The following is a 141,989-nucleotide window of genomic DNA, read 5'->3' as shown; positions in this document are numbered from 1 at the left end:
CATTTTTTCGTAAAGGCAGGGCCATCCACGCCCTCTGAATCTGGCCTGGGGAAGTCAGTGGACTGTGAGGAGACAGTTCTCGTGGCTTCCTCCCTTTGATTTTTTTTTTAAATGTTCGTGTTCTGAGCAGCTCTTGAAGCCTTTAAAATTCTTCCTCTTCTGCCTGCTTAAGGAGCAAGTGACAGGGAAGATGGTCTCCCGGTCCTGGGCTGCATTTGTCCATGAGGGAGTCAGCAGGGTAGGTTAGTGTCCTGGGAAACTGGATTCCCAGGGCTGTGCCGCCCAAAAACCAGGCCTACAAATTATGCTCATAAAACCCTCACCCAGATTCCCCCACTCATAGGCCACCAGGAGGAAAGACCCGTCTAATCTAGGAACATTACATCAGCAAGGATTTATTACTTGCTTGCTTTGTTCTTGGTCAAGACTTTCTACCTTTTTTGGCTGTCAGCCATTCATTGCAAAACCTCCACAACAAAGAAGTGCAATCAGAAAAGTCGAACTACAATTAGGGGGCAGGGAAAGGGAAAGTTAGCCAAAGACTTTCTAAGCCTGGAGAATCAGCACGACCTTCTGACCTGGTGAGGATATTCTGGTTAGTTTCCCGTAAGGAAATCTCAAGTCCACACCCTTGGGGCAGAAGTGAGAGTGGTTAGCTGGCACCAGCATCTTCACATAAGACTTTGGAAATCAATTTTGCTTAGTTTTGTCAAAACAAATTTTTAAAATTATACTGGGCCCTGGGAGGAGACTGCCTGAGTGGTAAGTGTGCAGAGGTCAAAAAGAGCCTGTTATGTGTCTTTGTCAGTTGGCTGTGCTTGGCAGACTCCTCATTTAAAATTGTTCAGGTGGAAGAAAAGAAGTTCATTGGCTTAGGTAAATGATAAGGCCAAAGGCAGATTGCCTTCAAGTATAGCTGTATCCAGGTGCTCCACTGTATCGGGGCACTATTTCATTTCCTCTCTTTCTCTCAGATGGGCTTTCTTCTATGGCAGCTTTATTCTCAGGGATGCTCTCTCCAGTTACATCTCCAGGCATACACCTGCTAATTTAGCAGTCTGAGCTATAAGGGCACTATTTCTCTAATAATTCTTACAAATCTTGGCTTCAATTACTATTTGTCCTCCTGGAGTCTCATGCCCATCCATGAACATCTGTACCCTCTTATTGATCAGACCTCAGCCAATGGTCTTGTATGTGGGGTTAGCCCCATCCTGGTCATAAGGACAGATCCCAAAAGACTGGAAAAATACATTCTCAGCAGGCAGGATTTGTGTCCTAGGGAAAAAAGTGGAGGCAAGCACTGCCAGTAATGTAGCATTTACTCTGCTCTAATATGGTATTAAAGCCTTTTTTATGTGTATTTAGCTGCCCTCCTTTTTCACAGATAAGAAAATGTGACTCAGAGACTTTAAGTGACTTGCCTAAGGTCCCAAAGCTGACAGGTGGAGAAACCAAACTGAGGTCCATCGTCCTATAAACCACCCCCCTTCTTTTCGATGGCTCTCTGATACCTGGGGGAACTTAGTGATCAGCAGAGTGAGCTCAAAAAAATAAAATATGAAAGCTCTTTGTTAAGGTTGGGAATAGATTTTTTGTTTGTTTGTTTTGTTTTGTTTTTTAGGGCTGCACCCATGGTGTGTGGAAGTTCCCAGGCTAGGGGTTGAATTGGAACTACAGCTGCGGCTTTCACCACAGCCACATCAACACAGGATCTGAGCCATGTCTGAGATCTATACAGCACATGGCAACACTGGATCTCCAACCCACTGAGCGAGGCCAAGGATTGAACCTGCATCCTCATGGATATTAGTCAGGTTCATTTCTACTGAGCCACAACGGGAACTCCCAGAAAAAAAATTTTTAAACAGTGAGACCCCTGAGCCCGTGAGCTTCCTACATTCAAGGAGGCACAAACAACAGAGAATGGTCAGGGGTAGACATTAGAGGGTATTTAATCCATTCTTGGCATTCAAGGAGGATTTCCTGGAAAAGGTGATGTTTGAACTGTGGCAATAAAAACCAGGCCAAGATAAGGTTGAGTGGGGGGTATGTGGGTACCATTTACTGGAGCTCTTGATGAACAGAGGCGGAAACGTACCTCCCATGAAATTAAGCAAAAAAGTGAGTTTATTGGCTCATGTATAAAGTAGTGATGGCTTCAGGCAGGGCTGGATCCAGGAGCCCAACTCATATCAGAGACTCGTGTCCCCATCTCTCAGCTTCAGTCTCAGGAAGGCTCTGAAGTGGTGACTAGAGATGGCCCTGTATTGCTACTTGTTTAGCCTCCCCAGAGGATCTTGCAAAAGTCTCTAGCCAACTTCCGTTGACCTAGATTAAATCACTCTGGTCTGGGAGCAGGATGCTGTCGCTGTCCAGGGCTGTGTGGCGCCCTTGGGAGTGAAAGTAGTTCTGTTTGGCCAGAGTGCAGGGGCAGGTACGAAGCCCTCATAAGCCACATGAAGAATTACCTCCTGAAGGCAGTGGGGAGCCTTGGCAGTGCCATACAAGCAGAAAGTGACATGTCCACTGTTCAAAGAGAGGTGGGGACGGAGCAGTGGATTGGGTGAGAGGTGATGGTGGTTTGGGATGATGGACAGGCTGGGTGGTGAGCTGAATCAGGCTTGTGGTGGTGAAGGGGCTGACAGGGATCTGGGTTCTCTGTGCTTGTTTGACAGAGAAGCCTGGAAGAGAACCAAGCTCAAGAGGTAACACAGTGAGTTCAGGTTGCCTGGGTTACTTCATGATTGCTGCGTGGAGAGGGGCCTAGAGTGAAAATTCTGTAAATACTTGATTGCCAGTGGGAGGTACTGGGGAGAAAAGACAAATGGTGCAGGGTCGGGGGTCTGGGATGCTGTGTTGCCAGGGCAGGTTACATTGTGAAATGGGAGATGGGGAAGGGTGTGAGCAAGGACAGGGAGGCCAAGGAGATGTGCGGGGAAAGGGCATCAAGCAGTGGGGACAGCTGGGGCAGAGGGCCTGGGGTCGGAGCGTGCCGTGTGTGTGTGTGTGTGTGTGTGTGTGTGTGTGTACACGCGCACGCAGCAAGGGGGCTGTGTGGCTGGAGGAGAGCCATGTATGTCAGGTAGAAGATGAGGTTAGAACGGCAGCGGGCAGGTTTGATTGAACCTGTAGGGCCTGCGGGCTTATGGGGGTGGGCTTTTCCTGAGTAAAATGGGAGCCGTGGAAGGATTCAGAGCAGAGGAGGACTGAGACCTGATTTCCATCTTCATGTAGTCGCTCTGGGTGCTCACTAAAGATGAGGAGACAAGGGCAGAATCAGCGAGGCCTGTTAGGAGTTAGGCAGCCAGAGACCTGGGTGCCTTGGAGGGGGGCGGTGAGACATGGACACACAAAATGCAGATGCTCAGCAACGAGTGATGTGAAGTGAGTGGGTCCCGGCTCTCAGTTGGTGATTTGTCTTAAAGTTGTGTTAAAATGCACATAAAATATACTGTCCTGAAGATAATATAAGAAAGGGGATGTATGTAGATGTATGACTGGGTCACTTTGCTGTACAGCAGAAATTGGCACAACACTGTAAATCAACTAGACTTTAATAAGAAAATAAATAAATAAAATTTACCATCTTAACCACCTGGAAGTGTACAGCTCAGTGGTATTAAATATATCCTCATAGCTGTGCAACCATCACCTCCATCCATCATCCCAGTAACACTTCATCTTGTGAAACTGAAGCTCTATACCCATTAAACACTAACCCCCTACCCTCTGTCCCTGAGCTCCTAGCAACCACAATCACAATTTGTCTTTACAAGTTCCCATCGTGGCTCAGCAGAAAGAAATCTGACTAATATACACCCGAAGACCTGGGTTCAATCCCTGGCCTCACTCGGTGGGTTAAGGACCCGGTGTTGCCGAGAGCTGTGGTGTAGGTCACAGACATGGCTCGGATCTGGCATTGCTGTGGCTGTGGAGTAGGTTGGCAGCTGTAGTTCTGATTCAACCTCTAGCCTGGTAACCTCCATATGCCGCAGGTGCGGCCCTAAAAAGACCAAAAAAAAAAAAAAAATTGTCTTTATAATTTTGACCGCTCTGAGTACCTCATATAAGTACAAGTCGGCATTGGTCTTTTTGTGTCTGAGCATCATGTCCCTGTTGTAGCGTATATCCGGATTTCTTTCCTTTTTAACACTGAATAACATTCCATTGTGTGGATGTACCACATTTTGTTCATCTATCCATCACTGGACACTGGGTCGCTTCCGCATTTTAGGCATTGTGAGTGATGCTGCTGTGAACATGGGTGTAGAAATACCTCTTTGAGACCCTGCTTTTCCACTCTTTGGGATAGATACTCAGAAGTAGAATTGCTGGATCATATGGTATCTCTATTTTTAATTTTTTTGCAGAACCTCCGTACTGGTTTTCACAGTGGCTCTGCCATTTTACGTTCCCATTAACAGCGCACAAGTGTTCCACTTTTTCTATATCCTGGTCAACACTTGTTATTTTCTAGTTTTTGTTTGTTTGTTTGCTTTTTATGGCCATACCCGTGGCCTATGGAAGTTCCGGGCCATAGATTGAGTTTGGGCCACAGCTGTGGCAATGCTGAATTCTTAACCCACTGCACCAGGCGGGAATAGAACCCACACCTCTGCAGTGACTTGAGCTGCTGCAGTCAGATTCTTAACCCATTGCACCACAGCAGGAACTCCTGTTTGTTTTTTTAATGGCATCTGATGGGTGTGAGATGGCATATCCTTGTAGTTTCGATTTGCATTTCCCTGATGATTAGGGATGTTGAGCTTGTTGGCCATCTGTATGTCTTCTTTGGAGAAATATCCTTTCAAGTCCTTTGCCCATTTTTTTTTTTTTTTTAGTCTTTTGTTGTTTTTAGGGCCGCACCCACAACATATGGAGGTTCCCAGGCTAGGGGTCTAATCAGAGCTGTAGCTGCTGGCCTACACCACAGCTCATAGCAACGCCAGATCCTTAACGCACTGAGCGAGGCCAGGGATCGAACCCATAACCTCATGGTTCCTAGTCGGATTCATTTCCGCTGTGCCATGACCAGAACTCCCCTTTGCCCATTGTTGAAGCAGGTTGTTTGGTTTTTGGTTGTGGAGTCTGAGGTGTTCTGTATAGATTCTGGATGTGAATCCCTTATCAGACCCATGATTTGCAAATACATCTTCCTGTTCTGTCAGTTGCCTTTTCACTCTGTGGATAGTGTCTTTGGAAGCACAGAAGGTTTTAATTTTCATGAAGCTCAGTTTGACTTTTTTTTTTTTTTTTTTTTAATTACCTGTGCCTTGGTGTCAAATCCCAGAAACCATTGCCTGGCTCTGTTGTGAAGGCGCGGTTGACAGGATTTGCTGCCTGCTTGGACTGGGGTGGGAGAGACAAGGAGTCAGGGGTTTTGGCTGCCTCGGAGGCTTTCAGCCTAAACATAATAAGCTGCCACCAACTGGAGCGCAGTGAATTAGGGAGAGAAACCAGGAGATTAACTTTGGAGGTGTTAAGTTTGAGGTCTAAGCTCAACGACAAGTGGAAGTGATGGAAAGACAGTTGATGCCGAGTCTGGTGTTGAGGAGAGAGATTTGGGTTGGAGGTGACAACCCAGGAGTCACCAGCCTACAGGGAGCAGAGGAAAGCCTGCTGGGAGGGAGGGGAGATGGTGGCAGACAAGTGGCAGAGTATGAAACTCCTGCTGCCTGTGCCAGAGTGGCTGGGTTTGGCCCAGTGTGAGGAAAAAGCCTGAAAACATGCTTGCACCGAGTGGGGGAGAAAGGAAAACAAGCAGACATCACCTCCTTGGCCTCTGATCAGAAGCACCTCCAGCCCGGTGGCTTGTTTATTGCGTGTGGGTTTGGGGGTAGGACTACCAGGCCCTGGGATGTGGGTGGCACAATTGGGGGCCAAGGCTCAATACACCTTTATGTTTCCGGCACCTGGCACCACGCCTGGCCCTGGGAGAGTGCCTGGTGGCCACTGTTCATCAAATGAATGAATGGAGTTCTGTGTGTTCCTCTGTGACAGACAGAAAAGGTGTGTGTCTGGGGGGGAAGGATGCCCAGCTATCTTTGGCCAAGTGTGATTCTTTTTATTTCTTTATTTTTAATGCACATTTTTTAAAAATTAAAGCCTAGTTGATTTACAATGTTTGTGCCAATTTTTGGTGTACAGCAAAGTGAGCCAGTCATTCACACACACACACACACACACACACACACACACACGCACATATATTCTGTGATTCTTATTGAAGTTGATCATATGTACAGAAAGGCGCACACATCATAAGTGGACTGCTCGATGAATTTTCAAAAGATAAACATGTCTATGTGACACTACCCAGACCAGGGAAAGCCATGTGCCCAGCACCCCCACTGCCATCCAAGACACCTGTGCCCACTCCAGGCACCCCCCCCGCCACAAAGGGTGACCACAGACAGTGACCGACATCCTAGAGTCTTCTACTAGAGATTCCTTTTGCCTGTCTTTGTACTTTATTTATATATAAATTAGAAAGTACTCTGCGCATGTTAAAGCATATGTTCTCTTTGTATTGGCCTAGGAGCCAGTATCTGAGCATATCTGTAGGATTCATCCATATTATGTGAAGTTCCAGCTTGTTCTCTCCCCTGGTTGTTCAGTATGATATATTTATTTGTATTTACTTATTTATTCATCCTCTCGTTAATGGGCAGTTGATGAGTTTCCAGTTAGGAGTGGTTGCAAATAGTGCTGCCAGGAACATGTTGACATATCCCCTTGGTGGATGATACATTTCTGATTTACAGTGGAACTGCCAGGTTACAGAGAAGGTGCGAGATCAGCTGTTGTCTCTTATGCCAGAGTTTTCCCAAAGTGATTGTGCCAGGTTACTCTCCCACCTGTGGAACATGAAAGTTCTGGTTGTATCACATTCCTTGTCAGCACTTGTAATATCCTTTTTTTTTTTTCCTCTTGAGCCATTCAGATATACAGTACTCCACACTGTGCTTTTATTTTGTATTATTTCTCCTGCTGGATAATGAGAGTGAGCACCCTTTTGTATGGTTAATGACTATTTAGATAACCTCTTGGATTAAGTGTCTCTTCATATTTGCCCTCTTTCCTGATGCATTGCCTGTCTTGTTCTTATTGATTTCCCAGGGCTCTTTATATATTCTGGATACAGATGTCTTATTTGCCGTATGTAGTGCAAACCTCCTCTTCCATGTGTAACTTCTTTGGATCAGTAAGAGTTTTGAGCCTCCAAATCATTGATTTGAACACAGGTCAAGCCCTCACCTGTCTGAGCCTCACTTTCCCTCTCTCAGTCCTGCAGAGTGTTTAGCCTAGTGCTTGGTGTGTAAATGGAGCTGTGCCTGTTAGTAGCACTTTTGCAGGGATGAAAGAGCCCTGAACTAAAACAGGCAAAACTGGTCCTGTGGGGCTTTTCAACCTAAGTCATTACTATTTCTCAGGTGAATTCTATAAATTTAGCACCTATATTTATATACTATATGTTTATATACTTACTATAGTGTGTATTTATATATTACTATTTATATACTTACTATAGTGTATAATACATACTACATTATATATTTACATACTATAATAAAATCTATAAATCAAGCACCTACTGTAATACCAATCTTCAGGTTAGGCATTGAAAATATAGCAGTGAACAAGACCCAGTTCCTACCCTTGGAGGAGGTTGCCCAGGAGATGAGAGCAGAGGGCTGTTAAGAGCCCAGGAGAACACTCACCAAGCTAGGGCATCACGGAAGCCTTCCTGGAGGAGGCAAGCTGTATGGTATACTTGAGTAAGCCTCAGGTGCACACTTGGGTGCCTTCTGTGTACCAGGCTCTGGTTCCCAGCAGGAAGTGGGGACTGTTGAGGAAGGGCATGGATCAATCGTGGAGACAGAGGCTGAGGGCGAGCTTAGAAACTTCACCTGTGTCTAGGACAGGACTGGAAAGGAGGCATGAGAGGGCTCCGGGGACCAGACAATTAAGGAGTTAACCTGTGTGTCTACTCGGGGAGCCATCAGCCCTTGAATGTGGCTAGCATAGAGGAAGAACTGAATTGTTTATATTAATTTAAATTTAGATGTCCGAACAAAATACTCCATTTTGTTCTTGGAAAACTTTTAAAGGCAGATAGAACTATTTGGGGATGTGACTGTAATTTTTCAGCTGTACATTTTATGAACTCTAACTACAGACCACGTATTTCCACCAAAAATTTTATCATCCAAATTGTGGTGCACTGATGGTAGCCCGATTTCACGGAATTAGTACTCAGGGAAAAAAAGAAAGTAAAATGTCTCACTAATCATTTTTATGGGAATTCCCGTGTGGCACAGTGGTAACAAATCCTCTAGTATCCATGAGGATGCAGGTTCAATCCCTGGCCTCAGTGGGTTACGGATCTGGCATAGTTGTGATGCACGTTGTAGACATGCCACAGATCCTGCATTGCTGTGGCTGTGGTTTAGGCCAGTAGCTGCAGCTCTGATTCGGCCACTAGCCTGGGAACTTCCACATGCTGTTCCTGGAGCGCTTAAAAAAAACAAATCAATCAATCAATATCATTTTTATGTTAGTTAATAATATTTAGGATGTATTGGGTGAAATAAAATCTATTATTAAGTTTAATGTCTGAGTTCCTATTGTAGCTCAGCTGGTTAATATCTGACATGGTGTCCTTGAGGATATGGATTCGATCCCTGGCCTTGCTTAGTGGGTTAAGGATCCGGCATTTCCATGGTTGCAGATGCAGTTCCGAGCCTGCGTTGCTGTGGCTGTGGTGTAGGCTGGCAGCTGTAGCTCCAGTTTGACCCCTAGTCTGGGAACTTCCATATGCCCTGGGTGGGGCCATAAAAAAGTTTAATGTCACCTTTTTCTTATTAACTTTTTAACGTGGCTCCTGAAAAGTTGAATTCCATGTGTGCCTCACCTTGAACTCCTCCTGGATGTTGTCCTCATAAGCCGTGGGGAGGAGCTGGAGTATCACTCTGAGGTCAAGGGCTCACAGAAGGGCTTAGACGGCGCGTGACGTGGTCAGGTTTCTGTGGTCGCTGCACCCTCTGGCCACAGGGATGAGAGAAGTTTCCAAAGGATGGGACAAGACTAGCCATAGAGAGAGGCAGAGCCTGGAAGGCCTGAGCTCTGGCCGCAGAGAGAAGCTCTGATGTCCCAGAGAGGTGGTGTCCACTGCCAATGCGCAGGCAGGTGGCAGGCTGGGCCCAGAGGGAGGAGGAGCCTGTGGGGGGAGGCAGGCACATCCTGGGACTGAGGGATCCTTCAAAGAGGCCCTGCCGCTGAGGGCCAGTAGGAGTGACCTGGGCATCACAGATCTGCCTGCTCCTGGTGGCCGCCGCTCTGGCACCTGCCAGCCCCACCCTGGCCCTCAAAGCCACTCTGACTGCTGCCTGTGCCCTGCTCAGGTTAGACACCCCACTTCTTGCTGCCTGGCCCTGCTCTCCACTGCTTGCCAGCCATGTGACCTTAAGTAAGTGGTTTTTCCTCCCTGGGGGCCACACCAGGTTTGCCTGACTTCTCACCCGTGTCAGACCTAGAGTACAGGAAAGCTCAGGGTTGCCCACAGGTGACAGGTCTTCCTAGGCTGGGTCTTTGCGGGCATGACAGCATGGAGCTTGGAGGAGGGAATGTTCAGTATGTTCTCTCGTTTGCAGGGCAGCTTCCTATCTCTGGTCTCTGCCTGTGGTCGCATTTCACTGCTTTGAAAGCTGAGGGTCAGAGAGGCAAAGCAGCTTGCCCAGGGGCACACAGCATTCCAGAGGCAGGATTCTGATGAGGAATCTGACCCTGCAAGGTAGGTCCAAGGCCATAGCTCAGTGTATGTTGAAGGGAGGGCACATACCTTTCTGAACCTCAGTTTCCTCCTCTGTCAAGTGGGGAGAATGAGCGCAGTTGATTGTCATGAGGCGGCAATAAGTTGAGCACTGCAGAGCAGCACCAGCCTAAGGCAGGGCTCCGGGTGGTGCTCCAGATGGTGGCTGCCATTGGTTGACCCATCTGCAAGGAGTCTTCACAGCAGCTCTCTGCAGTGGGTGGCCTAAGCCCATTTTTCAGGAGAGGAAACTGAGGCTAAGATGTACAGCTAGGGTTGCAGATAGGGCTTGTATCTGGAGTGGCTGTGGCTGTGGCATAGACCAGCAGCTGTAGCTCTGATTCTACCCCTAGCCTGGGAACTTCCATATGCTGCAGGTGTGGCCCTAAAAAGCAAAAAAACAAAACAAAACAAAAACACAAAAAAGATGTGCAGCTAGTGAGAGCAAAGTTTAGTCCTTACCAACTCCTGGGCTCCAGAGCCCTCTCCCCCCTTGTCCTTATCCTGGAGCCCTGGCGTTCCCTTCCGTGCATTAAAGGGCACCTTGGCCCTGTGCTCCAGCTGGTCCTTTGTCCTGGATGACTGGACATGAATGGGCACAGAGCAGTCTCTCTGGTGCTGTTCGCAGAAGCTCCCACCCCCCTTTCTTCAGAGCCTCTTTTCTCTTGCGGGACACCTCCCTTTGCTGGGTGAGCTGTAGCCCTTCTGCCCCCCCACCCCCCACCCCTCAACTCTGAACTGCTTTCTGAGAGCCAGGGGGCCTAGGCAGGAAGCCAGCATGGAACGTGCCCAGGATGTGGCCAAACCCTGAAAGCCAGACCCAGGAGAGGCTTTAGAAATCGTCAGCCCTGGGATCTGGTTGTCAAGCCTCAGGTTCCACATCTGGAAAATGGAAAGAATCATCAATTCAGCAAAAACTGTAACATACAGGGAATTGCAGACAGGTGCCAGGAAGGTCTGTTGGAGGGCACTTTTTTCGGTTTCTGCTGAAATATAGAGGATATGCAGCCCTTGAGCCAGCTGACTGCTTTGGGGTAGCTACTTAGAGTGGAGCTGTGCTTCTCAAGTTTGAATGGGAATGCATGGGGTCTGGTGAAAATACTGGCTCTGATTGTATACTTGTATGCCTCTGGGATGAGACTAGCAAGCTTCCAGGGGAGCCTGCTGAAGCATTAGCAAGGCCCTGGGGTGCCTCTCACTCGTGGACACAAGAAGGCATGTTCCTTGGTGATGGGGTGTGTTGCATCAAAGATGAAAACAGGGGAGTTCCCTTATGGAGCAGTAGGTTAAGGATGCAGTATTGTCACTGCTGTGGCTCGGGTTGCTGCTGTGGCGTGGGTTCAATCCCTGGCCCCAGAACTTTTGTATTCTGCAGGCGCAGCCGAAACAGACAAACAAAAACAAAGTTGAAAAGAGGCCAAATGTCTATCAGGAAGGTTTTGGCCAATGAATGGTCAGCCATCCCTGCCAGAGATGCTCTACAGCAATTACAAAGCAGGAGGGGGCAGTTCCCACCATGGCGCAGGGGGTTAAGAATCCAACTGTGGTGGCTCATGTTGCTGCGGAGGCACAGCAGGTTAAAGATCTGGCATTACTGTAGCTACAGTGTGGGTTGCAGTTACTGCCCAGATTCAGCCCCTGGTCCGGGAACTTCCATATGCTGCAGGTGCAGCCATTAAAAAAAAAAAAAAAAAAAAAAAGCAGGAGGGAGATCTACCCAGGTCCTGCACACCCATGTGTCTTGTCTCCCAAGAGGATGGCAACACTCTGAGTGCCTGGGCTTTGCTTGTGTCGATGTGGCCCCATGCTAGAACAAGGCCTGGCATACACTAGGTGCTCAGTCAGTGTTTACTGAGTGCTGGAACTGGTATATCGACATAGGAAACTCTCCCCAACCTGGTGTGGAGTGAAGCGAGCCGGTTTCAGGGTATGTGTGATCCAGAGCTGCTCAGCCTTGGCATTACTAGCATGTGGGGCTGGATGATTCTTTGTGGTGGGGGCTGGCCTGGGCATTGTAGCATCCTTGGCCTCTACCCACCAGATGACCCCTAGTTGTGACAGCGCAAACTGTCTCTAGACATTGCTAGTTGTCCCCACAGGGGCAAGGTCAGCCCCAGTTGAAATCCACTGGTATAATAGGATAATTTGTAGTTGAAAGGAGGGAAGGGTGAGTGGAAAGATGAAAGGATGCGTGTCTGGGAGGGCAGGAGAGAGGCCCTGTGAGATTTCCATTCAGGTGTAAGTTTGGCTGTAACCTCAGAGAAAACAGGTGTGGGGGCCCCTCCTGATTGATAGCAGTTACCTCTTAGAAAAGAGGAAGAGGACAGGATTGGAGATTTTGCTCTAAGGAGACTTAAGCCTTCTCTATTCCTTTTAAATATGGAGGTTGAGTTCCCATTGTGGCTCAGCAGGCTAAGAATCTGACTAGTATCCATGAGGATGGGGGTTCAATCCCTGCCCTTGCTCAATGGGTTAAAGATCTGGTGTGGTATAGGTTGCAGACACGGCTCGGATCCCATGTTGCCGTGGCTGTGGCATAGGCCAGCAGCTGTAGCCCGGGAACTTATGCCATATGCTGCAGGTGTAGCCATAAAAAAAAAAAAAAAAAAAAATTATTTATTTGTCTTCTTAGGGCCGCAGATGCAGCATATGAAAGTTCCCAGGCTAGGGGTCAAATCGGAGCTGTAGCTGCTGGCCTACACCACAGTCAAAGCAACTCAGTATCTGAGCCGTGTCTGCGTACACCACAGCTCACAGTAACACTGGATCCTTAACCCACTGAGCAAGGCCTGGATCACACCTGCATCTTCATTTATGGTAGTTGGGCTTGTTACCACTGAGCCACAATGGGAACTCCAAGAAAAAATAAAGAAGTAAAAAATAAATAGGAGTTCCCATAGTGGCGCAGCAGGAACGAATCCAACTAGGAGCCATGAGATTGTGGGTTTGATCCCTGGCCTCTCTCAGAGGGTTAAGGATCCGGCGCTGCCGTGAGCTGTGATAGAGATTGCAGACACAACTCGGATCCCATGTCACTGTGGCTCTGGCGTAGGCCAGCAGCTATAGCTCTGATTCAACTCCTAGCCTGGGAACCTCCATATGCACGGGTGTGGCCCTAAAAAGGAAAACATACATCGGAACAGCACAGGGACCCACTTCTAGAGTGTGGGATTTAGTGAATGAACATACCAGAAACACTCAGCCATGTCTCCTGACACACTGTGGGAGTGTGGTCAGAGGAAACCATTGTTGTTTTATGGTGTTGCAGCTCTCTGGCAGCCCCTCAGCATAGGAAGCAATTAAGATCTTCTTTGCATAGGGGCAGACTTGAGCTCAGAGATGAGAAGGGACTTTCCCAAGGTCACACAGCAAAGTAGGAGCTAGGCTTGACTGGAAACCAGTGTTCATGGAGCAGTAGGGGCCACTGCTCCTCTAGTACCCTGTGGCCCCTGCCAGGCATCTGGGTCGCCTAGCCATCACGTGTGAGGCTGTGTGGGCTGCTTCAAGTCCCCCTGCTTGTTGATCACTTGATGTTCACCAGCCCAGCTGGCACCCAGGAGATGGGCAAGGCCAGAGGTGGCAGGGCTATAGCCTGTGGGAGTTGCACTGTGGTTTTTGCCCAGCAGCACAGGGAGAACTGCCAAGGATGTGGGACCTGTAATGGGGGACCTTGGCAGAGACAGTCCCTGGCTGCCAGCCCTGTGCAGTTGCAGAGTCATGCTGCTCCTCTCCTGCTCAAACACCTGCCATGGCTCCCTAGTACCCAAGTCTAAGTTTCCTCCCTGTGCCTGTTGAGTGAGCATTCCATGCCCTACAAAACTCTTTATGATATTTCTAGATTCCAAATGCTGATCCTGGTAATAATAATAATGATGATAATAATAATAATAGGGCCTAAAGTACCTACTCTTTGGTAGGCGTAGTACAAAAGTGCTTTACATGCATTATCTTATTTGACCCTGACAAAACCCCTGTGTCATGCTGCAAGTCTGATTCTCATCGTGCAGAGGAGGAAACTGATGCCCACAGAAGTTAAGCACCGTGCTCAAGGTCATGTAGCTCATGGCCCTGCTGGGACCTGCAGCCTGATTCCAGAGCCAGACTCTTAACCAGGAGGCCGGCCTACCTCATCAGATTAGGAGAATGAACCAGCATGATGCCAGTAGAGAGGACCCCAGGTCTAGGTGTCTGGAGAGCCAGGCTCAGGCCTGGTTGCCCCAGGACCTTGCTCTGTGACCTTGGCCAGACTCTGCTCTTTCCCAGGCTTTCTCCAAGGCTGGCTCTATATCCCAAGGCTCCAGGTCTCAATGTTATGCAAAATACTTGGAAATTGCCTCAATTTCGTTTTTCCATTCTTTTATTTTGCATCACACCATTGATAAATATCCACTATGGAGTAGTTAGAAAATTCAGGGAGGGGAAAGGAGAAATAAATGAAGCAGTTTGGGGTATATCTTCCTGGAGTATTTTCCCTACGTAAATATTTACCAGAGTGGGATCAGATAACCTTTTTATCACTTATCATTCATCCCAGCTGTCCTATAGGGTAATGGATTTTTCTTTCTTACAGTTGTATCCAGGTCTGCTATGTAATATAATGGAATATTTAATTAAGATATCTAATTAGGGATGATGATAAATTAAGAACTGGTGTTTACTGAAATCCACCTGCTGCCAGGTCCTGCCCTAAGCTCTTGCCTCAGTGGCCATTACAGCAACCCACAGAGGCAAGGCAGTTCAGCCACAGTTTACGGATAAGGAAACCAAGGCCATTGAAGTCAACCAGGCCCGGGTCTCTAGGCCCATCCTTGGCAGAGCCAGACATGGCCCCAGCCCCTCCCAAACCCTCCACCCAGGACCTTCCACTGGGCCACCCTGCCGTGCACCTGGCCTCCTGTGTTCTCAGGGTGGCCTGGTAACTTTGAGGCGGGCAAGTGAGCTGGGTGCTGGCCAGGAGAGGGAGGAAGCCCGAATAGGAAGAGTCACAGTGGTCGTTGGTGGCTGGGCGTGCAGCTTTGGCCAAAGGAAGGGTGGGCGTCTGTGCTGGGAGCAGCCTCCTCCTGGGCAGGATAGGTACCTGGCCAAGGAGTTTGCCAGAGCAGAGCCCCTGGGGTGAAGGTCAGATTGACGCCCCTGGATGGTTCCACCTGAGAAGGCATGTGGGCAGCTGAGACCTCCCTCTCCCCCTGTGGGTTCTGGGCGATGGCTCTTGTTCCGTAAGGCTTTTCGGGGTACCAAGGGCCAGGCTGCCTGCTGTGGCTGCCCTGAGCCGTCAAGGCCTCTCAACAGCCTATGAAGTGGGTTCCTTCCTCAGGTGGGGACACCAAGGTGCAAGGTCACCTTCGCAGCTCACGGCACAGAGTATGGGGAGTGTTGGGGCACCTGAGCCACAGATTTGGAGGCTGAGCGTGAGTCAGGGGCTCCTCCGCACACTTGGGGTATATGATCTTATTCCTGTATAGCAGCCCCAGGCGGTTCTCATTTTCCCTATGAGGAAACTCATGCCCTCTAGACATTTGACAATATTAACCACGACCTCCCCTTTTCAAGGGAGCTCTTACAGAGTGCCAGTCAGGTGTTGGATCAAAGAAGGTACTAGCTGTTGAAGCTGGGTGTGGGGCCGGGGTGGGAGGCAGTGGTGGGGAGACTGTGACCTGGAGATGGTTGCATGGGCCTTTGGCAGCACAGCTGGGATCAGAACTGGCTTCCCCATGTCCTGAGCTGGCCAGCACTCCCCTCTGCCTTTCCAGGCCATCCGGCCTCATCCCTTCCCGTAAAGGCCTCAGACTTGGTCACTAAACTTTATGTGGAGGGGACGCCAGGGCTGGGCGTGCCCACTGCTTCTCAGGACGCCTAGCAGACTTAACTTCGTTGAGTCTCTGATTCCTCATCTGTAAAATGGGACATCCTGGAGTTCCCGTTGTGGCTCAGCAGTAACAAATCTGACTAGTATCCATGAGGATTCAGGTTTGATCCTGGGCTTCACTCAAGTGGGTTAAAGATCTGGTGTTGCCATGAGCTGTGGTGTAGGTTGCAGATGGGGCTCAGATCCCATGTTGCCGTGGCTGTGGTGTAGGCTGGCAGCTGCAGCTCTGATTTGACCCCTAGTCTAGGAACTTCCATATGTCCCTGGTGAGGCCCTTAAAAAAAAAAAAAAAAAAAGGGACATTCCTTGCCTGCCTTCTGGGACAGCTAGAGCATCAGATGACAGACACCATGCTCAGAACATCCTTGGTCTGGTGCCTGCTGAGAATATGTAATTTACTATGGCAAGTTCACCAAGGATGCTTATTGTCTCCTCCCGACAGCCCTGTGAGGAGGGCACCCTGTGTGTCCCATTTAACAGACGAGGAAACCAAGGCTTAGAGAGGATGAGTGTCTTGCCCAGAGCTGCACAGCCAGGGAGCAGCGGAAATGAACCTGTCTCCGTGGCCCTCTGACTCCTGCCACCACGCTTGCTTGCTGCCTGGGTAGGTGAGCCATGACTATCTGAGGAAAGAGAATGAAGGGGCTGCCAATTGAGCCCAGTGTGTGGGGAGGTGACACGTGGTGTATACAGCTAGAGCTCAATAAATGCTCACTCCAAAGCAGGAGTTGCAGTAGAATTTCTCAGCACAAGTGGAGGCAGAGGCACCACAGGGGGAGTGGGGCTTTGTTGGGACCCATTTCCACCACTCTGTGTGGATCTCCTCAGCTCCTGGGTATAGTGTGAACAGATCCGAGCTCTCAATTTGGGGTTTGGTCTGCAGGGATCCAGCCCAGGGCTGAGATGAGGTATGGGAGGCACTTGCCCAGGTACGGAAGTTAAGGGAGTGCCCCAGAGCTCAGCAATCAAGATGAATATTTACATTCAAATATTAAAAAATCAAAACCAGAGTTCCCGTCATGCCTCAGTGGTTAACAAATCTGACTAGGCACCATGAGGTTGCAGGTTCGATCTCTGGCCTTGCTCAGTGGCTGTGGTATAGATTGCAGACGTGGCTCGGATCCCAAGTTGCTGTGGCTGTGGCATAGGCCGGCCGGTGGCTACAGCTCCGATTAGACCCCTAGCCTGGGGAACCACAGGTGTGGCCCTAGAAATGGCAAAAGGACAAAATAAATAAATAAATAAAATAAAATAAAATCAAAACCAATGGATGAACCTTGAAAACATGCTGAATGCAGAAAGCTAAGGACCATGTTTTATGTTATTCCCTTTATATGAAATGTTCAGAAAAGGCAAATCCATAGAGACAGAAAGTAGATTAGTGGTTGCCAGGGGCTGGGGCGGGGAGGGGCTGGAGTGTAGTTAGGGGGCAGGGCTTCTCCTGGGGTCGCTGAAGACATCCTAAAATAGATTGTGGTGACCATGCACAGCCCTGTGAATATACTAAAAACTGCCGAATGGTACGCTTTAAATAGGTGAATTGCACCATACGTGAATTAGATCTCAGTAAAGCTAAGACCAAAAAAAAAAGAAAGAAATGGGAAAAAAAAAAAAATCCATGAGGAACAATATGTCAACATTTTCAATAAAGACCAGATCTGTATTACTGGTCTTTTTTCCTTTCTGCCTCAGGCTCTAATACAGCTTAGCACACAGTGCCATTATTTATCCTATTTAAAAATGTTCCACGTTTGTTTTTAAATGTTGCATTAAAACATCATTGTTCCTGATTACTGAGTTTGGGGGCACCCCCTTAAATTTTGCGGTCAAGGGCAGCTCGCTTGCGTTATCACCCCGGCCCTGCCAGGCAGGGTTCTTGCTCTCTGTAGGTGGCTGGGCCTTCCGCGGCCACTTTCTCTCTTCCTCTTTCCGTTTGACAGATGAGGCCAGCGAGGTCACCTCAAGAAAGGCTGTGAGTGGCTGCCTGGGCCCGAGGCTAGAGTGGGGTCTCTCTGTGTGTCGTCTCCTCTGGCCCAGAGTATCTGGCCTCTTTGCCACCTTCTCACCTCTGTCCTCCGTCTCCTGCCCTTTGAAGTGGCTCCCTGGGTTCTCCAGCAGCTCTCCCCTGGCCTCCCACCCTCATCTCCTAAGTCATCCAACACCAGAAAAAGCCCCCTCCCAGACCCTAACCCCACCAGCATTCACCACTTGCCACTGCCACCAGGATCACCAAGTGCTCATTACCTGGCATTCAACACCTGCCTCAGCCTGGGCCCTGCTGACCCCTTTTCCCACTCTCTTGCCGCACCCCCACCTGGAGCCTCACCTCCAGTCCTCTGCCCCTTCTCACGCTTAAATCTCAGTCTCACTGAAACCCTCACTGCAGCCTTGCTGTTAAGAGTTACTAGACCCACTTTGCAGATGAGGAAACTGGGGCCCAGGGAGAAGAGCGGACATGGCTAGGGGTCCGGAGCAGAGGCAGGTGCCTACCTGGGACTCTGTTCTCTGCTGGCGATGTAGAGGCAGATGCCTTGTTCTGCTTCACCTCATGTGGGCCATGTCAGAAGCCAAAGTCGCCCCCTCTGCTCTCTGATGTCCTCCAGCCACTTCTGACTCAAGTTAATCTCTAAGGTCACATGCTGGCATGTGCAAGGCCGGCGTGCGTGGATGTCACATGTCTTTCATAATAGTTCTCTTGTCCCTGACGTTGATTTTTTTAAACAAAAATCCAAACACCTAAACCATGCCCCAGAATATGCCTTCAAGCTTTCCTGGTAAGAACCCTTTCCAATGCTCATGTCGGATGGTGGAGGGAGGAAATGGGCAGAAAGCAGAGGGGATGAGAGCCCAGGGCCCCCCTGAGGCAGGGGTGTAGCTCCCAGGCCCCCCAAGCACAGTCTTTGGATGGTCCCCTCAGGGGCCCAGGAATTTGGATGGGAAAAAAATGACATCTTTGTTTACCCTAATTAACATCACCTCTAGGCATCAGTGTAGGTGCAGTCAAAGGAGGAGTGGCAGCTGGGCCTGGGTCACCAATAGAAACCCTCTAGGTTGTCATATAGTATTTCTGTTGCCGCAGACACCTCTGCCCATCACGACATGCAGAGCAGTCATTATGAGACTCCCCTCCACCTGGCTACTCATGGCTTTCATCTAGGAATGCAGAGGTGACTATATTACAGACTTTTTTTTTTTTTTTTCCCTTTTCTTTTCTTTTTTGACCACCCTGCGGCACATGGAATTCCCAGGGCAGGAATCAGATCCCAGCCACACCGTCGAGGCCCAGGCCCCAGCAGCGCAACGCTGGATCCTTGGCCCACTGTGCCGGGCTGGGGATCAAACCCGCATCCCAGCGTTCCCCAGACGCTGCTGATCCCATTGCACTACGGCGGGAGGTCTTGTATCATAGCTTCTTAATTGTTGTATTCTTAGCCAGGCTTGGCAGTAATTGACTTCCTTTGACTCCTCCTGGTTTGATCCCATTTGAAAACACTCTTCTGGGAAGGGGTCCAGATAGCGGATGGTGTCCATGCACCTGAAAGGTCAGAGACCTGACTGGGCCTGGGTTTGAGCCCTGCCTTTGTGAGCATGGCAGCTGCTTCTCTGGCCTGTACTTCTTCCTGGTGGCCTGATCAAAGACGTGCTTTCTCCCCTCAGCTTGTGGTGCGGGGTCAGTGACAGAGCTGGGCGCTGCTCAGTGCTGGGGTCCATCTAGCTGTCCATTGAGCGTGGCCCTGGCTGCTCCAGCACGAGCCTGCAGGTGCTTCATGGCCACGTACACATTCCCCCATCTTATCTTGGCGTCCGTCCCCCTCTGGGTGGCTTGTCTGTCTGTACTGCGTCTGTGGCTCCGACACTCCTTACCAGCAGGCCTGTGTCTCTCCTAAGAAACAACAGTGCCTCATTGCAGTTAATGTCACTAGGCTCACGCCCAGTGCCAGCCTCTTGACAGCTGGCCAGAAGACTGCTGTTTACACCCTTATTCTGGAGAGGAGGCGAGGAAGGCCCAGAGGGGAGACATTTCTCTCTCAGGGTCACACAGCTGGTGCGTGGCTGAGCCTAGATTGTATCAAGTTCTGTCCAATGCTTCGTCCCTGCACTGTGACCTTGCATTCCCCTTGCCTGGCCAGAAAATGGACCCCAAATGCTGAATTTAGTGTTCCCAGCAGTGTTTCATAGAGCATGGGGGAGGGGCAGCACTTGGTAAATGCAGATTCCTGGGCTCCATCTTGTAACTTCCGAATCAGAATATTTGGGGGGCAGGACCCAGGAATCTTGTCTTTTAACAACTTCAGCTGATTCTGATGCAGGCAGAAGTTTCAAACCACCTTCAAGGAAAGAAATAACAATGATACAGTAACAAGGCTCTGGGTGTTGTCTATCATTCATTGATTTAATCCTGGCCATTTCCCAGATGAGAAAACTGAGGCACAGAGGAGTTAGGTGACAACACCAGCTCTTTACTTCCCCTGCTCCGACCAGGGCTCCCCTGCTAGTCACCAGAGCCAGGCCCCAAAACTGGTGTGTAGACCCCCTACTCCAGTGCTCACCTGTCCCCCTGCCCCCCAACTTCTGGCAGCTTCTGGGCAGAGGAATGGAGACAGGGTCGTGTGTGTGTGTGTGTGTGTGTGTGTGTGTGTGTGTGTTGTGGCGGGTGCAGGAAGCCCCCGGCACTGCGAGGTCACCCTGGCCCTTTCCTGTTTATGCTCTTTATCAGGCAGGGGCTGGAGTGTTCCCGAACAGGAAGTGCAGAGTGGGTGCTGTGCCAGGCGTGCGGAGCAAGGCTGGGATACGGGAGCCAGGAGGCTGAGCTGGTTACTGCCCCAAGCAGCTGTGTGACTTTGGACATGCGTCGTCCCCACCTGTGTGTGGGGCAGAGTTGGGCTGATGGTTAGAACCCTGGCTTCTGGCCACAGACAGACCTGGGTTCTAGTTCAAGCTCAGCCTGTTTTTGGCTGTGTGACCTTGGGCTGAGTGCTTCACCTCTCTGAGCCTCAGCTTCTCCCTCTGTCAAGTGGGGCTAAAAATAGTGCCTCCCCCAACTCCCTGGGTTGTTGGTAGAGGCAAAATGGACACCAAGGTGTCAGGCGCATGCACGCACGCACACACACTCACTCTCTCTCTCTCCTGAAACCATCGCTTGGCCACAGAACAGACACTGGGTGACTGTGCATGCTTACATTTCTTTTCTTTTTCTTTCTTGCTTTCTTTAAAAAAAAAAAAGCAAAATGCATTTTTCTCTCACTCACCAAAAGCCTTAGTTCCCCCCACTGGCTGTGTCAAGATGGGACCCGGAACCAAAATACACACGTGCTTCCGCATGAACCCACTGGGTTTGTGTTCTGTGGGTTTGTCTCGGTTCCACTGGCAGCTCCTACAAGAGCAGGGGCGTGGCGCTCTGTGGCCCTCAGGACCGTCGCCTCCTGATGTTGTAAAATATCTTGACTGGAGCCCAGCTAGTGCATCCACTGATGTGTGCTGGCTAGGCTGCTGTCACACCACAGGGGGCTGAAATCATTGCCTTTCTCCGCGAAGGTTTGCTGACCCCACCTCGCTGGCCACTGGCTTCTTCGTTTCTGTGCTCCGTCCCTCTTTATCCACATGCTGTGCTGACAATGATTATCGTATTCAATGCTGAAATTTTTGCATGTCCACCCCAAGCACGGTGGAAGTTAGGAAATTCCTCATGACTCTCTTTGTTCCAAGTGTCAGTCCCATTTCTCAGATGACAACACCAAGGTTCAGCGAGCAGGACTGACCCGGGACACCCAGCCTCTGAGTAGGAGAGCCGGGATTCGACCCCTACCCTGAGCTTGTGCCAGCAGAGTGCTGACCTGGGCTTGGAAGTGGAAGCAGGACAGCCTGTGGGGGCCCTGCTTGGATCATTTTAGGTAAAAATTACCTAGCCAGGAAAGAGAAAGCCTGGATTTAGGAGCATGGGCTACGGGGGGGGGGGGGGGTTGGGTTTTCCTTCTAGGTCCTCTGCTTCCCAGCTGTGTGGCATTGGGCAAGTGAAGCCACCTCTCTGAGCCCCAGTAAAGAGATGGTTAATAAGGGAGTGTCAGATGAAGTAATGCAGAGAGGTGGTGAGGACAAAAATCCAGTGATATATTTCAACCCTTAACTCAGTACCTGGCATATAATAAGTGCTCAGTATAGTATGAGCTAATAGTTCTATTTTTTGTTGTTTTAATTTTTTAATTATAGCTGATTTACAATGTTCTGCCAATTTCTGCCGTGCGGCAAGGTGACCCCATTATACATATATAGGTACATTCTTTTTCTCACATTATCCTCCATCCTGTTCCATCACAAGTGACTAGATATAGTTCCCTGGGCTATACAGCAGGATCTCATTGCTTATCCACTCCCAATGCAATAGTTTGCATCTATTAACCCCAGACGCCCAGTCCATCCCACTCCCTCCCCCTCCCCCTTAGCAACCACAAGTCTGTTCTCCAAGTCCATGAGTTTATTTCTGTAGATAGGTTCATTTGTGCCGTATATTAGATTCCACATGTAAGTGATATCATATAGTATTTGTTTTTCTCTTTCTGACTTAACTTCACTTAGTATGAGAGTCTCTAGTTCCATCCTGTTGCTGCAATGAGCTAATATTTCTAAGGCAGCATATGCCAGCCTGCCATTTCTGCTCCCTTGAACCACCCCACATGCTTTTTAAGCTCAAGCCCCATCCAAAGCCTCAGAATTATTTTTCCTCTTCTTCTCGCCCCACTGGATTCTGGCAGGCTCTTCTTGGCTGGCTTCCTCCGGAGTCTGTTGGTGGTCTCTGATCTCCAGGAGCCCTGAAGGGGGAACTCCTGTCTCCCCAGCTCTGCACAGGAGGCTGGGAGCTTGGGGCAGCGGGGTAGGTGGTAGCCATGGCAATGGAATGTTTGGACTGGTCCCCCCGGACAGGGCTTGCAAGGCTGATGGCTGAGCTCGGGCACGGGAGCAACAGGTACCCCTCTAAGGTGATTCTACAAGGGCCGTGACTGGCCTTCTGAGCCAGCGGCCCGTGTTCCAGCCCTACCTCCCTGTCTTGGGAGCCTCTCGATCTGTGGAGCTCGGAGAAATCCAAGTTGAAATCCAGGCTGAGTTAGAAAGTTCAAATAAGTCCATCTTCCAGCCTCACCTTGGGTATTGCCTTCCAAGCATGTGTCACAGCTGTAATTGTCTCCCATGCTGGCTTCCTGGCTCCACACAAGAGTGTCGCCTCTATGAGGGCAGGGCCCTTGATGTGTTTTAGCATCTGTTTTTTTTTTTCTTTTTTTATGGCCGCACCTGCAGCATCTAGAAGTTCCCAGGCTAGGGGTCAAATAGGAGCTGCAGCTGCCGGCCTACACCACAGCCACAGCAACACCAGATCCAAGCTACATCTGCGACCTGTGCCGCAGCTTGTGACAAGACCAGATCCTTAACCCACTGAGTGAGGCCAGGGATTGAATCCGTATCCTCACAGACACTCTGTCAGGTTCTTAACTCACTGAGCCACAGCGGGAACTCCCTGTTCCAGCATCTTGATGGGTGCCTGGCACACAGTAGGTGCTCAATAAACATGTGTGGAATGAATTAATTGGGGCCTAAGGGCATCTGGAAGCTTGTCCAGCCCCTCTTCCTCCCCTTCCTTGTGCTAGTCATTCAGGGCAGTCCAGGAGTCAGTGGACAGAGGATGTGAAGTCCCCTCCCAACTTCCCCTGCCACCCTATTTTGTGAGCCACGTGACATGAGACCAGAGACGTTATTGTGAGGATGGAGCCAGATTTGGAAATTCTACCCTCTTGGTAGTTGGGGGGCTTCTGTGAATCACTTCAACTTTCAGACTTTCAGTCTCTTCACCTGTCAAATGGGGGCAAATATCCCTACCCTAGAAGTTTTGGCTGAGGATAAAATTAGAAAATGAAAGCCAGCAAGCACATGGCACTGACAGTGTCCCAGGTGCTGTTCCAACACATTCTGACTTCTTCCCGCTTCCCAGCGCTCCCAGGAGGCTCCTTCTCATTTCCACTGGCTGCACTGCAAGGGCCACATGTGAGCCTCCAAGGGGGGTACTCCCCATTTTATAGATGAGGGAACTGAGGCTCAGAGAGGTTAAGTGATTTGCTGAGGTCACACAGCCAATAGAGCTAGTAGAGCCAGGATTTAAGCCCAAGCAGCCTGGCCGCCCCTACTATGCCTGGCATATAATTCAAAAGCTACTGGTCATTTTATTATTTTATTAAATAGAAAAAAATATAGCAACACCATGAAAGTATGTTTTTAGGAGAAAAATATTGCCACCTCCCCCCTCCCTGTGCCACCCCTTGTGGCCTTTGAGTCTCTTCCCTTCTCATTTTTTTTCTCTTACCTGTGCTTTGTGTTTGCTGGCTGTTTCGGCTGATTTGGTGGTTTTTCTTTTCTGCACAGCCGTGCTTACCCTGCACCCCCAGAAACTGGACAATCAAGGTGCCGCCCCCTCCCCACCCCGCCCTGCCCTTGAGCTGTTGTCAGGAGAAAAAATGAGGTAGGATGAGGAAAGCCCTTGGTCTGTTGTTAAAGATACAGTGGTGCTTAATAAATGCTGGTGTTCCTCCTACAAGAGAAAGGGCTCATGACTCCTCCCCTGCCTCTCACACATCTTCTGAGTCCAATAGGACTTTGTGTGAATGCTATTCACATTCTGTTCTAGGATATTCTAGGGCAAGGGTCCATACATATCTTTCCTGTAAATGTCCGGATAGTAAATAGTTCAGGTTTTGTGGAACAAAAGAGGTTTTTTTTTTTTTTTGCTGCTGCTGCTGCCTCTCCCCACCCTCCTCACTCCAACTCATCTTCTTCCTCCTCTTTCCCTTAAATATTTATCACTCATCCTTAGTTCACAGGTGCTACAAAACAGGCTGGTGGGATTTGGCCCAAGGGCCATAGTGTGGTGACCCCATCCTGAAGCTACACTGCCCACTATGGGAGCCACCAGGGGCCAATGGGCTCTTGAAATGTGGCCAATGCAAATTTTAAATTTTAGGTAATTTTACTGAACTTCAATTTAAATACCGACCTGTGGCTAGTGCACCATGTTGGCTGCACAGCTCTGAGAGCCTGAAGGCTGACAGCCCCTGAAAGGGGCCGTGGGAGCTGCCCAGCTGGCAGGCCTCTCGAACTCTCTGGCATTTCAAGGGCCGCCTGAGGGCAGCTGGGCCTGAGCCATCTGGTCTCCAGAAGAGCTTCAAGTGCCCTAGTCCCTAATTGAGTTTTTTTGTGGTTGTTGTTCTGAGAGCCAGGCCTCTCTCCATTGGCCACCCTTGCCCTGGAGAGGCTGGGCCCATGTGGTCTGTAGCTTGGTGGGAGGTGGGGAGCTGGGAGCCCTTCTCCTTCTGGGTTTAGATACTATCAGGTTGATATTTCAGGACTAGAAAAACTGAATAGAGGCAGGGAGTGAGCAAATAAGAGAGGACCAATCAAAGGGACTAGCAGCCGACACCAATTTATTTCCATCATGGCACAAATAAAGTCATCGCTGAGATTTTTGAGTATTTGGTGTTACCTTGTTTGAACTTCCCAGCAGCCCATTTTACAGAATAGGAAAACTGAGGCTCAGAAGAGCCACTATCTAGGCCGTCAGGGAGCCATCCAACTCTAGAGCTGTGTCCTTAACCACTCCTACCTCTGAAATGGGTGTGAGAGGAGGGAAATGGAGCCTCAGATTCTGTGAGTCCGTGAAGTGCTTTCTGCTCCTGGGCCTCAATTTTCCCATCTGTAAAATGGGAGAAAGTGATAATTGGACTAAAAAGTTCTCCCCTCAAAGGGTAAGGACACAGCAGTGAGATATACACCAGGATACCCTAGGTTCCCTATCAGCCGGGCTTCATGCTAGACCCCATCAAGTTCATGGCCCCGTTCCTTTAATGCTGTGGTTAAGAGCCAGGCTTCAGGATCTCACAGACCTGGATAGTGATCCTGGTTCCCCGGCTCAGTTGCCCTTGTCATTTTCTTACCTGTGAAATTGAGATCATCAGGAAGTTCCCATTGTGGCTCATCAAGTTAAGAATCTGACTAGCATCCATGAGGATGCAGTTTTGATCCCTGGCCTGGCTCAGTGGGTTAAGGATCAGTGTTGCTGTGGGCTGTGATGTAGGTTGCAAACTTGGCTCAGATCTGGCGTTGCTGTGGCTGTGGTGTAGGCCGGCAGCTGCAGCTCCAATTCAACCCCTAGCCCCGGAACCTCCATATGCTATGGGTGTGGCCCCCCCCAAAAAAAATTGAGACCATCATACTTTCCTTGTGGGGGGATTAAAGGGCACAAGGCCCTCCCATAGGCGTTTGGTCAGTGTTTGCTGGTGGTGGGAAGGCACTGTCCAACCCCAGGGGCTGCTGTATTTATCATACAGGCTCAGTTCACAGTGCCCTTTGGAGTTGGGCCGTGCATAGCCTGTTCAACTGTACCTGGCATTCCCAGCTGGTGAATAGTGATCTAGTGGAGATAACTGTTGCTTCTTATTATATTTACTTTCCCTGAAGTCCAAGGTCTCTGGGCCAAGAAGAAGGGAGAGCCCAAGGGCAGAGACCCACTGCTCTAAGGCAACAGGGACTTGGATGCTCAGCTCACACCTCTCTGTCTGAGGAGGGGGCCAGTTCATTCTCTGGCTGAATCAGTGAATTTAGACCCCAGCTGTGACCTCTAGGGCTGAAGTCGCCTGTCCTGCACTGCAGCTCGTCCCCCCCCACCAGAGCTCTTTCACCCAGAATCACTGGCGGGTGCTCCCCGGGAAGCCTGGCCTCCCCCTGCCCCCCCTGAGGGGGCCCAGACCCTCTTCATGGCACCCACCACCCCTAATGCAGTATCTCGTCTGCCTTTGCAGGGCTCAGCCGGCGGACCATCTTGGCAAGCAGCCACGAGGGCTAGAGCCCCGGCATGAGAGTGCCCAGGGGAGGTAAGTGTTTCCCAGAGGTTCCCCAGAGCCCTGGCTCCTCCAGGGAAAGCCCTTGGCACCTCCATGCCCCCAACGTCCTGATCGGGCAGCCACGAAGACTCCCCTGGCACCTCTTTCCTCTGTTAGAAATCCAGTGCTAGGGAGTTCCCTGGTGATCTAGTGGTTAGGATTCTGTGCTTTCAGTCCCTGGTCTGGAAACTGAGATCCCACGTCAAGCTGCTGCACGCTGTGGCCAAAAAAAGAAAAAAGAAAAATCCCTGGCCTCACTCAGTGCATTAAGGATCCTGCATTCCTGTGGCTGTGGTGTAGGCCAGCAGCTGTAGCTCCGATTAGACCCCTGGCCTGGGAACCTCCATATGCTGCAGGTGTGGCCCTTAAAAAAAAAAATAATTAAAAATTAAAAAAAAAAGAAGGAGTTCCCATCGTGGCACAGTGGAAACGAATCCGACTAGGAAGTGTGAGGTTGTGGGTTCAATCCCTGGCCCTGCTCAGTGTGTTAAGGGTCTGGTGTTGCCATGAGCTGTGGTGTAGGTCGCAGATGCAGCTCAAATCCTGCGTTGCTGTGGCTGTGGCATAGGCCAGCAGCTGTAGCTCCGATTAGACCCCTAGCCTGGGAACTTCCATGTACCACGAGTGTGGCCCTAAAAAAGAAAGAAAGAAAGAAAGAAGGAATTCCAGTGTTAGATGAAGCTGGATCCCAGCAGCGTGGAAAGGGCAGGCCTGTGCTCTGCTCTTCCTCCTCCCTTAGGACAAGGATCTTTCCAGTGGTGGGAGAAGGCCGAGTTTCAGAGCAGGCGGGGCTTACCCAGTGTCACTGGGCAGATTTAAAGCACAGCTAGAATCCAAACCCTCTGCGTCCCATCTTCCCTCACCAGCGTTCCTGGTGTGCTTGCTCAGCTCCTCGCACAAAGGTTCCCTGAACCTCCTCATTCCCTCCCTGCAAAAGGTTATTATCTTCAGAGAGGTGAAGTCCCTTGTCCACCTCTCCAGCTGGCAAGTGGCAGGGGCTGAGTTTGAACCTGGGGTGTAGGACTCCAAGTCTGAGGTTCTTAGCCACCATCCTCCCTGCCAGGATGGCAGGATGCCTCCTTTATTGGGGTCCTACAGAGTGGTGAGGTGGAGGACAGGCCTGAGCTGGGCCCTCTGGTCCCTCCTGTAGTGGGTGACATCTCTAGTTCTGGGTGGCTGGGAAGCCACCTTCTGCTTTGCGGGTTCCTAGCTGCTTTCTCTCTGCCAGGTCACCTGCCTTGGCTCCTCACACCTGTCTTCGACTTGTCTGCTTTGAGCTGTTTTCTCCTGGTGACAGAGATGGGCCCCTAGCTGTGTCCTGTCCAGGGACAGTGAACACATTGGCCTCAGCCTAGTCTGACCCTGACCCTGGCCATGTGACCCACTTTGGGCAAGTTGCTTCTCTTCTCTGAGCTGCTTGCTGGGCGGGAGGTGTCCCTATACCCCAGAGGCGATGGAGGGTCCCACTCCATGCTGTGTGGAATCAGCTTGAGCAGAGCATGTGCCCAGCATATGTAAAAACACACCACTCAGCTGCTTCGTTTTTGGTTTTTTGTTTTTGGCCATGCCCTTGGCACACAGAAGTTCTCAGCCAGGGATGGAGCCCATGCCACGGAAGTGGCGATGCCAAGCCCTTAATTGCCAGGCCACCAGAGAACTCTCAGGAGCTTCTTTCAAAGTGCTATAGCCAAATGAAGGATAGGTATTAAGCAAAACTTAGGAGTTGATAACATTTTTTAAAATCCTGTCTATCCCTCTTCTAGACATTTTGCCCCCGTATTTAGTATCCAGATCACTTCCAACCCCAAACATAAGCTCAAGCACACACACACACATGCGCGTGCACACACACTTATGCACGCACACAGTGACAGGCACAGTGTATCTGCCCTTTCTGGAAACAGCTTTCCCACATTCCCCCCTCTTCCCCCTTTCTCTGCATCCCTCCTCGCCATCTGTTCCCCAAAGCTCCAGTCTCTCACTCCCCACCAAATGTCAGGAAGAAGAGGTGATCTCGCCAATTCAAGTGAAAGAGTGATTGACAGTTCCCCGGGGGTCACTGACACTGAAATAATAATCGCCTGCAGAATTCTAGTCTCAGAGCTAAGGGGAGGATTTCTGCGAGGACTTCAAGAAGCTTGAGGGCCCCTTGAGGGATTTCTGAGTGACTTTATGTCCTGTTCAGCCCGCCTCTCCCCCTCCACCCAAGAGTAGCCATGGAATTAGACTTCTGTATCCCAGCTCTGAATCCCATGTACCCCCAAACCACCAGCAGTTTGAGCAGTGTATGAGGGACTCATGTTTCTGGGGAAGGGATCTCCAGCTCATTTCTGATGCTCAGAGAAGCCGGTGACCCCTGGATGAGACTCATCTTTGCCAGTTGCTTCGAGAACCTTCCCAGCAGCGTTTGAGGTCAGTGGGCCCACCCCTCTTTGCAGCTGAGGAAACTGTGGCTTAGATGGAGGAAGTGACTCTCCCAAAGCCACATGGCCAGGAAATGCCAGGGCCTCTTAGCAGTTTCACCCTCAGGCCTGACACTGTGTGTTTTTTCAGCTTTGATGTTTATTTTCCATTTGCTGTGGCCTGAGGGTCCCCAGGCAGCCCAGGCACTGGTGGATGGACTGGTTGGTCCAGATGCAAACCGGGTCCTTTAGTGGTTTCAGCCGAACCTCCGGGTCCAAAGAAGAAAGCTGCCCCCCACTCCCTTCCCTCCAGACCCTGCACCCTTTGCCAAGCAGCTTGCAGCTCCCCAGTCACACTGGCTTCTTTCCTGCCTGTGACTTTGCACGGGCTGTTCCATGTGCAGGAAATATCTTCCTCTCCCTTCTCCACCTGGCTGTTCGAAACTCCACCTATCTACCGCTCAGAAGGCTGCCTCCTACAGGAAGCCTCCTTCACCTGCACAAGTAGAACCATCACCCTTCCCCAGTGAGGGTTGACAGTGCGAGTGGACTTAGGGGGCTGAGGCCGTGTCTCTTAATCCATGGCCCAACTCCTATGCACAGTAGGAACTCAGTAGATCTTGGACCAAATGGATAACCAGTGATCATGTCTAATATTCTTTTAAATATTCCCTATGTGCCGGGCACATCCTTGGGTGGATCATTTAAGGTTCATAATAGCCCTGTGAGGTTGATACCCTTAGACCCATTTTATAGATGAGGCTCAGAGAGGCGAAGTCTGTTGCCCAAGCTCACACAGCCCCACGGGAAGTGGTAGAGCTAGGATTTAAACTCAGGCCTGTCTTGGCTCCTGGAATGCCCAGTCACCTCAAGCCCTCACTCTGATTCTAGAAAGAGGTGAGAGAGGAGAAGAAGCCTCTGAAACACCCCGGGGGAGGCAGAGAAGGGAGGTGGGCCGTGTCGGCACAGCACCTGAGTCTGCACCTTCTGTGTGGGGCTCAGGTTGTATAATCAAGGGGCCTTGAGGGGAAATTGAGAAGGAGGGCTGGTCTGCACTTGAGTGACTGGAGAAGGGGTACCTGGGCTGGGTGGACCCCTGCTTTTTAAAACTAGCCTCTCCCTAAGGGGACTGGCATTGAAGTATGATCATCTTTATTAATGATATTTGGGAGGGTGAGAAGCCTGGGCTCAGGGTCATAATTCATGTCCTAAGTCACCCCCTCCCTCTGTTTACACTTCACCCCACAATCTGGGCATCCCTTGTTCTCCCCAGGATGGGGGCAGGAGCCTCCAGCCTGACCTCCCCGCCTCCACCCCACCCTGCAGACCTTCTCCCCTGGGGCTGCCCTCAGGGTAGTCCAGCTCATTCTTCATCCCCTGAGCATGTACCTGGCAATAGCGCCCGCCTCCCCTCCCTCCTCTCTGGCCCCAGCAGCCTCCTCTCAGGTTCTTGAACACCCCAGCCCTCTCCCGTCTTGGGCTTTTGCACTCTCCGTTCCCTCTGCCTGGAATACCCTTCCCACCCATCTTCACATAGCCACTTCCTCTCATCCAGGTCGGCTCTGATGTCTCCTCCTCTGAGAAGTCCTCCTTGACTTCCCTCCTCCCCCTGATTGATCCCTCTCATAGTGTCCAGCTCATTTCTTTGCAAGCCATTATGACGATCTAGCCCTGTAACTTGTGTACCATCCGCATCCTCTGCTAAGATGTAGATCCTTGAGGGCAGAGGCCTGGGAGCCTCAAGCAGGTGCCTGGTACCTTTTAGTGCTTCATTAGCATTGACTGAGTGGAAACTGAATGAATGGACAGTGATTCTGGAAGAAATCCAGACCAGGGTGTTTTGGCACCTTCTAAAAAACATCTCCTGCAGAGGCCGACTGCAGTCTTTCAGCAGCCGTCTGGCCTGGGTCAGAATCACAGACCCCGGCTTGGCCGCCTCCCAGCTGGGCGACTGTGAACAACCTCTCCATACCTTGGTCTCCTCCTCTCTCTACCATAATCATTTCACAGCACTGACTCTGTGCCCAGCATATACCATTGTTATTTATGGAGCACCTACTAGGTGCCAGGCACTATGCTAGGAGCTGGGGAAACAACTGTGTATGAAATAGGCCAAAACTCTGTCCTTACCAAACGGACGTGCTGCTGAAATCTGGCAGTCTAGTGCTTTGTTATTTTCACATTGTAGAGAATCTCAAATAAAGATAGTTCCGTAAAGTCCATTAGAAAATAATTGTTACACTTTCCATTTGTCAGATGAAGAAACTGAGGCATTGTGTGGTTAAGGAACTGGGTGAGGTCCCACAGCTAGAAGTGGCCAGGAGAGAACTGACCCCAGGTCCTCTGACTGCAGTGCCCCTTGGGGAAATAATAATAGCTGCTCCCTCTAGGATTGTGGGAGAATCTTTTTTGTTCCATCTGCGTTAATTTATTTTAAAATTTTATGTATTACTTATCTATTTATCTATCTTTCTATTTATTTATTTATGGGTTGGGTAGAGTCTTACAAGTTAAGATGGATAAAGTGCCCAGCGGGGTACCAGGCATGGGGTGCGCGCTCATGAAACCGCTCTTCTCTGAAGGTCAGCATCCGCACGTTTGTTCGCTGCGATTGGGGTCTGTATGGTAAGGCCCCTGCAGCCCGCAGGCCTCCCTGACCGCGCTGGTGTCCCCCTCTCTCCCCAGATGTGAGCCCTGCGGGCCACCCGCCCACCTGTCGCTGAAGCCCGCCCCCCGCCCCAGGCCCAGCATGCGCCTGTCGGTGCGGAGGGCACTGCTGGCAGCCGGCCTCGCCCTGGCCCTGGTGCTGGCCGTCCAGTAGGGCAGCAGGTGCTGGAGTGCCGGGCAGTGCTGGGGGGCCCCCGGAGCCCCCGACGGGCTATGCGGCCGGAGCAGGAGGACCTGGTGATGATGGGCACGGACCACGTGGAGTACCGTTACGGCAAGGCCATGCCGCTCATCTTCGTGGGGGGCGTGCCCCGGAGCGGCACCACGCTGATGCGTGCGATGCTGGACGCCCACCCGGAAGTGCGCTGCGGCGAGGAGACCCGCATCATCCCCCGGGTGCTGGCCATGCGTCAGGCCTGGTCCAAGTCCGGCCGGGAGAAGCTGCGGCTGGACGAAGCGGGTGTCACGGACGAAGTGTTGGATGCCGCCATGCAGGCCTTCATCCTGGAGGTGATCGCCAAGCACGGCGAGCCGGCCCGCGTCCTCTGCAACAAAGACCCGTTCACCCTCAAGTCCTCCGTCTACCTGTCACGCCTGTTCCCCAACTCTAAGTTCCTGCTGATGGTGCGAGACGGCCGGGCCTCAGTGCACTCCATGATCACCCGCAAGGTCACCATCGCTGGCTTTGACCTCAGCAGCTACCGCGACTGCCTCACCAAGTGGAACAAGGCCATCGAGGTGATGTACGCGCAGTGCATGGAGGTGGGCAAGGACAAGTGCCTGCCCGTGTACTACGAGCAGCTCGTGCTGCACCCCCGGCGCTCCCTCAAGCTCATCCTCGACTTCCTTGGCATCGCCTGGAGCGACGCTGTCCTGCACCACGAGGACCTCATTGGCAAGCCGGGTGGTGTCTCCCTGTCCAAGTGAGTGGCGCCTCCACCTTCCCCTCAGACCCCTGGTCCTGGAGACAGAGGTGCTCGGTAGAATGATCAGCTCTGCCTTTCTGAACTGTGTGGCCTTGGGCAAGTCGCTGTACCTCTCTGAGCCTCAGCTTCCTTTTCAAAAAAGGGGGGGAGGGGGGAAGCAGTCATTCCTCCCCAAACTTTGAATGTGCTTTGCAGTAGGCTATAGTAGGTAAAGGTGGAGAGTACAGATTCTAGAACCAGGCTGTCTGACTTTGAATGCCAACTCTGCCACCTTTTAGTTGTGTGATCTTGATCAAATGCTTCGGCCTCTCTGGGCTTAAATTCCCTCATCTGTAGCATGGGGATATAATCTGGCCACCTTTTGTTCACAGGTGTGACCAGCAAATAGGTTAATACATGTTAGGTAATGTTGTTCTCATCATTCTCGTTTTAGTGTTGATCTTGCTTTTATAGGAATGCTCATCAGCCTTACCATCACTGCCATTTATTGAGTACCTGCTGTGTGGCCAGCCCTGAGTTAAGCCCCCAACAATCATTCCTTTATTCCCCCCCCTTTTTTTTGCTTTTTGGGGCCGCACTGGTGGCATATGGAGGTTCCCAGGATAGGGGTCCAGTCGAAGCTACAGCTGCCAGCCTAACACAGCCACAACAACGTGGGATCTGAAGCTGCATCTGTGACTTACGTACGCCACAGCTCATGGCAGTGCCGGATCCTTAACCCACTGAGCGAGGCCAGGGATCGAACCCGAAACCTCATAGTTCCTAGTTGGATTTGTTTCCGCTGCACCACAACGGCAACTCCCATTCTTTTAATCCTTACAGCAACCTCAGACGTAAGAACTGCTCTTATCCCCATTTTACAGATGAAGAAACCAAATTTCAAGAAAGTTATTAGCCTAGGGCCACACAGCTAGGAAAGCGTGGTGTCCGGATTTGAACCCAGGTCTTTTGGACTCCTGTGCATGTGTTCTCCGTGGCTGGGACCCACCCTCCCTCTTTCTTCTATCCCTAGCTCTCTGCCTTCCTTCTTTAGGGAGGCTGTTTGTCTCCTGAGACCCACAGCTCTAGAACAGTGCAGGAACAGAGTGGGACATTCTGGCATCTCCATCCTGGTCAGGTGCCAGCACCCCTGAGAGCTCAGTGGAAAGGCCGTCCTTCCGGGCAACACATCCCATTCTTTCAGGGCTGGCCCCTCCCAGGCTCCGCCCCCAAGAGATCTTGAACCCTGAGCGTGGCTGGGGGTTTGCAGCAGCTCTCCTCCTGGCAGTGAAGTGCTCACAGGCTGGTACCACAGCCAGATGGTGCTGGAGCTGGGATTTTGTAGATGACCAAAGAATACATACTGATTGTAGGAAATTGAGGAAACATAAACAACAAGAAAGAAAACAACCCATAGTCCCACTTCCCAGGTTTTGATATATGGCCTGCTGGTCCTTGGTCAGGGCATATTTTTTTTAATTGAAGTGTAACTGATTTATAATATTGTGTTAATTTCTGCTGTACAGCAAAGTGATTCAGTTATACATAATATACACTCTTTTAAAAAATACTCTTTTCCATTATGGTTTGTCATAGGACATTGAATACAGCATTGTACATTGCTGTACAGTAGGACCTTGCTATTTATCTTCTCTGTGTATAATAGCTCACATCTGCTAACCCCAACCTCCCACTCCATCCTTCCCCAAACCCCCTCCCTCTTGGCAACCACAAGTCTGTTTTCCATCTGTGTGGGTTTGTTTCTGTTTCATAGATAGGTTCATTTGTGTCATATTTTAGTTTCCACATATAAGTGACACTGTATTGTACTTGTTTTTCTCTTTCTGACTTAGTTTCAGTGTGATAATCTCTAGATCCACCCATGTTGCTGCAAATGGCATTTTGTTCTTTTGATGACTGAGTAGTAGTCCATTGTATGTATGTACCACATCTTCTTGATCTATTCCTCTGTTGATGGACATTTAGGTTGTTTCCATGTCTTGCCTATTGTAAGCAGTGCTGCTGTGACCATTGGGTGCCTCTTTGTTTTGAGTTATTTTTTCCCAGGTATATGCCAGGCATGGGATTGCTAAATCATACGGCAACTCTCTTTTTAGTTTTCTGAGGAACCACCACACTGTTCTCCGTAGTGGCTGCACCAATTTACGTTCCCACCAACAGTGTAGGGGGGTTCCCTTTTGTCCACACCCCCTCCATCATTGGTAATTTGTACACTTTTTAATGATGGCCATTGATTAGGATATACTGACAAGACTGGAGTCTTGCTGGGCATGTTCCTCTGTAACCTTCCCTCACCTTGTGTTGGGGTCCACGTGCCCATGGCCTCAGCACTCTGCTGTGACATCATTTTGAGTGGCTGCATAATATTCACCACACAATTCCTGTGTTCTATTTGATGTGTCCTATTTTTGGGCATGTTGGATATTGACTCAAATCAAGTGTGGCTCCCATTTCAGGGATGCATCTATGTGATTTCCTTCCCGTAAAGTCCTGGAGACACAAGGATTGTGACAAAGGCCATGCAACGTGTTTGATCATGTCCAATATGTTTGCCATAAACAACTTTTGCAGCAAGCATTTTGCAGGTGAAATAACTCGTGGATTGATACTTGCAGTTTCATGACACCAGGAAATGATAATGTATCGGTTTCTGCAAACCCTTTGGTGAGCATCCCTCCCAGCTGTCAAACCAAAACTGTATCAGCTGTGGCAAATGAAGGGGACAGCTGCTGATAACAACAGCCTTTGAGAGCATTGATGATGCTTCTTTAGCTGATTTAGATGCAACGCCTTGCTCTCTCTTGCCGTCTTACAGATTTATCACATAGTATTAGACATCAGGAGCAATGGTCACTGCAGCACTATTCACAGTAGCCCAGACGTGGAAACAACCTAAGTGTCCATCAACAGAGGAATGGATAAAGAAGATGTGGTACCTATATACAATGGACTATTATTTAGCCATAAAAAGGAATGAATTAATGCCATTTGCAGGAACATGGATGGACCTAGAGATTATCCTACTGAGTGAAGTAAGTCAGACAGAGAAAGGCAAATATCATATGAGATCACATATGTGGGATCTAAACTGTGACACAAAGAAACTATGAAACAGAAATAGACTCACATACATGGAAAGCAGATTACCAAAGGGGAAAGGGGGTGGGGTGGTAAATTAGGAGTTTGGGATTAGCAGATACAAATTGCTATACATAAAATAGATAACCAGAGTTCCCATCATGGCTCAGTGGAAACAAATCTGCCTAGCGTCCATGAGGACGAAAGTTCCATCCCTGGCCTTTCTCAGTGGGTTAAGGATCTGGCGTTGCTGTGGGCTGTGGTATAGGTAGGAGGGAGGGAGGGAGAAAGGAAAAAAGAAAGAAAGGAAGAAAGAAAGATTTTCTCAACTCTGATGCACATTAGAGTCTGAGAGCTTAAAAAAATAAATAAAATGGATAACCGACCAAGTCCTACTATGGAGCACAGGGAGCTATAATCAATGTCCTGTGATAAACCATAATGGAAAAGAATATGAAAAAGAATATGTGTAATTGACTCACTTTGCTGTGCAGGAGAAACAAACACAACAGTGTAAATCAGCTATGCTTCGATTTTTAAAAAAGTTGGAGACAAAAGAAGAATCAAGCTCCTCCCATCCCCCCACAAAGGAACAGTTACCAGATTCCTGATGAGTATAAGTGTCTTGAAAATGGTGAAAATGCTTACAGAATCTGGCTTAGATTAGCTCAACAAAGGATTTGCAGAAACTGATAGGGTATCATTTTCTAGTGTAATTAACTGTCAACCAGTTATTTTCTCTTTTGTGGCAAAATGACCTTATGGCCAGTTGTGGGGCAAATTGCTTGCAGCAAAGAAGTTTATGGTGAAAATACCTAGAATGGTATTTGAGATGTTTGACACACTAGCTAGAGTTGAGATTTATTTACTTGTTTGTTTGTTAGGGCCGCACCCACAGCATGTGGAAGTTCCCAGGCTAGGGGTTGAATCAGAGCTGCAGCTGCTGACCTACATCACAGCCACAGCAATGCCAGAGCCTTTAACCCACTGAGTGGGGACAGGGATTGAACCCTCATCCTCATGGATACTAGTCACATTCATTTCTGCTGCACCATATGGAAACTCCCTGGAGTTGAGATTTAAATCCAGATCTACAGACTACAGATCCGTGCTCTCCCCACAATCCACAACTTTCATTCTCCCCAGCCCCCCTCACTCCCTGTTCCATCTTCCTTTTGTTCCATCTCTTCCTGTTCTTCTTTCCTGAGTTATCACTTAGGTGGGCTGGGAGTATCTAGAAATAGGTCCTTGATCCTAGGAGTTCCCCATCTTCCATCCTATAAAGCCTCTGAACTATAATTGATGGTTGTGAGTTGGCTGGCTTGGGAATCCTGTTACAGGGGAGAGTAAGGGAGCACATACAGCAAAATGTTGAAAATAACCTTAGCGTCCATCTTTAGGGGAATGGAAAAAGAATGAGGTACTGGGTGCAAAAAAAAAAAAAAAAAAAAAAAAAAAAGTCTACAAACCAGCATAGAATTAACTAGCATAGAATTTCTGTTTTTAAATTTGCAAGCAAACCCATAGACTTTCTGTGTGTGTATGTGTGGGAGAGAGAGAGAGAAATAACACTTACTGAGACCTTACAGTATATACCAGCTATTCTTTTATTATTAACTCATTTATTCCACAGAATAGCTCAGTGAGGTAGGTACTGTTATGATTTCCATTGTAGAGGTCAGGAAACTGAGGCTCAGACAGGTTCAGTCACTTTCCTAAGGTCACACAGCTGGTGTTATTACAGCTGGCATTTTCACCCGGGAAATCTGGCCCCTGAGGGGCGTAGCCTCTCTGTTTATTTATTCGTTTATTCTTTTTTTTTTTTTTCTTTTTATGGCATATGGAAGCTCTCAGGCTGGGGTCATATCGGAGCTGCAGCTGGCAGCCTACACCACAGCCACAGCAACGCCAGATCCAAGCCACATCTGCGACCTATACCATGGTTTGCAGCAATGCCAGATCCTTAACCCACTGAGCGAGGTCAGGGATCGAACCTGCATCCACATGGATACTAGTCAGGTACTTTATCCACTGATCTACAGTGGGAACTCCCAAAATATCCCATCTTAATCGTAGAAATAAAAGGTTATTTTTCAGAAGTCAGAGAGGTCAAGGATGCAGAATTTCAGCACCACCAGTGCTTGCAGCACTTTCTGCCAACCTTGCACCCCATGCCCTTATCCCCACAGTACAGAGCAGATATGATGAGGCCAGGTGACTACCCTGCATTCTTTTTCTTTTTTTTTTTTTTTGCTATCTTGGGCCGTTTCCACGGCATATGGAGGTTTCCAGGCTAGGGGTCTAATCAGAGCTGTAGCCGCCAGCCTACACCAGAGCCACAGCAACGCAGGATCCGAGCTGCGTCTGCAACCTACACCACAGCTCACGGCAACGCCGGATCGTTAACCCACTTAGCAAGGGCAGGGACCGAACCCGCAACCTCATGGTTCCTAGTCGGATTCGTTAACCACTGCGCCACGACAGGAACTCCCTACCCTGCATTCTTAGAGTTGGTGAGGGCTGAGCAGGGCAGGTGGGGGCGGGTCCCCCCAGTGGTTCCTGCTGCTCCAGAGTCACTGAACAGGGAGCCTGCCAGGCGCCCTCTGGGTCTGCCTGTGCCCCAGCCAGCCTCTCCTCTCTCCCCAGGATCGAGCGATCCACAGACCAGGTCATCAAGCCTGTGAACCTGGAAGCTCTCACCAAGTGGACTGGCCACATCCCTGGGGACGTGATGCGAGACATGGCCCAGATCGCCCCCATGCTGGCTCGGCTCGGCTATGACCCCTATGCAAACCCACCCAACTACGGCAACCCTGACCCCATCGTTGTCAACAACACACACAGGGTGAGTGGAGACACGCTCAAGGGCTGGGCCAGGGGGGCAGTTTGGAGGCTTCAGCCACTTGAGAGAACATTTAGTTTCTTTAGTCTCTTGATTCTTAAGCAGTTGGTTTGTTTCTGTCTCATGGACATGGTGAATCATATGACTGCTTGTATTTTACATTATCGCTTGGGCTGCAAGGAAGCTCAACACCAACTGGTAACCTGTCTCTCGCACTCCATAGTGTCTTAAGGCAGGCTCATCTGTGCACCAATTTCATCCTACTTTTCTCCTCTCATTTACCCTTTGTCCCCCGTTTCCCTGGCTGTTTGTTCAAGTTTGTTCAACTGTTTGTAAAGCATTTCAAGTCTTTGTTGAGACTAGGCAGAAATACATCAACTATTGGTCCCTTTATTGCCTCCATAAAGGTCAGTGTTTACTTCTCAGATAAATGTGAGCTTAAGGGAGTTTAAATTAATTTGTTAGTTCTCCTTAGTGTAGGTGGTCAAGGGGAAAGGGCTTCGAGAGGATGTTTTTTGAAGCAAAAAAGTAGCCTAATCCTGGGTGGAAGAACCATGAACAAGTTCACAGTCTTATTTACAGTGTTACTGTCTCAGCTTCTCCTTTACTTTTGGTGCTGTGTTCTGACTTCCTCAGAGATACGAAGTTAATGAAAATATCTATAAAGGGGAGCCAGGCCTGAGGAGGGACCCCGGCCCTTATATCATGAAGACCCGGAGTTTTCATTTAAGCTGAGCCTGGCATTTCTGAACACATGTTGATTTTAGAAAGTACACCATTCCGGAAGTTCCCATTGTGGCTCAGCAGTAAGGAACCTGACTGGTATCCATATGGATGTGGGTTCGATCCCTGGCCTCGCCCAGTGGCTTAAGGATCCGGTGTTGCCATGAGCTGTGACCCCTAGCCTGGGAACTTCGTATGCTGCAGGTGTGACCCTAAAAAGACAAGAAAGAAAGTAAACAATTTTTTTTTTCTTTTCCCTCTTTACAATTGTGGTATAATTGACTTAATACTTTAGTTTCAGGTATACCACAGAATGATTTGGTATTTGTATACACAGCAGGATGATCACCACAGGTTGTGTCTAATGACCTGCTGCCACCATACGGAGCTCCAGACTGTGCAGTGCAGCAGTACTGAGTGACTGGCATCTCCGTGCTGTACTTTACCTCCCTTTGGTGTCTTTATTTTATGCCTGGCCAGGTGCACCTCTTGACCCCTTCCTCCATTTCCTCTCCCCTCCCCCAGCCCCACAGTTCTTGGTTGAATCACAGAAGGAGAAAGCCATTCCTCGCTTATTCTCCTTTATTGTTATTGTTATTATTTTATTTTATTTTTTATTTTTTTGCTTTTTAGGGCTGCTCCTGTGGCATATGGAGGTTCCCAGGCTAGGGGTCCAATCGGAGCTGTTGCTGCCGGTCTACACCACAGCCATAGCAACGCCAGATCCGAGCCACATCTGCGACCTACACCACAGCTCACAGCACTGCCAGATCCTTAACCCACTGAGCAAGGCCAGAGGTCAAATCTCCATTCTCATAGATACTAGTTGGATTTGTTTCCACTGCACCACAGTGGGAACTCCTCTTTTTCTCCTTTAATCTTCAGTTGACTCCAGGAGAAAGGCTGCATTTGGTACCAATAAGCTTTTTACACTCCTGCGTGTAAGCTCTCTAACAGAGAGAATTTACTAACACTGAGCTCTGGGGACTCAGCCTTTGTCACTGAAGGGTAAGCCCACCTCTCACTACTTCTCCCGACATCAGCTGATTTTGCAAACACCTACTTGTGGGAAAACTCAGAGTCAATTTAGATTCCCAGGCTGCATGGAGGGATTTGTGTTTTTAACATTTATCATCAATTAATTTTATTTGTTTACTTTTTTTTGTCTTTTTTGGAGGGGGGCTGGAACTGCAGCATGTGGAGGTTCCCAGTCTAGGAGTCAAATCAGAGCTGCACCTGCCAGCCTACACCACAGCCTCAGCAACTCCGGATCTGAGCCTCGTCTGCCACCCACACCACAGCTCATGGCAACACAGGATCCTCAACCCACTGAGCAGGGCCAGGGATTGAACCCGCATCCTCATGGATCCCAGTCGGGCTCACCACTGCTGAGCCACAAGGGGAACTCCAAAGAGGTCTCTAGTTTTCTTCCAAAGAGGTTTACTCCTTGAGGTTCCACGCATCTTAACACATGCCAGACTCCTTTTTTAGTCTTTACGGTGTTTTTGCTACAACTACAAAGCTAAGTCCTGAGTTGAAATTCGTGTGTGTGTGTGTTTCTGTGTTTACTGAAGGTGCTAAATGTTCCCATATTAGATCCTGGTGCTTCTGGGGTATGATACACTCAGTTCTGAAAAGACCCTGGTGATAATGAAATTATTGATAGCTGTGCTATCCATTAAGCCACTAGCCTTGTGTGGACACTGAAATGTGACCAGTGAAATGTGATGAGTCCACGTTGAAAGGTGCTTTATGAGTGTGAAAAACACACTGAGTTTTGACGTCCTCATACCCCCAAAAAGCATGTCACGTTTCTCATTAATCATATTTATATTGATTATGTAGAGGAGGAAAACTTTGCCCTTTCTCCCCTCTAGATTCTTTGGCTGGTCTGGTAATTAAATCAAAATAAGACAGATCAATAGGAGGGAAAGCAAACTTAATATCAGCCATACAGGGGCTCATAAAAATATGAGATTCAAAAGGAAGGGCCAAAGGGGGCCTCTTTCAGATGAAGAGACAGTGTGTTTGTGAAGAACTAACAAGATGAAGACACTTGGGCTTGGGGTGGTAAATTAGCGAAGAAGTAACAAGGTTTGTTTACACAGCCTTCTCAGCCCCAAATGCTCGATCTCTGATGACAAGGGTGTCTCTCTACCTCCTGATGCCCATGGGAGATATATTTCCTGCTGTCAGGACTGCAAAGAAGGGTCAGATTGTACTTCTTTTTTTTTTTTTTTTTTTTTTTTTTTGCTTTTTAGGGCCGCTCCCGTGGCATATAGAGGTTCCCAGGCTAGGGGTCCAATCAGAGCTGTGGCTGCCGGCCTACACACCACAGCCACAGCAACGCTGGATCCGAGCCGCATCTTCGACCTACACCACAGCTCACGGCAACGTCGGATCCCTAATCCACTGAGTGAGGCCAGGGATCGAACCTGCAACCTCATGGTTCCTTGTCGGATTCGTTTCTGCTATGCCAAAGACGGGAACTCCCAGATGGTACTTCTTGCACTGTCTGTTTCTTAAATAACTTTAATTTAAAAAAAAATGAGTATGCCAAAGTGGTAGGTTTGGGGGCGACCTGCCCTGAACCCCCTCAATTCCATGTTGAAGTAGTAATATTTTAGCTATATCAGGTTAAATAAAAATATCGCTAGAATTAATTTCACCCATTTCATTTTTTTTTTCTAGTGTGACTACTTGAAAATTTTAACTTATACATTGTATTCGGCTCACAAGCCTGTTGCAAGGCGCTGGTCTATCCAGTGCCTTGTATTTTGGGAGTAAGTGGAAAGGCCTGGAATTTTCTGGCTCCCACCTCGGGGCTTTTGCCCTAGTCACATCCTCTGTCCGGAATGCTTCTTCTTCATGACTTAGCAGGATTTCCTTTTCACTCAGATCTCAGCTCAAAGGCCACCCATTCCAAGAGGCCCTTTTTTGACCACCCACTCAAAAGAAGCTCCCTGGTCTCTCCTAATCACATCTTTTTGTCTTTCCTCATAATACTTGCTATGGTTTGATACGTTCGTGTTTATTGTTATTTGCAGATTGTCTGCCTTCCCCGCCACTCTAGAATGGAAGCTCTAGGAGAATGGGAATTTTAATTGTCTGGTTAATGTTTTACTCCCACCTCCCAAGCTCAGAATAATGCCTGGTATAAGAGGAGCTCAATAAATATTTGTTGGATGGATGAGTAGATAAATGGGTGGATGGATGGATGGATGGATGGGTGGGTGTGAAAGTAATGGGTTAATTTTATTTTTGATCATTTCTACAACGGTGACTTTTTTTTTCTCCTTCCCAGGTCTTGAAAGGGGACTATAAGACACCAGCCAATCTGAAAGGATATTTTCAGGTTAGAAACCCCAAGGGGATTTCTGCTGCTCCACAAGCTAGCTGTGTATGCCCTTGAACACTTCATGTCTCCAATATGGCTGATGGTTTCCCCATCAGAAAACTGGGTGGGGGTGGGGGTCAGGCCAGAGGCTCTCAAGTGTCTGATTCACCTGGGGCCACATCTCAGCAGCCCTTCAGCCTGAGCCCCTTCCCTTACTCATCCCCTAGCTTGAAATAAGTTGGAGGGACTTGGTGGAGACTGTTCAAATGTTCTGCCTCTAGCCTTAAATTCAGCTTCATTTAAAGTGGCAGTTTCCAGGAGTTCCTGTCATGACTCAGCAGAAACGAATCTGACTAGTATCCATGAGGACGCAGGTTCCATCCCTGGACTCGTTCAGTGGGTTACGGATCCGGCGTTGTCATGAGCTGTGGTGTAGGTTGCAGACGTGGCTCAGATCCTGCGTTGCTGTGGCTGTGGTGTAGGCCAGCAGCTGCTGCAGCTCCAGTTTGGTCCCTAGCCTGGGAACTTCCATATGCTTCGGGTGGGGCCCTAAAAAGACCAAAAAAAAAAGTGGCAGTTTCCAAACACAGCCCAGTGCAAAACTTCCATCAGTCTACCAAAAAATGAGAAACGTGGGGTTCCTGCTGTGGTGCAGCGGAATCGAAAGCGTCTTGGGAATACCTGGGATGCAGGTTCAGTCCCCTGCCCTGCACAGTGGGTTAAGGATCTGGCATTGCTGCAGCCTCGGCTTAGGTCTCGACTGAGGCTCAGATCTGATCTATGGCCCAGGAACTCCATATGCTGTGGGGTGGCCAAAAATGAAAAATAAAATAAGGTCATGCCATGGTAAGGTTGAAGTGGCTTTAAAAAAAAACCCTGAGAAACGTGAGGGTCACATGGTACATGTATGCAAATATAGGCATGATACTCTCCAGTGTCCCCACTTGCATTCCCCCCACCAGCCAGGCTTCCCACATATCCTGGGTGTGTCCGTGGGTGGCCATCCATGGATCTTGTCAAGAAGAACCACTCCCAAGACTGACATTATAGCCATTCTCCTTTTGGTGCCCAAGTGCCTGTTTTTAAATGAAGTGTCTTGGTATAGTTGCAGTTTGTGTGTGTGTGATTTAACTTGGCAAATAAAGGGAGGGCTGGACCATCAGAAGCTGAATTATCAAACTCAAGGAGTCTCATTGCCCAGGTCTGGCACCTCTCAGTTCTTTGGGGATCAGTCCACGTTCCCTTTGTTGGAATCCGAAACCCACCTCTTGCCACAGTGAAAAAATATGCTGCCAGAATTACTCATCATTAATGTGAAAAGATGATGTAACATCTTTCATTTAAGTGAAAAGATGATGTAACAAGAACAACAAACAGAAGTGGGGAAGGGGAATGCGCCAAGATCTGAATGAAACCCTTTGCATTTTTACATAGAGTATGTTTTTGGCCCGCCTGGATATACATTTTTGCATCCATTGCAGCTGCGTTGTATGAGCTGCTTTGTTTTTCTTTTTTTCTTTTTTTCTTTCTTTTTTCTTTTATTTTTTTTAAGCGTCGTATGTAAGTTCCCAGGTAAGGGGTCGAATCAGAGCTGCAGCTACCAGCCTACACCATAGCCACAGCAACACCAGATCTGAGCTGCATCTGCAATCTACACTACAGCTCATGGCAACACCGGACCCTTAAACCATTGAGCAAGGCCAGGGATTGAACCCATGTCCTCACAGAGACTATATCAGGGTTCTTAATCCACTGAGCCACACAGGACTCCTGTTTTGCTTTCTTACTGTTTTTCCATCTTTGGGGTTTCACTGTGGCCATTTCAAATGACCGCCTAGTATTCTTTGGAATGCATTATGTGCCACCAATTGTTTAACTGTTGCCCTAAGATCGTTTGCAATTTTTGGCAATATTTTGAATGATGGCATGTACATATCGTCCTGGTTTTGCCTCTGTTCTGTGGGGCGAGGGGTGCGGAGGGCCTCTGTGGAATCATTCCCTTAGAATACATTTGTAAGGAGTGGCATCAGTGGGTGGGAGAATCCAGATCTTTTTGAACTACAAAGCCAAATTTGTTTTACAAAAGGATTGGACTGTGGAGTTCAGCAGAAAGGAATCTGACTAGCATCCAGGAGGACACAGGTTTGATCCCTGGCCTTGCTCAGTGGGTTAAGGATCCAGCACTGCCATAAGCTGTGGTGTAGGTCGCAGAAGCAGCTTGGATCTGGCATTGCTGTGGTTGTGGTATAGCCCAGCGGCTACAGCTCCAATTTGACCTTTAGCCTGGGAACTGCCATATGTGGCGTGTGCTGCCCTAAAAAGACCAAAAAAAAAAAGAATTGGTCCTCCTGCACTGTATGGGGTATTCATGAATCTAGCTGGCCTGGGACTGTTTTTTGCTGTCTTAGGAGTAAAGGAATGGCATATGCTTGATCATCATGAGCTCTCCGACCCTCAGGAGAGCTGCCCCGCAAATCACATGCATTATCTTAAACTCCTGCCCTCTGTCTTCGTCATCTCCACTGTGCACATGACAAGATATTGCAAAACTTGGAAACCATCATAGGGCAGCAGTTGAGTAATGGTGGTGTGTCCGCTCTACAGAGTACTCTGTAGCCATCCAAAATGGTAATTGTGAAACCCCAAAGATGGGAAGATAGAAAGCCAGCAAAACAAAGCAGCTCACGTGTTAGAATTGCAACTTATGCAAAAATGTACACTCAGGCCATAAACTCAACCCCCTATCCCTTCCAGGGCTTTGCTGTTCCCTCTGCTGGGCATGCTTTCCCACCCAGATCTGGGCTCATCCTTAGATCTTTGCTTATGGGGTGTTTTTCAACACCAACCACTGATTCTCCGGACGTCACCTGGGTGTTGCATGATTCAGTTCTTTGGGGATTTTTTGCTTTTTAGGGCTGCAGGTGTGGCATATATGAAGTACCCAGGGTAGGGGTTGAATCAGAGCTGCAGCTGCCAGCCTACACCACAGCCACAGCAATGCAGGATCCAAGCCGAGTCTGCCACCTACACTATAGCCAACAACGCTGGATCCTCAGTCCACTGCCTAAGGCCAAGGATTGAACCCACATCCTCATGGATCCTAGTCGAGTTCATTACTGCTGAGCCACGACAGGAACTCCCACATGATTCAGTTCTGACCCATTTCCAGGGATAGTGTCTGACCCCGCAGGTTAAGGGTCTAGCCCCATAAGACTGCCCCCCACTTCAGATACCCAGGCTATCCACATTTCTACCTGGCCAACCACACATTTTGGGGGTGCTCCCATGACCTGCCCCCCTCAAGTTTGATAATTTGCTAGAACAATTCACAGGACTCTGGAAAACACCACTTCCTGGATCACCAGTTTATCATAAAGGCTATATCTCAGGAGGCCCAGTGGAAGAGATGCACAGGGCAGGGTGAGGGTGGGGCCGGGGCTTCCCTGCCCTTGGGGTGCATCACCCTCCCAGCACCTCCACATGTTCACCATCCCAGAAGTTCTCTGAACCCCATTATTGAGGGGTTTCCCTGGAGGTTTCATTAAGGAGGCACGGCTGTTTAATCATCAACCCTTGGTTATTCATCTCCAGCCCCTCTCCCTTCCCCAGAGGTTGAGGTGGGAGTGGAAGGCGCTGAAATTTTCCAACCCTTTACTCGTGCCTTGGCCTCTTTGGTGAGCAGCCCGCATCCTGAAGGTAGGGCCCTCCAGCCACCCATCATCTCTTTTGCTTTTGATCACTGGGGTGATTCCAAGGTTTTTAGGGACCTTGTGCCCGGAACCCAGGGCAGACACCAAATGTTTAGTTTTCATTACACCACACCTTCGCTGTCATCCTCTGGTAGTGACCTCTCTGAACCACATTATCTGCAGCACCCCCAACACGAGTCCCTCACATCAGCCCACTGTATTGCCTGGATTTGAGAGTATCTCATGTATGTGTTTGGCGAGCAGCCCTCCCTGCTAGAATGTGAGCTGAGTGGAAGTAGGAAGGGATCTGATCCCAGAACCTGGCATGTCGTAGGTATATGGTAAACACTCCACTGAGGGAGTAATGTGAGTGCTGACGCTTGGGGCTGCAAGACCCTGGCTCCCCGACTGGCCGTGACTGTCCCTCTCTGTGTTGTCTTCCTCCAGGTGAACCAGAACAGTACCTCCTCCCACCTAGGAAGCGCATGATTTCCAGGTAGGCCTGCGGACTTTGTGGGGGTGGGTGGGGGTGTCCCAGGACTTCAGAGCCCAGGAGCCACTTTTTGGAAAACCTGTTCCTTCCTGAGCCTCCCTGGGGAGGCTGGGGCGCCAAGGTGGGCTGACCCAACCCCATGGGCAGTTTCCGTGGCAACAGCCTAGGGCAGCTATTTATAGCATCAAGGCTTAGTCTCCTGGCTCTGAATTACTGTGGGCCTAACCAGAAAAAGGTTAGTCTGGCACTGGGGAGGGGGTACGAGAACCAGTGTGATGGGTGGGTTTCCAGAACCATTTTGCACAGAATGCGGGCTGCCAGTCTGGTTTCTATAAACAGCCTCAGGTTGGCCCAACCAATTAATATTCTAATAATAGTCACACAAAGTTCTGGTCTAAGAATAACCCTCACTGCCCTGGGCCAAGGGCTCCTTCTGTGTCACTCCTTTAACCCTCAGCATCCCTGGGCGCATCTGGTGACATGACTGTCCCATTTTACAGAGGAGAAAACCAAAGCCCACAGAAGGGCTGTGACTTTTGCCCAAGGCCACACAGACACCAAATGGCAGTTCTCCCCTCAAAAGTCATCTCCTCCAGAGTTTGCTTTTTTTTTTTTTCCTCCTTTTTCTTTTTACAGTGGTACCTGCAGCATATGGAAGTTCCCGGGCTAGGGGTCCAATCGGAGCTGCAGCTGCTGGCCTGTGCCACAGCCACAGCAACACTGGCTCTGAGCTGCATCTGTGACCTATGCTGCAGCTCACAGCAATGCTGGATCCTTAACCCACTGATCGAGGCCAGGGATCAAACCCATATCTTCACAGACTCTATGTTGGGTTCTTAACCCACTGAGCCACAGTGGGAACTTCCAGAGTTTACTTTTAACAAATGATTTTTTTTTTTTTTTTTTTTTTTTGCTTTTTAGGGCTGTGCTCCCACAGCATATGGAAGTTCCCAGGCTAGGGGTGGAATCAGAGCTGTAGCCGCTGGCCTACGCCACAGCCACAGCAACGCGGGATGCGAGCCACATCTGTGACCTACACCACAGCTCACAGTGATGCCAGATCCTTAAGTCAGTGAGCAAGGCCAGGGATCCAACCCACAATCTCATGGTTCCTAGTTGGGTTCGTTTCCACTGTGCCACAACGGGAACTCCTCCTAACAAATGATTTTAAATGCAGGCTTTTCCATTTGTATTTTGCTGAGGGGCTGGGAAACAGGTTCTGGACTTGGGAGGTTCAAATTTTAAGAACTCTAGGTTCTACTTCTCTCAGCATTTGTTTTCCCCATCTGGCAAATGGGGCTTCCTCACTATCCACCTCCCAGGGTAGCTGTGAGATGAAGTGAGCCTGGGTGGGAGCGTTGGGCCCTGGTTGTGGATGTGGGCACTGGGGTTAAGGCTCCAGTGAGTGAGCCCGCTTCATTTTATCCCCAGCCTCTCTGGTCAAGCTCAAGGAAACTTGGAGGACTCAGTCTTCTTATTGCAGTTTTTTAATAATCAGCACTTTTTTTTTTTTTTTTTTTTTTTTTGAAATCCACTGGTCCCAACCCATGGGCTGTTGACACTGTCAGGATATCCATCTTGAGTTGTGCTAAGATCCAGGACTCCTGTTGAATTTCTAAAAAGACTCCCATTGAAAGTAGTCTTTTTTGGAGTTCCTGCTGTGGCACAGTGGGTCAAAGGATCCAATGTTGCTGCAGCTTCAGTGTAGGTCACAGCTGCGGCTCAGATTCAGTCCTGGCCTGGGAACTTCCATATGCCATGGGTGTAGCCATTAAAAAAAAAGAAGAAAAGAAAGAAAGTAGTCTTTTTCCATGTTTCTCGATTCCCCTCACTCTCTTTCTGCAGGTTTCATTCATGGAATCCTGAACCTTCTCGTTGACAAAAGCCAGATATGTTTCTCCTTTTGCTGTTATGTGGGGTACCTTACACAGGGTGCTTTAGTTAGTCCCCGGAAGAGAACTTCTCTGGAACAAATGCTAATCCTTCCTTGGCCTCTAAAAATTCACTGGCACTTTTTTGGGGGCTGTTCCCATGACATACAGAAGTTCACGGATCAGGGATCAAACCTGCACCACAGCAGCACCTCCAAGTCACGGCTGTGGCAATGCCAGATCCTTAACCCAGTGTGCTACCAGGGAACACCCAGAAAGGTGCATCTTTGAGATCAAGTGGCAGCAGGTTGAGATGTGGGGAGGAACCCAAGAAATATTTTTTCTTTTTTTTTTTTTTTGCTTTTTAGGGCCAAACCCACAGCATATGGAGATTCCCAGACTAGAGGTCGAATCAGACCTTCAGCTGCCAGTCTGTACCACAGCCACAGCAACATGGAATCCGAGCCACATCTGCAACCTACACTACAGTTCATGGCAACGCCAGGTCCTTAAACCCACTGAGTGAGGCCAGGAATCTAACCTGCAACCTCATGGTTACTAGTCAGATTTGTTTTCGCTTCACCATGATGGGAACTCCCCCAAGAAACATTTTTTAATGTAAATTCTCCCCTGGGAGTTCCCATTATGGCACAGCAGAAATGAATCCGACTAGGAACCATGAGGTTGCAGGTTCAATCCCTGGCCTTGCTCAGTGGGTTAAGGATCCGGCATTGCCGTGAGCTGTGGTGTAGGTCGCAGACTCGGCTTGGATCTGGGGTTGCTGTGGCTGTGGCGTAGGCCAGCAGCTACAGCTCTTATTAGACCCCTAGCCTAGGAACCTCCATATGCCACAGGCACGGCCCTAAAAAGACAAAAAGACAAAAAAATTAATTAATTAATTAATTAATTATCTCCAGCTGTCTGGGATGCTATAGAAAATCTTGCATGCTTATGCTAATGCATGCAGACCATCCATCCTGCAATCACACATATAAATATAAAAGATCTATTTCAGAATCACGACTCTGGGCCTAACACCCCGTTTTCTCCCCTTTCAGATCTCTGCAAATGGCTTTGTTGCCAAGAGAGAAGAAACTTTGCATTGGAGTGGAAATCGGACCTCTAATCCAAGCATATTGCTTGCTATTAATGGCCAAAACAGGACTGCCCACGAGGATCATATTTGCATATGTTTGCAAAAGCTGAATCGTCAAAAACTTACCTTGAAACACTCTATCTTAGGACAGTCTGGGGTAGAGAACCAAGAGTGTGGAAGTAGTCTGGCTTTTGAAACTTGGGTATTTTATATTTTCCCCCCTGAGAACTTTCTTTTGAGGGATGGATTTGCCATCTTCCTTAATTTGCAGGATTGCCTCAGTGGCTTTGTTTGCTGGGACAGGGCCCACCACCTGTGCCTCTCCTGTTGACCCTTACTTTTGAATTCAAAGAATCTATTTAAGAATTTAATATATGAGGTTTTCTTTGATTCCTTCTCAGCTCTACTCAGTTTCACAGAGAGAAAAAAAAAAAAAATTCGAATAAACCAAACAGGGATTCATTTGTCTGTGCCTTACTTTATGGAGTGAATAGATATGCGTCTTTCATGTCAAGTGTTATCTGGTGGATTGAGGATGAACAAAGGCTGGAGAATATGGTCCACACAGGGCATGGCTGAACTCTGGTGTCAGATCCCCAGGGCTACCTTCAGATTCGGTAATTTGCTAGAAGGACTCACGGAACTCAGAAAACCTGTTGGACTCACGGTTATGGTTTATTACAGCAAAAGGAGACAGATTAAACTTTGCAAGGGACAAAGGCACAGAGTTCAGGAGAGCCCAGGCACAAACTCCCCAGGATAGGCTTATGGACGTGCTTAATTTTCCCACCAATGGTGGGCTCTGACACAGAGGAAGGCTCACCTCAGCATCCAGGACTCCTTATCAGTCACGAAGTTGTGGGGCCACCCAGTGACTGACCTTACTCAGTCTTCAGCCCCTTCAGGGTCAAATGATACAGCATGACCTAAGGCCCCCATGAATTGCATTGTTAATGTAGAACATCTGCCCTGGTGTGGTCCAGAGTCTTAGGTATTCAAAGATGTTCCTTTAGTGAGGACATCCCCAGGGCTCAGAGGTGAGCTCCCAGGAGCTGGTCAAGCGCCAGTCCTTTCTTTGGCATGTGCAGGGTTTGACCTCTCCAAGCCTGCCAGGTTTGTCCTTGACTGCACAGCCCCCAAGGGCTTGGGGAGCAGCTGGGCTCAGATCAGTTTCCTATCGTCAAGGGTTAAATGCTTTACCCACACTCCTCTACCTTAGCCTCAGGCAGTAATGAGGCTTTGGGAGGCAGTGGCTCATGGCGTGAGGAGTGGATTTGGCTCATCAGGCCAACATAGCAGCTGTGTCTTGAACCTCTGTTTCTTCATCTATAAAATGGGCAAGTTAGAACTTCTGGGTTTAGAGGCTAGTGGGTGACATCGGCAGTGGTGCCTCATGCAATGAGACCACAGTGTGAGGCAGCTCTTGTCTTTTCTGGTCTTGAGACAGCAGTGGGCTGGGCAGTTGATGGAGTCATGGACACAGGAAGCTCACCCCTCAAGGGAAAGCAGAAGACACATCCAGCCTCATTCACGGTTCCACCTATCTGCTGTGGCATCATCTACCAGCTGCCAACTTGGTGACTTAACCATTTATCATCACATCTCTCAGTTGTGGGAATTTAACTAGAGCAGTCCAGGTGGTTCTCACCATCAGAAGGTGGCTGGGATTCTCTCCACTGAAGACTTCTTCAGGAGTTCCCATCATGGTGCAGTGGCTAACGAAGCTGACTAGGAAACATGAGGTTGTGGGTTTGATCCCTGGCCTTGCTCAGTGGGTTAAGGATCCGGTGTTGCCATGAGCTGTGGCATAGGTTGCAAATGAGGCTTGGATCCCCACATTACTGTGGCTCTGGTGTAGGCCAGCGGCTACAGCTCTAATTAGACCCCTATCCTGGGAACCTCCATATTCCATGGGAAGCAGCCCTAGAAAAAGGCAAAAAAAAAAAAAAAAAAAAAAAAAAAAGAAGAAGACTGCTTCTTTCATGTGTCTGATGCCTGAGCTAGGATGGTTGGAGCATCTTTTATTTTTATTTTTATTTATTTATTTATTTTTTGTCTTTTTGCTATTTCTTGGGCCGCTCCCGCGGCATATGGAGGTTCCCAGGCTAGGGGTCCAATCGGAGCTGTGCCACTGGCCTACACCAGAGCCACAGCAACACAGGATCCAAGCCGCGTCTGTAACCTACACCACAGCTCACAGCAACGCCGGATCGTTAACCCATTGAGCAAGGGCAGGGACCGAACCCGCAACCTCATGGTTCCTAGTCAGATTCGTTATCCACTGCACCATGACGGGAACTCCTGGTTGGAGCATCTTGAGGTGTTTCCTGGCGTTGCTATCACGTGGCCTGTCCACCTGGTGAGCCTGAGCTTCCCCATGGCATGGCAGTCCCAGGATGGACAGACCTCTTATATGGTAGCTGGCTTCCCCAGAGCAAATGCCACACAGGGGATATGTCTGGAACTGGTGCAGTGTCACTTCCACTCAGTTTGTCACAGTAGCCATAGGGCCCTCCACAGTCAGGGAAGTCCAGAAACAGACTCCTCTTGATGGTGGAGTGGCAAGACACCATACAGAAGGACATGTGGTTGAGAGAGATTGTCGCAACCATTTTTGGGAAGTGACAATCTGTCTTAACAACCAATATACCAGCCTTGCCTGCAAATCATTAGGCAATGTATGAATTCATCAAATAAATTAAGAAATTTCTCTCTGGGAGATGCTGATGTCATTAGAAAATTCCCTTTCTTTGATTTCCTTTATTCTTTAAGTTACAGTGATTTCAATTCCCCCCAAAGGCAAGGTCATTAAAAACACAGGCTTCTTTGAGGGTTTCCCAGCTTCATCTTGGGATCAGAAATGGTCCTTCCCACTGATGGAGCTCCTCCAGGTCTCCCCAAGCCCCAGTCCTGGCCTAGAACCAGGAGGACCTCTCTTAACCCCTGTCTTCCTTCTCGGTTCTAAACAAGCACTTCTCAGGATAATTAAGTGAAATGCAATTTCTTCAGGCCTAATCCCCACTGCGCTCACCAGGGCTTGGTCTTGACAAGTGGCCCTTCTCCAGCTTTGGTGTTCACAAGTCTGAGTTATTCTATTTTTTGTTTGTTTTTTCCTTTTAGGAGCACACCTCTGGCATATGAAAATTCCCAGTCTAGAAGTCGAATTGAAGTTACAGCTGCTGACCTATGCCACAGCCACAGCAACGCTAGATCTGAGCTGCATCTGTGACTTACACTGCAGCTCACAGCAATGCCAGACCCTTAGCCCACTGAACTGGGCCACGATTGAACCTGCATCCTCACAAACACTATGTCGAGTTCTTAACCCGCTGAGCCACAATAAGAACTTCTCTTGACCTTTTCTACAGTGCATAGGGAAGCGTTCTAGAAGAATTCAGGATGGATGGTAAAATTTCCATTGGGTAAAAATAATGAATGCCTTTTTGTTAGTATCTTAGAGTATTTCATGGGACATACTTGCACTAAAAATCTATTCGTTTTTTATCTGAAACTCTAACTGGACTTCTTGTATTTTTATTTGCTAAATCTGGTCATCCTAAATAGGGCTGACCATACAACCAGGAACATGTCAGGGAGATGACAGTGTGTTACATCCAAGACTAGATCATAAAAGATCTGGTGGCTTTTGCCTTCTCTCCTGGTTCACTCATTCTGGAAGGGGCTGGTCCTTATGTCATGTGGACACTTGGCAACCCTACGCTCACCAGACAAGGAACCGAAGCCTGCTGCCAACAGCCAGTACCAGCCTGCCAGCCACGTAAGTCAGTCACCTTGGAAGTTGACCGTCCAGCCCCTGCCAGCCTGCAGGTTACTGCAGTCCCAGCTGACACTTTGACTGCAACCCCAGGAGAGACCCCTCTGAGTCAGAAACACCGTTCTAAGTCACTCTTGAATTCCTACTCATAGAAATTGTGTGAGATAAAGTTCACAGTTGTTTCTAGCCACTCAGTTTGAAGGTATTTATTACACTGCAATAGGTGTTACATAGGAACTCATTAAATATTTGTGAATGAATGAATGAAAGATGAAGCTGCAGTTCCTCTCTTCACCTGTGTGCTTTTGAGGGTGCTGGCTTTACAGATAATGCCTCAGGCCTGCAGAACCTCATGTCCCAGCTTTCTCTATAAGGAGAGTGTTCACAAAATCTTGAAAGATAAGTGGGGTAGAAACCATCTGTAAGAAACATTTAAAAGGAAACCAAATTTTGCTAATCTCAGCCGATCTGGGGTTTTCAGTTCTGCCAAGTTCAGGACATGATATATATTTTTGTGACAAGTCTCAAAATAAGACTAAGCCATGTGCAACTGTATAATGTCAGTGTCCCAGAAAAGGTACTTGTGCTAGACATTAAATATATCATCTTTGAAATGCCACTTGCAGATTGTTTCTATGGAACCAACCTATTTTAAGTTGTCAGCAAGCAAGGATTTTTACCCCCACATCTTCTGGAGGCAATTTGGAACCAGTGGTATGGGGCATGAGGTGCCTAAGGGGTGGTGAGGAGTGTGGATCCAGGTGGTAATAGAAACTACCTTGGAAGGTTGCGGAATCCAACAGATGATATGTGTGGAGGTTTTGGGACCCTGAACAGACCAGAGTCACTCTGTAAGTATTAGATCAAATAAGTGGACAGAAATTGTGGGTGTGTTGGGGGGGTGGTGGGGGGAGGCATGTACTATATAGCAGAGAAAGCAGTGGCCTGATTCTGCCTTTAAACTTTGTGTGACCCTGGCACCTCCCTGGTGACGCGGCCTCCTCTGATGCCTCTCCTGTGAAAAGGGAGGGATGGGGCGTTCCCATGGTGGCTCAGCAGGTTAAGAACCCAACTAGTATCCATGAGGATACAGGTTCAATCCCTGGCCTCCCTCAGTGGGTTAAGGATGGGGCATTGCCCCTAAGCTGCAGCATAGGTCACAGATGCAGCTCGGATCTGGTGTTGCTGTGGCTATGGCGTAAGCCTGCGGCTGCAGCTCCAATTCAACTCTTAGCCTGGGAACCTCCAAATGCCACAGGTGCGGCCCTAAAAAAGCAAAAAGAAAAAAGGATGTGGGGGACCAACGAGTGCCCAGGGGCCTCCAGGATGCTGCTGAGGAGTCTTGTTGCCTGGCAACCCCTCCTGGGGAGGCTACATGTCTCAGCACCTCATTGGGAACCTAGACACATTCCTAGATGTCCCTGAGTTCCAAATCAAGGGTTTATCTGGGCAGTGACAGGAGGCCAGGCTGCATATGAAATCCTGAAATTAAACCTCTGGCTGCTTCTCTTGTTTTTCCCGACGCACTGAATTTGAATCTAAAAATCTGGAAAGGAGTTCCTGTAGTGGCACAACGGAAATGAATCCGACTAGGAACCATGAGGTTTTGGGTTCAATCCCTGGCCTCACTTAGGGTGTTAAGGATCCGGCGTTGCCATGAGCTGTGGTGTAGGTCACAGATGCAGCTCCGATTAGACCCCTGGCCTGGGAACCTCCATATGCCACAGGTGTGGCCCTAAAAAGACAAAAAAAAAAAAAAAAAATTCTGGACAAGCCACTGATCTGACTGCCCATGCAGATATGAGATTGGATTTTTTAAATGAAAGTGACCACAACTGTTGAAGATCTTAACTATCCCAGGAATTAATTTAGCCTCCCCCCCCCCGCATTTTTTTTGTCCTGGAAATGCTTTTCGAGTAGTACTGTCTTTACCCCCATTTTAGAGATAGGAAATCTGAGGTTTAGAGTAGTGAAACAACGTGCCCCAGGTTCCACATCTAGAAACTGGATATTTGGGGTTTTTTTGGTTGGTTTGTTTTGGTCATGCTCATGGCTTGTGCAAGTTCTGGGCCCAGAAAACAGTGACAACACTGGATCCTTAACCCACTGAGCCACGAGGGAACTCTGAGATTTGGTTTCTTGAAATTTTACTCCAGAACTTTCATTTAAAAAAAAAATTCTAGGAGTTCCTGTCATGGCTCAGTGGTTAACAAATCCAACTAGGAACCATGAGGTTGCGGGTTCAATCTCTGGCCTTGCTCAGTGGGTTAAGGATCCGGCATTGCCGTGAGCTGTGGTATAGGTTGCAGACGTGGCTCGGATCCCCGAATTGCTGTGGCTCTGGCGTAGGCCAGTGGCTGTGGCTCCGATTTGACCCTTAGCCTGGGAACCTCCATATGCCATGGGAGCATCCCAAGAAATGGCAAAAAGACAAAAATAAAAAATAAAAATAAAAAAACTTCTAAGTACATAGAGAAAACGTTTTTTTCTCTTAATCATTTTAGATTAAGTTGTCTACGTGATCCCCTATCACCTGCCTCCCCCCAAATAGTTTAGTATTTCCAACAAAGACATTTCCCAATGTAACCACAGGTTGACCATCAAAATCAGGAAATTAATATGGGCACATCACTACCATGAAAACCTCAGACCCCATTTAAGTTTTAACAGCTGCCCCAATAATTTCTTTCTTTTCTTTTTCTTTTTTTTTTCTTTTTTTGGTTGCACCCACAGCATGTGAAAATTTCCAGGCCACAGTGTGACCTACACCCCAGCTGCAGCAACACCAGATCTTTAACTTACTGTGCTGGTTGGGGATTGAAACTGCACTGCCTCAGAGACAATGCTGGATCATTAACCCCCTGCCCCACAGGGGGAATTCTTATTTTTTAGGGGGGTTTTGGCTGCACCCGTGGCATGTGGAAGTCCCAGGGCCAAGGATCGAACTTGTACCACAGCAGTGAGCAGAACTATAGCAGACCCACTGACTCACATTGGAACTCCCAATAACTTCCTTTAGAGTAAAAACACCCAGTTTTGAATCATGTGTTCTATTGAGGTGTTGTGTCTCTTTAGCCTCCTTCAGTTTGGAACAACTCTAGGGTCTTTTTTTAAACTTTCATGACCTTGGCACCTTTCAAGGTTACAGACAAGTTCTTCTGTAGAAATCCCTTTATTATTTGCTTTGTCTTCCATATCCCCATGATTCCATTCAGGTTATGCAGCTTGTTAGGAAATCACAGGAGTAATACTTCAATCTCTGGGATTAGATCTCAGGTATTTCCATTTGTCCCATTGTTGGGGGTACACAAATGACATTCTGGTTACTTGATCAGAGCCTGTGTTCTTAATGACCCCACAAGCATCCACAAATATTCCTTCTCCAGGAATGGAGTGGAGAATCCATTTGGTGAAGTAAATACACTAGCATCAGTCCTTCAAGATCAAAGTAACTGCAGATCCATAAAATCTGCTTTCAAGCTAGGGACATTGCTTAAGAGAAGTTGGTCTTTTATTTTTTGCTTTGACCTATAAACAGATGCATAAACATTTTCAGGCCTAAGCTTTATCTAAATGAGTTTATCTTGTCTGCATCTTTCCCTCACTCTGCTCTCTCACTCTGTAAGACTTCCTCTCCCTGGCATTCTCTACAAAAACTTCACTTTCTAGGTTCTTTCCTGAGTACAAAATGTGTAGTATATGTCTATGTATCAGGCACATGGACGGGGCATGTCACTGGGGATACAGGGACCATTAAGTTACAGTCCTCATTCCCAAGAAGCTGGCATGTAATTGCCTTTATATAAGATCCCATTTAAAAACCATGGGAACTTAGACCCAAGTTTTTTTTTCATTTGTTTGTTTTCTTTTTGGTCTTTTTAGGGCTGCTCCCCCGGCATATGGAGGTTCCTAAGCTAGGGGTCCAGTTGGAGTTGTAGTGGCCGGCCTATGCCACAGCCACAGCAACGCTGGATCTGAGCCTCGTCTGTGACCTACACCACAGTTCACTGTAATGCCAGATCCTTAACCCACTGAGTGAGGCCATGGATTGAACCCGTGTCTTCATGGATGCTAGTCAGGTTGGTTAACTGCTGAGCCACAATGGGAATTCCTTAGATTTGACTCCAAGTCCAGTGCTCTGTGTATACTCTAACAGTGCCTCCTGATCTTTTTATCATACAGAGAAAGAGAAAACAAGCAAAAGTTAACAGCTAACGCTCCCTAAAAAATTAACAGCTAACGCTCCCTAAGTACCTATGTACCTATGTACCAGGTACAGTTTTAATTGCAAGCATATTTTATTTCATTGAATGCTAAACCATTTTGCAGAGGACAAAACTGAGGCTTAGAGAGATGTAATTAATGCCTTGTCCCACGGCCACGGTTCCTCAGTGATAGCGTTGAGATTGGAATTCCAGAGCCTGTGCGCCGACACAGAGTCCAGGGCTGGCGAGGGATTCTCTGGGGGTGCCTGGTTCTCCTTTGTTCCTTGGACCGCAGAAGCCTAGCAGTGTAGGCACTCAGTACACTTTTTATTAGATCCGTGAATAGATTTATTTACCAACCTGTTGGAAAGGAAGAAAATGGAAAGATATCCTGGAGGGAATACTTGGGAACTCTAGAGTTTGCCCATTCACCCCTTCACTCCCTCAAACATTTGTATAAAACAACTACTTATAAAAGTGCCTAAGACGGTGCTTGTACTTAACACCTAAATATCCAAGAGGCAGTCTAGACATTCATTATTCCTATTTAAATGCCGTGTCCTGCCCCCCCACTGTCTCTCACACAACTGTTCCTTGAGCTTGTCCTATATCCCCATTTGGCAGATTTAGAACGTCAGGCTGGCAAAGGAGTCTCTCTAGGCCAGGGTGACTCGACGACGTCCACACCAGTCGTCACAGGCTGGAAGTCGCCACGAAGCGGGGGGGTGGGGGTGGGGGTGGGGCAGACGAATTAGTCCTCAGCCATTCCGGGCCCCGAAAATCCTATCTAACAGCTCAGCCGCTTTAGAGCCAAAGGCGCCCGTAGCGTTCCCTTGCTGCCATGGCAACCCACACAACATTTCCGCCTTCGAGTAACGACATTTCCGGTGCGCCGGTCGCGGCACATCCGGGTTCCGCCCCGAAGCGGCGCGCTTCTTTTGCGGAGCTGGAGGCTGTATTCGTAACGCCGGGCACTGGAGAGGTGAGCGGGGCTTGGAAGCGGGCAGGGGAGCACCGGAGGGAGTTCGCGCTGGTGGGAGTGGTGGCTCCGGGAAGTGGGCCTTGGCCTTGCCCGTTGCGCTTCACTTTCGCAGACAGCTCTGCGGAGGCGGGGAGAAGAGGGGCCGCTCCGGGTTACCGGGCAGTTGGGGGCTTGGGCAAAGTTAGGTACGGAGCCTCCACCGTGAGGCCTGGGTTGCACGGCAGCTGGACCCTGGAGCCCTGGCTTCAGGCCCACCTGATTTCAGGCCCACCTGGTTTCGAGCCTTGCCAGCCGAGAACCTAGAGCAAGTTGTTTAAATTCTCTGCTTCGTTTTACTTAAGCTTGGAGGCGCTAGTAGTTATCTCTCTCTCCAGATGTCTTGATGTTTACATTAGATTATTGACCTGAAGCGTCCAGCAAGTACCTAGCACCTATCGAGGTCTCTCTTACTGATGACAACTCTGGTTATTACCATGCTCTGGGCCCAGGGAAGCAGTGTTGTGTGAGGGACTCCCGCCTCCTCTGAGAATATTTACCTTTTTTGAGCGCCTGGGTGAGGTTAGGACCGGCAGCACCCAACCAGTGCACCTTTGAGTAGAATGAGCAGGGGAAACTTTGTAACAGAGCTGACCAGTTTGACACTGCCTGTGGAAGTAGCGAGCTCCTTTCCTTGAAGGCTGCTTTCCGTGGCTGCTAGACAGGAATCACTGCTGTCCTATTGAATGTATGACTGTGTGGGGACTCGTGCTTGGCACTTCATCTAATACTCATACACTGAGTACCTGGTAGAGAGGGGGTTTGAACTCAGGCTGTGATTTTAGCACCTGGTTTCACAATCACTTTGTGAGGTTCATTCCCTAATTCAGTAACAGGAAGGGCAATGAACCTAATCATGGGATTACAGTAACAGCTGTTTCTGGAGCCCTTAATGTGAGCTGTTTTTTTAGGCCCCATCTCATTGAATCTGCATCATAAGCATTCTCTAAGGTTGGTACTGTAGTTTAACTGTTCAAGAGACAGCTGAATCTCATCACCCAGCTACCACGTGTTTTCTAATTCACAGCTAGTCCGACTGTTAAGGTAGTGTTTGTAATTACTGCCTTCTAGCTCCTCAGGAGAAGTTCCTGTTTGGGGAGGAAAATTAAGTCTAAGAGTCTCATCAAGTAATGTATTCAGAAACCATTTCATAAAAAGATCACTTTGCTGTGACTGTCAAAGGTTTAGATAAAACTCTTTACCCAACATAGGAAAAATAATAAAAATCTGGGATCCGGTAAAATGTCTATCCAATTTCTGAGGCAACAGTACGTAGGATAGCATACTTAGTTCTTTTATGTGGTTTGTGTGTATGTGAGTGTATACAATTGATGTTTTACAACATTGACTAGGACAAGGAAATAACATGCTTAAGAATCACATGGACTGGGAGTTCCTGTCTTGGCTCAGTGGTTATCTAATCTGACTAGGAAACATGAGGTTGTGGGTTCGATCCCTGGCCTTGCTCAGTGGGTTAAGGATCCGGCGTTGCTGTGAGCTGTTGTGTATATGGTGCAGACGCAGCTCGGATCCTAAGTTACTGTGACTGTGGAGTAGGCCAGTGGCTACAGCTCCAATTTGACCTCTAGCCTGGGAACTTCCATACGCTGCGGAAGTGGCCCAAGAAATGGCAAAAAAATGTAAAAAAATTAAAAAAATAAAATGAAATACTTAAAAAAAACCACATGACTGTTGGGACTATTTTGTTCCACCTGTCTTAGTACATATTGTTTTTTGAAAGGATTTAGTGTCTGCTTTATTGAATTGTAACAACAATTTTGGTGAACTTGGAGTTTGGAGGAAGTTCTGAAGGCAGCAGGGAGTAGGGACTCACAGGGAAGCCTTCTGCTGATGCTTGCAGGACTTGTCACAGACTATACTTTTTCATCCCTTCCTTTAGTGACAGGTCATGTCTCTATCCCACTTGTACCGGGACGGAGAAGGCCACATGGATGATGACGAGGATGAGCGGGAGAACTTTGAGATCACCGACTGGGATCTCCAGAATGAATTCAACCCTAACCGGCAGCGCCACTGGCAGACCAAGGAAGAGGCCACCTACGGAGTGTGGGCAGAGCGTGACTCAGATGAAGAGAGGCCCAGCTTTGGAGGCAAACGGTATGGCTGGCATGGGCTGCTTCCCCAGGAGTTGGGGAACTACCCCACTAAGCATCTGTCTCTCCTAGCCCCACTAAGTCCCTTAGCTGCATCATCAGCCAGGGAGCCAGTTCCTCTTTAGGCTTGGGTGCTGGCCTCTCACTGACTGGGTCATCAGTTGGTGTTAATTGAGCAATTATGTGTATTAGGCCTTGTGCTTTAGGCCCAGTCCTTGCTTTCCAGGAGCTGCAACTCTGGCTGTTGGAGACGGGCATTGATCAACAGCAGAAGTGGAAGTCTGTAACTGATTGAGGACCTGAGGGGGGACCTATTTTAGGGTGTTTGACCTATTCGGGAGGTTAGGGAAGATGGAGAATCAGGGCAGCACCGGTAAACAAAGGCCTTTGCTGGGAGGCAGCAGGGAATCCAAGAGGACATGAGACGTTGTGAGCTGGAGAGGGAAGGGGTGTCATCTGAGAAAGAGGCCTTGGGTCTGTGTGGAGAGGGTGTGACATGCGGGGAGGGGGCGTGTTTGAAGATCCTTTTGCTCAGGTGCAGGCTCGGGGTTGAGCCACAGTGGAAGAGGGGCCTCTGTGAGGAGGCCCGGGCCAGGCAGTAGTAGAGACCAGGGCTGGGCTGGTGGCAGGGGATGAGGACTGGGACTGAAAGCCCCCTCCTCAGCGTGGAGTTGCCTGTGTTGGCTGCAGCTTGCCTGACCAGAGTGTGTAGCAGGTTTGGCTTTGTCTTTCTGTCCCCACCTGAGGCCTGGAGGCTCCAACCCATTGCAATTGTACATTTTTGACAAAGGAGGCTGGGAGTTCCCACTGTGGTTCAGCGGGTTAAGAACACAACCTAGTGTCCCTGAGGATGTGGGTTTGATCCCTGTCCTTGCTCATGGGGTTAGGGATCCAGTGTGGCAGTGGCTGTGGTGTAGGCTGGCAGCTCAACTCCAATCTGACCTAGCCTGGGAACTTCCATATGCCACAGGTGTGGCTATAGAAAGAAAAAAACAAACCAACAGAAAAAAGGAGGTTGGGAGAAAGAGCAGAAATCAGTGCGACCTCTTCTCATCTGTAAGAAATCTAAAGTGAATGATGACTAGATCAGGGATCAAGAATTTTATGTCTATAAGATAGTAATGGCCTTCACTGCTTCCTTGTTCAGGCGTGGTCTCTATTACCCTGCTTACAAGAGAAAGGTGCCATTATTATCATCCCATTTTACAGATTAAGAAACTGTGGCCAGGAGTTGCCTGGTGGCCTAACAGTTAATTATATGGCATTGTCACTGCTGTGGCATGGTTTCAATCTCTGGCCTGGGAACGTCTATATGTTTCTGCCATGGCCAAAAAAAGGAAAGAAAAAAACTCCAGCCAAAAGTCGTACAGCTAAACTGTTAGAATCTGGACCTTACTCTACATTTGGGCTCTTATATTGCACCTCTAGGAGAATATTCTCTTAGTTTTATTGCTGCCATGGAGAGGTTTCTTTACGAGGTTAGTCATTTTATAAAGCATCACCTTATTTTGCAATACTCTTGGGGACTTTCCTTGTTTGATTTTTGTGCTTGAAATAGTGTCTGAAACAAATGCTTTGTTTTTCTTTTTCCTTTTTTGGCCACCTCACGTCAGAAGGAGTTACCAGGCCAGGGATCAGATTGGAGCTACACTTGTAACCTATGTTGTTGCTGCAGCCATGCTGGGCCCTTAACCCCCTATGCTGGGCTAGGGATCAAACCTGCATTGCAGTGCTCCAGAGACAACAGTGATCCCATTGTGCTTACAGTGGGAACTCCTTGTGTTTATTTTTAAAAGAAAAAAAAAATTTTGAGTTCCCTTGAGGCACAGCAGGCTGAGGATCTGGCATTGTCACTGTAGTGCCTTGGGTTGCTGCTCTGGCATGGGTTTGATCACAGGCCTGGGAACATTCACATGCTACAGGCATGGCCAGAAGAAAATTTTGTTTTTTTAATTGAAGTATATTTGATTTACAGTGTTGTGTTAATTGGTTTATCATAGGACACTGAATATGGTTCTCTGTGCTGTACAGGACCTTGTTTATCCTCTCCACGTATAATAGCTGCATTTGCTAACCCCAGCCTCTCACTCCACCCCCTTGGCAACCACAAGTCTTTTCCATGAATTTGTTTCTTTTCTGTAGATAGGTTCATTTGTGCCACATGTTAGATTCCAGATATAAGTGAAATCATATGGTATTTGTCTCTTTCTGACCTGCTTCATTTGATACAATTAGTATGAGAGTCTCTAGTTCTATCCACGTTGCTGCAAATGGCGTTATTTTGTTCTTTTTTATCACTGAGTGGTATTCCATTGTGCATATGTACCACATCTTCTTAATCCATTCCCCTGTTGCAGGACATTTAGGTTGTTTCTATGTCTTGACTATTGTGACTAGTACTGCAATGAACATAGGAGTGCGTGTATAATTTTCCTTGAAATCTTTGTCTGGATATATGCCCAGGAGTGGGATTGCTAGATCATCTGGTAGTTCTATATTTAGTTTTCTGCTGTACCTCCATACTGTTTTCCATTGTGGTGGGACCAGTTTACATTCCCACCAACAGTGTAGGAGGGTTCCCTTTTCTCCACACCCTCTCCAGCATTTGTGATGCCATTCTGACAAGTGTGCAGTTGTACCACATTGTAGTTTTGATTTGCATTTATTGAATAATTATTGATGAGCTTTTTTTTTTTTTTTTTTTTTTTTGCTGTTGAGTTGTATGAGTTGTGTGTATTTTGGAAATTAAGCGTTGCATCATTTGAAACCATTTCCTACCATTCTGTAGTTTGTCTTTTTGCTTTTTTTATGGTTTCCTTTGGTGTGCAAAAGCTTGTCAGCTTGATTAGGTCCCATTGGTTTATTTTTGTTTTTATTTCTGTTATCTTTGGAGACTGACTTAGGAAAACATTTGTACCATTGATGTCAGAGAATGTTTTGCCATGTTCTCTTCTAGGAGTTTGATGGTGTCTTATGTTTAAGTCTTTAAGCTATTTTGAGTTTATTTTTGTGTATGGTATGAGGATGTGTTCTAGTTTCATTGATTTACTGTCCATTTTTCCCAGCACCACTTCCTGAAGAGACTGTCTTTTTCCCATTTTATAGTCTTGCCTCCTTTGTCAAAGGTTAATTGACCACATGTCCAGGTTTATTTCTGGGTTCTGTATTCTGTTCCATTGATCTGTATGTCTGTTTTTGTACCAGTACCATACTGTGTTGATTACTGTAGCTTTGTAGTATTGTCTGAAGTCTGGGAAAGTTATGCCTCCTGCTTGGTTTTTGTTCTTCAGGATTTCTTTGGCAATTCTGGGTCTTTTATGGTTCCATATACATTTTTGGATTGTTTGTTCTAGTTCTGTGAAAAATGTCATGGATAATTTGATAGGGATTGCATTGAACCTGTAGATTGCTTTGGGTAATGTGGCCATTTTAATGATATTAATTCTTCCAATCCAGGAGCATGAAATATCTTTCCATTTCTTTGAATTTCTGTAGTTAATTTCTTTTTTTTTTTTTTATGCTTTTTAGGGCCACACTTGTGGCCTATGGAAGTTTCCAGGCTAGGGGTCAAATCACAGCAACATCAGATCCGCATCTGTTGACCCACACCACAGCTCATGGCAAGACCAGATCCTTAACCCACTTAGTGAGGCCAGGGATCAAACCTGCAACCTCATTGTTCCTAGTTGGATTTGTTTCCCCTGTGCCAAAATGGAAACTCCTCCATGATTAATGTTTTATAGTTCTTAGCATATAAGTCTTCCACCTCCTTAGTCAGGTTTATTCCTAGGTATTTAATTTTTTTTGAGTGCCATTTAAAAATGTTGTATTTTTATATTCCTTTTCTAATACTTAATCCTTAGTATACAGAAGTGCAACTGATTTTTGAACGTTAATCTTGTATCCTTGAATTTTTGCTGAATTTGTTGATCAGTTTGAGTAATTTTTGTGTGGCATCCTTAAGGTTTTCTATATATACTATCATGTCATCTGCATAGAGTGACAATTTTACCTCTTTTTTTTTTGGATACTTTTTATTTCTTTTGTCTGTCTGATTGCTGTGGCTAGGCCTTCCAATACTATGTTAAATAAAATTGGTGAGCGTGGACATCCTTGTCTTGTTCCAGATTTTAGTGGAAAGGCTTTCAGCTTTTCGCCATTGAGTATCATTCTGGCTGTGGGTTTGTCATGGATGGCTTTTACTGTGTTGAGATGTGTTCCCTCTATACTTGATTTGGTAAGAGTTGAATGGATGATCCAACTTGAATGGATGTTGAATTTTGTCAAATGCTTTTTCTGCACCTATTGAGATGATCATGTGGTTATTGTCTTTTTTGTTGTCGATGTGGTGTATCACATTGATTTGTGCACGGCGAACCATCCTTGTAAACTTGGGGTGAATCCCATTTGGTTATAATGTGTGATTTTTTTTTTGATGTCTTGTTGGATTTGGCTTGCTGATATTTTCTTGAGAATTTCCGTATCTATATTCATGAAAGATATTGACCTGTAATTTTCTCTTTTTTCTGGTTTTGGTGTAAATGCTTTTTAAAGTAAGTTAATTTTAAAAACGTAAAAGGAAGAGCTCCTGTTGTGATTCACTGGTAGTGAACATGACTAGTATCCATAAGGACGAGGGTTCGATCCCTGGCCCACTTAGTGGGTTAAGGATCTGGCACTGCCATGAGCTGTGGTGTAGGTCGAAGATGTGGCTCAGATCCGGCGTTGCTGTGGTTGTTGAGTAGGCCTACAGATACAGCTCCAGTTGAACCCTCTCGCCTGGGAACTTCCATATCCCACAGGTACAGCCCTCAAAAACAAAAAATAAAAAATAAAATGGATCCCACAAGGTCAACTCTAAGGAACTCTCTGGCCAGCAAGGTTTCTACATGGGATGGTTTCAGGAGAGTTCTTAATGACCCTATGGGCTGTGGGGCCTTGTGTTTTTACCTGCAGGGCTCGTGACTACTCGGCACCAGTCAACTTCATCAGTGCTGGGCTCAAGAAAGGGGCAGCAGAGGAGGCGGAGCTGGAAGATTCTGATGATGAAGAGAAACCTGTTAAGCAGGATGAATTTCCTAAGGATTTTGGACCAAAGAAGTTAAAAACGGTAGCCTCCTTATTGACGTGTTGTGACTTTAGTAATATCCCTGGAGCATCTTTGTGGTGCAAGCATCTGCTCACAATTGGCGGGGGCGGGGGGCGGCGGCATTGTGTGGGTCTCCCTGTGGTAGTGCATCTCCCTGAGGGGTGATGTGTGCAGTGCAGTCTCTTCTATTCCCTAAGATGCATCAGAGGTAGGTTTGATTGGTGAGATATTTTTCATAATGCTCTGTGACTGCCAGGTCATGCTCCCATCAGCTAAGCTTGCTTTATTACGTTTTCCTTCTTTTTCTATTAACTAAACTTTGATTTTTCTCCTTTTCAGGGTGGTAACTTTAAACCCAGTCAGAAAGGTTTTGCAGGAGGAACCAAGTCGTTCATGGATTTTGGCAGCTGGGAAAGACACACAAAAGGAATTGGACAGAAGCTGCTTCAGAAGATGGGCTATGTCCCTGGAAGGGGCCTTGGGAAGAATGCACAAGGTGTGGCAGTCCCACCCCACAGTCTTGCACTTGCTGTCAGGCAGAGGTGGGAAGAGCAGGGAGGGCAGTGGCCTCCTCTTTTCTGCTTTTTCACTGTTCGGAGGGCTGGGACCCTGCAGCCTGTTCTGCCAGCACAGATGCTGTGCTCTATGCTTCATGCTTTATCAGAACTCAAGTTACATAAAATACTTGTTTCGGCAGGAGGGAGAGGTTAGGGTTTAAATCAGGCTGACAGGCTGAGAACAGGCTTCTTTCTAGCCTGCCCGGTGTTTCTAAAAAATCAAACTGGTTGCCAATATTTAAAAAGCAGACAGTTTCACTTCCATTCTAGAGTTGCCTGGCAGTGACTGGTTTAGCTGAGTCCTTGCTGTCCCAGTCAGCACCCAAGGCCTTCTCCTGGAAGCTGCCTCCACACTCCCCTTTTACTCCAGCCCACTTTCCCTGTTCATATTAATGTTCCTGGACCCTAAAGGCATATGAGTTTGGACTCTTGCTCATGCGGGGGCAGGACAGGTAACTATTTTTTAGTTTTGCAAAAAGCCAGTTACCTGTCCTTCAGGAATATCAGTAAAACATCAGGTGTTGCCTTTTGTTTTACAACACTCACCAGTGGGATGTCATCAGTAGTATTCTCTGTAATTCAGATTCAGCCCCTAGGTATTATAAAGTTAGATATGGATTGTGGGTTGAAAACATCAGCCGTATGAAGAATCCATGGACTTGAGTGGCAATGGCATGGGAGTGAGGGAAGTGTGCTAATTGGGATTTCAACAGTACTAGCTGGAAGGGGCCTGGTAGGAAGTCTGGGGTGTGGCAGTTCTTCACTGAAATGCAGTCCTGTTTGTAAACTTTTACAAGAAAAATACTTATTTTCCAGGCTTAAACTTGTTATAGCTCATAGGAGATATGAACTCCTAAGTAAAATAGGTGGAGTTTCATATTAAATGGCAGCTTCACCTTACTTCAGTCAGAATCAATATAATATCTGAATTAATGGGCTTCCAAATGAGCAGAGTATAGAATCTAATTTGCCTGAGATCCCAGTTATAAAATATTCCTGTCCACTAAAAAAAAACCAACAAGTCCAAGTAGAAATGGAAGTCTGTATTTAGGATACAAACAATATCAGCACACTGTTTTGTGGCAGCACACACGCTCAGAAGCTTCTGGCCACACAGGAGCCAAACGGTGTCGTGAGGGCAGAAGCATGTTTCCTTCCTGGGTAGCATGTTACTGTGTGTGAGGACCAGGAGTGTGGTCTCCCTGAGTGGCTCACTCACAAGAACTGCTGTGATCTGAAGTCTGTCTTTTGCTGCAACTTGCCAGGTATCATTAACCCAATTGAAGCCAAGCAGAGAAAGGGGAAAGGCGCGGTGGGGGCGTATGGCTCAGAGCGCACCACCCAGTCCCTGCAGGACTTCCCCGTGGTTGACTCTGAGGAAGAAGCTGAGGAGGTGAGTCAGGAGATGGGCTGGATTCTGTCTCTGCCTCTTGGGACTGTTGTTTGCTCATTTGTTCACTCGGCCAGTGTTTAGAGGTCGCTTGCACAGCAGGTGCCAGACACTGCTGAAGGCTGGTGTCCTGCCGTGACCAGGCGTGGAGCCTGGTGGACAGGGAGCAGTAAAAAAGTAACCACGGTGTGGTTAGAAAGAGCAGTTGTGCCAGGAAGTACTCAGAAGAAAGTAGGTTGGCTATGTGGGGAAGGGGTCTGAGCCTCAGTATTTGTAAGGCAGGGAGTGGGCATCAAGCAGTGTCTTTGGATGGTCTTAGTGTTATGGAGGGACGGTGCTTAGCATGGTGTTCTGAAAGCCTCAGTGTCCCCACTTGCGGGAAAAAGTGGCCCTTTCTTGTTGTGATGGACTATGTTATATTCTTGATTCAGGAATTTCAGAAGGAGCTGAGCCAGTGGAGGAAAGACCCCAGCGGAAGCAAGAAGAAGCCCAAATACTCTTACAAGACAGTGGAAGAGTTAAAAGCCAAGGGCAGAATTAGCAAGAAGCTCTCTGCTCCCCAGAAAGAGATTTCTCAGGTCAAGGTATGGGGGGCCCATGGACACCTGGTCCAGGATGGAGGCTTGCAAGACACACACACAGTTAACCACAGCAGCATCAGTCACCCAACACTTGCTCATAAGGTTCCTGTGGGTCTTCTGGGCAGGCTTTCTTGTGTGTCCTGCTTTCTTGCGTGGCAGTAGCCTCTGCCCATTTCCTGCACTCCCATTTAGGCTCATTGTTGTTCCTACCCTGTGCCAGGTGCTCTTCACTACACTACAGTGCTAAATCCAGCACTCCAGCTCTGCAGCTTGCTGTCCGTGAATTCAGTGATGTTCGTGGTATTCTGTTGCTTCATCTTTAACTTTTGTGGTTTTGTTGAGAGCAGGTTAGCCTTATCTTTGTGGGGTTTTTTGTTTTGGTCTTTTGTCTTTTTAGGACCGCACCCACGGCATACGGAAGTTCCCAGGCTAGGGATCTAATTGGAGCTGTAACAGCTGGCCTACGCCAGAGCCACAGCAACACCAGATCGAGCCGCGTCTGCAACCTACACCACAGCTCACAGCAACGCTGGACCCTTAACCCATTGAGCGAGGCCAGGGATTGAACCTGCAACCTCATAGTTCCTAGTCACATTCATTTCTGCTGCGCCAAGATGGGAACTCCTGTTTTAGACTTTTTAAAATGATAGATTCCTAGAAGTACAGTCACCAGGTTAGAGAATAGGAAGGTTGCTCTCACTCACTGTGACCAGGAGTGGGCCCTCAGCCTTGAACTTAACATTAGACTTTTAGCCTCTGTTCTGTCCATGCAGTCTCTGCGTTCTCCCTCACTGTCCCAAGTAGCCAGAGAACTGTGGTGACAGGTATCTCTTGTAGTTTGTCGTAGGAGATTGTGTGTGTCATGGAACCCAAAGTCTGGAGTGGGGTTCTCAAAGGTCAAGGTGTTGTGTATCAGGTTATTTGGGGACCTGGTAGGAAATGCAGATATTTAAGATACAGCTGGAGGTTTTGCCTCAGAGATCTGGCTGGGCCCGAGGGCTCATGCTTGTTATCTTTCCCCAGGTGATGCTAACTTATATACTCTAAAGTGGTGGCGGTACTTCTGTTACTGTATAGACATGATCACATCTCCTCAGTCTTCTTCAGACATTGAAATTAGCTCATCTCCTTGGGTGCCTTTGTGGGTTTTGTATGTTTCATGTTATTTTAAAATTAAAAAAAAAAAAAGCTATTACAGAGCAACATGCAATACATTTTAGAAAATTAGGAAATACAGAGGCGAAACTATTAAAAATATTTTCCTTCCCGTAAATGACCAATGATATACATCCTTCCAGATCTTTTTGTCTAAATATGCATGTTTTTTACCCAAATGACATTTTAATGGTATATGGTGTCTTATTGCCTGTTTTGGTCCGTATAGCTTGTGCTTTCCATGGCAACATATTTTCATCAACTTAATTGTCCATACTCAAATTTTAGCAGTTGTCCTACAAAGTCTCTTCCATCTGGTTTGTCCTGAGGGACCTAGTCCAGAACCGCCCGTTGCATCTGATTGTTCCATCCTTCTGACGTCATGCAGCCCAGGCCTCACTTTGATGAACACTGCCCTTCTCCAGGTCTGCTGAATGGCCTAGTTTCTATGCTTTCCCACCAGCACCTCGCCTTCCTTGGGCTTAGGTGTGTGTCTAGTAGGGCAGCAGTGCTAAGTGTTAATAACCTGCATCCCCTCTGCCGCCTTCTCCAAGGTCATAGACATGACGGGCCGGGAGCAGAAGGTCTACTATAGCTACAGCCAGATCAGCCACAAGCACAATGTCCCAGATGACGGGCTCCCACTGCAGTCACAGCTGCCCCAGCCCGGCAAGGAGGCCAAGGCCCCCGGCTTTGCGCTGCCAGAGCTGGAGCACAACCTGCAACTGCTCATTGAGCTCACGGAGCAGGAGATCATCCAGAACGACCGGCAGCTGCAGTACGAGCGTGATATGGTGGTCAACCTGTCCCACGAGCTAGAGAAGATGGCAGAGGTGCTGGAGCACGAAGAGCGGGTCATCTCCAACCTAAGCAAGGTCCTGGAGATGGTGGAGGAGTGCGAGCGGCGCCTGCAGCCCGGCTGCAGCAACCCCCTCACCCTGGACGAGTGTGCCCGCATCTTTGAGACCCTGCAGGACAAGTACTACGAGGAGTACAGGATGTCCGACCGTGTGGATCTGGCTGTGGCCATCGTCTACCCGCTGATGAAGGACTACTTCAAGGAGTGGGACCCCCTCAAGGTGACTGGGCGGGAGGCTCATGTGCTGCCTCTTGTCTGGGGCAGTTCTGGGCTTTGAGAGGAGGTCTGGAGGGTGAGGGCCCAGCCCCAGCCTGCTACCTCAGCTGCCGTTTTCTCCTCAGGACTGTACTTACGGCACGGAGATCATCTCCAAGTGGAAAAGCCTCCTGGAGAATGACCAGCTCTTGTCCCACGGTGGGCAGGACCTCTCGGCAGACGCCTTTCACAGGTACTCCTGGTGGGGCTGGCACCGCTCTGGGAATTGACATTCATTCGCTAGTTCACCTGAGGCTTGTTGCGTGGCTATTGGGGATGTGCCTCTCACGTCTCCAGGAGGTGGGGAAGGCAGGTGCTAAGTAAACAAGTGGACAGATAAGTGGGCTGCAGGCTGGGAAGAATGACAAGGATGCCCACCTGGGATGGGTGGGGGGTGTTGGGGGCAGAGGTCTCTCAGGAGGTGACGTTCAAGCTATAATCCAAAGGGTGGGTGGCATCGGCTGTGCAGGGAGAGCTCTAGGTGGGGAAGCACATGATGACACTTGGAGGGGACCCTGCGACCCAGCAGCAATCCTGCCAGGGAGGCAGGCACCAAGGAGACAGGCCCCAAGGCCAAGTGGGTGCTCAGCACGGAAGATGCAAGCTCACGTCTGGCTGATATGTGGGCTGGCCTCTCGGTTTCCTGTGCTGGGTTGCCGTGCTCTTGCCATTTTCAATTCTCATTTTCAGGGTTGGTGGCAATGTTCATTGCATACGTGGCAACCAATCTGTGCATTTAACCATCCTTTCTTGCACAGGCTGATATGGGAAGTCTGGATGCCTTTCGTTCGAAATATCGTCACTCAGTGGCAACCAAGGAACTGTGACCCAATGGTGGACTTTCTGGATAGCTGGGTGCACATTATTCCCGTGTGGATCTTGGATAACATACTGGACCAGCTCGTCTTCCCCAAGCTGCAGAAGGAGGTAGGGCCAGTCGTGGGAAAGAGCTGTCGTCAGGAAGCATGGGGTCTTGTTTAGGATTTCTCTTCATTCTCTCACTGCTGTTAAGATGCCTGGAATTAACAGAACTTGTCAACATAGTTATTGCTCTGTAATGCTAACTCTAGTTCTTTGCCCCAAAGCCCCCCTTAATAGGTTTCCTTAATAAACTTAGAATTGTGCCATTTCTGAGATAATACATGTATGGGCATATGTGTGAGTCACTGTCCCTGTTTAGGGGAAATGTCATGGAGTCTGGGGCCCCCTTGCATGCACAAAGGACTGTGGACCTCAGCCAGCAGAGCACGGGGCTTCGTGTGACTGCCCACAGGCCACCATAACTGCTGCTTGCTCCCCACTCCTCCTGCAGGTGGAAAACTGGAACCCACTGACGGACACGGTTCCCATCCACTCCTGGATCCACCCGTGGCTGCCCCTCATGCAGGCGCGCCTGGAGCCGCTGTATTCCCCCATCCGCAGCAAGCTGGCCAGTGCCCTGCAGAAGTGGCACCCCAGCGACTCCTCTGCCAAGCTCATCCTCCAGCCCTGGAAAGACGTCTTCACCCCGGGCTCCTGGGAAGCATTCATGGTCAAGAACATAGTGCCCAAGCTGGGTAAGGAAAAGGGGGAAACACACCCAAGTACAGCAGCTTTGCTGTCCTGGTTTCTGAGGCCAGCAGTAATGATTATGGTTCTTAAAACATGGCCTTTGAATTCTGTGCAAAGGCTTATTATTATTAGCACATGATATTTCTCACCATGAAAGAGGTGCCATTTTGGGCACTAGGGCTGAATATTACTAACCAGGGTCCCTCTTGCAGTGACAAAGTCAGTGATTAGTCCAGAATGGGCTTTCGTGACAGTATAGCCACAGGTGATCTGAAACTTTTGTTGTATTGGATTCCAAATACGGAGCTATTTCTGGGAGTTCCCTTGTGGCTCAGCAGGTTACAGGTCCAGTGTTGTCACTACTGTGGCTCTGGTCACAGCTGTGTTGCAGGTTCGATCCCTGGCCTGGGAACTTTCATGTGCTGTGGGTGCAGCCAAAAAAAAAAAGTAAACATAGAGCTATTTCTGGATTAGAGAAGAAAGCAAGTTTTAAGAAGTGTTGTGTCAAGAGCTTAAAATTGACCTTTGAAAGCAGATCAAAGGCTGACACTGGTGACCTTGTGCTTCTGAGGCTTTGCCTTAGAGACTGGGTTTCTCTTCCAGGGATGTGCCTTGGGGAGCTGGTCATCAACCCCCACCAGCAGCACATGGATGCCTTTTATTGGGTCATCGACTGGGAAGGGATGATCTCTGTCTCCAGCCTGGTGGGGCTTCTTGAAAAGCACTTCTTCCCCAAGTGGCTTCAGGTACGCTGTTGAGCTTTGTGGAGGGGGCAGGGAAGAGCTGCTCTGCCCAGTCTGATTTGAGGCACCCAATCCAATAACTTTCAAATGGCAGTATTACAGTCACACAACGAAACTAAAGCACATGGTTAGGGTGCGATGAGTCAGGCAATAACAACAGCAACCACCCTGTGTTGAACGTTGCCATGTGCCCAGTGCTGTCCTAAACCCTCTGCACTATCCCCACTCCTCGCAGCAGCCCCTGGGCCAGGGACTGGCAGCTCTCGTGGGTATGGGAGTGACCAAGGCTCAGAGTTCACACATGAGGGCACTGAGTTACCCAGCTGACCCTGCTTGGCCCCTAAACCTCCCATAAGTGTCCCCAGGACCAGGACACAAAACAAGGCCTTGTGGAAGGTTTGCTCCTGTTGTTGCCCCTGTGGATGTGGGTTTCTCATTTGTTGCCTTATGGCAGGTGCTGTGCTCCTGGCTCAGTAACAGCCCAAATTACGAGGAGATCACCAAGTGGTACCTGGGTTGGAAATCCATGTTCTCAGACCAAGTGCTGGCGCACCCATCTGTTAAGGACAAGTTTAACGAGGCACTGGATATCATGAACAGGGCAGTGTCCTCCAATGTCGGTGAGTGGGGGTTCCATTTTGGAGGGCCTGGCCACGTAAACCACTTATAGGCAGGGTCCCCAGGTGCCTGGGGGGCTGCTAAAGGTGAAGCTCACTGTTGGCCTAGGACACACCGCCCGTGCACCATGCCCACCACGTGGTTAGCTATCTTCCCACCCCTGCTTTCCTGTGGCCGGGCTGCTGGACTCACATGTATGGTCTACCTCCAGGGCCCACCTTCGTCACCACTGTCTGTGCTAATGGCTTTTGTACACCTGCCCAGCCAGCATTGGGTACGCCACTGCAGTGTCACAACTCAGGGCGTGAGGTTGGGCAGACAGTCTGACACGTAGTAGTTGCTTAGCCACTCTCAGCCCATCTTTACCTGTAAAACAGTAATAGTGCCCACTTCTAGGTTTTACTAAGAACCTGGGGGATGCAGTTACTGTGGGTGGATAGCACTCAGTAGGTGGACTCTTTGGTGTGTCAGAAGTAGGCAGTTAACTATTCATTCACTCTCTGTGAGTGACTGCCTGGCTCAGGAGTCTGGGAGCCTAGTCAGCCAATCCAGTGTGAGTGTGCTTACATCTCAAAGCACAGGCCCCTGGAGCACCTAGTCTGACAGTGTTTCACAGACAAGCTCATTCAAGGTCACACAGCTAGAGTGGCAGCTGGGACTGTTGATGAGGCAGGTATATGTCCATGCTCTCTACTTACCCACAGCCTTCCAGGGGCATCAGTGGGCCACATTTATTTTCATATTCTACACTTTCTCCCTCAGTCACTTGACCCACAAGCCCCCAGAACTGTTCCCCATCTGTACCCCGCAGTTAACACTGGCCATTTGTGGTGCTGTAGTATCAGCTCCCCAGATACATTTAAATTTCTTCTTGGGTTAGAGCCTGTATAAGTAAGTTAGCTAGTACAAGCTGTATGTTTTCAGGGTTCTAAAAGCTGCCTCTTGAGAAGTGTGGGGTAAAAATTCTAGCAAGAAGGGAACAGAGTAGTGGCCAATGACTGTCAAGGTTTCTAGCCCTTAAGAATAAATCTGTTGCTGATATTTTATGTTGAATATTTAATAATTTCTGGTTATTATATTAACCAGAAATTTTCAGGTTAGCAGCTCCCTGTCCAAACTTGCCCCAGAGGTGCTTGGTCATCTTTGTGTCACTGAGGCACAGCTGCCCCTCAATGAGTCACAAGGAGGTCTTAGGCCTCTATGGCAGACCCAGGCCAAACCGATTTCTGCCGTGTTGGGACACCCCTCACCTGTCCTCTCTGGGTCTCCCAGGTGCCTACATGCAGCCTGGTGCGCGGGAGAACATCGCCTACCTCACCCACACGGAGCGGAGGAAGGACTTCCAGTACGAGGCCATGCAGGAGCGACGAGAGGCCGAGAACATGGCCCAGCGGGGCATTGGTGTGGCCGCCAGCTCCGTGCCCATGAACTTTAAAGACCTGATTGAGACCAAGGCTGAGGAGCACAACATCGTCTTCATGCCTGTCATTGGGAAGCGACACGAAGGCAAGCAGCTCTACACCTTCGGCCGCATCGTCATCTACATCGACCGGGGAGTGGTGTTCGTCCAGGGGGAGAAGACCTGGGTGCCCACCTCCCTGCAGAGCCTGATTGACATGGCCAAGTAGGCCACCCACCCAACACGGACATACTTGTGAATAAAATGCTATTTTAAATCTTAGCTGCCATAGTTCCTGTAACCTCCAGGATGGCTGCTTCTGCCTCAGCCACCAACAGACACGTTACAGGGTGTTCAAGTCAGTGGCTGAAGGCTCTTCTGTCTTATTCCTGATGATTTCAAGATCCTCACAGTCCTCGTAATCTGGTTCTTCCCGAAACGCCCAAGTGTCCATGGACAGTTGCGTTAGCTTTTGTACAGGAAACCAGTGGATGGAGGTGTCATTGAATACATCCACATACTGTGAAGTCTGAGGAAACGCCAGCTCCTCTAGTCCTTCCAAAATCTGAGCAGAAACATTCAAAAAGAAACATAATAGTCATGTAAACCCCAGCCTCCTGGGTTAGATTTCCATTTTACTGGTCACATCCCACGTCATCCTTTTTTTTTTTTTTTTTTTGGTCTTTTTGTCTTTTCTAGGCCCAGACCCGTGGCATATGGAGGTTCCCAGGCTAGGGGTCTGATTGGAGCTGTAGCCACCAGCCTACACCACGGCAACATGGGATCTGACCCGCGTCTGCAACCTACATCACAGCTCAACAGCAACACCAGATTCTTAACCCACTGAGTGAGGCCAGGGATTGAACCCACAATCTCATCGCTCCTAGTTGGATTCGTTAACCACTGAACCACAACAGGGACTCCTTTTTTTAAAAGTAAGGAATCAGATATTTTAAGTACTTTGCACAATGAGTTGACAGCCCCAAGGGCAGTGTGTACACTGAACAGGATACTGAGATTAAAAGAGATTAAGAAAAGAGATGTGCTAAAATGTCATAGCTTTCTGGAACACAGACCCACAGGGAGAGCTTGCTGACGGTGCAGTAACACCCTCTGTGCCTGCCGCCAGCCCCTGGGGAGCTCCTGCCCTCCATATAAAGGCAGACCGCTCCAGGGTGATGCAGCAGTGGTGTGATTTCAAGGCTTACCCACTCCAGCCCCTTCATTCAGGTACAGACCTTTGCAACATACAGATAATTTTTCTGCAAAATCCTTGTCAACAACCTAGAAATAAAAATTTTAAAGAGTATGATGAGAAGGTAGGAGAGAACAAAATGCAGAAAGGCAAAATCTTAAATATAGCGAGAAATTTTGTAAAATGTGGAATGTATATAGAAGGCTAAACAGTAGAGAGTGTGAGCGCCCAATCACTGCCCATCGCATCCAGGGAAAAACAGCAGCAGATATCACGGCACCATGAAGCAGCAGGAGGAGGTTATATAGCTTTAAGCGGTGTTTTTTCCCATTTTCACAAACCCGTTTCTGTCTGTCCTCAGGGAAAGGAGGAGTTAGAGGCAGAAAGATGCCTTAACTTGCTTCCCAGTGAGACTCCAGGCTGAAGCCTCCCAGCTCTAACCCCTGTCCGGGTCCCCTGAGAGGCACTGCCAAGTGTGAAATGTTTTCTGCTGTGGTCAGGTGGGGGAAGGGTTCACCTCAGCGTTTTTGGGCTCACCTCTCCTCAAGTCCTCTGAAACTATTTCCGATGATGACCAACTTGGAAAGGGCCTCTACTGACCAGTTACTCCACAGGAGGTTGTTGTACAGCGCCGTCCCACAGTGGAGCATGTAGAAGACAGTGGGTTCGCCGCAAACACTCCGCTTTCCTTCCTGGGGTAGAACGTGCACAGGTGTAAACACTTCTTACAAGGAGGGGAGAGAGACGGAAGGACAGTAATAGCAAGCTGCGAATTGCCACCCACCAAAAAAATGCGTGTAATTATGTGTGGTGATGACGGATGTGTGAACTTCATTGCAGTTCTTTCACAATATACGCACACGTACCAAATCAACTAGTACACCTTAAACTCACACCTGTTATATGTCACTTCCTCTCAATGTAGCTGGACAAATAATGAGCTGAGAAGGCAAACTGAAGTATCAAATCAAAAACTGATACTACGTCCCCTTGTGGAAGTTATATTAGTGTGTGTGGAATCTACAGACTTACGTGAGGCTGAGTCAGGCAATCATGAACTCCAGAAAGGGCTCATATTTACTCAACGACTGTGTGTCCCATGAACACAGAAGGCTCTGGACTAACAAAGGGGGTTCCTGTGTCCTGACTGCAAGGGCAGGAGGGACAGCAGAAGTCACTGTCCTCCAGGTCCTGTTTCCTTGTCACTTTCTGTAGATCCCTATAGTAATTGAGTCCTTTTCAAATGTTCCCTGGGGGTCCAGTCACCCCTTTTGAGAACCACGGCTCCCCCATCATCTCCCAGGCAGGGAGCAAGCCCCCTTCCTTTACCGTCTGTCCCCAGCCACTCTGGGCCTCTCCACTCCCAGCAATTTCCCTTGCTGATACGTGGCCAAATCTCCCAAGCAGCTCTGCACAGGCTGCCTGCAGTTCTGGCCCTCAGCAAACCCCCAGGAGACGTTCCAATCCCAGCTCAGACCTAAGGAGCCTTCCTGGACACCCCCCAACTAAAAAGCACAGATTTCCCTCCCGGCTCAGTTCCTAGACATGGGTCTGCCTCACTGTCCTGCATGTCATACACCTGTTTCCAGGGACATGTCCCAAAGTGACCGTGGGCTCCCTGACCACAGACTGGCTTCCATGACCTCCGTTTCTCCAGAGCTCCCTGCCTCACACAGAGCAGGAGCTCAGGAAAGGTGGTCTGAACCGAATGGCAGTGTTTGAGGACCCTGCCGACACCACTGAGTGACTGACTCCTCTCAGCTGGGCCAGATATTCATGTTTCATAATAAGCAATGAGATGGCAGTTTCAGAACAAAGAGGAATAAAATGACTTTCCTATAATCCCCAAGACAATGCAAAACTTAAGTCAGAGGTATCTGCCTATACTCAATTCAGCCCTCTGCTCGTGCAATGGTTTTTTTATCTGAGGCCTCAGAAATCTGGAGTCCCAACTATTTTAGGGGACATGGGGATAGGCTGAGGACATATCCACAGCTTACAGCCAGGTGCTATGGGTGTGGCTGGGCTACAGCTTCAAAGAGGGGAAACGTTCCCTCCCAGTTTGCTACCTCCTCTGGGACAGGGTAAATTCCAGCCAGAAGGACTGCAGTTGAGGCACAGAGACTGCCCTCCTTACTCTCTTACAGCAACAGTAGATATCAACTGAGCATAAAATCGGGACACAGAATTCTCACGAGAATTTTGCAAACCCGGAGTGCCTGTCAATGGAAGTGAATCTGACTGGAGTTCAGGAGGATGCAAGTTTGATCCCTGGCCTCGCTCAGTGGGTTACGGATTCGGTGTTGCCGTGAGCTGTGTGTGGTGTAGGCTGCAGATGCGGCTTGGATCTGGCAGTGCAATGGCGTAGGCCAGTGGCTACAGCTCCAATTTGACTGCTAGCCTGGGAATCTCCATATGCAGCGGGTGCAGCTGTTAAAAAAAAAAAAAAAAAAAAAAAGATTTTGCAAATCTTAGTCTGTGCCATTTGTGTAAGTTTTTTCTTCTGACAGACACAACATAGGTCAAAATGTGGGTAACTGACCAGTCACATGCTAGAGGCACTGGGAATGCAAGCAGTGCAAAGGAGGAATGGCTGCTGCACAGAAACCTGGTGCCCAGGGACACAGCCCGGGCCCAGTTTGGTCAGCAGCTACCCAGTCCTCCTCACTCCCCTTCCCTAAGCTACATACCTCGTTCTCACTGAGAACAACCACACCAAGGGTGTTAAGAACTGTGATTTCGATTTGGCTAAACAAAGGGTCATATATCCAGCAGTGACTTCTGGGGATCTGCAGAGAAAAACAAGTTACTTATTCAACATCTGTGTGCATATGACTATGGGAGGGGACAATAAAGAAGAATACAGATATTTACCTGGCACTTTTCCAAGAACAGAAGCAAAAATGCTAGTTGGTTTCTGGCAATGACGCAGGTGGCAAAGTTCCCAATGCCATAACATACACACTTCAAATGGCAGGCTCCTGGACCAGGGTCTCCTCTGAGATGGAGCCAGGGGCCACATCTGACTCATCTGGTGATGGGTCAAGATGCAGGCTTGCAAAGGCTTCTGAAAGAGTCCCCACAGGGGCCTTCAGTTGTTCCAGATGCTTCCTAAGACACCTTTTGATGGTTTCTGCAAGAGCAGACCCCAAACAGTCAGAGGGCATGCTCTGACCCCATGAACTATGTCATCCCACAAGAAGCCCACAGGCTCAGGTAGATAAGGAGCGGGGCTGAAAAGGCTTCAACTCCACAGAGAAAGGGCTGCCGGCCTCACTCCCAGACATGCAGGGGACATGCAGCCACATCCACCCCAAACTGACCACTGTCCCGGTCCCTGGACTCCCATGGCCTACAACCTAAGGGAATATTTCAAGCAAAAAGTAGGTTTCATTCATGGGCACATTTTCCATCTAACATTCATGTGAACTCAGTCTAATTTAATAAGAGGCAACCTGGTAAATGCAAGTTTTGTTCTGAAATACCTACTTTTTAAAGTAACAGAATAGAGGAGCAGAGCTCTCAAAAATAACACTATAAATAACTGGGAATAAGAGTATTTAATGTGCATGGGGGAGGGGGATGAATAGACTGAGTTTGGGGTTAGGTGCAAACTATTACAAATCTCGGAGTTCCCATCGTGGCTCAGTGGTTAATGAATCCAACAAGGAACCATGAGGTTGTGGGTTCAATCCCTGGCCTCGTTCAGTGGGTTAAGGATCCAGTGTTGCCATGAGCTGTGGTGTAGGTCGCAGATGCAACTCGGATCCCGCATTGCTGTGGCTGTGGTGTAGGCCGGCAGCTGCAGCTCCGATTAGACCTGTAGCCTGGGAACCTCCATATTCCATGGGTGTGGCCCTAGAAAAGACAAAAAAAAATCTCAACAATGCAGATAATGACAAATAACATTTACTGCCTCCTGTGCAGCAGGCAGGCACTGCTCTAAGCACTTTACTATATGCCTCCTTTAATACTCAAAATTACACTATAGGATATGTACATTATCATGCCCATTCCACAGATAAAAAAACTGAAGGCTGGGTTAAGTGACAAAAGACACCCAGCATGCACACCACTCACTGAGGCAAAATGGCACCAAATGTAGGCTGGGTTCCTTTCTTTGCCCACATTCAGGCCTCCTCCCACCCCACTACCTCTAGCCACAGCCAGATGATACCCACCTAGCGCTAAACTCCAGAAATCAGAGATAAGCAGGTCCTCCCTGTTGAGAAAAAACAGCATGGTCATCTCTTGTCCCTTTCAGGGCTGCCCTGACAGAGACCTTCCCCCTGACCAGGATCTGGGTGTGGGGATGGGAGAACACCCTCAGATGCAGAGTCCACCTGTGAGACTGGAGGAGCATACCTGGGGAGTGTAGCCAGAGCAGTGCTACTAGGGTTGGGGGGGATGTGGGAAGAGGGCTTCCTGGAGGAGGTCCCTGATTCCCAGGGCCAAGTCTGCGTCTGTGCTGAATCCCTGGTCCACAACAGAGCTTGGCACACAGGTGCAGCTCCATAAATACTGGTTAAATGCCCAGATTTAGCCTCTCTGTGCTTTAGTTTCCTCATCTCTAAAATGGGGATAAAACCATACCCATCACAGAGGGTTACAGGAAGGATTAAATGGGGTTAATGTTCAGTGCAGGGTGCAGAGCAGGTATTCAACAAATGGCCTTTGTTACTGTAAATAATCCCAAGGTGAGTAAAAGAAGGGACAAAACCAAGTGTCTGGGCTTTTTTTTTTTTAATCAACTGGTTTGCACAAAATGGAGCAAGACACGGTCAGTAGTGAATTCAAATGAGCTGAATGAATTCATCAATCAAAAGATACACAGTGGCTAAATGGATTAAAAAAACAAGACCCATCTATACACTGCCAACAAGAGAATCAATCACTTCAGACGTAAGGACACACAGACTGAAATGAGGGATAATCTGTGCAAATGTAAACCAAAAGAAAGCAGTACTTCTATTAGACAAAATGTACTTTAAAACATACCAAAATTTATAGGATGTAGCAAAAGCAATTCTAAGAGGGATTTCATAATGATAAATGCCTCCTTCAAGAACAAGAAAAGTCTCAAACAATCTAATTTTATACCTGAGGAACTAGAAAAGGAAGAACAAAGTCAGTAGCAGGAAAGACAGAAAGATTAGAGCAGAAATGAAGGGAAAGAAGGACTAAAAACACAGTGGAGAAGATCGATAAAACAAAAAGCTAGTTCTCTGAAAAGATAAAATTGATAAACCTTTAGCTAGACTCACCAAGGGGGGAAAAAAAGCTGAAAAAAGTAAAATCTGAAATGTATGAAGAGACATTACAAATGATACTACAGAAATGCAAAGGATCATAAGAGACTACTACGAACAATTACATGCCAACAAATCGGAAAACTTAGATGAAATGGATAAATTTCTAGAAACATACAACCATCCAAGGCTGAATCATAAAGAGAAAATCTCAACAGGCTGGTTACTAGTAGGAAGGCTGAATCCTAAAGAGAAAATCTCAACAGGCTGGTTACTAGTAGGGAGGCTGAATTGGTAATCAATAACCTCCTAACAAACACAAGCCCAGGACCAGATTGCTTCACTGATGAACTCTACCAAATATTCAAAGAGGAATTCGTACTGATCCTTTTAAAACTATTCTAACAACAGAAGAGGGACATTTCCAAACTTATTCACAAGGCCAGCATTACCCTGTTACCAAAACGAGACAAGGATGCCCCAAGGGAACAAAATCGCAGGCCAATAACCCGACGAACACAGATGCAAACATGTACAACAAAATATTAGCAAACCAATTTCAACAATAAAATGATCATATACCATGATTAAGTGGTATTATTCTAGGAATGCATGGGTGGTTCAACATCTGCAAAATAGTCAATGTGATACACCACATTAACGAAGGATTAAAATCATATGATTAGGAGGTCCCATCCTGGCTCAGCTGTTAACGAACCCAACTAGCACCCATGACGACTTGGGTTAGATTCCTTGGCCTTGCTCAGTGGGTAAAGGATACGGCATTGCCTTGAGCTGTGGTGTAGGTCACAGATGCGGCTTGGATCTGGCATTGCTGCGGCTGTGGTATAGGCCAGCAGCTACATATCTGATTTGATCCCTAGCCTGAGAACCTCCATATGCTGCAGGTGTGGCCCTAAAAAGAGACAGACAGACACACAGACACACAGACACACAGACACAGACACACACACACATCATATGATTATTTCAATAGATGCAGAAAAAGCATTTGACAAAATTCAACTTTCACTTATGATTAAAAAAAAACCCAAAACACTCAAGAGAGCAGGTATAGAGGGAACCTAACTCAGCATAATAAAGGCCATATGCATATGGCTTATTCACTAGAAAGTAAACTTTTGTTATGAAGAATGCTCTTTTATGTATTTTAAATGGTTAGTTTTGCCTCTCTCTCCCAAAGGCACCAGGTGATTTTTCTTGGCTCTTCACCATAAGACCCTAGTGGGGTACCTGGAGGTAAAGCCCAGGAAAGTTTGGGGGTTCCTGGGGGACTTCAGCCCCCAGATGTCTCTCAGACTTGCACAGTAGCCTCCTCACTTGGCCTCCAGCAATTCATCAAAATGATCATTTACGTGTTCTCATCAGATTAAGGCTCTAGTGGTGTCTGCTCCAGAGGTATGGAACAGTGGGACAGACTTCCCAATCTACAGGAGAACACCAAGAGCTGTTCAGATTCTGTGAACTTTGATGCTCGTTCATGACAGCTTTGCTTCCTCTGAATCCTAAAAATGGCCTTGCCCTTCAGCAGAAACTGAAGTCTCAAAGCTGCATTGATTGCCCTTTATCTCCTTGTGTTTGTAGTCCTCATACTTATCATCAGAATGGTGGCAGGAGATGAGTAAGTTAAAGGAGCATATAATGTGTACAGTGAATCAGCAGAAATTATGTCTCTGACAAAGTGCATTTGGAACAGGAAATAAAAGAAGCAAAACTATTTAACATTACTAACGATTTCAGGCTGAAAAATCGGGAACATTTGCAGACACTGAAAAATATCACTTTAATTCAAGGTCCTCCTGGACCCCTAGATGAAAAAGGAGAGAGAGGTCCTACTGGAGAAGGTGGGCCATGAGGCATTCCAGGTCCAACAGGCCCTCCAGGTCCTAAAGGTGACCAGAGATCAATTGGCCTTCCAGACCAATGGGGAAGACTGGGAGGCCAGGGCCCTTTTAAGATCAGGTGGGTTGGGCAGGACATCCTGTGCTATTCTCTCATTAAAAGACCTTTTACCTCTAGACAAGTCACCAGCACAACTGACTCCAAGATCCCTTTGTAGTTCCTCCAAAGAGCCCATGGTTCCCTTGTGGTCCCAGCTTCCACACAGCTGCTTCTTCTGGTCCTTGGTGCTCTTGGGCTTCAGCTACCATGCTCATACCTCTCCCTACTCCAAAACCCCACCATCACCACCATCCCATCCCCTAGCATCCCTGGGCTGGAGCATCACCCATGTATTCACTGATGGGTTGCAACTGCCTATCCTCAGAGGCAGCCCAAGAGCCCTCTGCCAGTCAATGAACTAGTGTCTTGCTGAACCTGATGTAACCCATTGGGTTCTAGGAGAAATCTCATGGATACTGACTGTGTGTGGAATCTTACATTGAAAACACTAGTCTCAACCAGAGACAGGATGTCATAAAAGAAAATCCATTTGTTCATGCACTCATTCATTCAGCATATGTTCATTATGTACCTTCCAAAGCTGGACTTAACAGCTAATGAGACAACTATTGTCTCTGGCCTTACAGAGCTAATTATCTCTGAAAGATACAGATATGTAAACAGGCAATTATACAATACAGCAGAGCTATATGGGGGAAGAACAGGGCTCTCTTTGGATGTTCAGGGGAGATCAAGATTTTAAAATTCCTTAGAATTTTAACATGTAAAATTGACTTTGATTTCCTTCTTGTTTCATTTTCCAAATTACAGCATATCTTTTTCAAGTTTTATAGTAAGGTAAAGTGGAGGTAGGAGAGTTCATTCAACACAATGAACCAAAAAACTCACAAAAAAATAAAAACTTGTTTCTTTAAACTACCTAGCATTTCAAGCTTTTTTTTTTTTTTTTTTCTTTCTTCTTTTAAGGGCTGCATTTGTGGCATATGGAAATTCTCGGGCTAGGGGTCAAATCGGTGCTGCAGCTGCCGGTCTATGCCACAGCCACAGCAATGCCAGATCAGAGCCATATCTGTGACCTACACCGCAGTTCTGTGGCAATGCTGGATCTTTAATCTGCTAAGTGAGGCCAGGAATTTAATCTGCATCCTCATGGATACTAGTCAGGTTCTTAACCCACTGAACCACAATGGGAACTCACAAGCAATAATATTTGATGATAAAAAAAGAATGCTGAATTTTTTTCTAAAAAGCTCTTTGTGGAGTTCCCTTGTGGCCTAGCAGTTAATGGACCCAGCATTTTCTCTGCTGTGGTGTGGTTTTGATCCCTGCACCAGGAACTTCTACATACCATGGACATGGACAAAAGAGAGAGAAAAAAAAAAGCTTTTTGGGAATTCCTGTTGTAGCTTAGTGGTAACAAACCTGACTAGTATCCATGAGGACATGGGTTCAATTCCTGGTCTTGCTCAGTGGGTTAAGGATCCAGCGTTGCCGTGAGCTATAGTGTAGGTGACAGATGTGGCTTGGATGTGGCATGGCTGTGGCTGTGGTATAGGCCGGCAGCTACAGTTGTGATTCAACCCCTAGCCTGAGAATTTCCATATGCAGTAGGTGTGGCCCTAAAAAAAAAAAAAAAAAAAAAAAAGGAAAAGAAAAAAGCTCTTTGTATTTTATGTTTTTTGTCTTTTTTGGGGCCACTCCCATGGCATATGGAGGTTCCCAGGCTAGAGGTCAAATCAGAGCTGCAGCCACTGTCCCACGCCATAGCCACAGGAACACCAGATCTGAGCCATGTCTGCGACCTGCACCAGAGCCATGGCAATGCTGGATCCTTAACCACAAGAATGAGGCCAGGGATTGAACCTATGTCCCCACGGATACTAGTCAGATTCATTTCAGCTGAGCCACAATGGGAACTCCCTCTTCGTAGTTTAAATATCCAATATAGGTCCTGGAGTAAAAGGAATATTTCAATAGAGATGAAAATATTTTGTGTAACTGAAAAAAGGACAAAGAAGAAAAAGAAAAGGCAGACCAAAAAAAAAAGGAAAAAAGTGGAATTCCATGTTATTTGTATATCTCTCTATTAGTTAAGAGATCACATTTTCACAACTCTCCTTTTCTTCAAGGATTAACACACAGTCCCAGGACTCTCAGCATTAATGTTCTAGCCAAATTCTAAATAGTGTGCCTGTATCTCACCACTTCTGTTCTTTCCCCTATGAAATGGGCATTGTAACCCCCTTCACAGGGCTGTTGTGAGGATCACGTAGGATACTGTGTATATGAAGATGCTCTATAAAATCATAAAGTGCTTTAAACACATAATTTTTTTAAAATAAGGGCTACGTATGACAAGCTAATATTATACTTAAGGGTATAAAGCTGAAAACTCTTCCTCTAAGATCTGGAATAAGACAAAGATGCCCATTCTTGCCTTTTTTACTCAACAAGGTACAGGAAGTCCTAGCCAGAGTAATTAGGCAAAAAAAGAAATAAGAATCCAAATTAAAAAAGAAGTAAAACTGTCACTTTCTACAGGGAACATGTCACAGATAGGAAACTCCAAAGATTCTACCAAAAAAACTGTTACATCTAATAAACAAGTCCATAATGTTGCAAGAGACAAAAAATAAATACACGAAAATCTGCTGCATTTCTATACACTAATAATAACCTATCAGAGAAATTAAGAAAACAATCTCATTTACAATTGCATCAAAAAGAAAAAAATACCTAAGGATAAATTTAACCAAGGATGTGAAAAAAACCTGTATACTGAAAACTACAAGACATTAAGGAAAGAAACTGAAGACACAAATAAATGGAAAGATACTCCCTGCTCATGCACTGGCATTAATATTGTTAAAAATATCCATATCACCTTAAAGTACTGTACAGATTTAATGCAATCTCTATCAAAATTCCAATGGCATTTTTCACAGAAATAGGTCAAACAATACTACAATCTATATGGAGCCACAAAAGACCCTAACAAGCCAAAGTAATCTTGAGAAAGAAGAACAAAGCTGGAGGCATCAAGCTCTCTGATTTCAAATTTTATTACAAAGCTATCATAATTAAAACAGTGTGGTTTGGGCATAAAAACGGACACATATATCAATGGAACAGGCTAAAGACCCCAGAAATAAACCCATTCATGTGGTCAATTAATTTATAACAAAGGAACAAAAAATATACAAGGGAAAAAAACAGTCTCTTCAAGAACACTGGGGAAAATCAATGGCCACATGCAAAAAAAGAAAAAGGAAAAGAAACCAGGCCACTATTTTAGACCACACACACACAAAACTGAATTCGAGAGCAATCAACATGGTGGAGGAGTAGGATGCAGAGCTCACCTCCTCCCATAGACACATAAAAAAATACATCTACATGTAGAACGATTGGCACAGAACATCTACTGAATGCTGGCAGACCTAAGACTTCCCAAAAGGCAAGAAAACATCCATGTAATTAGGTAGAACAAAAGAAAAAAAGAAAAACAAAAAGAGGGAGAAAGGAATTAGGAGGGGACCTGTGCTACAGGGAGCAAGCTGTGAAGGAGGAAATGTTCCCATAACCTGGGAAGTTCCCACTGATGGGGAGAGCAACCTGGACAGAGAGGGAACTTCTGAGCCTTGGAGGAGAGTGCAGCAACCATTTTAAGGAAGGCAAAATGGAAAGCGACCCGCACAGTCAGTACTGCATCCCCAGAGCTTGTCTGCTGCTTCATTTGAGGTCTGGGTGCTGAAGCTCAGGCTTCAGACAACAGACCCAGGGAAAGGACAAGGGTTGGCTGCATGGAAACAGCCTGAAGAGGCTGGAGCGTGGGCAACTGAAGGTGTACTTAGAAGAAGCCCTGGCTCACCAGAGAGGCCAGGCACCATTGTTGCAGGGGCTCATGAAGAGAGGGGTGGGAATGCCATTGGAACTTCCTTCCCTGCACATGCTCTATGGCAACAGGACACCACCTACACATTTCCTGTGACAGGAAAGAGCCTCTGCCACCATTGCGGGCTCCACAGGTGGGTGTGGGCACCACCAATGGTACAAGACCCACAACCAATCACTGCCCCCACTGTCCTGGGAATGCATGGTTCATACAAACATCCAAACTAAAAGCAGCCTTCGTGCCAAAATTTTTAACCCACATAAGTAAGCTACACAGGGACACTCCACATACAAATAGCCTTCCAAGACCATAGTAAACAATTCTTTCTCCTAAACTCACAGGGTAAAAGAAATATAAGTAAAATGAAGAAGCAGAGGAAACTCTCCCAGTTAAAAGACCAAGAGAATTCCCCTGAAGGAACAATGAAACAGACCTCTTCAGTCCAACAGACACTGAGTTCAAAAAGGTATTAATGAAAAGACTGAAGGATTAAAGAGAGGTTATCAACAGAAATGCAAATCACTGTAAAAAGGAACTAGAAAGTATAAGGAGGAACTATGAAAAATTAGAAGATTAATTTGCTGAGACAAAAGCTGAGCTAAAAGTACTGAACAGCAGAATGAATAATGCAGAAGAACAAATAAGGGATTTGGAAGACAGAATAATGGAAATCACTCAATAAGAAGAGCAGATAGACAGCCAAATGAAAAACAAAAATGAAAATAATTATAAGAGACTTATGGGATAATACAAAGTGTGTGAATATATGAACATGGATTCCAGAAGGAAAGAGAGAAAAGGGGACTGAAAATGTATCTGAAGAAATTACAGCTGAAAACTTCCCAAACTTAAAGAAGAACAGATATTCAGATAAAGGAAGTATAGAGGGTCCCAAACAATATGAACCCAAATAGACCTACACCAAGACACAGTAAAATAAAGATGGCAAAAAATTAAAGCTAATGAGAGAATTCTAAAGGCAGCAAGAGGGAGTTCTTGAGGTGCAGCTTGAGTTGCTACAGGGGTGCAGGATTCATATCCAGCCCAGGAATTTCCACGTGCTGCAGGTGCAGCCAAAATAAAAACAAAGGCAGCAAGAAAAAAACAAAGAGTTAATTACAAGGAAGCCCCATAAGGCTATCAGTTGATTTCTCTACAGAAACACTACAGGCCAGAATGGAGTGGCAAAATATATTCAAAGTCTCAAAAGGGAAAAATCTGCAACCTAGAATACTCTAGATTATCATTTCGAATAAAAGGAGAGAAAAAGAATCTCTCAGGCAAGCAAAAACTAAAAGAACACAGTAATATCAAACCTATCCTAAAAGAAATACTGAAAGGTCTTCTCTAAGTAGAAAAGAAGAAGATACAGGAAAGAGGAAAACACATTTAGAAAGTAAATCACTTATATAAGCCAGTACACAGATTGAAAAGAAAAAAAAAACCTATCTGTGAAAGTGATGATGAACACAAGCAAAAGGATAAACATAAAGATGAGAAAGAAGGCATCAAATTAATAAAACATGGGAGTACCCTTCATGGCTCAGCAGATAAGGAAACCGACTAGGCTCCATGAGGATGTGGGTTCGACCCCTGGCCTCACTCAGTGGGTTAAGGATCCAGCGTTAATGTGAGCTGTGGTGTAGGTTGTAGATGTGGCTCAGATCCCACATGGCTGTGGCTGTGGCTGACAGCTGTAGCTCCAATTCGATCCCTAGCCTGGGAACTTCCATATGCTGCAGGTGTGGCCCTGAAAATAAAAAATAAAAAAATATACGGGGGAGGAGAGTAAGAAAATGTAGATTCTGTTTTTTTTTTTTTTTTTTTTAGAATGTGTTTGGGCTTATATGACTATCAGTTTAAAGCAAGCAGATACAGGAAAGCGTTAACATAATTGAAAAACAGAGTAACCAAGAAATCAAAAACATATAATAGATCTACAAAAACCAAAAAGGAGAACAAAAGGTTCACAAATAAAAGGAAACCATCAAATCATAAAAAGGAAAAAAAAAAAAAAAAAAGGAAAAAGAACAAAAAAGAAACATAGAATTAACTGGAAAACAAGGTTTAAAGTGGCAATAAATAGGAGTTCCCGTCATGGCGCAGTGGTTAACGAATCCGACTAGGAACCATGAGGTTGAGGGTTCGGTCCCTGCCTTGCTCAGTGGGTTAACGATCTGGCATTGCTGTGAGCTGTGGTGTAGGTTGCAGACGCGGCTCGGATCCTGCGTTGCTGTGGCTCTGGCGCAGGCTGGTGGCTACAGCTCTGATTGGACCCCTAGCCTGGGAACCTCCATAGGCCGCGGGAGCGGCCCAAGAAATAGCAAAAAAAAAAAAAAAAAAAAAAAAAGATAAAGTGGCAATAAATAAGAGTTACCATTGTGGCTCTGTGGGTTAAGGACCCCAACATTGTTTCTGTGAAGCAATCCCTGGCCTTGCTCAATGGGTTAATGATCCACCATTACTGCAAGCTGTGGCATAGGCTGCAGTTGAGGCCTGGATCTGATATTACTGTAGCTGTGGCTGTGGCCTCAGCTGCAGTTCCAATTCGACCCCCAGGCCGAGAACTTCCATGTGCCATGGGTGCAGCCATAATTTTAAAAAATGCAATAAATACATACTTATCAATAATTACCTCAAAAGTCAATGGACTAAATGCTTCAATCAAAAGACAAAGAGTGGCAGACTGGATAAAAAGAGCCTACAATATGCTGCCTACAAGAGACCCATCTTAGGGCAAAGGACATACATAGATTGAAGGTGAGAGGATGGAAAAAGCTATCTCACACAAACAGAAATGACAAGAAATCAGGGGTCACAATACTTGTATCAGACAAAATAGACAGTAAAACAAAGGCCATAAAGAAAGATAAAGGGCTCTATAATGATAAAAGGGTTAATACAAGAAGAGGACTTTATATTTGTTAACATATATGCACCCATACTAACAGACATAAAGGGAGAAACTGATGGGAATACAAAAATAGCAGGACACTTAATACCCCATTCACATCAATTAACAGATTTCTAGGCAGAAAATCAATCAGGCAACAGAGATCCTAAATGGTACAATAGAACAGTAAGACTTAATTGAAATTTTCAGGACAAAACCAAAACAAAACAGAACACATATTCTTTTCAAGTGCATGTGGAACATTCTCTAGGACTGACCACATACTAGGGCACAAAACAAACCTCAACAAATTTAAGACTACAGAAATTATTTCAAGCATCTTCTGACTGCAAAGGCATGAAACTAGAAATCAACCACAGGAAAAGAAATGACAAATAAACAATTACATGGAGAATAAACAGCATGCTACAAAAAAACCAAAACAAAACAAAAATACATAGGTCATCGTGGAAATCAAAAAGGAAATTAAAAAAATATCTTAAGAGAAATGACAATGAAAACACGACCATACAAAATCTATGGGATGCAGCAAAAGCAGTTCTTAGATGGAAGTTCATAGTGATGCAGGTCTTCCTCAAAAAAAAAAAAAAAAAACAAGAAAAATCTCAAGTAAACAACCTACCACCTAAAAGAATGAGAAAAAGAACACACCTAAGGTCAGCTGAAGGAAGTAATTAATAAAGATCAGAGAGGAATTAAATAGAGATTAAAAAATAATAGATAAAATCAATAAAATTAAGACCTGGTTTGGTGAAAGGGTAAACAAAACTGACAAATCACTGGCGAGACTCATCAAGAAGAAAAGAGAGGAAAGCCAAATAAATGAAATGAGAAATGAAAAATGAGAAACATCAACCAATACCACCAAAATACAAAAAACCATAAGGGAATATTATGAACAATTATATGCCAACAAATTTGAAAACCTAAAAGAAACGGACAGCTTTCTAGAAAAATACAGCATACCAAAACTGAATCAAGAAATAGATAATTTGATTAGACAGATCACTAAACATGAAATACAATCTATTATTTAAAAAATTCCTACAAACAAAAGTCCAGGACCAGATGGCTTCACAGGTGAATTCTACCAAACATACCTAATGCAGAACTTACACTGATTCTTCTCAAATGCTTCCAAAAGACTGGAGAGGAAGGAACACTCCCAAAGATATTCTATGACACCATCATCACCCTGATACCACAACCAAAGATACCACCAAAAAAGAAAGGCTAATATCTTTGATAATTATTTTGTTGAGAATTTTTGCATTTATATGCAAATTATATATAAATGCAAAAATTCTCAACAAAACACTAGCAAACCAACACAAACAGATCATACACCACGACCAAATGGGATTCATCCCAAGTTCACAAGGAGAGTTCAACATACACAAATCAGTCAACATGATACATACACCACATTAACAAAAGACAAAAACCACATAACCATCTCAGTAGATGCAGAAAATGCATTTGACAAAATTCAACATCCATTCATGAAAAAACTTTTACCAAAGTGGGTATAGAGGGAACATATTTCAACATAATAAAAGCTATTTTTTTCCCTTTTTGGCCTCAACCACAGCATGTGGAAGTTCCCAGGCCAGGGATCAAACCTGAGCCACAGCAGTGACAACACTGGATCCTGAAACTGCTGTGCCACAAGGGAACTCCTCAACATAATAAAAGCTATTAACGACAAACCCAAAGTCAACATAATACTTAACAGTGAAAAGCTGAAAGCCCTCCTGCTAAAATATAGAACAAGAAGACAAGGATGCCCACTCTGACCACTTCTATTCAACATAGTATTGGAAGTCCTAGCCACACCAATGTCAAGAAAAAGAAATAAAAAGTATCTAAATTGAAAGGGAAGAGATAAAATTGTCATTATATGCAGATGTCATGATATTATATATAGAAAACCCTACAGATCCCACACAAAAACTACTACAACAGAAGAATTCAGCAAAGTAGCAGGATACAAGATTAACATACTGAAATTGGTTGCATTTCTTCACACTAACAATGAAATAGCAGAAAAGGGATGTTAAAAAAAAATACCTCTTAAAATTGCACCCCTAAACATAAAATACTTAATAAACCTGACCAAGGTGGTGAAGGAATTATATGCTGAGAACTATAAAACATTAATAAAGGAATTTAAAGATGATTCAAAGAAATGGAAAGATATTTCATGTTCTTGGATTGGAAGAATTAATACTGCTAAAATGGCCATACTACCCAAAGTAGTCTACAGATTTAATGTGATCCCTATCAAATTACCCATGACAGTTTTCATAGAACTAGAACAAATAATCCTAAAATTTATATGGAATCGTAAAAGACCCAGAATTGCCAAAGCAATCTTGAAAAAAAAGAACAAAGCACAAGGTATAACCCATGGACTTCAGACAATACTCAAAGCTACAATAATCAAAATAGTGTGGTATTGGCACAAAAATAGAAATATGGATCTCTGCGACAGAACAGAGAGCCCAGAAACAAACTCACACACTTACAGTCAATTAATCTTCAACAAAGGAGGCAAAAATATAAAATGGGGACGGTCTCTTCAGCAAGTGGTGCGGGGAAAGTTGGACAGCTGTATGTAAATCAATGAAGTTAGAACATATCCTCTCACCATAGACAAAAATAAACTCAAAATAGCTTAAAGATTTAAACATAAGAGATGATACTATAAAACTCATAGGCCACACATTCTCTGACATAAACCACACAAATGTTTTCTTAGGTCAGACTCCCAAAGCAATAGAAACAAAACCAAAAATAAACAAATGGAACATAAACTTTCAAGCTTTTGCACATCAAAGGAAGCTATGAAAAAAAAAAAAAACAACCTACGGAATGGGAGAAAATATTTGCAAACCATGTGACTGACAAGAGCCTAGTTTCCAAAATATACAAACAGTTCATACAACTCAACAACAACAACAATAAAAACAAACCTAATCGAAAAAATGGGCAGAAGACTTAAATAGACATTCCTCCAAAGAAGACATATAGATGGCCACTAGGCACATGAAAAGGTGCTCAACATCGCTAATTATTAGAGAAATGCAAATCAAAACTACAATAAGGTACCACCTCACACCGGTCAGAATGACCACCGTTAAAGAGTCTATAGGGAATTCTCTTATGGAACAAGAGGTTAAGGATCCAGCATTGTCACCACAGTGGCTCGGGTCATGCTGTGGTGCAGGTTAGATCCCTGGCCTGGGAACTTCCACATGCCATGGACTAGGCCAAAAGAAGTTTTAAAAAAGGCCTATAAATAGCAAATGCTAGAGATGGTAAAGAAACGGAACCCTCCTACACTGTTGGTAAGAATTTAAGTTGGTACAGCCATTATGGAGAACAGTATAGCATAGGTTCCTCAGAAAAATAAAGATGGAATTACAATATGATCCAGCAATCCTACTCTTGGGCATATATCAGGAAAAAGCTGTAATTCAAAAAGATACATGTAACTTATGTTCATAACAGAACTATTCACAACAGCCAAGACATGAAAGCAACCTAAATGTCCATTGACAGATAACTGGGTAAGAATGGTGTGGTACACATATACAATGGAATACTAATCAGCTATTAAAAAAAGAATGAAATAATGCTATCTGCAGCAACATGGATGCAACTCAAGATTATCACATTAAGTGAAGTAAGTCAGAGAAAGACAAATACCACATGATACCACTTATAAATGGAATCTAAAACACGGCACAGGGAGTTCCCGACATGGCTCAGCGGTAATGAACCCAACTAGTACCCATGAGAACATAGTTTTGATCCCTGGCCTCTCTCAGTGGGTTAAGGATCCAGCATTGCCATGAGCCTTGGTGTAGGTTTCAGATGCAGCTTGGATCCTGCATTGCTATGGCAGTGATGTAGGCCAGGAGCTGCAGCTCCAATTCAACCCCTAGCCTGGGAACTTCCATATGCCACAGGTGCAGCCCTAAAAATAAATACAATAAATAAATAAAGTCAAAATATGGCACAGATGCACCTATCTATGAAACAGAAACTGACTTCCAGACATAAAGAACAGACTTGTGGTTTCCAAGGGGGAGGTGAGGTGGGGTAAGGATGGATTGGGAGTTTGCGGTTAGTGGAGGCAAACTATTATATACAGAATGGATAAAACAACAAGATGCTACTGTATAGCAGAGGGAGCTATAGTCAATATCCTGGGATAAACCACAACAGAAAAGATTATAAAAAAGAATGTATATATATATAAAACTGAGTCAGTTTGCTGTACAGCAGAGGTTAACACAACACTGTAAACAGACTACACTTCAATAAAAAAATAAATTAAAAAACTTAACTCAAAAGGGATTTAAGACTTAAATATAAGACCTGAAACCGGAGTTCCTGTTGTGGCACAGTGGTTAACGAATCCGACTAGGAACCATGAGGTTGCGGGTTCGATCCCTGGCCTTGCCCAGTGGGTTGGGGACCCGCATTGCCGTGAACTGTGGTGTAGGTTGCAGATGCGGCTCGGATCCCGAGTTACTGTGGCTCTGGCATAGGTTGGTGGCTATAGCTCCGATTCGACCCCTAGCCTGGGAACCTCCATATGCCGCAGAAGCGGCCCTAGAAAAGGCAAAAAGACAAAAAAAAAAAAAAACAAAACCTGAAACCATAAAACTCTTAGAAGAAAACTCAGTCAGTAAACTCCTTGACATAGGTATTGGTGATGATTTTTTTTTTTTTTTTCTTTTTGGCTGAGCCCACAACATGTGGAAGTTTCTGGGATAGGGATTGAACCCATGCCCTAGGAGTGAGCCAAGCCTCTGCAGTAACAACACCAGATCCTTTACCTGCTGTGGCACAAAAGAACCCCTGGAGACGATTGTTTTAATCTGACACCAAAGGTAAAAATAAACTGGTGGGAGTTCCCGTCGTGGCGCAGTGGTTAACGAATCCGACTAGGAACCATGAGGTTGCGGGTTCGGTCCCTGCCCTTGCTCAGTGGGTTAACGATCTGGCGTTGCCGTGAGCTGTGGTGTAGGTTGCAGACGCGGCTCGGATCCTGCGTTGCTGTGGCTCTGGCATAGGCTGGTGGCTACAGCTCCGATTCAACCCCTAGCCTGGGAACCTCCATATGCCGCAGGAGCGGCCCAAGAAATAGCAACAACAACAACAACAACAACAAAAGACAAAAAGGCAAAAAAATTAAAAAAATAAAATAAAAAAATAAACTGGTGGAACCACATCAAACTAAAAAGCTTCTGCATGGCAAATGTAATCACTGACAAAATGAAAAGGCAACCTACTGAATGGGAGAAAGTATCTGCAAAGCATGTATCTGACAAGGGGTTAATATCCACAACATAAAGAACTCACACATTTCAACAGCAAAAAATCCCAAACCCAATTAAAATATGGGCAGAAGATCTGAATACACATTTTTCCAAAGAAATACAGATGGCCAACGGGTACATGAAAGATGCTCAACATCACTAATTACTAGGGAAATGCAAATCAAAACCATCAAGAGATATCACCTTATACCTGTTAGAATGACTGTATCAAAAAGACAAGATATCAACAAGAAGCTACTGCATACCACAGGGAACTATACTCAGTATTTTGTAATATATATAAAGGAAAATAATCTGAAAAAAATGTATAACTGAATCACTTTGATGTATACCTGATACTAACACAACATTGTAAATCAAGAATACTTCAATAAAAAATTTTTTAAGGTTAAAAAAATACAAGAAATAACAAGTGTTGATGAGGATGTGGAGAAAAGGGAACTGTGGTGTACTGTTGATGGAGATGTCAACCGGTGCAGTTGCTGTGGAAAACAGTTTGGAGGTGCCTTAAAGAGTTAAAAAACAGAACTACCATATGATCCAGCAATTCCACTTCTGGGTATATATCCAAAGAAAATGAAAGCACCAGCTTAAAAATATATCTGCAGCCTCATTTTCACTACAGAACTATTTACAATAGCCAAGATGTGAAAACAAACTACGTGTTCATCCATGAATGAATGGATAAAGAAATTGTGAGACACACATATACATAATGATGGAATATTATTCAGCCATATAAAAGAATGAAATCCTGCCATTTGTGACAACATGGGTGGATCCGGAGGGCATTCTTTTAAGTGAAATCAGTTAGAGAAAGGCAAATACTGTACCTAATATGAGGAATCTAAATAGCGAACACACACCAACTCACAAAGAACAGACTGGTGGTTGCTAGGGGTGGGGAGTGTGGGGTGGAACAGGTGAAGGGGGTCAAAAGGTAAAACATCTAGTTATAAAATAAGTAAGTCATGGGGATGTAATTTACAGCATGGCAACTAAAAAATACTGCATTGTGGAGTTCCCTGGTGGCTCAGTGGGTTAAGGATCTGGCATTGTCACTGCTGTGAAATGGGTTTGATCCCTAGCTGTGGAACTTCCGAATACCACGGGTATGGCCAAAAAAAAAAAAAACAAAGCAAAACCAACCCAAAACTATACTGCATATTTGAAAGTTGCTAAGTGAAATCTTAAGCTATTATCACAAGAAAAAAAAATCTGTAAAAAACCAAATCAACTGGACTTGAACTGACAAGCCAGTGTCCAGGGGGCTCAGAGAGGAGACAGAACTGAAGCCGCTGCCTCATGTTGCACAGAGACCGTAAAGGGGGGCTGTAATGTGCAGAGAGTGCTTTGTAACCTGGTGAGTGAGTGCACAGGAAACGGCCTGTAAAGTACCGCACTCTACTCAGGGAGTGGGGACTGCACCACACCTGAGGTACATGGAGAAGTAGGGAAATCCTGGGGGATACTGAAGCAGCTGAGGAGGAATAACAACATCAGGGTACATGGAATGTGCCTTAAGAGATCTCCCAGCTCCTAAGCACACTCATTCTCATTGGCATCTCCTGGTATCCTAGAAGAAGGTGCTGCTGCTTTTTTCTCAGGCTTAGTCACCCCTGGCTCTCTGCCCTATCTAGGGGAGTGGGGGTGGGGACACACATAAAATTAGTCTAGATTTTTCTCAGTTGTGATGGTCCTTCAGCTGTCGATATGAAAAGGCATTAACAAATTCTGTTATTTATCGAGTCCTTAAAGGACTGCAAATAAAGACAATAATGCTGAATAACTAAAGTAGTTAAAATTTACTGAGTGCTTCCTTGGTGTCAAGCACTGTTCTAAGTGTGCTATTGATGGGATTTGGGGCAGGCTGTCCCCAAATATGCACTCTGGCATGTTGATTATTTGGAATTATAGTTACTTGAGAAGTAAAATATCCAGTGCAAGAAACAGGTGACTATCCTTTGCTCCCCTGAAAGCTGGAAATAAATCTCCCATATGAAAATATCCTTCATATGATAATTCAAGTATACAAAAAATTCCCTTGGTTCATTAATTTGCTACCCCAAGACGAAGCTCCTTTATTTTGTCACAGACAATTGTTCCTTTGTCTAAAAAGTATAAAAGCCACCTGCTTAGGCCACTTTTGAAGTGTAATATTATTATGGGATTCCTGTACATTCCTAATTAGTTTTTCCCTCCTGTTAATCTGTTTTGGGTCAGTCTGATTATTAGGCCAGCCAAAAGAACCTAGGAGGGTAGAAGAAAAATTTTTCCTCCCCAATACTACCTAAGGTGCACAGCAAGAAATGGAGCGGTGGAAGAGTGGGATAAACCAGAATAAGGCAGAGCTTTAAAGCACAAACTTTGGAGTTACCAAAGACATGGGTTTGAAATCTGGTTATCTATGAGTCTTTGAGACTGGGCTCCCCACCAGGATCCTCCCATCGCTGAGCTGCTCATATAAAGTGTCCAGAGGACTTACTTAAGCCAGTGCCAGGCACACAGTAGCTCCTCAATTAACGAATGATCATTATCAAGAAGATGAAAATCAGGTGTTCAGGTTGCCTGACCCTGAACCACTAATAACCAATATTGGCACAATATTAATACCAAACGCTGGCACTGCTTTTACCACGCGCCAGATACTGTTGGGAATGATTCACTAGTTTACTGAATCCTCAAAACAAGCCTATATAGGTACTATTTTCTTGCCCATCTCACAGATGAGAAAACTGAGGCACAAAGCTTGCATACCTTGCCCGAAGGCACGCAGCTGCAATTGCACTAAGAGGAATGACAAACTATTGAGCGCTTACTATGTATGCTTCAGTCTGTAAAGAACTCCACCTCCGTTAAATCCTACCACAATCCTCAGACTGGGACTTGGGGAGGGCTCCAAAGGCGTGAAGGTTCGGACCCAGGACCGAGCTCGTACTCACCCGGCCTCCCGGATGCGACGAAGCACGACTCCGCTGTCCACCTCTGGATCCGCTCTTAGGCTTCGGGCTACAGCCGCCGCTACTCTCCGCCGCGGACGCCGAGTTGCGGAGCGCCTTCTCCGGGGAGATGCCTCCTGCCAGGATTCCAGAGCCGCCGCCGCCGCCGCCATTGGCTCTGACTCCAGCGGCGCGCTTGGCCCTACGTCATCAGCGCGCGCCAGCTCCGCGGGAACTTTAGCGGGTGGTGGGCGCAGGTGGCTCGTGACCCTGGGACTTCACCACGGCGCGCGTAGGTACCGAGCAGGAGTCTCTGAAGCCTCCGGGTCCCGGGTCCCTGGTCCCTAACCCCGATTCCCGGGCTGCCTGGCTACTCCGGCGGGTGGGCGGTGCCGGGCGGCGCGGGGACACCGAAGGGAGGCCCCTCCGCGCTGTGACCGGGGACCAATTGACACCCTCTGGCCCCGAGCCTTTGCCCACCAATTCCAGCCTTATGGAGCTGAGGCCAGACACTTCCCAGTGCAGTCGGTGGTTGCCGATCGCTTCTTGGACCTTCGCAGTCATTAGCGCTCCGTTTCCTGCTCTGCTGGCCTACTGGGGCCATTTCCTACACCATCCCCACCATCCCCTAAGCTTTGCAGGCCACGCCTTGACTCTCCCGGTCTTTCCTACTGCTACTGCCCAAGTCAGAGCTTCTCTGGCCACATCCCAATACCTGCCCTATCCCAGGACCATTACCAACTTCTGGACCTTTCAAAAATAAGCGAGAGGAACTTGGCAGTGTAGGACCCAGTACTCTGACAACAAGGGATGGAGGTTTCAGGCTGCAGTCCTTGGATCAGCGGGCTTAGATGCCGCCTCCACAGGCATCGGAATATGCTTCAAGGTACCATGATTGTGTCCCTGTGGAGGCCCACCCCAAGGCATAGAGAGCTTACAGCCATCAAAATACAGTGATGTCCTCCCTAGGGTCTTCTCTCTACCAAAGGAGGTTTTTTTTGCCTTTTTTTTTTAGGGCCGCACTCGCGGCACATGGAGGTTCCCAGGCTGGGGGTCCAATCAGACCTACAGTTGCCAGCCTACACCTCAGCCACAGAAACAGATCCCAGCCACGTCTGTGACCTACTCCACAGCTCATGGCAATGCCGGATCCTTAACCTACCAAAAAACTCCTATTGTGTTCCTAGGAAGATGACAGATGGTGAAAAAGCATTTGAAACCTTGACGCTGGGGAGATTAAGCTTGGAGAAAGTGATAGAAGGGACACAGTTTTGAAGTGACCAGAGGGTTGTCTTGTGGAAAGATTAGACCTTGTTTTCCTGGAAAGTGTTTTCCAGACCAGTGTGTGGAGGTTAGTGGGGGGATGTGTGTGCAATTTCAGCTTGGTGGGAGGATAGATTTAATACTGTGAACTGCCTGTCTCTGGAGGGAGTAAGCCAGAGACTGGCAAGGTAGTTTTTGAAGAGGAGTCCAAGAGAGAAAGATTAGAGTAAGAGATGGCAGTGTGCCTTATGAGTCTGAAATTTCATGATGCTTTGAGTTCTCTTGCCTCTTGTGGGAGTCTGAAAGCCACTTGGTAAATTTTCTCTTTATTGTCTTTTAGAAACTTGCTCAGCTCTGGGATTCTACATGTTCAGATTATTTTGGGGGCTGTCAAGATGACAGTTCCTTAATTTGAGTCCCATTATTACTACAGCAACCACCTTATTTGTATAACTGTCCTTTATACCCAGAGCTTTTTCACACCAGTTACTTATCTTTTGTGTGACATACTGCTCAAGTAGCTACAGGACTTACTCGGAAGGCCTGCTCCCCTCTCTTTTGTATTTTGAAACATACTTTTCAACTTTCTGGAAAGCTCTTTTGAAGAAAAGCATTTGCTTCACCCTGCTGGGTCACATGCTCACTCATGGGATTCTGAAATAATCTATTCCTTGTGTTTATTTTAGGGCCAAGACACGGATGTTTAAACGGGAAGCTTCAACACTTTTTAAAAACAACCTTCAGAATGGCTTTGAACCAGACAAGCTAGAGGTTGCTTTAGAGCACTGCCCTCAGCATGCATCTCCTCTGTCAGCCTTCCTGGGCGAGAAACTCTCTGAAGGGGTTGTTCTGCAGAGGGCAGAGAGCTGATGGATTTGAATCCGATTGGTGGATTTGACTTTTCTGGTAGAATTCTCTTGCTTTATTATATTCCTTCCCAGAGTTCTGAGAGGCGTGGAGGTATTAATGGGACTGAAGGGCCTACAAGGAAGGGAAGCAGTATTTTCATGCTGAGTGAAAACTAAACAGGTGACCGTTGTGACTGGAAATACTTAAAGCTTCCCACGTCTGGATTTGCTGGATTGGGGACACAGGAACTGTCACTACTGGGGAGAAAGAAGCTAGACTGGACAAGAAAACCCAGATAAAGAGAATGAAGGCCACCGGAGAATAAATGGCCACCTCCACTTTACCAGAGACAAAGTCAGCCTCCTGGTGAGTAGCAAGGCCCTCGGTGCTCTAGTTCCTGAAAGACTGCTGAATGGATATTTGGGTGTAACTGAAAATTCTCAGGCAGATTTCCCTGACTTTTTTTTTTTTTTTTTTTTTTTTTTTTAAGTAGCCCCTTGATCTTATTAAGTGCAGGGGAGGGGAAGATTCTTTTTCCTCAGAGCAGCGAAATCAAGTGTGGGGCCATTTCTCTTCAAAGCTGATGTGTTGTAACCACATGAGCCTCTTGCAGGGTTTGGATGAGTCCAGCATGGCTGGTAGATTGTAGAAAAGACAGCTGTGGCTGGATCCTACAGCGGGCTTTGATAATACTGTGGGCACAGGACTCTTCACTTTTGAGAGACAAGAAACGGTTGCAGTGCAGAATTACCCCAGGAGAAGGGGTTTGGCCAGACTGGCTCTTGAAGGGTATTACACAACGTCTGCCCGAAACTCAGTTCCCTTCTCAAACCCAAGTGGGCTAATCCTGTCATAATTTGGTTCAGCAAACATTAATCAGGGAGATGAAAGAGAGAGGCTTGGTTTCAATAGAATGGGCAGGATGTAGTGACGGATTATATGTGTGCAGTTTGAAATGACACGCAAGTTGTTTTGTGAGCCGTGAAGAGTGGGGGCGCTTTCACCCTTTCTAACTAAAAGACTGTACCTTCTGATTGCCTTCGTCCGATTCTGCCTTCCCCTACCCCCTGCCTCTGATAAGTTCAAATAATCGGATCTCTTTTTCTAAGTTTGTTTGTTTGAGGTACAATTGACCTATAAAGCTATGTTAGTTCCTGATGCCCAAATCAGTGATTTGATATTTCTATACGTTACAAAATGTGCACCACCCAGCAGTGGTTTCTGAGTTGGGCTTGAAACATTTTTGAGGCTCTTTGATCTGCAGTTACCCTGAGGCCAGTTGCACACTGGGCTTAGGACTCAAGATTCTTAAGTGGGCTCTGCTAGAAACAGTTAGTGCCTGTCATCAGGAAGATAAGGTGGGAGCCAAGGAGGGTGGTAGGGGGAGGGCATGGTCCAGGGGAGAAGAGCAGGTGAGACAGAGCAGTCATATGCTCTGGCCTGACGTGTGCTTTCATAGATTGAGAGTTAAATCCCAGGTCCTGCCTGGGGAGTTTGCTTTGTGGTCTGAAAGAGGTAATTATACCCCTGAGTAGACCCTGAGTCTTCAGGGAAGAGTAGAGGGTTATGGAAATTGAGAAGAGAGCTTCTGGGGTGGGGGTGCTGGAAGGGGATCAGAAGTTGGATGAGGGATCGCATTAAAGGACCAGTGAGGTTTTGACAGGCAGAGAGGGGTGTGGTGCCTCTTTGGAAACTCTCAGACACCCCCACTTTTCCTGTCATAGACTCACCATCCTGAGTGAAGACTACGTTTCCCGTCTCCTTTGCTCGCCACGACCCAAGGCTGGCCTGGCAAATGTAGCACACACCACAGGCCCTTGGCAAATATGTGTTAAATGAATTCCTGGTAAACGGACTATTTCCAGAGATCGTGCCCAGCAGTCATGAGGGCACTAAGACATTCCTAACTTACTTTGTTATCAGAGCCTTAAAAGACACTTTACCAAACCACATGGTAATAGAGTTAAGGTTCAGCATCTCAAGTCAGAGGTGTCATTTCGGGCACCCAGGCTTTCCTTAGCTGCTCCTCTGTCTTTGGGGGCTGGATAGAGGCATATTTTTAGTTTGACTTGACAGCCCTCATGAAACGGTTTTATCTCTCTGTAGCTCCTGGGTTCTTTCTCCTGGGGCTATAAGAAGGCTTTTCAAATACTGAGAAATGAGCCCCTCTCTGGCTGGGCAGCAGGAAGCTGTGTTTACAAGGCCTTGCTCACGGGATGGAAGGAAACACAGCTCCCTTTTGTTCTCTTGCCAGGTGGAATTATTTTTTCCTTTATGATGGTTCCAAGGTGAAGGGAGAAGGAGATCCAACCAGAGCCGGCATCTGTTACTTTTATCCCTCTCAGGTAAGCTACACGGCATCTTCTTGTTCCCTGGGGATCCCACTGTCTTCAAGTGGTGACTTTTCAAAGGTCTATGGAAGGTTTCCATCTGGACAGTTCTCTTTGCATAATCCAGGCATTTGCCACTTCTACTCTCTTATTTTTTTTTTTTTTTTTTTTTTTTTTTGGTCTGTGCCCAAGGCATACAGAAGTTCCCAGGCCAGGGATCAATCCCATGCCACAGCAGTGACAATGCAGGGTCCTTAACCTGCTGTGCCGTCTTGGAACTCCATACTCTCTTGTTCCCAATTGTCCTATTTGTTATTGTCATGGTGTTGAGGTGCCCAGGCACCCCAGAACTTCGCTTTCTCTAGTTCTTGTTACTGTAAAGATTTTCTGTCTGTTCCCATTGGATAAAAACTTTTCTTCTAACATATGCCAAAGTGAAAAGGAGCCTATCATCAGCCTTCACATGCCCATCACCAGTTTCAGCAATTTTCAACATTTGACCAATTTTATAGAACCCATCCTAACTCCTCCCCACTTTTTTCCTTCCTGGACTATGTTGAAGCAAATCCTAGACATTGTGTCATCTCACCAGTACCAAATAGCGGCTCTCACCAAAAATTATGTATTTTTTTAACATCCCATTCAGCAAAGTGACAATAATTAGTAACAATAATTCCTTAATATCATCTAATACATCTTATATTGAAATTTTGCCTTTATTATCTTCGATGTACTTAGTCCTTCCGTTCCTCCTTCCCCCTTTCTCCCCCGCCCCTTCTTCTGCTAATCAGCATCCAAACAAGGTCCACATACGTGATTTGGAAATTTTATGTTTTAAGTCTCTTTTATTGTATAAGAACACTCCTCACCCTCCTCCCACCCCCAGCGTTGAATTATTGAAGAAGCCAGGTCACTTATGCAGAAGAACATCAGCACATCCCCCTCTCTGGTTTGGGCTGATTACTTCCTCATGATGGTATCATTTAATGTCTTCTACCCAGGGCATTTCCTCTAAAGTAGCAGTAAGATCTAGAGTCTTGATTAGGTTCAAGTTCAGCTCTTTTAGGCAGGAGTTCTTCATTTTTTGTTGTATCGAATAATGTCTGTCCGCCCCACAGCTTAGTTCGAAGATTAGTTAGGAGATCTGTATATTCGCTCATGTGATTACACTCTGACTTGGAGAGCGGGGATTAGACTAGGCTGCTCTGGCCACTCCGCAGGGGCTCTGACTGGGGATAAAGGCTCACGCTTCTACCCATGTAAATGCCTGTAATCCCAGGAACAGAAATGTAGTTCTGGGCAATCATCAGATTCATTCACTGTGGATGTCTGTGACAGTTCAGTCATTTTGGGCAGGGTTCAGCAAACTTTGTCTAAAAAGGGCCAATGAAGGGGTGTTTTAGGCTTTGCAAGACGCGTAAGGGCTCTGTCACATATTCTTTTGTGTTGCTGTTATTTTGTCAACCTTAAAAAAATGTCAAAACCGTCCTTAGCTCATGGATTATATAAAAACAGGTGGCAGAGTCCATCTGGCCTGCAGGCTAGTTTGCTAACCACTGCTCTAAGGAACGATGCAAGAGTTTAAAAGCTTCAACCTCACGCCTGGAATTTGCCCCTTTTCCCAGACCCTGCTTGACCAACAGGAGTTGCTCTGTGGACAGATTGCCGGGGCTGTCCACTGTATTTCTGACATTTCTGGCTCTCCTCCTGCCCTCATCCGTCTGAGGAAACTTAAGTTTGCTATAAAAGTGGACGGCGATTTCCTTTGGGTAAGTTTAACCCGGAGCCAACGGGTGTGTGGCTACCAAGGGTCACTTGTCTTGGAGGGTTTAGAAAGTATATGCCTCCCCGCCCAATCCAAATATTCCAGCATGCAGAACATTAACTAGAGTTCAGTATCTGCTTGTGGTTCTTCCTCTCTTTTGAGGTAAAATTTATTTACATATGATGAAACACACAAATCTTGGGTGTATCATTTGAATGAATGATGCCAATGTGTAACACAAATCTCTATGAGATACCGAATGTTAGCATCATGCCAGGAAGCTCCCTTATGTCCTCAGTTCTACCCCCACCCCTACCCCAGGTAACCACAGTTTTGAATTTGGCCACTGTAGATTAGTTTTGCCTGTTCTAGAGCATTGTATGAATGACGTGATGCATGTCACATTCCTCCATAGGCTGCTGTCCCGCTGCTTAATGTTTGCGAGGTTCATCCACGTCGTTGCATGTATTGGCAGTTCATTCCTGTTTATTGTTGAGTCTGAATGTATCACAGTCTACTTATTTATTCATCCTTTTTCTGGACACGTGAACTTTGTCCAGTTTTGGGCACTTAAGAAAAAGGTTCTAGAAACATTCTTACACAAGTCTCTTTGTAGTCATATGTTTCATTTCTCATGGGTAAAATCTAGGTGTGGAATTGCAGGGTCAAGGGTATGTGTCTTTTGATTTCATAAGGAACTGCCAGACTTTTGTCCAAAGTGGTTGTACCATTTTATATTCCTACCAAGAGTGTATGCAAATTCCAGATACTTCCACATCCTCATCACCACTGGCGAGGTCGGTCTGTTTAATTTTAGCCATTTTGTGGATGTGAAGTGGTATCTCACTGTGGTTTTAATTCGCATTTCCCCAATGACTAATGATATTAAGGCTTTTTATGTGTATATCTTCTTTAGGGAAATAATTGTCCAAAGCTTTAGCCCATTTTTTAAATTGGGTTTTCCTTTTTTTCTTGAGTTGTAGTGTTCCTTCTATATCCTCTGAATATCAGTTCTTTGTCGGATATATATTTTAAAGATATTTTCTCCCATTTTGTGGTGTGGCTATTAAGTTTCCTAATGTCTTTTGATGAGCAGAAGCTTCTAGTTTTAATAAAGTCTAATTTATCAATTTTATCCTTTATGGTTATTGTCTTTTGTTTGTTTTCACTTATTTTGGGCTGCACATGCGACATGTGGAAGTTCACAGGCTAGGAGCTGAATTGGAGCTACAGCCGCCAGCCTACACCACAGCCACACGGGATCCAAGCTGCATCTGCAACCTATACCACTGCTCACAGCAACACCAGATCCTTAACCCACTGAGCGGGGCCAGGGATTGAACCCACATCCTCATGGATACTAGTTGGGCTGGTTACCACTGAGCCACAACAGCAACTTCCATCTTTTACGATTGTTGTTTTCTGTATCCTGTCTAAAACCATTGCCTACCTCATTGGAGAAGACATTCTCGAATTTTTGTTTGTAAGTTTCATAGTTTTAGCTCTTAAATTTAGGTCTAGAATAAATATTTGTATATGGTGTGAAGTAAAGGTCAAGGGTCCTTTTTTCCATATGGATATCACGTTGTTCCAGCACTACTGTTGAAAAAACTTTCCTTTTCCTATTGGATTCCTGTGGCTCCTTTGTTGAAGATCAAATGACCATTTAAATATGGTTCTATTTCTGGGCTCTCTCTTCTTTTCCATTGATCTTTTTGGGGATTCAATACAGTACTACACTGTCTTTTTTTTCTTTTTTTTTTTCTTTTAAGGGTTGGACCTGCAACATATGGAAGTTCCCAGGCTAAGGGTTGAATTGGAGCTGCAGCTGCTGATCTATGCCACAGCCACAGCAACGCCAGATCTGAGCTGCATCTGTGACCTACGTGGCAACTTGTGACAACACCAGGTCCTTAATCCACTGAGTGAGGTTAGGAATTAAACCTGCATCCTCATGGACACCATGTCAGGCTCTTAACCTGCTGAGCCACAATGAGAACTCCAAGTCCTACACTGTCTTGATTTCTGTAGCCTTATAATAAGTCTGAAAATCAGATGATGTAAGTCCTCCAAACTTATTCTTCTCCAAGTAAGCTTTGGATATTTTAGGACCTTTGTATTTCTATCGTAGAATCAGTTTGTCAGTTTCTAAAGAAGAGCTGGTGGGATTATTAGAATTTCATTCAGTCTATGGATAAACTGGAGAAGTAGGCACTTACTGTGTACAGACTGCTCCGCTTGGATTACATCTGCAGATGGAATGATGATCCTTGCCTCAGTGGAGCTTACATTCAGAGGGCTTTTTTTTGTTTTGTTTTGTTTTGTTTTTTTGGTCTTTTTTACGGCTGCACCCAAGGCACATGGAGGTTCCCAGGCTAGGGGTCTAATTGGAGCTGTAGCCGCTGGCCTACAGCACAGCCAAATCAATGCTGGATCTGAGCCGTGTTTGTAACCTACACCACAGCTCATGGCAGTGCCAGATCCTTAACCCATTGAGCTAGGCCAGGGATTGAACCCATGTCCTCATGGATCCTAGTCAGGTTCATTTCTGCTGAGCCATGACGGGAACTCCTCAGAAGGCATTTTTAAAATTTATTTGTTTTCTGTCAGGGTTGGTTTGTTTGTTTAAGTTTCTGATGATTCCCTTAGGAAAGAGTCCTACAGGTAGAATTACTGAGTCAAAGAATACCAACTTTTTTCAGGCTCTTTAAACCTATGGCCTGATTACTTTCTTACCGAGCTGGTGTTTATCTTCTGTGGCACTGAGCACCACACTCGGCACTTCGGAGCCCCAGGACTGTGTGATGATCCCGGCTGTGCCCATGATGGAAACACTCCATCCAGCTGGAGAGATGGGGTGGCCATTTGAAACAGTTTGAGTCTAGTGTTTGCAGTGAAACCCAAATGAAACATCCAGGGTCCAAAGATCAGTACTGACAGTATGAAGGATTAGGAGAGGGGTCAGCATTGACTGGAGTGATGAGAACAGGCCCCTGGGGGTGCTGGAATCTTCGGTGGGCATAGGGGGCGGGGTGAGCCCCAGGCAAATGAACAGAAAGCAGGGGGCATTTTAGGTCGGGTACCTGAGTGGGTACAAAAAGTATTTGTTCCCTGCGGAGACTGGCATGGCTGGTGGAGGGTGTTGGGCCTCAGAGAAGAAGGATTTTGATGGGCCAGTGGATTCTAGCCATAGCGAGCCCTGGATGCCAGGATTCTGGGCTTGGCCTCAGAGAAAAAGAAAGTGCTCCTGGTCTCCTCTTTATAGGCACTGGGCTGTGCTGTGGAGCTCCCTGATGTCAGCTGCAAGCAGCTTCTGGACCAGCTCATTGGCTTATTTCATTTTTACAATGGACCTGTTTCTCTGGCATACGAGGTATGAAGATGGTGTTGACGCGTCTCAGGTGGAACCTCTTCACCAAAACTGGTGCTGCCAGGACATGGCGCTTACCCTGGGGTCTGGTACTTTCCACAAGCACATGGTGCCCAGCCACAAGGCCGAGGGCCCTGGAATGCCTTTCTTCCTCTGTGGCCTAAGTCCCATCCATGCAAGCATTCCTCCCGTCCGCTCCTCCCTGGGACAGCCGGGAACAGCAGGGCCTGGTCTCTGCCCTCCCCTCCCAGCCCCCTGGGCTGTGGGGGCAGGTTATCAGGAGGTCGGGGCCCCGCCTGTGTGGGAAGTTCAGAACAGGCCCTCCCTTTGGCCAGTTTCCTGTGTGGGGACAGTTTTGCTGATAGCTGGGGTCCTCACCAGAGAGCATGTCCCTCAGAATCTCGGGTAGTGACCGATGGCTGTTTCTGTCTCAGAGCTGCTCTCGGGAAGCACTGAGCGTGGAGTGGGACACCTTCATCGACCAGATCCTGAGGGACACGGGTGACCTGCACAAGATATTCAACTCCCTCTGGAACCTGGACCGAACCAAAGTAACAGCTCAGCCCCTTGCTCGTTGTCTTTAGGAATAAGGCTTCTGGACACTTGTTTTTTCCCTTAAATGAGCTGTATCTCAGTCCACAGGGTCATAGGATTCCACGCAGCCCTCACAAGCCATGTGAGCTTGGACAAGTCAGGTCACCTCTTGGAGCCTCACTCTTCTTACCCAGAAAATAGCCACATTACACCTGCCTTCCAGAACTGTTATGATGAAGTGAGACAAAACGTAAATGACAGAAAGCAAATGCCCAGGAAAGGGTATTATTATTTTGCTAGTGCCCCAGAAATGTTAAAACTCATGGAGTTCCCACTGTGGCACAATGGGATTGGCGGCATCTTGGAAGCGCTGGAACGCAGGTTTGATGCCCGGCCCAGCACAGTGGGTTAAAGGCGTAGGTCCCAACCGTGGCTCTGATCTGATCCACTGGCCCAGGGAACTCCTGCCACAAAGTGGCCAAAAAAGAAGAAAAAAGAAACAAAAAAGGAACCACCTGCCTGCACTCCAAGCATCTCAGGGGATGGGGCATATTCTGTGCAGCCAGCCCTCTGCGAGGTGTCGATGCTTGTAGGTGACGGTGTCCCTTTAACAGAGATGTGGCATGGGGACCCTGCTAGAAAGGGGATGGGTTTGGAGGGCTTCTTTTTTTTTTTTCTTTTTGGCCACCCTGAGGCATATGAAGCTCCCAGGCCAGGGATCAGATCCCAGCCATTGTCTCCACCTAAGCAGCAGCTTCGGCAATGCTGGATCCTCAACCCACTGTGCTGGGCCGGGCATCAAACCTGCGTTCCAGCACTTCCAAGATGCCGCCAATCCCATTGTGCCACAGTGGGAACTCTATGAGTTTTAACATTTCTGGGGCACTAGCAAAATAATAATACCCTTTCCTGGGCATTTGCTTTCTGTCATTTACATTTTGTCTCACTTCATCATCAGGCTTTGGGGGTGAGTGGGTTCACCTGGCACCATGACCTGAATTTGAGAGTCAGGCTCCCCTCTCCCGCTGCCTCCTGCCCTCAGTGTTGATAGTCAGGGTCTCCCTGGCAACCTGTACTGTCGCCTATGAAGAGCCATATGCCATATTTACTTTAACTTCCAGCTTCCAGAGAGGCCTCCTTGTTCCAAGACTTTGGCATTTGGTGGTGGCAGCCGTTCTGGGTGTAAGAGGCGTGACACAGCTGGTGCCATGTAGCACCTCTCCTTCCAGGCGTGGGTTCTGACCTGTCTGTCTGCTATCCAAAGCCCCCGTCCCCGCCGTCCCTTGCTGACCGTGAGTGTGCTGAATTGTGTGTTTCTTGCCCGGCACAGGTGGAGCCCCTGCTGTTGCTGAAGGCGGCCCTCATTCTACAGACCTGCCAGCGCTCCCCTCACATTCTAGCTGGCTGCATCCTCTATAAGGGACTGTGAGTAATGCCAGATTCTTCTCCTCCACCCCGCCACCTGCCACAGAACTGACCATCCGGCCACCTCCAGATATGGTTGAGGAGCTCTGCGGAGGGCCAGTTGTAGGTGGTTTTGTTAGGCAAACAGCGGGTAGTTTAGATTTTGTAAGGTCTTAACATCTTTGAGCGAAGTTGGGAAATTTGAAACTTGTGTCCAGAAAAGAGTTAAGGATATAAAAGGTAGCTTTGAAGAGGTCCATGAAATCCTCGGATGGGGTATGCCTTTGGGGTGCTCAGTCTCCAGCCCTGGGTGGCAGCCACCAGCACTGTCAGGAGAGGGACAGGAGGCCCTCAGTGCCTTCCCATTGCTGCCCGGGCCCCATGCACTTGCCTCAGCTTCCACTCTAGCTCCTGCGGCCTCATGCCGGGTCCACCTCAGGTTGGCTTCCTAGACCTCACTGCACCTCCTCACCCAGCTGGAGGGCCTCTTGACCCGGGCACCCAAGAGCCATCCAAACCTCCTCCAGGCCTCGTGGAGGCAGGGGGACTGTTGCCTTGTGCCCAGAGCTCTCTGATGACCAGAGTTCTGAGTGTTTCTTTTCTCCGTGTCTGACTTCCCAGGATCGTCAATACCCAGCTCCCGCCCTCCGTCACGGCCAAGGTCCTGCTTCATCGAGCTGCACATCAGGACCAGGTATGGTAAAGCTCACTCGCCTGGATGAGACACTTCCTCCGGCATGACTGTCTTTGTGTCAGGCGAGGCTGATGCCCAGTGCTATGTGGATGGGGGTGGCTGCCGTCTTGTCCTTGTCAGGATCCCAGGTCCATCTGTGTGGTTTTCCTTAAGAGTGAAACTGAAAGACAATGTTTTCTTTTGCACAGTAGACTTGGATAGTTGGCTTTTCTTCAATCCAGAGAAAATTTGACTTCCCTTAAGAATGGCCTTTAGGTCAAAGAGATGTTGGATTTTTGAGAGAAAGAAGGTAGAAGATGACTTAGGAAACAGAAACTTTTAAAATACTTCCATCTTATGTTTACTTAATTGTTTCTATAATGAAGGAAAAGTCATCCATGCTCATTGAGAATAAAATTGCTTGCAATTGGATGGCACAGAAGTCATCACTGCTGGCATCTAGCATGTTTCCTTTGAGTTCGTGTTTTCTTTTACTGGTTTATTCTTAGTGAATGAAGCTATGGTTTTATATGTGTCATAAGGCTAGCTTCTTACACTTATTAAATCAATAGACATTTAAAATGTGTCTGGGGCTCTACTGCAGCTCCTTCCCACTGTGGGGCGGGTGTTGCTAGAACAACCTTTCTGGTAAACTACTTGGTAATGGGAGGATTGACGATGCCATTGCCTTTTTCCTAATCATTTAGCTCCTAGGAATCAAAACTGTATCACAACAGGGTTTATGACAATGAAAAATCAGATATAACTCTAAATGTCTAAGGTAGGAGCGGGCAAACTACAGCCTGCGGGCCAGCTGCCTAGAGACAGAGTTTTATGGGCCTGCTTTTGAGCTACAACTGCAGGTTGAGTAGTTGCAAGAGACTGTATGGCCACAGAGTCAAAAATATTTACTAGCTTCACCCTTTACAGACAGGTTGCCAATTGCTGGTCTGAAATAGAGAAATGATTCTTTCACCTGCACCACTTTAAACATCATAAAGTTTTAGTCAGCTGTTTAAAATGGCCTTTAATGACATTTTAAGCATTTTAAGATGCTTTAATGACAGAAATTGCATGTCACTCTTTCAAGCTGAAAAGTGGAATTTTATATAATTTATATAATTTTATATAATTTTATATAATTTTATAAGTATTAAAAAAAAATGCAGATTTAAAGGAAAATATGCCCAATGTTCACAGCACTAGATTGTGGGCGAGGGAATTATATGCAATTTTTTTTTTTTTAAAGAATTTTTGTCTAGAGTTAGCTTATGTAAGAAAAAAAAGAAAGCCAATGAAATATAGGCGTGAAAGTCATTCTGGTTAGAAGAGCAGTTTGTTTTTTGTTTTGTTTTGCTGGGTCCTTTTGGAGCCTTTAGGTGGAGATGGAAATTTTCTTTCGAGAAAATTTCTGTGTTTATCACCGTAATTATAAATCAGATGGAGAAAGAATGGGCCTTGCATCTGGTTGAGTTTGAATCCTTTACCGTGAGGGTCACAGGCCCTTCGCACTTTTGCTGTTGGGATCTGTATGAGTTCTGTGCCAGGGCTGTGGCAGATAAGGCTGTGTTCCAGAACCTGTTTTCCCTGGAGGTCTGAGAGAGAACATGCATGCTTGCTGATATTCCCAGAGGAGAAGCTGAGAAATCAGAATGCAAAGCCTGCTGTGATTCTGGATGGCATGGCCACCCCCAGCCAGCGTGGGCCCAGCTCTCGCCTGACCCCGGCCTCGGTGGGGAGCAGGCAGCTTAGGGAGCTTCTGTTCCATCTGCCTCGCTATTGGCATGTGGTTGGGACCAGCACTCTGGGCCTGGCTACGTTTTGTGAACAGATGGCACCATGCAATCCTGATGGTTAGGTCGGGGAGAAAGCGGTGCCCAGTACCAATTTCTGTGCCTGTTTATTTTCAGAGAATACCTCCAGGAGGGGATGCCCTGCAGGAACACAGTGAGTAGTGAGGTGCCTTGTTGCACCTTGAGCATGGTCTCCAAGCTGCCTGTCCCTATTCAAGTCACTTCAAAGACCCAGTAGTCCCATGGGGTTATTCCATTGACCGTAAGATTACAAAAATAGAGCTTCAAGGACAAAATTAGCCATCAATTCCTAGTTGTAAAGGTCCTGATTTTAGGCACACTTTTTCACTCCCTGTTTTCAGGTCCTCCTTAATTCACCATTGCCAGACAAATACGTTCCCAAAGGTCACAAATACGAAAGGGTGAGATCAGTGGCAACCGCCAGAAAGGTCTTTTGCCACAATGGAGGTGTCCCCAAGAGGAGGATTTTGTTTTATTTTGAAGCATAAGTTGGGGCAGATCCCTTTTGCCACTTGGAAGTGCTTTTTTCTAGTTTCTGCCCTTTTTTTAAGTGCCACTAAATTATCTTCCACCAAAAGTTACTCTGGGAGCAAAGTTGCCTATGTGGGCTTTTCCTTGCTGATTGCAGAAGTTGTAGCTGCAGTTCTGTGGCTTTTGCTCTGGGCTGAGGAGTGCTTCAGAGAGCTGCTGTCTGAGCTAGCATTACCCCAAGAACAGGTCCTGCCCCCCTCCCATCTTTTCTGATCCGGGGGTGAGCCCTGTCCACATTGCTTTGCAATTCCAGGAGTGGCACTCCCTCCAAATGTCCAGATTGTGCGTGTTTTCCTGACCGAAGAAGAAGCCGACAGTCTCCATGAGTTCCCCCGGGAGCCTGTGACCAGGTGAGCAGGCTCACAGGGGTTCCTCTTAAACCACATGTTGGGCACAGCTGCCCATGGGACTGCCCATTCTTCCATAATTCCATTTTCTCCATGTTCTGCCTTGGAAGGGCATCTGGAGCTTCAGCCTGTAGATAGGAGGCATCTGGCCTAATGAGATGAGCGCAGGTTTCAAATTCCAGATCTGTTGCTTGTAGGCTGTGTGACCTTGGGCAAGTCCATTCCCTGCCTGAACCTCAATTTTTTTCATCTATAAAATGGACCCGGTTACATCTCCTTCCTGGGTTCATCATGAAAGTCGGCAATAGTATATATGTAGAACCCTGTATAGGCCTCAGAGCCCACCTCCAAATGTGGTGGCCTCTGAGTCAGTGGGCTCTGCCGTTTCCAGTAGGTGATCCTGATGTCACTCCTCTGCTTTGACCATGGCCTCGTCTTAGGCTCTTTGGCCTCAGCACCCATTTGTCAGGGATGCCCGTGCGTTTTAGGGAAACACTGCTTTAGTCTCACCCAGAGAAGGGCCCTTGCCCGCATTTGGTCACCTGCTCCTTCCTCATGCCCACCTTGCTTGCTAGTGCCCCAGCATCATCAGCCAGACTCCAGGAGCCTTCAGCCCAGCGCCCTCCAAAGAAGGGTTTGAGCACAGCTGTCCTGGAAGAAAATGCCCCTGAGCACGTGGAATCCACCATCTGGACCTCCACGACCGCCCCTGAGCCCACGTCTCCTGACACTGCTTGGTCAAATGGCAACTTGGAGAATGGACACTGGTCTGGCCATGATCTGGAGAGCATCAAGCCTGTAAAACTGCCCCACACCACCTGGAGCAAGGGGCCTGGGCTCAGCTGCACCCTGGGGAAGGAACCTGGTTTGTTCAGGGCAGGAGAGGAGCTAGACTTGTCTGAAATCCATATTCCAGAAGCTCAGGAAATGGGAGCATCCTCAGGTTATTTTGCTTCATCACCTGTATGTGCCCCAGATAGGGGGGCTCCTGGCTGCAGGGACTCTGTCGGTGACACTGGCAACCCTGAACCCAAGCTACCTGAGGCCCTGCCTGGGGGCACAGCCATCAGCAGCCTTCTCCACACCTCTGCTCTTGAGATGCTCCCCCAGAATGGAGCCCTGGAACAGCTTGGAGACCTTCCTGGTGACAGCAGCCAGGTCCTTGGAAGGACAAGTGGGCCGTTGCCATCACCTTGCTTAGATTCGAGGCAGACAGGACCTGAGCTTCCCCTGGAGGAACAAGATGCAGAGCAACGTGGTGATGGGGTTCATGAGAGCCACTCAGCCCCCAGTCAGGAACTCGGCTCCAGCTTGGCAGAACCCCCAGGCAGAACCAACTCCGGGTCAACCCTGACATCCAGCGTGGGGCTTGTGCGGATGAACCTCTACACTCACAGTGTTAAAGGCCTGGTGCTGTCGCTGCTGGCTGAGGAGCCGCTGCTGGGAGACAGTGCAGCCATCGAGGAGGTGGTGAGTGTGCACCAACCCCCCACCCCTACCATCACCTAATAGTCCCCTCCTGCCTTCTAGGAGTGTGGAGAGGCAGGGAGGGGATGGGGGCTCAGCCTTCGCTGCATGACCTCCTGCAAAACGTCCTTGTTCATACAGTGGGGAGGTGGCAGCCTCCCTGGGTGTTTGTGGGGATGGGTGAGCGTCCAGTACAGGGCATGGAACCAAGTGCAAAGGCATCCACAAGTGTTGCCCTTTCCAGCTTCTTCTACTTTCTCTGAGCCTCCGGTTCCCCATCAGCAGTGTGGGTGCAGTGCAGTCCCGCAGGCAATGACCACACTCTGCTGCTATTGTGCCGCCACACTAGAGGCCTCAGTCCCTGGCCCAGCAGCCCTAGGCTCTGTGTGCCTGCAGCCTGCAGTGTCACCACCTGGGCTGGGAGTTCTCCACTAACCCCGACTTACCCTGTGTCTGAAGCTCCTTCTGAGAAAGCCTGAGACATCTGAAATGTTAATTCGCTCCAGAAGCCTCCTCTCAAACCCTTGCAGCCCCTTCCCCACTGAGAGTGGTAAACCGACCTTCTCTGGGGCCTGGGCCCATGCTGGAGATCCAGTTGCCATAGTAACAGTCTTGCTTTAGTTGGCAGGGAAGCGGTAGTGGGAAAAACAGCAGGTTGAAATTGCTGCAGGGTGAGTGGTGTCCTGGGGCTCGTCTTGTTTTTGTTCTTAAATCTATGTTGGTCTAAGCCCATCTTATTAGCATGCAGGGCCTTCAACCCTCCATAAATGAGCCAGCCAGTCCCCTTGGAGCGCAGTGAAGGAGGAAGGCAGCGTCCCCCCCAGAGACCGCACCTCTGCGCACCTGCCCTGCTTCTCCCCTTTCCAAGGCCCTGCGTCACCCTCACCGAGTGGGGGCTTGGTGGCCTCCCTCCTTCTCCTTCCCCATAGCTCTGAGTGATGGCTCCACCTCCTCCTCTTTGTGACAGCACGGGAACACATGAATGCAATTCTGTGCATCTACCTCCCAGCAGACACGTTGGCTTCACGGTCTGTCCTGCTGAGCACCGAGCTTAGACCCAGCATTTTGAAGGCCCTGTGTTTGGATGCAGTAAAGTGGATACCATCTTTCTCTTTTTACTTCCCCCAACCCCCCAAAACAAAAAGTATAGCACAGTCCGCTCTTGGAGAAGGATGTAAATTAAGACATATTCTATATTCGCTGTATCTAAATACCTTACATCTGCCACTTTAGCCAAGGCTTGGAACAGCTCTGGGGCAGGCATGGTAACCCCTACTTTATCAATAAGAAAACCACCTCATTGAAATATAGAGACCTAATGCACATGCTTGGTCCCAAATTTCTGCTTGTTCTCGTCCCCCACCTCCGCCCCCGCGGATCTGACCTCGACACGGAAGGCAGGATGGTGAAGGAGTGAGTGCCTTGCTCTCTGTGGCCCCTGATACACAGACATGTCACCTGGTCTGTCACTGCCCATCTTTGTCAGGACAGTGACTGCTCTGGGCTTTCAAGGAAAGTAGAGTTTGGTGTTAGGTAGGAAAGAGTTCAGTAATATGGAAAAGGGAAACTAGTCCTTTCTGAAAAGGCTAGGGCGTGACTTTGATCAGCTTGGTGGTTTGAGAACAGGGCGGGCAATCAGACCTGCAGGCCGTGGGCGACTGCCCTTACTGCCTCTTTGTCCCAGACCTACACACAGAACACTTGACCTGATTTCCCTCCATACTCTCTGCTGCTGTCTGGAAAAGCCAACCACCTGCAGAATGGTAAACAACAGCTCAGAAGCCACCATGAGCACAGCTCCCGTGGGACGGACACAGGCCAAGGTGCCCTGTGTTGTTTTGCCATCATGTCTATCAGCGGATCAACTGCCACCTTTGCCCTTTGCTGAGGGTGGGGAGCGGGGAGTGGGTAGGGGAGCAGCCCAGAGAGGTCAGGATTGGTTCAGAAGGAACGGAGTAAGGCTTTCACCAGGGGGCAGCATAGAGCCACTGTTTCCTGCTCAAAACCCCAAATAATCATCTCATTGACCTTCAACTACAGAGATCAATTATTCATTGCTACAGTAGGACATGGGGCTGTGTGTGTACAGCAGACAAAGCCTGAGGTCAGTGTGCTAGCATAAAATACGACAAAGCACCCCTCTGCCTTGAAACCGGTGCTTCTGAGCAAATGCATGTTCCTGCATCGGTTCTTCTGCTTGTTTGGGGACACTGACACTGGAACCACTTGCTTTGCTGTGGACTGGAAAGCAGAGGACCCAGGGACAGCCCCAGCTCTGTGTCTCTAGGGCCGTGCTAAGGGTCTCGTACGTGGTGGTATGTCTCAGCGGCTGGCAAACTTTAACACAAAGGAGCGCAAAGCAGATGTTTTCTGCTTTGTACAACTATTCAACTGAGCTGTTGTAGTACAGAAACAACTATAATAAACAGGTGGCTGTGTTCTAGTACATTGTTTATGGACACAAAAATTGGAATTTCATATAATCTTCACATGTCACAATATTATTCTTTTGATTTTTTTCCTAACCATATAAAAATATAAAAACCATTCTTGGTGCTCAGGCTATACAGAAATAGTCAATGGGCTAGAGCTGCTCCACAGGCTGTGGTTTGCTGATCCCTGGTATATACGCAAGCACTTGGTTTTCAGTAGAAAACTGTCCACGTGTCATCTGGTATAAGGTCTTGTGATTAACTGTGTTGATGGTTAAGTGATTTTATCTTGAGGACAAATTAGGCAGAAGATTCCAGAAGTGGTGCTTGGTGCCTACAGAGAAAACTTGGGGTTTGGCACAGCTCACTCTCTGTCCCCATGGTCCCTTTCCCTGGGCACCAGCTGGGGGTGGGAGGGATGACTGTTGAAGATTCCTGAGGTCCAGAAACCTCCAGCAAGGCTGTGACTTGACCTCATGGTGAATCCTGTCCACACAGACACCTGCTCAAACAGGAGCCTTGCCTGCATATGTTAACTGTAGGTGAGACTGTTCCTGGAATCTGAGTAGGGACAAAGTGCTGCTTGTCCTCCTGTCCCCTTACTACACATCCTGGACTCAACCCACACAGCTCAGGAGTTGACGGTGCCTGGCATGACTTATGCCCACTGTCAGTCACTGCATGGTGCTTTACTGAGCACTTCCTGGGGGCCCCGCACTCTGCTGGGCCCTGGGGATGCAGAGATGAGGGTGTAACATAAAACCTGCGAGCCAGACTTACTGCCTTTAAGTATCATTTCTATGACATTCAGATAGAAAAACTAACTTAAGCCCAGAACGCTCCCCCAGATAACATTTGAGCTTCATGACTTTCATCTCAGAACATTCTCTTTGCATCTTTGTACCTTTTACATGCACTTATTTTTTTTACACAGCTGTTGTAAAATAGTCCAGGGACAAGTCATGTGAGTCCAGGGACAAGAGCTCTTCAAAGAGGTCCACTTCCCTAATAATGCTCATTTTCATATTCTTGACTTTATGAAAATTCTTGCCTGCTGGGTAGCATGTTAACGTGTATAGTATATGTTATTTGACTTCATCCACTCAGCAGATGAAAAAAAAATGAGGCACAGAAAATTCAGTGATTTGCCCTGGTCCTCTGGCTGGGAAGAGGCTGAGCAGGATGCCCTTCACCTGGAGCCAGCTGCTGCCCTGGGCAGAGTCCTCCTGTGGCTAAAGCAGCCCCCATCCCACCCCCCGGGAGGCCCCAGCAGGCCCTGTTTCAGACTGAATCTATGGGGACAGGACTGATGTACTTGCTTGGGCCCAAAATGGAGCTCAGCCATTTGAGAATGACGTTGCAGGAAAGCAGTTTAAGGATAAAGAACAAAGTTCATGCTGTATCGTTGGCTTATAAAACTAGTATAGATCATCATTTATGGTTTATAAACTTCTTCGGTTTATAAACAAAGGATCATACACACTGGGACAGTCCCGTGTTCCCACCTGTGCCTGCACATGACACCCCCTGGGAGGGCTTTGAAATACAGGTGTTTGTTTGGGTCTCACCTCCTGGACAGCCTTCCTCAGCTGGGTTCTTCCTGGAGCCAGACAGCACAGAAAACCACACACGCTCCTCTGTCCTTTGAGAGCAGTGGCTGGAACCACACTGGAGGGAGGCAGTGGACAATTTCTCAGTCCTGTGGAGCAGCACTGGGGGTGGGGGGGCAGGCCAGCTGTACCCGAAGCCCTGCAGCCGGGGCAGGAGGGCCGTGGTCAGGAGGAGTTGCACCAGGGCGCCGGCGGAGGCTCTGTCTAGATGGTGAAATTATGGGCCTTTTTTCCTTTCTTTTAAAATTTATTTTCTGCTCTCCTCTATCTCCTGAATTTTCTACAAGTTCAAAAAGCATTAGAACATAAGGACGGAAGTCAGGACTTCTCCAAAATCCGGTCAAAGCACTGGCCAGAGTTTTGCTAAGTCAGGTGGCCACGCTGCTGTCCTGTGGGTGCTTTGCTGAGTGGGGGGTGGGGGGCATGCTGGCTGGACTTTGCAGCCTGCCCTGTCCCGGTCTCCGCAGTACCACGGCAGCCTGGCGTCCCTCAATGGGCTGGAGGTGCACCTGAGCGAGACACTGCCCCGGGACCAGGCAGCCTCCACGGCCAGAACCTACAACTTCACTCACTACGACCGCATCCAGAATGTGCTGGCAGGTAAGGAGCAAGGTCCGAAGGTCCCCGAGGCTCCAGGTGCCTCCGGAAGGTGGGTGGGGTTCAGAAACCCCGCCAGCACACGGGGTGGTGCCCTGTACTCAGGATGCTGCCTTCTCACTTGGAGCCCAGCTCCCACTGGGTTCAAATCCTCATGGCAGACATTTCTTTGCTCATTTGTCCTTTTTAGCTGTTTCTCCAGTGTTTTGAGAGAAGCACACACATGTTCAAATATCTGTATAAGGCTGCCTCCCCCCGATTCGAACATGCGTGTGCAGAGGCCATGCTGCTTCCTGTCAGGGGTGCCATGTGTCCTGTGGGAGATGCCACTGCAAGACCCAGCATCCCAGCCTCTGTCCCGCTGGCCCTTGGCATCTGCACTCATGGCTGAGGCCTTGATCTGTCCCAGTTAACAGTCCTGGGGTGGGTGCTGTTCACAACTTCCATGCCCTCTTTTGGAAGCCAACCTGCCTCAGGAGGCCACAGCCCAGGACCGCCGCTTCCTCCACGCCGTCAGCCTCATGCATTCTGACTTCGCCCGGCTGCCCACACTGTACGAGGTAACCGTCAGGTGAGTGTCCCCTGGGTCACTCATCCCTGCACCAGGAGCCACCTTCCTGGCCCTCTGTGATCGCTCCAGTGGCTGCTGTCATCTCCCCTTGTGCTTCCCCATGGCATGTGTTTGCTGGTCCCATCCTGGGGCTCAGGTTGCTTTAGGCACCAGGTACAGCAGGAAGGGGACCTAAGGCCCTTGCTATCTTGGGGCTTCTGTTACTGTGGGGGTTGGGGGGCTCAGCTCAGTCTTTTTGCCGCAAACAATGCTGAAGTGCATCTAACTTAACAAGTCCTGCACCAAGTGAAACGTTACCCTCCCCTCACCAGCCCACGCCCCAAAGATACCCAGTTACTCGTTTGTGGTGTGTGTTGCTCCAAGTTTTGTTGTGTCTTTTTTTATTTTTTCGCATATAAAAGATAGATGATTAATATTTTAAATTATTTTAATGGTTCTAGAAAATGGGAGCATTCTAATGTGCTGTTTTACGAGTTCCTTTTTTTCACGTGTTGCACACCTTCATGCCAGATCTAGATTCATTATTATTGTCATTTGCAGTATTTAACCAACCAAATTCTACTTTTTCTCTCTACATGCTTCTCTTATGAAACCGGTAGCAGAAAATAAGGCAAGTTACAGGGTCAGAAGGGGAGTGCCTGCTCTGTGTATATTTTTCAGTTAAGTCCTTGGAATGATTTGGTCAAGTATGGGTTTTTTTTTTTGTTTTTTTTTTTTGTTTTGTTTTGTTTTTTTGTCTTTTTGCCATTTCTTGGGCCGCTCCCGCAGCATATGGAAGTTCCCAGGCTAGGGGTCTAATCGGAGCTGAAGCCGCTGGCCTACACCAGGGCCACAGCAACGCTGGATCCGAGCTACGTCTGCAACCTACACCACAGCTCATGGCAACACCAGATCATTAACCCACTGAGCAAGGGCAGGGATTGAACCCGCAACCTCATGGTTCCTAGTCGGATTCGTTAACCACTGCGCCACGACGGGAACTCCAAGTATGTTTTTTTAAACCTCACTTTATAGAGGAGGAAATTGGAGCACGAATAGGATGGATGACTCGTTCTGCCACATTCTTATTTAGTGGCACAGTCAGGATTTGAACCCAGGTGTCTCACCTCTAAAGCATGTACCCCCTCCTCATGCATTTCCAGTTCCAGGGGGCAGTGTGGTCAAGAGAGAGAGGGGTGTGGGCCCTTGACTCCACTGTCATGGTGACAAATTCCTAATGCCTGTCACCTGCCACACAGGAATGTGCGCATTTCTGTTGCCCAGCGCCATCTGCAGCCAATATTTCTGAATGTCTTTCCAAAATAAATGTGTCTCTTCTGGCTTTAAGTCAGAGCTGCCGCCTCATTAGCAACCTAGATGTGGTTTGCGTCTATAGCTTGGGAACTGGTTGTTTTGGGGGCTGGAGGCTATTTTATGAGATGGAAACAAGTTAAATGTCAGCATCTGATCCATCAACCACCTTGTGGCCCTGTGCTAAGCAATGGTGAATGTACATATTCCTACTCATTCATTCTCAAAACGATCTCAGTGAGGGAATTTACTGTTGTCATGTCCATTTTATGGATGAGAAAGCTGAGACTCAGAAGGGTTGAGTAACTTAGCCAAAGGCTCACAGCCAGGAAGTCATGGGTGGGTTAGCACCCAGGTGTGTGTGACTACAGATCCATGCTCACAGCCAGCAGGCCGCACTATCCCCTCTCCATGGCTATCATGACTAGTCCATGACTTGTCCTGTGGGCCTCTGGGGTCTGAGTCCTGCACAGGCAGCACTGGACTGTTGCCTCTTCTTCCTCTAACAGGAATGCCTCCACAGCTGTGTATGCCTGCTGCAACCCTGTCCAGGAGACCTATTTCCAGCAGCTGGCATCAGCAGCACGGAGCTCTGGCTTCCCAAGCCCACAGGATGGTGCCTTCAGCCTCCCAGGCAAAGCCAAGCAGAAGCTGCTAAAGCATGGGGTGAACTTGCTCTGAACCGAGCCCCAAGCAGACGTTCATTACCCAGCAGATGACTGTCACATCACATCCCAGCAAAGGAAGCTCTGCCTTGTTAAACGAAAAGTCCCTGTATTTTTTTTTCTTGGAATAGTCCCTTTTTTAAGGACTGGAACAACAATGGAGTGTTTGTTACTCCTTCTGCAGATTGGGGTTGGAGGGGGTAGTTCCTCAGGTCAGCAAGACTGTGAACTGGGTGGGGACAGGCTAGACTGTGCCCCTTGCTTGGAAGTGGGATGTGCTGCCGGTCCCTCCTGAGTGAGCATCCCAAACAGGAGTTTCCAAAAGACTTTGGTGCAAAAGCAGAGCTGTGCTTTTCAGTGGTGGCTGCGTGAAAGGGAACAGCATCCATTTGTGTGTTTCTGGGCCGGTGTGGCACGTGGAACATCAGTTCTGTTACATTACAGCCAGACATTTTATGAAAATACATGCAGGACAGAGGATGAAATCATTTTCCCAAATCCGAACCAGATGATTACTGGAAATACCTGAGATTCCCTTTGAAAACTGTGATGTTAATAACTTTGGTCTCTTTTTCTTGAAACAAGTTTCTAAGGGCTAAAAATAAAATAGCCAAAAAGCTGAGTTCTGAGTAAATGGTGACATCTCTAGTGACAGAGTAAGGGTGAAGATATTTCATATATGTAGTGTGTGTGTGTGTGTGTGTGTGTGTGTGTGTGTGTGTGTGTGTGTGTTTTGCATGGGCACGTTTCTCTTTGCACCGCCTGGCCCAGCCTGGCCAGGTGAGGAAGGGCGCGTGTCAGGTCTGTCTATGAGGGTGGCAGGCTCTTGCAGGGAGCACCAGCTTCAGTATGGCTGGACCAGCACACCAGGCCTGTCTCACCCTTCCTCTCACCTCTCTGGGGTCCCTCCTGCCACTGGCTGACCTAAGAGGGTGCACTTCCCAGATGGAGGAAGTCTATACCTCACACTTGGAGAAATATATATTGTCCTACTTCTCTGACAAATTCTGCAAGGAAAAATTCCTCATGAGTCTCAGTGCCAACCTCCCAAGGAGCCTTCCCACTACAGACCTGCACATAACAGGCTCCCTTGCTGTTGTGGGGGATTTATTTTCAAGTAGCCAAACTTTCTTCCTTTGCCACTAATCCTCCAGAATTGTGAGACCTCCAAGTCTTGAGTTTGGTAAAGTTCCAACCTGTTGTGTATTGAAACAGGGACAGAACCTGGAGCCCCTGAGCCCACTTTCCTCTGCCCCCAGTAGCTCAGCTACCTGCCCGAAGGGTCTTCCAGACAAGATCCGCTTTGCAAGAAACTCTCCTGGCTGCCCCTGGGCCCTTTCCTAGACTCAGGCCATTTGCAGATCTTAATCTTCTCTGTTTTACTTTCAGAAAACTCTCTTCCCACCTTATTTCCCAGGGCTGCTGTTGAGCCTAAAATGCATGCAATACAAAATGCTTGTTCCTGAGAATCAGCACTCAAGGCACCTGGGCCTCCCTCTGAGCTGAGTCTCAACAATCACATGCACAGCAGATGGTGAGACCCAAGTGCCACGGTCATTTTAAAATAAATCCACAATTTCTTTGCTACAAATTAGGGACCTAATTCTCCCCTTGAGTGCAGGCTGTATTCAGTGATTCATTTTTAATGACTAGAAGGTAGCCAGAATGACAGTGTGACTTCTGAGAGTAGGTTACAGAACGTCACAGCCGCCATCTCTCTGGGTTCATCTATTTCGGGGAGAAGCCGACATTCAGGCAGCCCCATGGAGAGGCCCCCATGGTGAGGGTCTCCTGCCGACGGTCATGAGGCTTCTTGGAAGCAGGTCTGCTCACCTTCAGAGGACTGCAGCCCCTGCCGACCTCTGACCCAACCTCATGAGAAAGAGCCAGAACCACCAAGCCGAGCCACTTCCAAATTCCGAGCCCTCAGAAAGTATGGGAGATGATAAATGTATGTTATTTTAAGGCACTCCTGGGTGATTTGTCACAGGGTGATGGATAATGGATACGCTTGCGAGCCCATACCTCATCCACCGGAACAGGTCTTTTACAGCTTTGGTGCAGGTGCCTTCAGCCAAATGCTAGACAAAGCCTGTCCTGGATCCCAGCTACTCCTCTCCCTGGTGGAGATCTGGGCTGCACAGCTAAGGAAGGACCCGTGGGCACCCCCTGGCCTTTCTTCCTACAAGTTCCAGAGTCTGGCCCTTCCTGCGGGAGCCAGCCCCACGCCTGCCCTACCTTCAGGACAGCCTCCCCTGCATTGGTTTATTGACACCAGTGTGCCACCATCACCCAGGACAATAGTGTCCCACCAGTGAGCAGGGAGCCCGGGAGGAGGGAGAGGAAGGGAGAGGCTCTGTTTTGGGTCAGCCCAGAGGCTGCCACCTGTGAACCTCGAGGAACAAGTTCTCGTGGCGTGATTAACAGTGGCAATCAGACTGTTCCCTGGAGGGATGCTGAGCCTAATCAAACTGCCTCCTGCTGGAGGGAAGCACCTAGGCTCCTGGCTCTTGTCACCCTGACAGCATAGCAAGGGGAGACTGCACTCTGGGTGTGGTCACCCACTCTGGGGTCATCTTTACTCCCATGGTGGTCCTTTCCAACTTGGCTGAAATGCTCTTCAAACGCCCCTGGTTACTGCATCCTCACACCCGTCCTGCAATAAGCAGGTTCGCCCGCCTCCCACATGTGTGCATCCTCATGCCAGGCCACAGGCCATCTGTCATGGGCCCAACGATGGCCCCCAAAAGCACCAACCAGGTTCTGTGAGCGACACTTCATGTGATCAAGGTTTTGCAGGTGTGATAAAGGATCCTGAGAGCCAGGTTATCCAAGTGCCATCACCGTATGCTTATGGGAGAGGCAGAGGAGACTATTCACATGCGAGAAGGCCATGTGAGGCGGCAGCAGAGAGGGAGTGACGCGGCCACAAGTCTAGGAACCCCTGGGCCACACATGCTGGAAGAAGCAAGGGATGGATTCTGCCTAGAGCATCTGGAGGCAGTGTGACCCTGTCCACCCGTGATTCAGGTCCAGCAAAACCGATTCTGGTCCCCAGAGGCATGAAAGAATGAGTTCTGCTGTCTTAAGCCACCGACTTCGCAGTAATTTGTTAGAGCAGCCACGGGAATGAATATGCCCACCCCACAAACTTGAAGGATCTGTCCTGCCGGTGCCAAGTCCCCTGTCCCTCGACAGTGCAGTGCCCTGGAGCACAGGCAGGGAGTGAGGGCAGCTGGGGTTACACAAGGGCCTTGCGGGCTTGCCGAGGCACCTGGCTAAAGGAAGCTTTTAAACAGGGGGAGTGACTCCATTGGGTTCATCACTGGCTCCTGGATGGGTAAGCAGCAGGGCAGGAGCAGAAACCATCAGGAGGCTGCAGTTGTCTGGGTGGGAGGGGTTAGTGGCCCAGAGCAGGGAGGCAACAAGGCAACAAGATGATGGAGAGAATCAGGCACATTTGAGGAATACTTGGGAGACGGGAGGAGCCTGCACTTGGGGTGGGTCGAGGGACATGCCTGCTTCATGACGGGCACTTGTCCTCAGGTGGCGAGATGGGGGGAGATTCCTACTCTGAAGGAGCCCGAGGAGTGAGCAGACAACCAACGGCTCTCAAACCTCCAGCAACATCAAAGTCTGCCACCCCCACCCCCCGCAAGCCTGGCCCACCCCTTCCCTATGGGCTTGTCCTGGGGAAAGAGCGGCAGGAGGGGAGGTCAGGGGGTAAGACACACACTAGCACAGGAAAAAACACCCTGGATCTTTTCTCAACATGTTCACTGAATTTGGGAAGCTTAAGGTGAAGATTCTCAGGGCCTCAAGGCTAAAAAAGGACACTTTCTCTCTGTTTATTTTAAAAGTCTGAACCTGAAGCCAGCTGTATTTCTCTGGAGAACAAAACCCAGAGTGGCTTTTGAATGCAGTCAAGAGCCAAGAAGAGGCCATTTCACGATGGCCCGAGTGTGCTCAGGTCCCAGCTGAGTGGCGGGTCCCAGCTGAGTGGCAGCCCTTCTCTGCCCTGCCTCCCCCGCTCAGTGGGGCTGAGCGCTCCCAGGAAGTGGATGGGGCGGGGAGGACGAGCCGAGCCATCTCCCGTCTCCATCTCCCATGGGCTGGTGAAGAGGCATGGGGTGTGTTCTTACTCTCCAAACAGCCCCCGCTGGTTCCTGTGGCAGCAGGAGCACACGGCTTTGGCATCAAGAGACCTGGGTTCAAACCCCAGCTCTAATAAGACTTAGTGTTGTGGAAATGGGGCCAAGTTAATGTACTTCTCTGAACCTGAACCCGCAGTGGTGAAAGTGTGAGTCCTGACCACTAGACCACCAGAGAACAGCCCTCAGTGTCTTTAAAACAGAGGGGAAAGGCAAGGTATGTGAAAGTGTGCATGCTGTGGACCCAGAGAAAGTGGGGTTTGGTGTGTGTGTCCTGAGAAGGCAAATGGCCTTTCCGTGGAGAGAGACTTGAATGCATGACCAGAGTTCAAAAGCCTGGGGATGCTGAGCTGCGAGCTGGGACACCTGGCTTCTATTTCCGGCTTGTCCTCCAGCCAGCACAACGACCTTGATCATGTCCACTGCCCTCTGAGCTCTGAGTCTAGGTTTTCTCCTGTTAAGCGTGCATAATTCTCCCTGCCCCCACCCCATGAGGCCACAAATATTATAACAATTTATGCGAACAATCTCCCAGAGGGCGCAGTGCTCTCTGCACTTGAGGGGGAAACACACACACCTTGAATCTGGGTGGCTAATGTGGCAGAAGTGGGAAATATGGGGAAGGGTAGGTAATCCAAAGTTAGGACCAACGTGTGTGCCTGGGAAGGAGGCGGAAAGTCAGTCAATCTGTGTGTGTTGCCTCCTGCCGCCTAATGCTACAATCTGTTTGAGTATTTTCCCTGCCATCTGTCAGCAGCTCTAAAATACATGGCCTTATTCTGTCCTGTTCCCCGTGTCTACATCTGGTTAGCAAGATTCAGCTGGGGACGTACATGTCATGGGGAGGCTGCTGGCAGCAGGGCACCATGGTCCTTGAAAACAGCATTTTGTACTTAGCCTTCTTTTCTCATATTTACACATCTAAAACCTGTAAGGGGCACTTCCCACCCAAACACAACCTGACGTAACACCATCTTATTCAAACTTAAGCCTATAACAGGAGGCATTAGGCCCTTTTATAGATGAAGCTCATGGAGTGGATTTGGACATTGGGTAGCAATGAAGAGAAACCACAACTCAAACCTGAGTTCAAAGGGAGTTTATTGGCTCATGTAACGCAAAAGTCCAGAGGTAGGGCTGGTTCCAGGCAAAGCTATATTCAGGATTCAGATGATCTCCACAGGATAAGACAAGTTTCACTCTCAAGCTTTCTTTACACTGGATCCCCAACCTCCATCCTATGAAAAGTAGCCTCTTTTTGTCAACAGTCCCAGAAAAGAACTTGCCCAACTCTGACCCAACCTCTGAGTACTCAGGAGTTTGGAAGGCTCTGATTGGTCAGGCGTGGGTCATATGCCCAGCCCTGACCCCAACCCCTGAGTACCCAGGAATCTGGAAGGCTCTGATTGGTCAGGTGTGGGTCATGTGCCCAGCCTGGCAGCTGGAGTTGGGTCAGGTCCTGGAAGAATCCAAGGACTGAAAGTGGGAATGTTATGATCTTGGAGGAGGCTCATCAAAGTACAGGTGGAAGAGAGTTAAAAGCACAGACAACGGTTAGGTGCCTGCCCACTGTTACACAGGGACCCAGCCTCTAACCTCCAGCTGGCTGGTTTCAAAGGCCTGCCCACTGTTACGCAGGGGCACAGTCCAGCCTCTAAGCTCCAGCTGGTTGGTTTCAAAGGCTTTACCACTCTTGCAACTCAGGGCCAGCTACACCCCCAGCCCCAGCTACACATTATAGAGTCAGGCCAGGAAACAAGGTGAAACAAATACCAAGACCTGGGCAAAGAAATGAGATGCCTTGGGATCATGGGTATCAGCATTTCTCAGAAGCTCCCCAGGTGATTGCAAGTGTGCAGCCAAAGTCTAGAACCAGGAGGTGCGGGCTGCCCTTCCCCTCCCCCACCACATGCTACAGGGTACTAGACGCTACAAGTATGGCCACTGTCACTAAAGGAGGGCTCAGAATCCAGACAAGTTAGCTGACTTTGGGGGATGATGAGCAGGTGCCTGGGAGACCTGGGATGTGAAACTGAGTAACAGTCTGGCCTTGTAGCTGAGGCAGGCTGTTTGTGGGGGGAAGGCAGGGCTTCCCATTTGCAGCTGGGAGGGCATGCCGGCTCCCGTCTCTCACCCTGGGCGTCCTCAGCTACAACTTGGAAATTACTTTAGCAGTTACCTAGCTGGCAATGCACACTTCAGGAGAGTGAGAACTATCACGGCCCTGCGTGCCTGGTGTTCCTCCCTCCTGCTTGCTGTGGCGGCCCTCCTGCTTGCTACAAAAACACCCAACAGCCAGGCAGCCCCTGGGGCTCCAGGCCACAAGAGTCCCCATCCCCCTTCTAAGATAAGGGGAAAATTCCAAATGCAGCTGTTGAGGGCCCTGCTCCCCCCCACCCCCCGAGGTTAGATACAGACAAAGGAAAGAAGCCGTGGCTACCTGGCCACGCCTATGACTGCTCCAGTGTGTCCATCCCTTTCTTTCTCACTGGACCATCCTCCTCACCTGTTTCTCTACAACTGCTTAGAACCACTGCTATATGGGGAAGGGAACCAACATCGCTGCTTTGCATGCCAGGCGCTGTCTCCACCGTAAAGGAGACTGAGGCTGCCAGAGGCTCCACGACTTGCCCAAGGTCACATCAGAGTGAGTGACCACATTCCTGGCCCTGAGTCTGAATCCTCGGCTTTTCCGAAGCACAGTCCTTGTTCTGTGCCCAGAGTGACATCTGTAGTTCCTGCACATTCCATGGATCTGCTCCCTCCCCCCGCCGACATGCGCATTACTTAGAACCACGTTTTGATTCATTCACAGACAAGATGACATTTCAGGGCCCCCCTGTCTCTGTGACATGATCCGGAAACCAAGAGCCTCACACGCAGCCCCTCTCGGAGCTTCTGCCCCAGTCAAGTCTCCTCTCCACCAGACCACGGGAGCACTTCACTCTGGGTTTCAGTGAGATTTTTTATTTACCTCCTGGTCCCCAACCACATCACATGAGCACAGGCAGCCAGGTAACTGGGTGGGCTGTTGGCTACGTAAACGTAGAGCAGTCAGGATGTATAGAAATCATGCACCTCAGTGATTCTTTAACAAGAAACGCAATGAGTAAAAAGACTTCAGGTGTGTTTGAAATTTCTGCCCTTTCCTGCATTCTAATCCCTGAAAAATATGTGTAGAAATTTTACTCAAATGTAGACACGCTTTCTTTGCACACTCGCTAGTAACTACCTAGTACGTTTCAGATCATGTTTACTTCTGATGGTTGTTCCTCCCAGAAGCTGCTGGTTTCTGTTCGGAAACATTGGACCTGGACACGTGACAAGCGGTATGTTCCGTACCGCTCCATGGCTTTATGAACCTGACTCTGCCATAATTCATTATTCAAAAAAGGCATCTCTAGTATGGCCGGAGGCGACTCCTTCACACACTGGCTACATGGGGCCTTGTCCTTCACAGAAGACCACAGAGCCAGCGCTGAGACCATGCTGGGTCTACAGGTTCCCCCAGCATCCTCACGCGCACACACTGGCTTAGGTGGCCCTCACCCGGCACACACCCTTGTGCAGTGACAGAGACCCAGGACTGACTCTGCCATGCTCTCCAAGCCCAGCGTTGAACACATATGTACAGACAAATAAACCAAAAATCATAGGCAACAGAACTTCAAAGCAAAACAGACACTTTGGTTGGATCTACGACTCCAGTTTTGCCAGAGAAAAGGCTTTCCCAGAACGTCACTGGCCGACTGAGGGCTTATCCCACCTCAGCGCCCATCAGCCAGCCTGGTGGTCTGAACACTCATCGCCGTGGACTCCAAACAGCTCAAACAGGGAATTCTCCAGGCCCGGTTTGGCAGTAGGGCTTCTGTAGGCAGTGAGGTAAGCGTATCGCACATTCTGCGGCTGATCCATGGGAGCCCCAGCCTCAGCTTTGTGGGAAAGCAACATTCACAGGAAAGCTTCCAGTCCCACCAGCCTGATGCGCTTCGTCATCAGGGACCTGATGGGGCCTGGGGTGAGGTGAGCGACAGTGGGTCTGGCCCACCCCGACGGGCGCCCTGCCGAGGAACCTGGCAGGGACGGTGACCGCAGACGCCTCCCTGAAGGGGCCCCCAAATGACAGTGACGTCAGCAGAGGCCAAGTTCTCCAGCTCTCTGGTTTGCAGTTTTTTGTTGTTTTGTTTTTTGTTTCTTTTAAGACGGCCACAAGAAATTTACGCTATTACATTCAGACAAATAACCATTTGGCGACTCTATTTCAGAGCACTGACAAAACCAGGTAGCAGCGTGACACAGACAACAGGGACACCGAGCCTCTGGTCACAGAGCAAAGTAATGCACTACTAGGCAGAAAGGAATTGCAGAAGCAAATGACTGGAAGGGAAAAAAAAAATCCAAGGAAAAACAAGCTGAAATTTTCCCATTTTCAAGAACCAAAGGAAAGAGGGATCCAACGAGAGCTTAAAAAAAAAAAAAAAAAAAAAAAAAAATCCCAAGTAAGAGCTTTCTGCTGAGGCAGGTTTCTGAGCAGAAATGGTAACCCGGGCAGGGCTGGGCCGCACCCCAGTCTGCCCAGCTGACCCACAGCCACTCTCGCCGACTCCAGCACGGGCAATGTTCTCATCGTCCCGGAGCAAAGATGAAATCCAGGGCCTGCCGTTCGGCCGCTGCGACGTTTGGATGCCACAAATCCACCATGAAAACCACCCGCGGGCCATCCTCCGCTGAACCTGGGGGAGGGCGGCGAGAGAAGAGAGGTTCAAACCGCCGGGAGCCAAGACCCACACAGAGCTGGCCCCTCACAGCCAGCCCCCTCCTGCCCCTTGGCACGGATCGCAAGATCGCCTCCTCTCTCCTCAACAATGTTATCGGAAGGTTCCAGAAGGTTCTGGCCAGGAGGCATGAAAGGAAATAGGCAGAGGAAGCGGAGGGAGAGGTGAAAAAGTGGTAGGTGGAGCACGGAGGATTTTTAGGGCAGGAAAACTCTTCCATATGATCTTGTCACAGCACGTACATGACACACACGTTTGTCCAAACCCGTAGAATGTATACCACAGCAAGAGCGAAGCCTCATGTAAACTACGGACCTCAGTTGATAAGAATGCGTCAAAGTTGGCTCATCCGCTAGAACAAATGTACCACAGAAGGCCAGGTGTTATTAAAAGGGGAAATTGTGTGGGGGGGAGGACACGTCAAGGGGCAGACTCTGTACATTCTGCTCAATTTTTCTGGAGACCAGAGACTGCTCTAAAAAGTAACGTTTGTGTATCTATATTTCTTTCAAGAGGCGGCCACAGAGCAGGCAGCCACTCACCTTCGTGGAATGCAGTGTGCAGGAAGGAGTCGTCGAACAGGAGACAGCGGCCTTCTGCCCAGCACTGGGGCTCCCCGCCCACCACCAGCTCACAGCCACCTGGGGTTTTCAGACCTGGGGTCGGGGGAAAGGAGAGAAAAGAGAATGAAGGCAGGCAGGGTCAGAGACACTGCAAATCAGGGGTGACTGGCTTTGGAGAGAGCTCTCAACTTTCCAAACCCTGACCTTCCACCTCACCCCTTGGGAGCCGCGTTTGGAGGGGGCGAGGCTCCACAGGACAGATCCAGGCTGTGCACTGGGATCCTCACGGTGCTCCCTGGAAAAGCTCATTCCTCCACTGGCTTAATCTGTTCTGGGCCAGGGACTCCTCCGATTAAAGCCCCGACCGAGGCTTGCACTACACGTTTGGACTCCTGAAGCCCAGCCACGGGACCCCCGGAAATTGAGAGAGGCAGGTTCAGAACCCCGCCTGCCTAACTAACAGTCAAGGGCTGTTGAGCTGAGATTAAAGATGCAGAGACCCAGTGCCTGCTTCCTGGGCACTTTAAATCCATGTGAGGCCCAAGAAGGGCATGTTCACAGTCTTAAGTTTCCAGCCTCCTTCTGGGAAACTGGACACATCCCTAAGGAAACAGCTACCCGAGTAGGGAGCCATATATTCATGATGCAAGTGGGGGCTCCCGAACATAACCCAGAAAGGAGGTCTGGATGAAATATTGCCATACATGCACTCTCATGCCCCCATCTCCCATCCAAGGGACAGAAGGAATGCTTGTCCCCTGGCACCACCAGGCCATCTGTAAATGAAGGCGCCAGCGTAGCTGTCTAACCAGTTCAGAAGAGGTTCGTCAGCACTGACCCGGGAGGAAATGGAACCCTGGAAGAGGGACGGCGATGGCAGCGTTCTCATCTGTCTTCAGCAATTCACTCTGATGACCATGACCCTGGGCCGCCAGTAGGCATCCCCCTGTGATGTAATGTCCTTTTTGACACACATGAAACAGTTTTTCTCTAACAGCCAGAGTATTTAAGGCACTTTTTTTTTTCTTTTTTCGCTTTTTTTCCTTTTTAGGGCCGCATCCACAGCATAAGGAAGTTCCCAGGCTAGGGGTTGATTCGGAACTACAGGTCCGGCCTACACCACAGCCACAGCAATGCTGGATCCCTATCCCACTGAGCGAGTTCAGGGATGGAACCCGCATCCTCATGGATCCTAGTCACGTTTGCCAACCACTGAGCCACGAAGGGAATTCCCTAAGGCACACTTTGAACCAGAAATGGATGGCTCCAGGAAGTGCATCTTGAGTTAGAATTCAAAGAGGCCACGTGGAGGAGTGGGTAGGACTCAGGACTTGAGGTCAGACGACTGCCCCTGACCTTACATGCTGTGGACTTTGAGCAAGTCACTCAACCTCTCTGAGCCATAGCCTCCTTGTCTGTAAAGAGAGGCCATGAGCATAGCTGGCTTCCTGGCTGTAAGACCGCTGTCCTTCCTACAATAACTGAAGACTTACCTCTGAGCAGGTTTGTGTTAAATAAACACTTTACAGACATCATTTCACATGCTTTCCAGATGGAGCAACTGAACTTTAGAGAAGTTAAATGACCAGCTGGAAGTTGCTATTCAGTCCTGCAGGAACTGAGATTTGAACCCAAATCTGTCTGACTCCACAGAACAGGCTCTTACTACACTGGACAATATGATATAAATGCTTGTTGTTATACCGGTAGTATGATACTAAAGGACTGTCAATTTTTCTGGAGCTAATATGTTTCACTATCAAGAGTCAAAGCACTGTCAGCTGACACTGTCCATTCTGCCTCTGGAACCATGATCTCTCCCCCTCCTGTTAACAACTGCCAGGGTCGGGTAGAGGGAGGTTAGTGCTGTAAATGGGTTTAGCCTGCAGCTCACTGGCCTGTACAGAGAGCCCACAGGCCACATCTTTCCACACGTGCCCTCACTGTTGGTTCAGGTGGAGAAGGTCTTCCGGAATAGGTAGTTCTCTGCAGGGACAGTTCACCCCAGGGTTTCCAAAAGAAGCTTCCCTTCCTCTGGGCCACGAGATGAATCACTGCCGCGCACTGTGATCCAACAGAAACAAGGCCTGACCTGCTGGCTTCCCAGGCCGCTGCTTATTCTCCACCGCCTTCCCTTCACTGGGCTCCAACCTTCCCGTGGCCACCACCCCTGCCCATTGCTGCAAACCAGCCTGGCTGGCAGAAACGATCAGCACTCCTCCAAACAGAGAATTCAGCCGGCTTAGGGCAGGCTGCTTTGGCCCCACTACCCACTGAAAGCAAGACAGGTAGAGAAAGGGCTCTCCCACTGGCAGCGGCCTCGCTTCAGATGGCTGGCAGGTGGCATTCAGGGTGGGAAGGCAGGCCCGAGCTGACCCTTTTGCACCACTCAGCCAGGCAGCCGAGAAATCCAACAATATACTCACGAAAGGAAAATGAGAGCCTAATTGTGCTGATTTAGCAAGAATTTGAATACACTCACCTTTCCATCTACCCTTCCCTGAGGTTAGCCTTTCAGACGGGCATCTGCCTCCCCTCTAACAACTGACTAGCTAGTTTCAGAGGTTGTTCCCCAGAGGTTTGTGGCAGTGGGTGGCGACATCACAGCCCTGGCCATGATGCTGGGTGAAGGCTGAGCCAGAGCCATCCTGTGGTCCCGCAGCGAGTGGGGGCTAAGCGATGCCACCTCTGGAGTTAGCTCAGAGCAGGCCTAGCAAACATGTGCCATCCTGAGAGACCAACGTCAGAAGAGCAGTGGCTGGGGCTCTGGTTGTACAGAGGGAGGATGTCCCCGGTCACAACTCAGTCAGAGGGCAGAAAAGGAGGCCAGACTGGCATTTCAAGGGCACGGTTCTGGAACCGCAGGTGCCTCCCCACGTTGGCCAGGTAACATCAGAATTGTGGCCACCAGCATATGGCAGGCCCTCCCTGCCTCTGACCTCATCCTCCAGACTCCCCTTCTGTCAACACACAAGGTCACATGCGTCTCACATGCCTATTTCCTTTGTGGGTGGAGACATCTGGGCACACAGAGGAGAGAAGGAAATGGGGCAAACCCAGCCCTGGCACTGTCCCTAACCACCGGGACAGCCCCATGATGGTGGGACACCTTCCAACACCTCCTGCTGTCCAGGGTGACATAGAAGACCCAGTTTTTCTGGTGGCAAATAACCCTCTGGGCTGGGAGGGGAATGACAGGTCATAAAGAGGCCTGAGCAGGCATGTTTTACACACACACACACACACACACACACACACACACACACACGGGGCTGCAGATATACAACAGCTATTAACACCCCGGAGGCAGATCCTGGGTGTTCTTACCACCAGTCCTTCCTACTCTACACACCTGCCCAGAATTCTACCACATCAGCCTCCAATGCCCTTCCCTACCTATCATTATAAAGCTTTTAAAAAGCCCACAAGGAAAACCTTTAAAAAGAACAGCAATGGTCCCTGTCGCCCACAGCCTCGATTCCTCGGCCTGGCAAGGGGCCCTCTGCAGCTTGCTCAGTTCCCACCAGTGGTTCCCCAGGGATTCCAGACATAGCACCCCAGTCCTGGAGGAAGGCTTCCCCTCTGCTCCACCCTGGAGGTCCCTCCGGGTCAGATCCACCCCCACAGAGCAGTTCACCGCAGCCCCTGCAGCCCTTGAGCTCAGAGTGTGCCCCGGTGCCTCGCACAGAGATTTTATTGACCATGATCATCACTTAGACAGACATCTCAGCTCTTAGATTAACCAGAGCCCCCTCTGGCAGACTGCATGAGCTGCCAAGAACTTTACACATAGTCCATACTTCTCACCTTCCAAGCAGCCCCCAGGCAGCTATAGCACCCATTTTAGAGTATCTCAGAGCCTGCCCAAGGTCACTGGGGCACTAAGCCAACACCTGAGTCCAGGTGTGTTTGCTTCCAGGGTCTGTTCATATTCCACTGTTTCCTGGAGACAGAGATTACGCTTATGGGTCATTTTTCACACTGCCCAACACAGGGTTGAATCATAAAAGCTATTAGCTATCATTTTCTGAATGGCACATGCCAGGCACCATGTCTAGTAGCCATGGAAGACAATTTGTTTAAGCCTCTCAAAGGTCCTGCATCATTTCCTCATTTTACAGATGTGGAAACTGATACCCAGAGAGAAAAAGTTACTGCCCAAAGGTTCACGGCTGGCCATAAAGCCAGGCCACCTCCTCCAGAGCCCCTACCTTGTCCTGCTTTCACTCACAGAATCAAACCGCTTGAGTCAAGTTCCTTTGTCTCATAAGGCCCTCTGTCCAATCCCTACCACAGAGAGAACAGGAACAGCAGAAGGCTCTGGGTATCCAGCTCAGGTCCCCCTGAGCTGCCTTTGCCGAGCGAAGCCATGAACCTCTTGGCCACTATACTGGGGCTCCTGAGTGTGTTTCTCCTCCCTCTGTTCCAAAGCTGGGCAGCCACCCTGCAAACTTCCAAAGCTGGACCTTGGGAAGCTCTCAGCAGCTCCTCTGGCCTGGGATGCTAACCAGTGATGCTGCTGCCCTGGTAACCAACAAGTTATCACGACTCACTAGGAAGGAGGCATCCTGGAGAACTAATATCCCTCTTTACTGAATTGTTTTCCAGCCTACTTTTATCTAAAAACTCTCTATCAGGCTCTGCAGGAACAAATGCTTTACAACACACTTTATCTTACCAGATTCTCAACGCAACTCCGAAAAGGTAATCTTTTTACCTCCGCTCTCCAAATGAGGCAATTGAGGCCCAGAGAGGTGAAGTGACTTGCCCAGAGTAACACAGCCAGCTCATGGTGGGGCCAAGATGCAAATACAGGCGGTGTGCCTCCAGGTGCTGTTCTCAAAACCACTGCTACATACACTACACATATTATCAACTTCCCCAGAAGCCAAATCAACTTCACACCAAGCTTCACTTCCTTGTTGGTGATTCAGAAGGGAGGGGAGTATCTTTCAGGCTCCTGGACGTCATGAACCTCAGTAACTATCCCAACAGTCTTTGGCTCTAGAGCCACTCTGTCTGATAGGGAGCTGCCTGCCATAGGCGGCTATTTAAACTTGGATTAAAGTAAAAATCAAACTGCTTAGCTGCACCAGCCACGTTTCAAGCACTCAACAGTTCCACGGGGTTGGTGGCTGTCATACTACAGTGCAGATGGAGACCCACCACAGCAGAGAGTTCCTTTGGACCAAGCTTCTGCCATAAATTAGGTTTACACTGATCAAGTCAAAAAAGAAATGAGTTTATTTTTTAATTTTTTTTTTTTTAAGCTGTGCCCACAGCCTGCGGAAGTTCCCAGGCCAGGGACTGAACCAGCCACAGCAGGAACCCAAGCCTCAGCAGTGACAACACTGGATCCTTAATTGCTAGGCTACCAGGGAATCCCAGAAGATATGAGTTTACATGTGACCCATCAATTTTTGGTCCAAGGATAGTGAAGCGTGTGAAAAAGCACAATCTGGGCCACCATTCGTGGTATCTAGACTCCCATCTGTTAGACGGGTGCTACTTGGAATAGCGTGTGCCTGGAGACCCCGCCCCTGCGACATACCTAAATGGCATCGGATGCGGATGTTGGTGGGTCCGTAGTGCTCCGTTATCACGGTGCCGGGGCTCAGCACAGAGATGCATGCGTTCCCAAAAACATTGTTCCCAATACAGGTCCGAAGGCTTCCCAGCAAGCGGTACGTCCGTGGGCACTTCCTGCAGTTCCGGGGGACGCAAACCCCCTGATTGACCAAGTAAAAGGTGACCCACTCCCCACTGGGGGTGCTGTTCATTTTCCATCCCTGCGGGAGGCTGCAGTTTGAGAAGGCTTTGTACAGGGTCTCAAACTCGCACAGGATGGTCTGGAAGTTGCGCTCCAGCAGCTCCACGTCGTGCTTCTGTGCATCCCGGGAGAAGTAGGGCGTGGTGGGGAGGTCGGGGAGGAAGAAGACCTCGGGCTTCTGGATGGAGGGCCGGCTGTTGAGGTAGCGGCCCTGCTCGCGGATGCCCTTGTGGATGCGGCCCATGCCGGACCAGGAATAGCGCTTGGCATACTCCTGCAGGTTGTGGTAGAGCTTCTGGTTGAGGCCCCCGTTGTGGCTGCAGCGCACGCACTCGGGGGACTGGCAGTACACGAAGCCGTTCTGCAGACCATTGGCATCAGGGCCCTGCATCAGGGCGTTGACCGAGACGTAGGGCCGGGGCTGCTCCCTGCCCACGTGGTAACAGTACCACACGAACAGGACCAGCAGGCAGGCCACAGTGACCACAGCCGTGGTGTCGCAGTCCCGCACAGACTGGATGCCGGTGGCGATGCAGTCCCTCAGGCCATCCAGTGACCAGCCCCAGGCCACCAGCCACTCGAGCGACATCTTGGGGGGAGCTGTTGGGGGTCCGAAGCCGGGTCAGCCAGTCAGTCTTTTGTGGTCCCCAGGGCATCCACACCATGCAGGTCAGCGTGGGGGATGAGGGGTGGCTGGGACAGGGGGGGGCATGGCTGCCACTGTTCCTCAGATCCCGGCAAGGGCAGCATTGACAGACGACTGTACCCACCCCTCCACTCCTGGTTAAAGTCACTGAGGACAGGGGCGAAGGAGCAGCTTTAGGTCACGTTAGCAAGGAGGGTTGGTTACTGTGAAATGTTTTAGGCAGTCCAGACCTGGGGTGGAAAAAAAAATAAACTGGCATAAATTTTTACAGCTGGACAAGTCCTCAACTAAAATGCAAAGCCCCACATCATTCTGTAAGGGCCTTGTTGGAAGGGGACACACTTTTCAACCCTGTACGTTCTCCCCCATTCCCCAAAAGGCCAGGAGTGCTATTTAATCTGCACCAAGTATCATTCGATCATGACAGTAGTCCCATCTGCTTTGTGTCATCCTTAGGAGGTGCTATTATTCCCACTGTACCAATGAGGAAACTGAGGCTCTGAGAGGTTCTATAACCCACCCTAGTTCACGCAGCCGGGACAGGACACAGACACCGTTTGAAGCAATGTCTATCCAATTTGCTATTCTCTTTCACAGTCAGTATGTAATAAGGGCTTATTCTCCTTCAACCTCTGTACCTTTCAGTAAAGAGAAATCTGGACTCAAAAGAATCTTACAAATGGTGAAGGAACTTGAAACTGCATGTTCTCCATTTTACTTTCTCTTTTCATAGCACTCCATCACTCTTATTTAATCTCTCTTGCCCTTCTGACATAGGTCAGGCTTAAATCAAGCTGGGAAAGGAAGTGGGCTCCCTGGGGTCACATCTATGGCAGACACCGGACATTTTTGTCTACTCGCTTGGGAGACTAACCTACTGGCCTCACACACGGGGTTATGAAAATGAAATGATGGCTAGAATGAAAATAGAAAAACAGACAGGAGGACTTGCCACACATCTCACTGATGGTTTCAGGCCAGTGTCAGGCACGCTGATTATCCTAATACCCAAAAGATGACTGGAGCCCAGCTGTCTTGCTGCCTGCATCTATAAAACCCTGGCTGTGTTTCTCAGCTGAATCTTTGTCCATTCTGCTCTTTCTAATCCAATGAGAACAGCCAGGTCTGTGGTCTGCTATAGGCGTAATACAGTCCCTCTCTTCAAGGAGCAGAATAATTCAGAAATCTTGTGTTGTATTCTACCCTCTCTCTTCTCTCTCAGGAATACGAGAAGGCACTAAACAAATCAGGAAAGCTGTACCTTCCCCTTTCTCCAGGGATTAAATTTGGCCTGAACATTCCTGCAACATGGCAGAGAGTTTTAAGAACCCAACAGGGTAGGTTACTGCTGTAAGCCTCAGTTTGCTCATCTATAAGATGGGGGTAACACTCCTCTCACCGGATGAAGGGGAATGACTGGATGGCACTTATGATGTGCTGTCACATCATTCAGTGTGTGCTGGTGACCGCAGTGGCATCCTATCTCCACGTGCCAGCCAACCAAAGCTGGGGCATCAGGGAAAGTTATCTCAGGACTGAGAATTCCAACAGCCAAAGGTAAACTCTGGACACTCCTGTGGCTCCATATCGCAAGGGATTTTTTTTCCCCCCAAAGGCTTGCAAAGCTATTAAAATGAAGGGAAACCTTCGGTGCTCCATAACTCCCTACTTACATCTTCCCAGCTTAGGTTGAATAAAGAATGGCTTGACTATAATATTTAGTAAGTCAAAAACACACATGCTGAATATTCATGGACTTTTTTATGTTTCTAGGAAAGATACAAGACTGAGAAGGTTAGAAGCTAATTTTTTTCCTCACACGTTCTCCATTTCTTCACAGATTCAGGAAGAAGGGAAAAGGCTGGGCCCCACTGGATGGAACAGACCCTCCACCCCCACTCTGTGGCCCTGGTTCTCTCCTGGCTCTACCAGAACTGGCAGCTGTTTCCTCTTGACAGAAAGAGAAGAAAAATGGTGTTTTGTTTGCAAGCCTCCTCCCAAACAGAACCCCAGGGTTCTTGAAATTCAGTGTGAAACTATCATCTGCGTGATAACAAGCATTTTTACTAAAAGGATTTCCCCCATCACTGAGCTAAAGCCCTAATTGGAACTCTTCAACTGAGTCTCTCAGGAGGGGAGGTTTTCTTTCAATGTTCTAAGAGTGAGATGATGATAATTTAACAAACACCTGTTAAGTGTTAGTTTTCATCAGCCCTGCTTAAAGTTTAAGTCAATCAAAATGAAGACATGGAGGACCAGGTAGAAGATGAGGGAATCTTTCCACCGGACACCCCGCCCCCCTCACGTGAGGAAGCCTCATTCTGTACAATGCCAGCCATGAAGGCTAGCTAGGCTGAGCTATAAACAAAAGGCAGCAGGACATCCTTATGCCTTGAACCCCAGCTTTGAACTCTGCTCACAAGAACACAAACAGCACTGAGAGCTCAAGGAAAGGCTTTTCCTACCTGTCATTTACTTTTTGCCAAACCATGCTTGGCAGGTGCCTGAGCTCAGAGGTGGATTAACAAGCTCACAGCTGAAATGTGACACTAAATTAAACCTTTCCCTTTGCAGGGTGATTGGCAGTTTATCAAATGCCAGTTCAAACATCTGACCCTCATAGAGCCTCATGAGGAGCCCCCCTTCCAACTGGGAGGGCATGAATTCTCCGCCACCCCTACCACATCTCAGTGACCACAGTAACTTCCAACTCCCTTTACACATCTGCTCCGTTTTGTCCTCATTAGGGATGGGGACACCTCTATGTAGTTCTGCACTTTAATAGTACGCAACTCCAGATTTTAAGAGTCAGCTGGCTCTGGGGAATAGGGTCTGAATTCATGGCCACTGTTTGGTGAGCAAGTCCAATCAAACATAACTTCTGAACGCCTGGGGGACAGACTCATCACTCTAACCTAGTTAATCCAGTTCACGTTACCAGTCCAGGAGGCTGCCCAGTGCTAAAGAGCTTCTGGTCACTCTTAGGGTACTACTTGCCAGGCCACCCTAGAAGCCCCCCAGGGAGCAAAGGCAAGGGAGTGTGACGCCACGTAAGGCCACCCAGGAGCCTGAGAGCTGCCCTGGGGCCAGCCCTCCACTGCGGGGAACCGGAGACCTTTCCTCCTCACTTTCTTGGCAAGGTTTTTCAGTATCCACCCACTCAGGAGAGTGGGGGAAAGGGGGAGGGCACAGGGCGGTTGACACAGATGGTGACCGCCAGGAGGTGGCGGGGGGGATGGGACGATAGAAAGGTGAGCTGTGACTGGAAAAGTGGGCAATCAGGGAAGGGAAGGAGATTTATGGTGATAACTTACGGGACAGGCGAGGAGGGTCAGCACGGGAAATAGGGGAAGTGGGTGATGCACAGAGATGGGGGGGGGGGATGAGAGCAAGCAAAGGAAGGGACTAAGGAGGTGGTCACCGAGGAGCCGGGTGGTAAGAGTAGGTGGTGTTAACGCGGTGGAGAGGGTCGCGATGGGGCAAGGAGAGAGGTGGGTGATGCCTGACCCGGGCCGCGACTGCCCGCGGCGGCGGCGGCACTCAGCACGTAGCGCGCGCTGGGCGGCTGGGGCCCCTCGGCCCGGCCGGGATGCGGAGAGCTGAGCATCCTCAGCAGCCGCGCCGCCGGGCGTAGGGACCGCGGGCCTGCAGCCGCCCGGCCCCCGCCTCCTCCTCCCACTCCTCACGCGGGGTCGGCCCGGCCGCGCCGCCCTCCCGCCCCGCAGCCCCGGGAGACACTACTTACCTGTGCCCAGGCTCGCGGGCGGCGGGGACCGCCGCTCGGGCCGGGGCGACGCTGCCGCCCGAGGGCGCGGACGCCCCCTGCCCGCACCGCGGAGCCACCGCCTGGCCGCTGCCCGGCCCACGCCGCCGGAGCCCGAGCCGGAGTCGAGCCGGTCCCCCGCGGGTGCCGACGCCGCGCTGCGCTCCGTGGGGCCGCGGGGACCACAACTCCCACAATGCCGCGCGCCGCTGGGCGGCGCGGGGAGGGGGCGCGGGAGGGGAGGGGCCGGCGCCGGGCGGCCCGCAGGGCGGGGCCGAGACCCCCAGAGACCAGCGGCGTTCTTCCTCCGC

At 48.1% G+C, this 141,989-nt stretch overlaps 5 protein-coding genes and 2 long non-coding RNA genes across 20 annotated transcripts; 3 read left to right on the top strand and 4 right to left on the bottom strand.

Moving 5' to 3' along the window:
• On the bottom strand, positions 6,830 to 18,279 carry LOC106505959. Of its 2 annotated transcripts, XR_001300894.2 has the most exons (4): positions 18,171 to 18,279; positions 8,918 to 9,223; positions 7,725 to 7,849; positions 6,830 to 6,860 (listed from the first exon to the last, which is right to left on the bottom strand). It is a non-coding gene; the product is annotated as an uncharacterized LOC106505959 (long non-coding RNA). The 2 variants fall into 2 exon arrangements; XR_002338330.1 differs by lacking the exon at positions 6,830 to 6,860 and having other exon boundaries at positions 7,306 to 7,849.
• Positions 31,684 to 50,182, top strand: TPST2 (tyrosylprotein sulfotransferase 2). The gene is given in 6 exon segments (NM_001243490.1): positions 31,684 to 31,814; positions 31,817 to 32,588; positions 38,316 to 38,514; positions 42,539 to 42,589; positions 46,708 to 46,756; positions 49,683 to 50,182. Coding segments are annotated over 5 exon segments (1,131 nt in total). The 5' UTR covers positions 31,684 to 31,747; the 3' UTR covers positions 46,750 to 46,756; positions 49,683 to 50,182.
• LOC102159997 lies at positions 57,787 to 58,462 on the bottom strand. Its single transcript, XR_307476.3, has 2 exons — positions 58,284 to 58,462; positions 57,787 to 58,060 (listed from the first exon to the last, which is right to left on the bottom strand). It is a non-coding gene; the product is annotated as an uncharacterized LOC102159997 (long non-coding RNA).
• Positions 58,578 to 75,312, top strand: TFIP11 (tuftelin interacting protein 11). 3 transcript variants are annotated; one of them, XM_021072205.1, is made up of 13 exons: positions 58,578 to 58,682; positions 60,619 to 60,836; positions 65,789 to 65,942; positions 66,261 to 66,417; positions 67,744 to 67,871; positions 68,300 to 68,452; positions 70,159 to 70,683; positions 70,805 to 70,911; positions 71,477 to 71,645; positions 72,031 to 72,274; positions 72,873 to 73,015; positions 73,467 to 73,632; positions 74,903 to 75,311. In XM_021072205.1, the coding sequence occupies exons 2-13, from the start codon at positions 60,628 to 60,630 to the stop codon at positions 75,256 to 75,258; spliced, it is 2,511 nt and encodes an 836-aa protein (XP_020927864.1). In that variant the 5' UTR covers positions 58,578 to 58,682; positions 60,619 to 60,627; the 3' UTR covers positions 75,259 to 75,311.
• SRRD (SRR1 domain containing) lies at positions 74,340 to 98,776 on the bottom strand. The gene is given in 8 exon segments (XM_005670776.3): positions 74,340 to 75,594; positions 76,268 to 76,313; positions 76,762 to 76,916; positions 78,915 to 79,013; positions 79,099 to 79,208; positions 79,211 to 79,357; positions 80,406 to 80,446; positions 98,502 to 98,776. Coding segments are annotated over 8 exon segments (990 nt in total). The 5' UTR covers positions 98,672 to 98,776; the 3' UTR covers positions 74,340 to 75,372.
• HPS4 (HPS4, biogenesis of lysosomal organelles complex 3 subunit 2) lies at positions 98,677 to 130,654 on the top strand. 11 transcript variants are annotated; one of them, XM_005670768.3, is made up of 15 exons: positions 98,677 to 98,790; positions 100,448 to 100,976; positions 102,865 to 102,955; positions 104,566 to 104,709; positions 107,971 to 108,078; positions 108,510 to 108,626; positions 109,940 to 110,034; positions 110,635 to 110,707; positions 112,597 to 112,633; positions 113,285 to 113,381; positions 113,954 to 114,848; positions 119,355 to 119,487; positions 119,947 to 120,055; positions 120,655 to 120,665; positions 121,855 to 122,632. In XM_005670768.3, exons 2-14 carry the CDS (start codon positions 100,936 to 100,938, stop codon positions 120,662 to 120,664), a joined length of 1,950 nt encoding a protein of 649 aa, XP_005670825.1. In that variant the 5' UTR covers positions 98,677 to 98,790; positions 100,448 to 100,935; the 3' UTR covers position 120,665; positions 121,855 to 122,632.
• ASPHD2 (aspartate beta-hydroxylase domain containing 2) lies at positions 127,245 to 141,756 on the bottom strand. The gene is given in 5 exon segments (XM_001926554.5): positions 127,245 to 130,894; positions 131,479 to 131,592; positions 137,051 to 137,865; positions 137,867 to 138,145; positions 141,661 to 141,756. Coding segments are annotated over 4 exon segments (1,107 nt in total). The 5' UTR covers positions 137,935 to 138,145; positions 141,661 to 141,756; the 3' UTR covers positions 127,245 to 130,784.

The sequence above is a fragment of the Sus scrofa genome, chromosome 14 (assembly GCF_000003025.6).
Source record: "Sus scrofa isolate TJ Tabasco breed Duroc chromosome 14, Sscrofa11.1, whole genome shotgun sequence".
Classification (NCBI taxonomy): Eukaryota; Metazoa; Chordata; class Mammalia; order Artiodactyla; family Suidae; genus Sus; species Sus scrofa.
Note: the sequence above shows the minus strand (reverse complement) of the source record. Positions and strands in the feature narration are given on the sequence as shown.

Coding starts and splice junctions, on each gene's coding strand:
- TFIP11 (XM_021072205.1), top strand. CDS start 60,628: ATGTCTCTATCCCACTTGTACCGGGACGGAGAAGGCCACATGGATGAT. Junction 66,418..67,743: donor CCTTGGGAAGAATGCACAAG/GTGTGGCAGTCC, acceptor GCAACTTGCCAG/GTATCATTAACCCAATTGAA. Junction 71,646..72,030: donor TCCCCAAGCTGCAGAAGGAG/GTAGGGCCAGTC, acceptor CTCCTCCTGCAG/GTGGAAAACTGGAACCCACT.
- HPS4 (XM_005670765.3), top strand. CDS start 100,936: ATGGCCACCTCCACTTTACCAGAGACAAAGTCAGCCTCCTG. Junction 110,035..110,634: donor TGCATCCTCTATAAGGGACT/GTGAGTAATGCC, acceptor CTGACTTCCCAG/GATCGTCAATACCCAGCTCC. Junction 110,708..112,596: donor GAGCTGCACATCAGGACCAG/GTATGGTAAAGC, acceptor GTTTATTTTCAG/AGAATACCTCCAGGAGGGGA.